The sequence below is a fragment of the Phyllobates terribilis genome, unplaced genomic scaffold (assembly GCF_046119375.1).
Source record: "Phyllobates terribilis strain yellow unplaced genomic scaffold, ASM4611937v1 Scaffold_5__5_contigs__length_657084704, whole genome shotgun sequence".
Lineage (NCBI taxonomy): Eukaryota > Metazoa > Chordata > Amphibia > Anura > Dendrobatidae > Phyllobates > Phyllobates terribilis.
Window position 1 is genome coordinate 573,717,019 of NW_027362765.1, and position 144,179 is coordinate 573,861,197.

The 144,179-nt window shown below is 44.0% G+C and overlaps 2 protein-coding genes and 1 long non-coding RNA gene across 3 annotated transcripts; 1 reads left to right on the top strand and 2 right to left on the bottom strand.

The window, feature by feature from the left end:
• Positions 1-24,919: 24,919 nt before the first annotated feature.
• LOC141271665 (posterior protein-like) lies at positions 24,920-26,996 on the bottom strand. The gene has a single exon (XM_073681705.1). It carries the CDS (start codon positions 26,564-26,566, stop codon positions 24,920-24,922), a length of 1,647 nt encoding a protein of 548 aa, XP_073537806.1. The 5' UTR covers positions 26,567-26,996.
• A 24,116-nt stretch (positions 26,997-51,112) lies between these two features.
• LOC141273697 (uncharacterized) lies at positions 51,113-55,562 on the bottom strand. Its single transcript, XR_012322123.1, has 2 exons — positions 55,234-55,562; positions 51,113-51,647 (listed from the first exon to the last, which is right to left on the bottom strand). It is a non-coding gene; the product is annotated as an uncharacterized lncRNA (long non-coding RNA).
• Positions 54,819-104,760, top strand: MACROH2A2 (macroH2A.2 histone). The gene is made up of 9 exons (XM_073685952.1): positions 54,819-55,061; positions 84,137-84,368; positions 85,131-85,237; positions 85,887-86,084; positions 97,636-97,743; positions 98,482-98,581; positions 101,648-101,737; positions 103,260-103,434; positions 104,141-104,760. The coding sequence occupies exons 2-9, from the start codon at positions 84,197-84,199 to the stop codon at positions 104,304-104,306; spliced, it is 1,116 nt and encodes a 371-aa protein (XP_073542053.1). The 5' UTR covers positions 54,819-55,061; positions 84,137-84,196; the 3' UTR covers positions 104,307-104,760.
• The last annotated feature ends 39,419 nt before the right edge of the window (positions 104,761-144,179 follow it).

Genomic DNA, 144,179 nt, shown 5'->3' on the forward strand with positions numbered 1-144,179 from the left:
ACTCTCCTCGCCATAAGAGCTTACACTCTACAGGAGAGAGAGAGAGGACTCTGCTGACCATAAGAGCTTACACTCTACAGGAGAGAGAGAGGACTCTGCTGACCATAAGAGCTTACACTCTACAGGAGAGAGAGAGGACTCTGCTGACCATAAGAGCTTAAACTCTACAGGAGAGAGAGAGAGGACTCTGCTGACCATAAGAGCTTACACTCTACAGGAGAGAGAGAGAGGACTCTGCTGACCATAAGAGCTTATACTCTACAGGAGAGAGAGAGAGGACTCTGCTGACCATAAGAGCTTACACTCTACAGGAGATAGAGGACTCTGTTGACCATAAGAGCTTACACTCTACAGTAGAGAGAAAGAGAGAGAGAGAGGACTCAGCTGACCATAAGAGCTTACACTCTACAGGAGAGAGAGAGAGAGAGAGAGGACTCTGCTGACCATAAGAGCTTACACTCTACAGGAGAGAGAGAGAGGACTCTGCTGACCATAAGAGCTTACACTCTACAGGAGAGAGAGAGAGGACTCTGCTGACCATAAGAGCTTACACTCTACAGGAGAGAGAGAGAGGACTCTGCTGACCATAAGAGCTTACACTCTACAGGAGAGAGAGAGTACTCTGCTGGCCATAAGAGCTTACACTCTACAGTAGAGAGAAAGAGAGAGAGAGAGGACTCTGCTGACCATAAGAGCTTACACTCTACAGGAGAGAGAGAGAGAGGACTCTGCTGACCATAAGAGCTTATACTCTACAGGAGAGAGAGAGAGGACTCTGCTGACCATAAGAGCTTATACTCTACAGGAGAGAGAGAGGACTCTGCTGACCATAAGAGCTTACACTCTACAGTAGAGAGAAAGAGACAGAGAGAGGACTCTGCTGACCATAAGAGCTTACACTCTACAGGAGAGAGAGAGAGAGAGGACTCTGCTGACCATAAGAGCTTACACTCTACAGGAGAGAGAGAGAGGACTCTGCTGACCATAAGAGCTTACACTCTACAGGAGAGAGAGAGAGGACTCTGCTGACCATAAGAGCTTACACTCTACAGGAGAGAGAGAGGACTCTGCTGGCCATAAGAGCTTACACTCTACAGGAGAGAGATAGAGGACTCTGCTGGCCATAAGAGTTTACACTCTACAGTAGAGAGAAAGAGAGAGAGAGAGGACTCTGCTGACCATAAGAGCTTACACTCTACAGGAGAGAGAGAGGACTCTGCTGACCATAAGAGCTTACACTCTACAGGAGAGAGAGAGAGGACTCTGCTGACCATAAGAGCTTACACTCTACAGGAGAGAGAGAGAGGACTCTGCTGACCATAAGAGCTTACACTCTACAGGAGAGAGAGAGGACTCTGCTGGCCATAAGAGCTTACACTCTACAGGAGAGAGATAGAGGACTCTGCTGGCCATAAGAGCTTACACTCTACAGTAGAGAGAAAGAGAGAGAGAGAGGACTCTGCTGACCATAAGAGCTTACACTCTACAGGAGAGAGAGAGAGAGAGGACTCTGCTGACCATAAGAGCTTACACTCTACAGGAGAGAGAGAGAGGACTCTGCTGACCATAAGAGCTTACACTTTACAGGAGAGAGAGAGAGGACTCTGCTGACCATAAGAGCTTACACTCTACAGGAGAGAGAGAGAGGACTCTGCTGGCCATAAGAGCTTACACTCTACAGGAGAGAGATAGAGGACTCTGCTGACCATAAGAGCTTACACTCTACAGTAGAGAGAAAGAGAGAGAGAGAGGACTCTGCTGACCATAAGAGCTTACACTCTACAGGAGAGAGTGAGGACTCTGCTGACTATAAGAGCTTACACTGTACAGGAGAGAGAGAGAGAGGACTCTGCTGACCATAAGAGCTTACACTCTACAGGAGAGAGAGAGAGAGGACTCTGCTGCTGACCATAAGAGCTTACACTCTACAGGAGAGAGAGAGGTCTCTGCTGACCATAAGAGCTTACACTCTACAGTAGAGAGAGAGAGAACCCTACTGACCATAAGAGATTACACTCTACAGGAGGGAGGACTCTGCTGACCATAAGAGCTTATGTGGTGGAAAGGAGAGGTAGAGGACCCCATCGACCATAGGAGCTTACACTCTACAGGAGAGAGAGAAGACCTAGCTGACTATAAGAGCTTACACTGTACAGGAGAGAGAGAAGACCTCGCTGACTATAAGAGCTTATACTCTACAGCAGAGAGAGAGGACCCCGCTGATTATAATCGCTTACACTCTACAGCAGAGAGAGAGAGGACCCAGCTGACCATAACAGATTACACTCTATAGTAGAGAGAGAGAGGACCTTGCAAACCATATTAGCTTACTCTCTACAGCAGAGAGAGAGTGAGGACCTCGCTGACCATAAAAGCTTACACTCTTCAGAAGAGAGAGAGAATGAGAGGACCTTACTGACTATAAGAGCTTACACTCTACATGAGAGAGAGAGACTTACCCAGTGACTCTGGAGACGGAAAACAACTCTGCTGTACAAACTGTGCTCTGCTGAGAACCGCTGATCTGTGCTGTCCCAGGTACTGACCACCACTGTACAAGGTATGAATCAGTAAGATGTCATAAATGCAGGTCATTATGGGAAAGCCCATGCAGCAGTGCAAAATGTCGTTATCCCCCTCACTGATGCTTCAGCAGTGTGGGAAATAGTGCAGGGCAAGTTTTTTTTTCTTTGAGAACCTTGAAATCAAAGCTTAAAGTGTTTGAGTTCACATAAAACTGCAAATTGCATGAAATTCGACTCAGACCTGATCCTCCGCAAACTGATCTACTCATAAGAGTACTCATAAGAGTATATTCACTTAAAGGGGTTGCTGTTTTTTTTTCTTAAATGAATGTATTTGGGGCGAAAAATCATTTTAACAATTAGGTTTCATCAAAAACATTGCACTATTTTCCTTCTATAGCCTGTGGGTTGCATTATGTATTGCTGGCTGCAGATCTGTGTGTGAGCTCCTTCTGATGGGCGTTTGTAACTCTTTTATCTGTCTCTTTCTGACCTGCTCTCAGCTGATTTATGACCACAGACCATATCCAAGTTGAATGTTCAGAGAAACAAAGAGTAAAAGCCAAATAGTGCAACATTTTTAATGAAACCCAATTGCAAAAATGATATTTAGCCCAACATGCAAGCATTTTAAGTAAAAAAAAAATAATTGCCTCAAAAGTGGACAACTCATTTAAGACCAGCCCATTTTAAACAAAACATTAATAGTGCAAGATGTGCCACACTTATTAATAGGTGCAAGCATCCTTATAGATTTAGTGTATCATGAGCAGCCCATGGGCCAAAATCTGAAATCAATGGCAACTATGAGCTGGTGAAGATTTCCTCTACAATTTGCACCAGATTAAGGCATAAATCATTGCAGATCCATCAGGAGCTCCGACCCTTCACAATAATCTCCACTCACCTTTTAGAAAACTAGCAAGAGCGACACAAGGTGGGTAAAAAAAACTGCACTTGTTAAGCTTGTGCAAAGTTGTGTGACTTATTAATGCCAAATTTGTTTTTTATTTTTGAGTGATATAAAAAAAAATGAGCAAAGAAAAAAAATTAAAATAATCAAAGTATTTATTTAAAACATAAAATCAACATATTTTAATTTAGAGAGTTGAGTCTTTCATTATAAAAGGGTTTTCGGTTTTCAGTAAAGTTGTGTCCCCAGATGTAGTTTGTTGTACAATAAAACAAATTCTGGGTCCAGTGCCAAGTCTCTGCTGCTGTGCCTTGTTTCGGTTGTCTGCAGTGCTTACGTCATGTATGACGGAGCTGCAGCCAATCACTGAGCTCAGCAGCTCTGTCCATGTAGGTGGCTTGAGCCATGGAACTCACAGATTGGGTGAAGCTCTGTCAGCACTAAAGACAACGACAGACACGGGGGGCAATGGCGGAAAGGCGGTGCCGGACCTAGGAAGAGTACAACATAGTATGAATACAGAACATGAGCCATGAGTTTGGATCTTATGTTCTAGCAAGGAATTGGACAGTTTCCCATTCAACATAATGTCACCACCTTTATCCATTATTGCAACACAAACCTTGATTGGAACGTGATTAATTAGAGGAAAGGTCTCATGTAGAAATGGCTGGAATCAGTTAAAGTATTCTTCAGCTAAAACAAGGTTGTCGGCGTGTGGAACTCCCCATTTATTGTGTGAATGTGCCATAAACTGACATCTGTAATGGCCATGCTATAACCAGATGACCTCTTATGTAGTAGCTTGTATGGCAAAACAAAAACTTTTCATCTCTGTTACAACACTACCATCAGCTGATAAATGTTCTACAACTTGTCTGAGATTATCTATGTATCTAGACTTGTCAATGTGGTTGAAATGCACAGTCTATAATGAATATATCAATACGCATGGAGGTGTTATGCATCAATTCCCACATTTATGTATGTGTGCTTTATTTTCATTTACACATTATGAAGATTGCTGTTTATTTATGCTACTATATTTTTTCTATACTATCCTATATTAAAAACATTGAAAAAAAATATTTACCCTGATAAATAAGAAACATTCACAGCTAATATTTACTTAGCTGAGATTTTTCGTTGACTCTTTTTCTGGTTTGTGGTAGTTCAGCATTCGTCTTAATAAACAATAAAAGCATTATTAGCGTTTCCTGAGTTCTTGATTTTGTACAAGTATGAAAGATGTGACTTCAGGGAAGAGTCACTCGGCCGTATAACTCAGACGAGGGTCACAACACAATGCTCAGACTGGCCATCAACCCAAAGGTAACAGCATGTATTTCTATGCAGCTGTCACGCTGTAACATAAAGGTATGGGGGGCTTGCTGTCCTTTACAAACAGGGATGGTTGGAAAGTGTGTCCAACAGCCTGTCAGGGTAAAGGAAAATTGTTACCCATAGCCTGTCAGGGTAAAGGAAAATTGTTACCCATAGCCTGTCAGGGTAATGGTAAAGTGTTATCAACAGCCTGTCAGAATGTTGGGAAAATGTGTCAAACAGCCAGTCAGAATTGTGGGAAAACTGTTACCTACAGCCTGTCAAGATGGTGGGAAAGTGGTACCCACACCCTGTCAGGGTGATGAGAGATCAGTACCCACAGCCTGTCAGGATGGTGGGAAAGTAGTATCTTCAGTCTGTCAGGATAAGGAAAAGTGTTGTTATTCCCCAAGGAGACAGTCTACATAGCCACTGTCACACGCAGAGTGCCCAGAACGCAGGTAACGTGCTGCCTTCTGGACCCTCATCATCCAGCGGGATAAAAGAACCAGTTACTGACCCCGAGCAAGTCCCAGAGGGTTCCTGTGAGGTTTGGCCTTAACGTCGCTTCTGACTACCAGTCATGATTCCTGTTATCCTTCTACAGCTTGACCACTAATGGCTGCTATAGTTCACGTTAACAATAATTGTGCTGCAATCACGCTCCTTACCACTGGAGGCAGCAATTGCCCTTTACTAAGATGGCAGATTCTGAACCTGTGGAATCCATCTTGTTTCCTGTTTGGACCTACTTAAAGCCACATGGATCTCTAACTCATTGCTTGAGTATTGTGTCTAGCTGTTAGTCTAGTTCCAGTCTTCAGCTCCTGAACTTTCTTATCCAGACGGTTCTCATTTATCTACAGATTGTTTCCTACAACTCCTTTGCCATCTCCAAGGACTTCTATTACCGCTTACTGTTCCTTGCTCGTGCTCCTTCGGCCAATGGATTCTAGTAGTGCTAAACCACTATCGTAGCACTACCTCTAGCCAGGAGTTTCAGACTGCACTACCCATAGATGCCAGTCCTGAGGCTTGAGTGACCTCATGGAGAAGCCCACCTCTGAGTCCAAGAAGGAGAGGTTTTATGGGATCCAGGATGTGCTATGAGATGGGCTTGAGAGGTGATCAGTAAATCAGTTTCCCATGCCACCTCTAAAAGGAGGAGATGTCATAGAGAAAAAATTATAAAATTCATAAACACATCTCAGCAGGGGGGACATATCACCCTCACATTGAACATATGGGATTAAATATAACTGGAGAAATGATAAAGAGCTGACACTTAAACCTCCACTGAAGTAGGACCTCCTGCCATGAACAGGTAATTACGGCAGGGGATCTGTTGAGAGGCAGCCACTAAGTCTAGGATTCATATATTCAGAAGAGGAGAAGTACAATTCCTGAGGCAAGAGCTTCCTGTGTCCAAGGAATTATCTCAGACTCTCTGGAGCCAGTGGTCAGTGATGAATATTGGGGTTTGCATCGATCTGATATTTACGGGAGATTTTTTTTTTGGTGTCATAGTGAAGGGACAAACATAACGCATCCATTGCCTTCACCGCAAGGCCAACCGAACACCTCCAACTTAATATTGGTCAGATGGATGATACTATCCATGCCATGTTTCATATCTATATAATGAAAAAATCATGATAGGAAACATGATGATAATATCTCCCACTGTGACCTGTAGGGGCGAATATATCCTGAAAGTTGGGGATCTCATAAACTTCTAAAAGACCTAGCACATCTCAGGACCAGACCCCATATGAGCTCACCAAGGGGAGTTATGTGGGCGTAACCTTGATCTAATAAAAAACAGACTTTGGGTTTTTGTCATTTGTCAGTCGTGGAATGTATAGTTTGTTATGGTTCTGTCCGTTTTGCTAAAAGGAGTACCTCCCTCCGCAAAGCTCTGAGCCATTTCCGTGACACAGGTTTAGTACATTTCTTTTGTTATCCCTTTTATTACACGTGGTTGTATATACTGTATTGTTTTGTTCCCATTTCGTAACATCTCTGCATTTTTTTTTATATAAACACTGCCTAACTATCCAGATTAAATACACAGCTCAAAAAAATAAAGGGAACACTTAAACAACAGAATATAACTCAAAGTAAATCAAACTTCTGTGAAATCAAACTGTCCACTTAGGAAGCAACATTGATTGACAATCAATTTCACATGCTGTTGTGCAAATGGAATAGAGATGGAAATTATTGGCAATTATCAAGACGCACTCAATAAAGGAGTGGTTCTGCAGGTGGGGACCACAGACCACATCTCAGTACCAATGCTTTCTGGCTGATGTTTTGGTCACTTTTGAATGTTGGTTGTGCTTTCACACTCGTGGTAGCATGAGACGGACTCTACAACCCACAGAACTTGCTCAGGTAGTGCAGCTCATCCAGGATGGCACATCAATGCGAGCTGTGGCAAGAAGGTTTGCTGTATCTGTCAGCGTAGTGTCCAGAGGCTAGAGGCGCTACCAGGAGACAGGCCAGTACACCAGGAGAAGTGGGGTGGGCCTTAGGAGGGCAACAACCCAGCAGCAGGACCGCTACATCTTGCAGGTCCTTTGTGCAAGGAGGAACAGGAGGAGCACTGCCAGAGCCCTGCACAATGACCTCCAGCAGGCCACAAATGTGCTTGTGTCTGCACAAATGGTTAGAAACTGACTCCATGAGGGTGGTATGAGGGCCAGACATCCACAGATGGGGGTTGTGCTCACAGCCCAACACCGTGCAGGACGCTTGGCATTTGCCACAGAACACCAGGATTGGCAAAGTCGCCACTGGTGCCCTGTGCTCTTCACAGATGAAAGCAGGTTCACACTGAGCACATGGGACAGACATAACAGAGTCTGGAGACGCCGTGGAGAGTGATCTGCTGCCTGCAACATCCTTCAGCATGACCGGTTTGACAGTGGGTCAGTAATGGTGTGGGGTGGCATTTCTTTGGAGGGCCGCACAGCCCTCCACGTGCTCGCCAGAGGTAGCCTGACTGCCATTAGGTACTGAGATAAGATCCTCAGACCCCTTGTGAGACGATATGCTGGTGCGGTTGGCCCTGGGTTCCTCCTAATGCAAGAGAATGCCAAACCTCATGTGGCTGGAGTGTGTCAGCAGTTCCTGCAAGATGAAGGCATTGAAGGTATGGACTGGCCCACCCGTTCCCCAGACCTGAATCCGATTGAGCACATCTGGGACATCATGTCTCGCTCCATCCACCAATGTCACGTTGCACCACAGACTGTCCAGGAGTTGGCGGATGCTTTAGTCCAGGTCTGGGAGGATATCCCACAGAAGACTATCCGCAACGTCATCAGGAGCATGCCCCGGCATTGTAGGGAGGTCATACAGGCACGTGGAGGCCACACACAATACTGAGCCTCATTTTGACTTGTTTGAAGGACATTACATCAAAGTTGGATCAGCCTGTAGTGTGTTTTTCCACTTTAATTTTGGGGGTGACTCCAAATCCAGGCCTCCATTGGTTAATAAATTTGATTTCCATTGATGATTTTTGTGTGATTTTGTTGTCAGCACATTCAACTTTGTACAGAACAAAGTATTCAATGAGAATATTTCATTCATTCAGATCTAGAATGTGTTATTTGAGTGTTCCCTTTATTTTTTTCAGCAGTGTATATAGAATTTAGTAGCTCTGTTCCTCTTGCTCTGTAAACCGCACCCCTGAAGCCATGCACTACCTGTAACGGGTGTCCAATCGACCTTGTAAGGTGGCTGTTAGACACATAGTGGATGGGTGATAAACCTGAAGTAATGCTTTAGTGCAAGTGGGGTTAATTAGCCATAGCAGATTGATTATGAGCAGCTGAACGGCTGCTCACCATATCTCCACCACTGGGTGTGTTTCACTGGGTAAATTGAGAGCTGTTTGTCTCACACATGCTGAGGAGTGTGGAGGTTGCAAATCTTCTGGATTGTGGGCCTTTGTTAAAGGACTAAGAAGCTTGACACTAAGCCAGGCGGGCTAACCAGCACTACTGTATGGATGTTACTTTATGTTTTACTTTCTGCCAGATAAAGGCTGTATTAAGTTTTCTGTGATGTGGTTCATAAGGATTAAAATAAACCAGACGGACTTTAAATACAGGGTGGGCCATTTATATGGATACACCAAAATAAAATGGGAATGGTTGGTGAGATCAACTTCCTGTTTGTGGCACATTAGTATATGGGAGGGGGAAAACTTTTCCAGATTGGTGGTGACTATGGCGGCCATTTTTAAGTCGGCCATTTTGGATACAACTTTATTTTTTTCAATGGGAAGAGGGTCATGTGACACATCAAACTTATTGAGAATTTCATAAGAAAAACAATTGTGTGCTTTGTTTTAACATAACTTTATTCTTTCATGAGTTATTTAAAAGTTTATGACCCCTTATAAAATGTGTTCAAAGTGCTGCCCATTGTGTTGGATTGTCAATGCAACCCTCTTCTCCCACTCTTGACACACTGATAGCAACACAGCAGAAGAAATGCTAGCACAGGTTTCCAGTATCCGTTGTTTCGATGCTGCACATCTCATATCTTTACAGCATAGACAATTGCCTTCAGATGACCCCAAAGATAAAAGTCTAAGGGGGGCAGACCGGGAGACCTTGGTGGCCATTCAACTGGGCCACGATGACCAATCCACATTCCAGGAAACTGTTCATGTAGGAAAGCTCGGACCTGACACCCATAATATGGTGGTACACCATCTTGTTGGAAAAACTGAGGGAATGTGCCATCTTCAGTGCATAAAGTGGGCAATACATCATCATGTAGCTATTTCAGATATCCATTAGCATTGAGGTTTCCATTGATGAAGAATGGCCCCACTATCTTTGTACCCCATACACCACACCATACCATCAATTTTTGTGTTCCAACAGTCTTGGAGGGATCTATCCACTGTGGGTTAGTGTCAGACCAATAGCGGTGGTTTTGTTTGTTAACTTCACCATTCACAAAAAAGTTTGCCTCATCACTGAACATAATGTTCTGTGTAAACTGAGGGTCCTGTTCCAATTTTTGTTTTGCCCATTCTGCAAATTCAGTGCGCCGATTTGAGTTATCCTCGTTGAGATGCTGCAGCAGCTGGATTTTGTAAGGGTGCCATTTGTGAGTAGCTTAAATCTGCCGAAGGGATGTTCGACTGATGCCGCTCTCCAGTGACGTGCGGCGAGTGCTACGCTGTGGGCTCTTGCTGAATGAAGCTAGGACAGCCACTGATGTTTCTTCATTAGTGACAGTTTTCTTGCGTCCACATTTTGGCAAATCCAACACTGAACCTGTTTCACGAAATTTGGCAAGCAGTTTGCTAACTGTAGCATGGGAGATGGGTGGTCTCATAGGGTGTCTTGCATTTAAATCTGCTGCAAAGACCCGGGTACTGCGTTCACCAGACATCAACACAATTTCTATCAGCTCCTCACGTGTTAACCTCTGCGACATGTCAATGGCTGTAAACAAAGAGAAACTTGTAAATATCTCATGAAAGAATAAAGTTACATTAAAGCCAAGCACACCATTGTTTTTCTTATGAAATTCTCAATAAGTTTGATGTGTCACATGACCCTCTTCCCATTGAAAAAAATAAAGTTGGATCCAAAATGGCCAATTTCAAAATGGCCGCCATGGTCACCACCCATCTGGAAAAGTTTTTCCCCTCCCATATACTAATGTGCCACAAACAGGAAGTTGATATCACCAACCATTCCCATTTTATTTAGGTGTATCCATATAAATGGCCCACCCTGTAGAAACGGTTCCTGTTATACCTTGTATCGCTTCCAAGTGAGTAGCATTATAACCTGTATAAATGATTGGTGGTGGTAGATATATTATATATATCAGGGATTGTACTCACTCAGGTGCGATGAGAGGCAAAAAGGAGGCATGTTTCTCTAAATGTCCATAGTGGTTTACTGGCGTCATAAACCGTGAAAAGAAGAATGCAAACAAACAGCCTTTAGTCCAGGCAAAAGCAAAAGTAAAACAGTCCTTTTAGCAAAGTCTCTGGTAAAGCGGACCTGTGGTCACACAGGCTGGTAAGCGTCCAGCACACAGCTCAGTCTGGAGACAACACACAGGAGGCCTTCTCCCTCCAAACACAGACCATGTGCCAAACACCAGCCTCCATTATATAGGCTGGAAACCACACCCAGAGGTGAGGTATGTGGGTTGCTTGACCAGCCCATTCTCTCCTAGCAACCTGTAACCCATCTCCCAGGTGCACCAATTAGACCTCTTAGTGCATGCGTGCACTAGAGAAAATACTCTGGGTTACATCACAGAGACCAGCCATCTCTGTGATACATACCTCCCGCCTCTACGCGACCATTAGCCACCTTATATACCTCCCCACTCTGCCTAAAGCCGTGGGGCTTGGCACCTTCCACTGCCAGACAAGGGATTCTCAAGCAGCTTCTCTGCTCTATGTTCTACATGGAAGTTAAAAACCTGTGGGGCTAAAAACCAACAGGTGACCCTGGCATTTTTTCCCTTTGTTTCCCTTATCCATCTGAGTGGGACATGGTCAGATACTAGTCTAAATTTTCATCCTAAGAGGTAGTACTGTAACGTGTCCACAGACCACTTTATGGCCAAGCACTCTTTCTCTATGACCGAATAATTTTTTTCACAGGAGGACAGCTTTCTACTCAGGTAGAGGACAGGGTACTCCTCCCTGTGTATCTCCTGGGAAAGGACTGCTCCCGAACTGACATCTGAGACGTCCGTTTGAAGTATAAACTCTTTCTTAAAGTCGGGGGCCACCAGGACCGGTATCATTAAACAGCGCCACCTTCATTTCTTGAAAGGCCGACTCCGCCTCTGTAGTCCACTTGGCCATAGCCGATTTCATCCCCTTAAGGAGGTCAGTCAGGGGTGCGGCCATCATGGCGAAGTTTGGGATGAACCTCTTGTAGTATCCCATGATCCCCAGGAAGGCTCTAACCTGCTTTTTTGACAGTGGTCTCGGACAGGTTTGGATTGCCTCCACTTTACTGATTTGGGGTTTGATCTCGCCTCTACCAACTACATAACTCAGGTATTTGGCTTCTTCTTTCCCCATGGCACATTTCTTCGGGTTTATTGAAAACCCCGCCTTCCTTAGTGCACCAAACGCAGCCTGGACTTTTTCCAGATGATTCTCCCAATCCGGGCTGAAGATAACAATATCATCGAGGTATGCTGCGGCGTATCGCTTATGGGGATCAAGGATTTGATCCATAGCTCTCTGGAAGGTGGCAGGGGCCCCCTGCAGTCCAAACTACATCCGGACATACTGGAAGCGTCCGTCTGGTGTAGAAAACGCAGTCTTCTCTTTGGCTCCCTGTGCCATGGGGATCTGCCAATATCCTTTCATCAAATCCAAGGTGGTTATGTACCTTGCTAGCCCAAGTCGCTCGATCAGCTCATCGAAGCTTGGCATCGGATATGCATAGAACTTTCAGACCTCATTCAACTTCTGATAGTTGTTGCAGAACTTCCATTCCCCATCCGGCTTTGGGACCAGGACAATCAGGCTCGATCACCCACTCTTGGATTCCTTAATGACCCCGGGCTTCAGCATACAAGCCACCTCCTTGGAGATCAACTCTCGTCGGGCCTCAGGTATTCGATAGGTCTTCAAGTTCACCTGGACATGTGGCTCCGTCAGAACCTCGTGTTCTATGACCTCTGTGCAGCCCGGCAGTTCCGAAAACAGATCCTGGTTCTTCTGTAACAACTACAGACACTGCTGTTCCTGGGCCTTTATTAGCGTTTCCACTATTGCAACTCCTCCAACGTCACCTTCTGGCTTGCCCAGCAAGCATGGAGCCTCCAGAGTCTCTCTGTCTTGCCAGGGCTTGATGAGGTTGACGTGGTATATCTGGTACAGCTTACGTCATCTTGGTTGATGAACCTTGTAGTTCACTTCACCATCTTTTTCCACCACTTCATACGGCCCTTGCCATTTGGCCAAGAACTTACTCTCCACCCTAGGTATTAGCACGAGGACTCGGTTTCCCGGACTGAAAGTGGGCTGTCTTCCCAAGGAACCCACAATCCCCTGGTATCTCTCGACCAGTCCAACCAGTTCATCTGCATTCCGGGGATCACCCTGGGCAACCCAAGTCTGTATTGGCCTCGGCAGGGAATTCACAAAACGGTCCATTACCACTCGCTCTACCATCTGCGCAGGAGTAGAGAACTCCGGCTGCAGCCATTTTTGGACCAGGTGCAAAAGGTCAAACATTTGGGAGCGAGGAGGTTTGTCCCGGTGATATGCCCAGCGGTGGACCCGCTGGGCTCTGACAGTCATTGTCACTCCCAAGTGCGCCAGAATCTCTTTAGCTTGCCATACTCCTTAGCGTCCTGCAAAGCTAGGTCATAGTACTCTTTTTGGGGCTCGCCCGTCACGTATGGTGCCAGGTATGGCGTCAGTACCTCTGCCCACTGCTCTGTCGGAAGTCTCTCTCTCTCGGCTACCCTTTCAAACACCGTCAGAAAGGCTTCTATATCATCCCTCGGGGTCATTTTCTGCAGGGCTCCCCTTACCGCCTTCCGGATGGAAGAATCGCCCACTGACCTTGTCATCGGAGCCGTTGCCGACCCACGGATCGGCTCTGCTAACAAATCGATCTGCTGCTGCTGTCTGCAGTGGTCCTGTTGGGCCTGCTGCTGGAGCTGGAGTATAAGAAATTTGGTGGTCTCCTGTTGTGCCATCTGCTGTTGTGCCATCTGCTGTTGCGCCATCTGCTGTTGCGCCATCTGCTGTTGCTGCTGCGTTTGCCGCACCTGCAACAGATGCTTGAGCAGGTCCTCCATCTTGTCCAGAGTCATTTGCTGGCTTATGGCAGACTTCACCCAGGACATGCGGTTCTTCTTATACCAGTCACACGTGTCTGCTGGGAACGCTGCCCGGACGTCTAACACCAATTGTAGGGATTGTACTCACTTAGGTGCGATGAGAGGCAAAAAGGAGGCATGCTTCTTTAAATGTCCATAGTGGTTTACTGGCTTCATAAACCGTGAAAAGAAAAATGCAAACAAACAGCCTTTAGTCCAGGCAAAAGTAAAACAGTCCTTTAGCAAAGTCTCTGGTAAAGCGGACCTGTGGTCACACAGGCTGGTAAGCAGTTGTTCTCCCTGTGTTTGCGTGGGTTTCCTCTGGGTTCTCCAGTTTCCTCCCACACTCCGAAGACATACTGATAGGGAATCTCGCTTGTGAGCCCCAATGGGGACAGTGCCCATAATGTCTGTAAAGCACTGTGGAATTAATGGCGCTATATAAGTGAGTAAAATAAATAAAAAATAAATGAATAAATATATATATATTACAGTGGGGAAAATAAGTATTTCACACACTGCCGATTATGCAAGTTTTCCCACCTGCAAAGAATGGAGAGGTCTGTAATTTTTATCGTAGGTAGAGATGGGCAAACCCAAACAGTAAAGTTCGGGGTCCGTACCGAACACCTATTGTTCGAGCACGGACCGCAAACATGGATTTCACCAGGAAGTCAGTGTTACTGTTCGGGTTTGGCACCCCGAACACCAGGGGTTCCTCACGTTGCATGACAGCGCGAGAAACCTCGACAGCTCTGATCGGTGATAGAATTAATTCCACCGATCAGAGAGCTGCGGTTCCCACACTGTCAAATGACAGCATGGGAATAAGGGCCCGAACATTGGGTGTTTGCCACACTGTCATGTGCACGACAGCGCGGCAAACATGGCCTCTGATCAGCGGTAAGATCATTAACGCTGATCAGAGTACAGTGTGAGAGCCGAAATGATAAGCAGTGACATGACCTTACAGCTTGGGCTCGTGCATCCCTACTTCTGAGGACTTTATGGTATTGTCTATCTGCAGGGGAGCTTACTGGGGACTATATTTATGGCTGTCAAAAGGGTCAGTAAGATCAACCCCACAAGCAACAGTTGCTTGCAGCTCTTTGAAATATAAATTCATCAGCACTTTTACATCTTCTACCTGTTGCTGTAGTCCCGACAAATGAGTGTTTTCATTCATACGCCAATAATACATTAAGTGCTCTTAGCATGACAGAGCCCTTAACTAACCTGTGCCTCCTGAGGTTTTTTCTCGCCCAGCAAGCAACCTCTTTTGCTTGATTGGTGCCTGATGTCACACAGACAGCAGGGTATAAATCGAACTAAAGAGGCTGGAGAGGCAGAGGCCGGTCAAATGTTCTGTCATTCCCAGAGCACTTAGCACCTCATTTGGATATAAATGAAAACGCCTATTTCTTGGGAATGCCCATTGCATGTATACCAATTTATACTCCAGTTCATTTTGCTTTAGGTTCTTGCAGTCAGTGCAAGCACGGGCGTCGTCTCCCTTTCTTTGAGCTGGCCTTTACATTAATATAGCTTCCCATGGCTGGGTGTCCAAAGTCGGGACCTGGTCCTGCTCGACCCTTATTCACATTGAGGTCATTTTTGACATATGGTAAAGTTTTAATACTAGAGCTTAAGAGTATCCCAATTGGGTACACTTTGTCGCTGGTTGGATGGCTTTTACGCTTTTTTTTTTTTAATCAAAAACAGTGTTTACTATGTACCCCATGTTATTTATATGCACTATTGCTTTTTACTCACAGCAGGGTATATGTTCATTTTGTTTCTTAGATTTTTTCTTGGGAATAGAGGGGCAGATTAAATGCAAGTCCATTGACATCATTACATCTTCTAAGACCTGCATGCATACATATGCAGTTTGGGACAGGGAATGATCTCTTCTCAAAAAGTATATTTAGTATTGCAATACTAAAGGAAAATCAAGGCATCTGAGGGTGCAGCACCGCAGGTCAGGGCCAGACTCCTACAACTGGGATTACTAGGAAGCTGGGAAGTATTGTGTCAGGGTCCAGAAATGAGACACAGTCCAGGCTGCTGATAAGAAAGCCAAGAAAAACAGCAGAGACAAGACGTTCATTTTTTGAAAGCCCACAGGTAGATGTATAAGATTTCCATTTTATTATGATCAGAAAAGCCGCCATATTTATTGGGGTTTAGCAGGTCTTTTTCAGTTTTCTTTTTTGGCCACCTTCCTATACTTTAAGACTTGCTTTCCGTAATTGCTTACAGATCAGCAACAATACAAATGAATAGAGCTAATCAGATCTGTAGTACATAAGAGCTGTCACAAAAGGTTGTTTGGAGCTGTGGTGTTCTGCTCCATACAGTTTACATCCCACCACTGGTGGAAAAGGCTGCAGCTGATCATGGCAGTACCAGACCCCTGCCGATCTGATCATCATGAACTATCCTAAGGGTAGATCATTAATATTCTAATATTAATACAAGACAAAATGGCCAGAAATCATGTTATTCCTCATGCACACACAGGACAGATTATTCTTGAAAGTTACCTGAAAAGAATATACCTATATACCTGGTGTTGCCCAGTAACAAAAGAAGTGAAATCCTAAATAGTGTATGAAAATATTTTTTTAGTAGACAATTTTTCATAAACAAAAGTCATAAGTTACTTAACGGTAACGGGATTTTTTGGAGACCATGACAGCACCACGAGAGAGGGGATCCGCCCACCAAGGACAGGAAACCTACAGGCTTAAAATAGGCGGCCCTCTCCCTCACCTCAGTTTGGATTACAGAGCATTGAGAGGACCAGCAGGTTAGTAGACATAGCAAACAACCATAAAAATAATATTTTAATACAACACCAACTAAGTGTGAAATCTTTAATTAATAAACAAGGAGTGCTCCCATAATGTAAAGGGAGGGAATACAAGGGTGCTGTCATGGTCTCCGAAAAATCCTGTTACCGGTAAGTAACTTATGACTTTATCGGACGACCATGATAGCACCGCGAGAGAATTGCAGAGATGAAGAAGTCTAGGGAGGGACCACAGTCTGGAGCACCCTTCTCCCAAATGTGAGGTCAGATGAAGCTCCCAAATCCAGTCAATAGTGCCTATAGAAGGTAGATGGAGAAGACCAGGTAGCAGCCTTACATATGTCTTCCATCGAGACACCCGTCTTCTCCACCCACGAGGTCGCCACTGCCCGGGTAGAGTGAGCCTTCAACCCCTGTGGTGCTTCCTCACCGCTGGAAGCATAAGCTAGAGTAATAGCCTCCCTGATCCACCTAGCTATGGTGGACTTAGCAACCTTAAGCCCCTTTCTAACCCCTTGGTAGGAGATAAACAAAGAACTATCTTTCCTGAAAGCCTGGGTGACCGAAAGGTACATAATCACACATCTTCTTACATCTAAAGTATGGAATTCTGCCTCTTTTTGGTTACTCGGATTAGGACAGAACGAGGGTAGGATTATTTCTTAGAGCCTATGGAAACGGGAAGCTACTTTAGGGAGATATGCTGGGTCAGTTCTAAGAATTATTCTATCGTCCAGGATCTGAGTGAAAGGTGAAGCAGAAGACAGAGCCTGGATGTCGCTGATCCTCCTAGCTGATGTTAGAGCTATTAGAAGCGCTGTTTTAAGGGAGATGGATTTAAGGGTTGCTGAATCTATTGGTTCAAAGGGTGAACTAGTTAGTGCTTTTGGAACTAAATTTAGATCCCACGATACTAAATTGCTTTTGATAACAGGCCTGGATCTAAACACGGCTTTGATAAAGCGAGAAACACAATAATTGCCCGCCAAGTCACAGTTATATAGGGCACCTGTAGGTGGTGATTTCCCTTTCTATTTCCTGTCCTGAACCTTTCCTATATAATCAATAACTCAAGTTTGGGAAAATAATACAGATGTTTAATAACAAGAAAAACAAGATAATAATAAGGCAATTCAATTAACAATTTACAATCGAACCTTTCTTCAATGTCCTCTAATTAGATAAAATACAAATACAATCATAAGTATACTTAGCAATGATCCTTCATGGCAGAGAGAGAGAGAGAGAGATAGTCTTGACTCTACTTCATTTATACTAAAAATTTCACATCCACACCCACATACAACCCACGACTCCGCCCTTCTTCTCCGGTATCTTCTGTGGCAAATATCCAATCATCTTCAGGGTAGTATGAGCATTGTCATTGGCTGCATTGGTCAACACCTTCCTGCAGATAGCACTCTTGTATTTCTGGAAGAAAGTCCTTGTGTAGGTTCAACTCCATTTGGGCTGGCTCCAAGATGTTCATCAAAAGCATTGTGCACCAATATACATATCCATAGGCTGGAGACAGGATGTCTACCTTAGGAGCAATGGTATACAATTCAAATCCACAGGGGCAGTGTACATATGTAGATTACACTAGGACATAAAAACAGGATCTGTATTCAAGTTCACCACAGAAGGTGTGTGTACCTGTATCATCCAGGAGGCTGGAGGGCCTATACTCATTCCATATGTAGATGCAACCTTTACTTTATCACTAAAACAAAGGACATCACACAAAGAACACCGGCCTTCTCGCCTAGCAGGTTCACAACCTTGTACCTAGTATCTCTTGATAGAGTCCTGGAAATATCCAGCACTCAAATTTAATGCAGAGTTCAGTCATTCCTATGATATATATATATATATATTGTACCTGTTGGCCTCCAACATGCCCCCCTTTGTGTCTGAATGACACATAACTTTTAAGGAGCCACAAATCCGGAATCCTCTTCGCCACCATAGTTGATTCTTCTTCTTAGGGCAAAGAGTTTTTTAACACATTCACTCATCATTTGCCAACATTTACTCCAAAAAAAAAAAAATTAACTTTGTAATAGCTTGATTTCTAATAGGACATTGAAGGAGGCATATAAAAAAATACACATCAAATTGTACATATGATCGTCACATCACACAAAAAAAAAAATCATTTAGATCAACCAACAAACAATAACATAATATAATTTCCTATAGGTTTCGCTTTGGAAGCAAACAATCTTTCTTACTGTGCCCTCTTCTGCCGCAGTTCTCACATATTACAATTTCTTCTAATTCAATGGGAATTTGTACGTTTGTGTCACATGATGCAATTTTGACATTGGCTTGTTCTTTTATAGTTAAACTCTGTACCTTTTTATATAGGTAACGGGTTACACAGCACATGTATATTTGAAAAAGCGATAAAATTACAGAAACAACAAGTAATATGACAATTGGGTGGATTAAATAATTCAGTATGCCATTTGCCGCATTTGAATGACCAAATATTACCTCCCACCAATAACCCTTGGCATTATTTTCTAATAGATGGGTAACTTCCTTTAGTTCATTTTGGTCATGATGTAATAGAATTGTGGCATTTGCCTTTTCTTGATTAAGCTTCATCAATAAATATTCATCCTTATTAAATTTTACCAACCATTCTCCAAGTTCTTTTCCCATTCCTAGGCTTAAGGCTTGCAAATTAACTGGAGTGTGATATTTCAGATCCACTGACAGATTAGCAATAGTAGGAATTGCGTAAACCCAGTTGGGTGTCTTGATTTCTGTAACCCCACTAAGAGTGCACCATGCTCCCCTGGTTACAGATGTCATTACAGAACAATGTTGTGTTGTTATAGATACATTGGTGGTATTTAGGAGGAAGAAACAAATTCTTTGATGCCCTAGATAGAAGATTGGTGCTTTGTCTTTTGAGATTGATTCCCCATCTAGAATACACGTGGATGAATTACTCCAGCATTTGTCTTCAACCAACCTAAGCTGTCCTGGCGTACATAAAATATTATGATTCCTTTGTATACAAAGTGAAATGTCAACCTGTTTCCATCTTCCATTTTTCCTAATCACCTGAGGATGTTCTAATCTCGGGTGTAATAATGTAGAATCTCCAGTTAAAATACCAATTGAACTAACTCTATGCATGAGCTCTAAAGGTGACTTAGTATATGGAATAAATGAAGAAGCATAGCATTTCTCAAAGTCATAGTTGCTGCACCCAACCCACGTGTTCACCCACCATTTAGAATGTGTAAAGCTCATGAGTTCAGGTAACACAGTAATTGCTTGAGACAACCATTCAAATGGCCACTGTCCATCATAAATGGACTGTACCGCTAACTTAATGTTAGTTGATAATTCCATTTGTCCTTGTGTACAGACTAGAGCCCAAGACATATTTCTACCCCTAGTCAGTGTATCTTCCATTAATTCTTTAAAGTGTTGGATAAAATCTTTCGCTACCCCGATATAAGTGTTTACATGATCTTGTTGTAAATTGTTAATTATATCATTGATTTTTCTTTGTACTTCAAAACCTTTCTTGCTATTGGTCGCTATATCTACAAGTTTTGTCCTTAAACTACTGATGTCAGCTTCGTTAATTACACCCATACCTGTTCCTAATCCTCCCAACAGTGCGCTGAAAGTATCCCTTCGCCCTCTGTCATTCCTCGAATTAAATAGTTTATGCTGGTGTTTTATCCGATTTTCTGCATTCTTAGTGGTAAACCACCGATATAGTGCATGTACATGATTTAGTGTATATCCTGCACAAATTGGATAGTAGGTCTTTATCAACCATAGAAAGATATTAACTCGCCAAGTAACAAATGCATATTGAACGTCACTAGCAATGGTTTGAGTAGAATCTAGGTTGACCTGTAAAGGATGGCCTTCTTCTAAGTACATTGTCCGTTGATTGCTGTCAGATTCATTGGACACGCATGGTTTGATTTGATCTGGAGCAGCATCAATAATGTGCATCTCACCTATTTCTACTTCTGATGTTCCACATGCCCAATAACCAACCATTTCCCTATAGGATTTATATGGTTTAGATAGTGAACCAATTATATAATTTTGCCCTTGCTGAACTGACATCTCAACCTCTGTGGAATCTCCAATGCACGCCTCACGATATGTTAAGGTGATCCTTTTTGGCCTGAACATTGGGTGTATATTATTATGCCAATATATTCCACATACAAACAAATATTCTCCTTCCTTTAAGTTGTCACTAAAGGACCCATAATCTATCCCCTTTTGTTCATTCTTGTTGGGTAACTTAGACTCTTCCCCCAACCAGTACCCAGTTTCATTTACATATATTGTAGCCATCATAAATGGTTGCAGTGATCTTGGATCTATATTTTGTACACCTTCCATATATGTTAACCTCTGGGTACTAGAACTGTGATTGACTCTCCCAAATGAAAAGACAACACTATACTGATTGCTGGGACCCTGATAATATCTCCCAGTTACCCTTTTACCCTCTGGTATCAGTCTCACTGTCCTACTTTTAACACCATTATTTTTATAGTTAGAATCTGCATCAATGTTTATGTCTGGGTGTGTAAATAATACGTTCCCATATTCCTCGTTAGGTAATATACCCTGATCGATATCTCCAGAGTGTTCAATGTGAGTTGATTCCATAGCATTGATGATCCCAATTGACAACAAAATTGCTGCAATTCCAATATCCAGAATCCAGAAATTTCCATCTTTTAATTCACGCTTCATTTAGGATCCTGGAAAACAAGAACAAGAGCGGCATCAAATTCTTATCAGTTATATCCGTTTACACTGATCTGCATGAACCCACTTTTCTATATCCCTTCTCTTCATGCATTTGACGCTTTTCTTCTCTACTCGTTTAACTTTTACCACCTGTTCACTCAGCGTCACAGTTACCACATAAGGTCCTGTCCAATTTGCATCCCATGAAGATTTGGGTACAAAATTCTTTACCATCACCCTGTCACCTAGTTGTAATTTTATTGGTGGCTTGCCTGCTTCTTCCTTTGCCTTTGGAGCCATATTGGCAGCTGCAAAATTTAAATATTTTTGCACTTGCTCCTGTAACTGAATCAGGAATTTTTCCTTCTCTGCACTTTCTCTCATGGGAGTACTAAGTTTGGGATCTGCAGGATGGCAAAGGTTCATTACTCTACCAGTCATTAATTGATATGGGGTGATTGCTGTGCTCTTTGCATCTGTGCCCCGTATTGCCAGTAGAATTGCAGGCAGGTGACATAGCCAACTATTTCCTGATTGCAACACCATTTTCTTTAATCTCTCTTTTAAAGTCCGATTCATTCTTTCTACCATCCCAGATGATTGTGGATGATATGAGACATGAAACTTCTGTTCTACATTCAACATTTCACACATATTAGTCATGATTTTGCCAGTGAAATGTGTACCTCTGTCTGACTCAATGACTTTTGGGAATCCCCATCTTGAGAAAACTTCCCTCCATAATGCAGTTGCTGCTGCGGTAGCAGTGTCCTTCCTTATGGGCAAAGCTTCCACCCATTTGGAAAAAACATCAACTATCACTAGCAGGTACCAATAACCTCCTGGAGCACTTGGCAAGGGACCAACAAAGTCAATTTGTAATCTCTCCCATGGCCCCTCAGCCAAAGGCACCCTGGAAAGCACAGGTTTTTGTCCCCTCGGCCTAGGGTTCATTTGGGCACAGATTAAACATTCTTGGATAATTTCTGTAATAGTAGTTTTCATGTTCTCCCACCAGTATTTGGTTTGAATAAACTTTAAAGTGTTGTCAACCCCCATGTGTCCTGTCAATCTATGGTTTTCTTTACCAATATCCTTTTGGTACTGAGATGGCGCTACAAATTTAGGGCCTTCTGAAGTCTCTCTAAGCAATAGCTCATCTTGCAGGATATATTTTTGGGGCTTATCTGATGATTTTTCCTTAATTTTGCATTTGATTTGATTTAAAACTGGGTCTTTTTCCTGCTCTGCCGCCAAACAAGGTGTAGGTGTTTTAACAACAGGTAAACACTCTAATTCAACCTCATCTTTGTCCTTGTCCTCAAAATCTTGTTCTTCCCAGGCTTGCTTTCCCTCTACATCATAGGAAGTCCACTTTTCTCCTATCATTGCTGCCTCTTTGGCTAATTCATCTACCTTGTTATTACCAACTGTAATTTCGTCACTGCCCTTTTGATGTGCCTTCACCTTTATTATTGCCACTCTTGGTGGTTCTGCACTAGTCCTTTCCCAAATGTTTTTCAAAACTGAACCATGTACTAGTGTCTTACCTGATGCATCACTGAATCCTCTTGTGTGCCATAAAGGCATGTATTCAGTAAGTGATCTTGTGACATATGCACTATCAGAGAAAATTGTGATAGGCCCTGCACTGAAATGCAAAATTGCTTCCCTCACAGCTTCCAGTTCAGCTCTTTGAGCTGAGAATTTCCTTGGGCATTTAATAAGAATTTGTTCATTTGTTTGATGACACCACAGGGCATAACCTGTGTAAAATTGTCCCTCTTCCCAATACCTTGATCCATCGACCCAAATTTTTAGATCTTCTTTTCCTGTCACTAACCTAAACACTTCCTGTGTCTTGGTCATGTGTAACTCCCCGCAGTCATGTTTTTCCCCTTTGTATTGCATCAACTGTGGCAGGATGTAGTTAGTATTGTGAGTCACTGTGATGTTCCTAGGTGTTAAATCTACCAACCATCTTGCTACCCTTTGAGAAGATACACCACTGAGTGTTCGCTCCAAGAGCATTTTGATAGGAGTGTGGGGTGTTTGGAGTATGATTTTAGAAAATCCTACTATGTACTCTGTGGATAGTATTGCCCAATGCACTGCCAACAGATTCCTAACACAATCATCAAATCCTATTTCAACAGGACTTAACAAGCTAGATAGGTATCCAACAGGAACCCATTTTCCTTGCCTCTCCTGCAGCAATACAGCCGTAATTGCTATCACAGAGGCATGAACCTGTAATGCAAAAGGTAGATCTGGGTTTGGATTGCTCAGAGCAGGTGCTTGAGTGAGGCTGATTTTCAACCTTACAAAAGCTCCTTCATGCTCTTCCATCCATTCAAGTGGATCAGCTTCTCCCTTATCACCTTTTAGGAGTTCATAGAGGGGTTTTGCTTTCTCAGCAAATCCCTCTATGAAATCTCTGGAAAATCCGACAAGTCCCAAGAACTGTCTCATTCCTGTTTTTGTGTTTGGCCTAGGCAACTTCCTAATAGTTTCACATTTGTTGGGGTCAGGAATTCTCCCCCCTTTTGAAATTATCACTCCCAAAAATGACACAGACTCTCTCATCAGCTGGGCCTTGTTAGGATTAAGTTTGAGACCTGCCTTCTCAAGGAGTGTTAACAGCTCATTCAACAATGTGTAGTGCTGATCTTTTGTGTCAGTTTGGAGCAGAACGTCATCTACATATTGTACAATGCAATCAGGTTCTGAAAAAGATGACAAAATTTCAACCATACACTTATGAAAGTAGGTAGAACTGGACCTGAATCCTTGTGGCAACCGACAAAATGTTAATTGTTTCCCTTGAAATGTGAAAGCAAATTTGTATTGACAGTCAGGGTGTAAGGGAATGGAGAAATATCCATTTGAGATGTCTATTGATGAATATACTGTGGAGGAGGGTTTGAGTGCTGTCATCATGTCAGGCATTTTGGCAACCACATTAGTGACAGGAGGGGTACACTTGTTTAAAGCTCTGTAGTCCAATGTCGGACGCCAACCATTTGGTTTCTTAACTGGCCATAGCGGCGCATTATTGGTGGATTGGCATTCCCTGATGACATTTTGAATCAGCAAATCATCCAGTATTCTCTTAATGTAGGGGACTGACTCTGGTGGTATTTTATACTGCCTTTGGGGTGGGGGATCAGGACCCTCTACCATTACTACCATGTTGGACACTTTGCCACATTGGGTTTTTGAATTTGCCCACACACTGTTATGTTGCCACAAGATGTCAGCCAATATTTCATCATCTGTTCTCAATATCATGGCTGGATCTAAAGATTGAGCACCTTTGATGGAATCAATACCATAATTGTCAGTAACCATTTTTAAACAGCCTTTATACCGTGATCCTCTCCACAACATCCAGTTGCATAAATCAAGAATAAGTCCATATTCCTTCATAACATCTGACCCAATAATGGTACCTTCATGTGTTGGTGAAAGATATAAGCCATGCTCAACACATAGATCTCCCAGGTTTATTGTCACTGGTAAAGATTGTTCTGAAGATACTAACTGTCCTCCAAACCCTCTCAGAAAAATGTGTTTACCACCAGGGTCTTTAATCAAATCCAGATTAGTCAAACTGACAGCAGCCCCTGTATCCAGTAAAATGTTTGTACGATGGCCCCCTACCGTACCCTGAATACGGGGTCTCCCGCCCTTGTCCCTGCTAAGCTGACTCACTATGGACAACACTGGGGCCTGACATCCCTATTGTTTTACATAAGGATTTGTTGGAGGTGGGGTCTTTAATTCCTCTGGCTTTTCTGCCATTGCCTTCCCAATCTTCCTCAGTTCATCCAGAAGTGGGCCATATAATGTAACTTCAGGAAGACTATGCTCTCCAACCCTTGCATTATTTGGTTCTTGTCTTTGCTTCCTATTATTAAAAGGTCTATTATTGATAACTCTCCTACTACTTCTACATTCTTTCATAGTGTGACCTGTGTAACCACATTTATAACATTTTCCAACAAACCTTACTTTGCCTTCATTTTTGACTACCTCTGATATCCTCTTTTGGGGCTTGTTGTCATGACTTGTATCCTGAATCCAATCCTTTAATATATTTACAAAGGCTTGATAGGAATTTGCATTCCTCAAGGCAACCTTTGTTGGATAATCAACAAAAGTGCATTTGTTAGCCATTGAATATAGAAAACTGCTATCATCAGGAGACATGTCAGGGCAGTTATAGGTAGAACGATATAATGTTAAATATTCACTGCAAAAAATAATTGGATCATCTCCTCTATTTAATTTTGCATTTTCTAAGGCATTAGTACCTCTCATATCTCGTCCCCCCATAACTCTCTTTAATTCCTGTACTCTGTCACTAGCATTTCCCCAATTACATTCAAGATCTGCAGATAATCCTCTGTGAGCTCCTACAGGGGGCTGCAGTTTTTCACAAAGTTGAGATGGGAGCCATACCCGAAGTAAGGCACATGCAGCTCTATTACCCAGACTGTATTGAGTCACTACTGCCTCTAACTTATTGGAAAGACTAATGGCTGAGGCACTTGTATTAAATTTTCCTAATATCTGGCATAGATTTGTCTTATCCTGTATGGATAGTGTTGTGGATTGGACTAAATTGTTGCTGTTACTAAGCAAATTGTCTCTCCTTTGTCTGCTTCCTCCTGACTCAGGAGTAAAGAGAGAGGAACTATGATCTGGGTTATCCTCAGGGTTATCAGCCGTGCACACAGGCTGCTCCTCCCCTCTTTTCCAATCTCTTTCCTTCTGATCAGCAGACTTGCACATTTGATTACAATAACAATGGTTATTCCCTCTAGTACATTCTTGTGATTTCAAGGACATAATACAATGTTCTTTTAGCTCCAATTTTACATTAGCATCATGCAACTGGTTCCTAAGTATTGTCATATCGTCATTATAATCTGCTTCCTTTCCTTCTAGCAAAGCAATACGCTGTTCCCTAAGTTTACATCTCTCCTTATACTCCTCCAGCTTATCTTCTAATTCACAATTTTGGTAATTCATATTGTCTACCTCATCCCTTAGATCTTCACACTCACAATTATGATCTTCAGCACTAGCAATAGCCAGACTGACTTCCTGTTCAATTTTGTCCACTTCACCTCTTAATTGAGCTTTCTCTGAACACCAGTGCAATTCCTTTTGCTCTGCAATTCCTTTCATCTTCAACAACATACACAAAACATTTGCTAACTTCTCTTTCTTTGCTTTCTTTTTCGACAATTTACTTTTGTTATCATTCTGCCCTTCACATTGTTTCATAAGGTCATTAAACTGATGTGTCAATGCATCATCTGCACAAGTACTGAACTGAGCAGAGGCATATTTTTCAATAAATTTACTGACTATTTCCATGTTAATTACGTCCAACTATTTTCACAGAAGACAACAAAAATAAACAAATCTGCTTTCCAAACAAAAATTACAAATTAACTAAACACAATACAGAAACCAGTGAATATCACTTCACTAAAACAGGGACTCAAGATTGAATATAATCTTTTCCCTTAGGCAATTACTGCCACAGTCTTGTGACTTTACCTATATCTGACCGACAGTGTCTCATGCCCTTCATCAACTACAGATCCAAGATCCAGGCCAAGAGTGATCTCCTATTGAAGCATAAGGCTACTTCCCCTTAACATGAGATTTAGACTTTTAACCTCTACCTCACTTTCTTCTCAGAGATGTCTGGTTTTACCCTTTAGATCTTATGAGAACTTCAATGAACAGGGTGCTACCCTAACTTTACCGGCAACAATTCAACAAACAAATAAACAATCCACTAAACAAATAGACAAACAGGCCTGAACCTAGCAGAAAGATATTGATAAACATAAAATATAATGAATGTATAAAATCTAATTAAAGGAATGTATGCTTACCAGATAAGCGCGTCCGCTCACTGATGAAGAATATCACAGAACTTCCAGTTAATATCTTAGGCGTTTCAGTTTCCACGAACCCGCGTGTCACTTGTCCACCGATAAGATATTCTCCTTGAGTCTGTCTTCTTGAAGAAGAGGTTTTCTTGCCTGGTCTAGGAACCGGATTTTCTCAGGCACTTGGTTGAAACAGTTGGGAACTTCTAGGTTCTGCGTAGAATGTTGTTTTTCCACGATCCACTGGGGTGCCAAATGTAGGTGGTGATTTCCCTTTCTATTTCCTGTCCTGAACCTTTCCTATATAATCAATAACTCAAGTTTGGGAAAATAATACAGATGTTTAATAACAAGAAAAACAAGATAACAATAAGGCAATTCAATTAACAATTTACAATCGAACCTTTCTTCAATGTCCTCTAATTAGATAAAATACAAATACAATCATAAGTATACTTAGCAATGATCCTTCATGGCAGAGAGAGAGAGAGAGAGATAGTCTTGACTCTACTTCATTTATACTAAAAATTTCACATCCACACCCACATACAACCCACGACTCCGCCCTTCTTCTCCGGTATCTTCTGTGGCAAATATCCAATCATCTTCAGGGTAGTATGAGCATTGTCATTGGCTGCATTGGTCAACACCTTCCTGCAGATGGCACTCTTGTACTTCTGGAAGAAAGTCCTTGTGTAGGTTCAACTCCATTTGGGCTGGCTCCAAGATGTTCATCAAAAGCATTGTGCACCAATATACATATCCATAGGCTGGAGACAGGATGTCTACCTCAGGAGCAATGGTATACAATTCAAATCCACAGGGGCAGTGTACATATGTAGATTACACTAGGACATAAAAACAGGATCTGTATTCAAGTTCACCACAGAAGGTGTGTGTACCTGTATCATCCAGGAGGCTGGAGGGCCTATACTCATTCCATATGTAGATGCAACCTTTACTTTATCACTAAAACAAAGGACATCACACAAAGAACACCGGCCTTCTCGCCTAGCAGGTTCACAACCTTGTACCTAGTATCTCTTGATAGAGTCCTGGAAATATCCAGCACTCAAATTTAATGCAGAGTTCAGTCATTCCTATGATATATATATATTGTACCTGTTGGCCTCCAACAGCACCCAAGACAGAGACTTGGACTTTTAGGGTACTTGTCGCCAACCCCAACTCGAGGCCCTTCTGCAAAAACTCTAACATTTTACCAAATGGCGCCCCCTCACCAACTGTAGAACCAGAAAAAGATAAAAATTTCTTCCAAGTTCTAGAGTAAATTCTAGTAGTGATAGGTTTTCTACTACGCATTAGTGTAGCCACTAGGTCCCAAGAGAATCCTTTGCGTTCTAACAGAGACCTCTCAAGTTCCACACCATCAAGTGGAGGCCAGGAGCTTGAGGATGGACTATTGGACCCTAGACGAGGAGATCCGGAATCTCGTGCAGGACCCAAGGATCGGAGATGGACATGTTCCTCAGGCATGAGGACCAGGGCCTCTGGGCCAAAAGGGACCGAACAGAAGAACCCTCGCCTTGTCCTCTCTGATCTTTCTTAGGACCATGGGAAGAAGATTCAATGGAGGAAAGGCATAGGCCAGGCTGAAATCCCAAGTTACTTGGAGGGCATCCACTGCCAGGGGGTTTTCTCTGGGATTTAGGGAACAAAAGAGCTCATTCTTTCGATTTAGTCTCGTGGCAAAGAGATCTACCACCAGAAGCCCCCATCTTCGGACTATTTGGGAAAAAATGTCTTGTTTTAGTTCCCATTCTCCCTGCCTCAGAGAATAGCGGCTTAAGTAGTCTTCTTTTATGTTTTCTTTTCCTTTGATGTGGAGGGCCGTTAAGGAAAGGAGATGGCATTCCGAAATCTGAAAAAGATAATCTGTCACTCTCATCAGTGATCTTGAACGTGTACCCCCTTGATGGTTCACGTAAGCTACCGCAATCCTATTATCTGAAAGGATTTTAACGTTTTTATCATGAAGGAAAGGCAAGAAATGATTAATTGCTTTGTCCACTGCCAACAGTTCTTTAGTGTTGGAGGAAAAGGAAAGACCCTTTTCAGTATCTGACCAAGACCCCTGGGCTACCATATCCCCCAGATGGGCCCCCCCACCCACGGGAGCTTGCATCGGTATTAATTATCTTAGTGACTCTAAACACCCAGGGAACCCCTCGAGGTTCGCCTCGTTCACCCACCACTGTAAGGACTCAACTGACTGGGGTGACAAGAATATTCGTCCTTCTAAGTGCCCATTTAACAAAACTTCATTATGTAGAACGTCCCACTGTAGAACCCTGGAGTGGTATTGTGCCCACAGAACAGCGGGAAGGAAAGATGACAGGGTACCCAACAAGGACATTGCAGCTCTAAGGGACATGACCGGATTTGATAACGCTTTTCCTACCAGAATTTTAACCTTCTGTTTTTTGGCTTCTGGGAGGTAACATATTTGAAGGTCTGAATCCAGCATAATACCCAAAAACTGCTGAAATTTTTGAAGGCACTACCCTAGATTTTTCTAGATTCAGGATCCAGCCCAGACTTTCTAAGATGGAGGTTACTAATTTTAGGTGTTTATCACATTGGGAGGCCGAGTCTCCAACTATCAAGAAATCATCCAGGTAAGGGATAATTATTATGTTCCCTAACATGAGCCATGACTTCTGCTATAACCTTAGTTAATACCCGGGGGCTATGGCCAGATGGAACGGCAGGGCTCTAAACTGGAAATGTTTAATTTCTCCATCTATGATCAAAGCTATCCTAAGGTATTTCTGGAAATCCTTATGTATAGGTACATGGTAATAGGCGTCTTTTAAATCTAATACTACCATGTAACAGCCTGAAAAAGCAACTTTATTGGTGATTTTACGGATTCCATCTTAAAGGTGGGGACTATCAAAAACTTATTAAGGGCTTTCAAGTTAATGATACACCTAAATGAACAGTCAGGCTTAGAAACCCAGAAAGAGAGGCGAGTAGAATCCTAGCCCCTTTTCTGCTGCCGGGACTTCCACTAGGGCCGCTTTACGAACCAAGTCCAGAACTTCCACTTGTAGGGCCGTCTGCTCTACTACTGAGGAACGGACTGGGGTCAAGATGAATCTCCCACGAGGAATCTGCCGAAACTCGAACCTCAAACCCGAACCTACCAGATCAAGGATCCAGTTACTGGCAGAATTATTTGTCCAGGCAGGTAAGAAGCCCAACAGCCTCCCCCCTACCTGGGCTTCGAGTCATTGACTCGGTTTCCGGGGCCCTTGATTAGAAGAAGAGACGAATAGGAGCCCTCTACCTTTCAGCCTGCGGTCTTCCCATTTCTCCTGACCCTTCTGCGGTCTTTTTCACAGAAATCTTCTTGTTTGGAAAGGACGTTTATAAGTGGGAACAGGCAAGCTAGGGAACCCTTTCTTTTTGTCACTAGCTTTATCCAGAATCTCGTCCAGAACAGGCCCAAAAAGATGCTCCCCTTCACACGGTATAGTACAGAGTCTCGTTCTTGCCTGAATATCACCTGGCCGACATTTAAGCCACAGGGCTCTACGGGCTGCGTTGGACATGGCGGCTGACCTTGCCGCCAATCTGACTGAATCCGCAGAGGCATCCGCCAGGAAGGCTGCTGCCCCCTGTAAGAGTGACATATCTGATAAAATCTCTTTTCTGGGTGTGTTATCCTTCAGATGGGATTCAAGCTGGTCCAGCCATATCATTAGGGACCTGGCTGTACAAGTAGCGGCAACCGCCGGCTTTAAAGCCCCAGCAGTCGTTTCCCAGGTCCCTTTGAGAAAGGTGTCAGCTTTCCTGTCCAAAGGGTCCTTAAGAGCCCCCACATCGAGAATGGGAAGAGACGATCGTCTAGATGCCTTAGCTATGGCCACATCTATTTTTGGGGCTTTCTCCCAGGAGGAAGATGCTGATTCTTCAAAAGGGTATTTTCTCTTAAAGAACAGAGGGAGAATACCCTTTCTCTCTGGTCTTTTCCATTCTCTAAGTATCAAATCCTGAAGTTTATCATTAAAAGGAAAACGTCTTCTTTTCCTTTGTCCCAGCCCCCTGAACATTACGCCCTGGACTGATTTCTCTGGTCTGGCATCAGTAATACCCATGGTTGAGCGAAGCGCTTTAACCAGACCATCAATCTCATTAAGTGGGAAACAATGCTGACCCGCACCACTGTCTGAGGAAGAGGATGACAAGCCGACGACAAAGAGTCATCAGGGGCTGGGGAGATCTCAGTCTGTATCCACCTTTCTCTTAGCCTTTTAGAGAGGATTTTACTAATTTCAGACTTTACTAAGGTTTTCAATCCCGAGGCAAAACTAGGGGTCTCAACTGCTAGCGTCTGATTGATACAGGATTGACACAATTTTTTGGGATACGAGTCTGGAAGGACGATGTTACACAATGCACATTGAAAATGCTTGGTCTTGGAGGCACACTTCTTCCCCTATTAAAGATAGAAGGGGAGAAGGGATACTCCATTACTAAGTGAACTTTCTCGAAGATCACTTACCCAGGCGGCTCAAAGGGCTGGTACCGGTTTGGAGGAAGGACCTTTCTCAGCCGGGGGATCTTCCCTGGAGGCTGCAGATTCGTCCATCCTGCTGGAGCCATGATGACTGGACCTAGAAGCCGAACCTCGCTTTCCTGAGGACCGGGCATTACCAGTAGCTCGAGGGCGATGCACCTTTTGAAGCTCCCCAAACAGCTGGTGAGATGGTAAGATGGCGGCTGCTGAACTTGCTGCTGCTGCTCACTATCAGTCTCCATGATAGGGAGAAGTGAAGCTGGGAAGCCCCGAACAGCGGTGCTTGGGCCAGTTAAATAGCTGCACCTGTTCCACCCTTACATTATCTCCATCACCTGTTTGTATTTTATTATATATTTTTTTTTTTAGACAAGGGACGCCGCCGCGGTTAGTACCGCACTTATACTTGCAAATTAGATGCACGTGACCGGACTTCCGGGTCCCGGTCACATGACCGTCTCGAGGCGCGGTGACGTCATCAAGCCGCGACTCACAGGAGGAGGCCGGAAGCACACGCCTGCGCAAGCCCCGAGGACGCAGAGATGCTCCAGCCGCCGGCGCTCCAGGTAGGCTCCAGGGGACTGTTCGGCCTGTTTTCCCAGGTTGCAGCCACCACTGAACCAACGTGGCTGCCACCCCAGACAGGGACGCAGCCCCCCAGAATATCCACAGCGCTATCCTCCGCCAGGTGTCGATGGGAATGGCACCCCACGCAACCCATCATCTTCAGAGCGTTGGTGGGCTTGCCACCGCAGATAGGGGCGCAGTCCCACTGAAGTCTGGACCAGTCCAGGGGCAGCCCCCCTCAGATAGGGGCACAGACCTGGCTGTAGCAGGTGATGTTAGGGCTGCCACCCCAGATAGGGGCGCAGCTCCCACTGCTATCCGGTGCAAGGATGCTGTGTATTCCCCAGATAGGGGTGCACCTGCATAGCTGGCGCTGGAGCTGCCGATCCCAGATAGGGGCGCTGCTCGACAGCCATCACCATATCCAGCTTCATACGGAGATCTTCCATGAGCCTGCTATAGGTTCCCTCCATCAAGGACAAGAAACCAAACTGAGGCGAGGGAGAGGGCCGTCCCTTTTAAACCTGTAGGTTTCCTGTCCTTGGTGGGCGGATCCCCTCTCTCATGGTGCTATCATGGTCGACCGATAAAACGAAATTCAAAAAGGTGCTGAAAATGGAGGGACACAACCTCTGATAAACAGTGGCATGTCAAAGTTTGGGCACCCCTGGTCAAAATTACTGTTATTGTGAACAGTTAATCAAGTTGAAGATGAAATGATCTCTAAAAAGGCCTAAAGCTAAAGTTGACACATTTCCTTTGTATTTTAGACAAAAAATAATAAAATATTATATATATGTTTTCATCTTTTACATCTTAAAAATGACAAAAAGGAAGATGAGCTGATGCAAAAGTTTTGGCACCCTAAGAGATTTGTGCTCTCAGATAACTTTGACCAAGATTTCAGACCTTAATTAGCCTGTTAGGGCTATTACTTGTTCACTATCGTCGTTAATAAAGGTCAAGTGATGCAGGTTCCCAGCTATATAAAAGCACAGCCTCCTCTAACCTTGTGCCAAAAAACAGAAGACATGTTTTTTTCTAAGCAGCTGCCTAGCACTCTGAAAATGAAAATGGTGGAGGCCTACAAAGCAGGAAAAGGCTATAAGAAGATAGCAAAGCATTTTCAAGTTGCCCTTTCCTCAGTTCGAAATGTAATTAAGAAATGGCAGTTAATAGGAACAGTGGAGGTCAAGATAAGATCTGGAAGAGCAAGTAACATTTCAGTGAGAGCTGCTTATAGGATTGCTGGAGAGTCAAATCAGAACCCCCGCCTAACTGCAGAAGTCCTTCAGAAAGATTTAGTAAACTCTGGAGTTGTGGTACATTGTTCTACTGTTCAGACACCTGTACAAATATGGCCTTCATAGAAGAGTCATCAGAAGAAAACCTCTCCTGCGTCCTCACCATAAAACTCAGCATCAGAAGTATGCAAAAGAACATCTAAACAAGCCTGATGCATTCTGGAAACAAGTGCTATAGACTGATCAGGTTAAATTAGAACTCATTGGCCAAAATGATCAATGGTATTTGTGGGGGTCGTGATGACATTCCACTCGTCCTCCAGTCACTCCAAATTCAAACTATGAGCATGGGTCAACCATTCAAAGAATGAGTCAGACAACAAGCTGGTTCAAACTCAGAGCATGCTCAGAAGGCTACTACAGACAACGTCCTCAGCAATGTTCTGAATTTATTTTTTACATGCACAAATCTAAATACACTACATAATGGGAGGGGAAAGAGGTTGTCCGGAGCGGGGTAAGCCATGAAAGTCCAATGTCTGGCCACTCCTGATTGGTCCACATCTCCTTATCTCAGTCTCTGGGCAGATATTGCAGCCGTCAGCTTATAATCTTGTTTCGTTTCTCTGAAATAAGTCTTGGCAACACTGGAACTGTCTTAGTTTAAGTTTCGATTTGAGTATTACGTAGCAAGGAAAGCTTATTGTTATATGACACAAAATGGTGGTTAGTACATTAGCAAAAAAGCGTATAAAAGTTACAAAAGTATAAAAGTTACAAATATATATATTCTCTTTTACCCCGACATTCCCCCCTAAACACTAAGCTTTCCTTTGCTTCGGGGCCTTTGAGACTGTCCATGTGTGGGGAGAGGGGAGGTGGATTTCTTCACCCAATCATCTTAGAAGCTGCCCCCTTATGGGACGCCCCCAGACAATCGAGCCCTATCCTGAATGACACATGGAGTTCTCCCAACTGATCCTAAACTGAATCTTTCAATTGGACTTTATCATGGGGGGGGTCTGGTCAGGCTTGTTCAAAGGAGTATATTTCTCTATATAAGGGGACTATGCAGCACAGGACCACCAGGCCCAATACTAGTAGGCCTCCCATTACTAGACAAACTTGTTGGAGGAATCCCTTGAGCCCTCCCAACCAACTTGAGAAAAAGGAGGTATCTACCCCTGTGTGGTAGCTGTCCACCCTGGGACAGACAGTAAGCATATGGAAAGGATATAGAAGAAGGTAGTCATCTTTTATAGACTCGTTCTGTCTCTCGTGCAGTGGGAGGCGTGAATCCAGGTGCTCTTGCCCTCAAGCTTCAGAGCCGTCGGGGTGGTGAGAAGCACAGTGTACGGTCCCTCGAACCGCGGCTGGAGGCAGTCTTTCCGGACAAACTTCTTCACATACACTAGATCGCCTGGGATGAAATCATGTACTGCATCACCTGTAGATTCTGGGAGAGAAGCAGATACTGGAGAGCGGGTGTTAGTCAATTCTCTAGACAAGGCAATCACAAATTTTACCACTCTATCATGTGTTTCAGACAACTCTTGGGGCCTAATCTCTCCTATCTTGGGTGGGGTCCCAAACAAAATTTTATAGGGAGTCAGCCCATGTTTGGCCTGAGGAGTGTGTGTGATATGATACAATACTATAGGGAGTAGGTCGGGCCAGGGGAGGGGATGATCTTAGGTCATTTTCAAGAGCTGGGTCTTGAGTGTGGAATTCATTCTCTCCACTTTGCCTGAACTGGCAGAATGGTATGGAGTGTGGAGGCCCAAATCTGTTCCCAACATGTTCCAGAGTTCTTCGTAGATATTTGCTGTGAAAGCTGGTCCTTGATCCGATTCTATGACTTGGGGAACTCCAAATCTGCAGGCAATTTCGGTGATCAGTTTCTTGGCTGTGACTTTAGCAGTCATGTTGACAACCGGGTAGGCCTCGGGCCAGGCTGAGAACATATCCACGGCTACCAAAACGTACTCCTATTTTCCTGCTTTAGGCATTTGGATATGGTCGACTTGTATTCTCTGCCAAGGGTAGTCTGGTTTAGCCAGATGTTGAAGAGGGACCCGTGCCATACACGTTGGGTTGCAGGTAGCGCAGACAGAGCAGGATTTTGAGTACGCAGTCACAGTGGAAGAGATTCCGGGTGCAAAGTACAGTTTCTTGATACATGCCAAAGCTTGATTCTTTCCTCTGTGTGTAGGCCCGTGAGCCCATGCTGCCACAGCTGAGTACATGCGTCTAGGCAAGCAAGGCTTCCCATCCACTTGGTAAAGAGTCGAGTTGACCTTTGAATCTTTGCAACCTGCCAGCACAGCTCCTGCCGCTTTCCATTGCTTGACTTCTTCAGTGGGGGGTCTTCCTTTGTTCCTCACACAATTTTTCTTCAGGCATCCTGACCCCCCTGGATTCCACTCGTGTCTCCGCTGGACTTGTATGGTCTTCCGCCGGCTGTTCTTTGGCTCTTGCTCTAGTGAGCGCCACAGCTACGGTTTGCAGAGTCTCTCCCATCTCTTCTTCCTTTTCCTGCCACTTTGATGACACATTCTCCACTGCTGCAGTCTTGGCTGCTTGGTCAGCTAGGTGGTTGCCCCTGGCTTCTCTGGATTCTAGTCTTCCATGAGCCTTGACCTTGATAACAGCAACCTGAATGGGTAGTTCCAGGGCCTCCATTAGGGCCTTAATCCATGAGGCATGTTTCACTGGTGTACCTGCAGCTGTGATGAATCCTCTAGACTTCCACAAGAGTCCAGAATCATTACAAATTCCATGTCCATACCTGGAATCGGTATATACATATTCGCCTTTGTTCCTGCTGCCAGGTGGCAGGCCTCTGTGAGAGCCACAAGTTCAGCTTCTTGTGCAGACATGTATGGTGGTAGAGCTTCAGCCTTGAGGACTGTTAGGTCCGTTGTGACAGCATATCCCGTGTGGAACTTCCCTTGAGGGTCTGCGAGCGGATGTGCCACCATATTCTCTGGAGCAGAAGTCTCTTCCTGCAAAATTTTTATACAATCATGAGGTTCTACCAATGGACCTTCACCCTCCTCACCTTCCCCCCTAGAAGGTGGAAGCAAAGTGGCAGGATTGATAGTCAGACATCTGGTCAGCTGACTTGTCAAGGAGGATGTGAGCAGCGTGGAACGCCTTAAGGCACGGGGGGGGCAGTTCGGGCGACAGGGTCCAGGCGGGCTGAGTAGTAGCCCAAAGGCCGATACTTATGATCATAGCGTTGTGCTAGAACTCCAGAGGCATGACCTTCCGATTCCGAGACAAAAAGGTGAAATGGCTGAGTATAGTCTGGTAAGTCCAAGGCCGGGGCAGAGACAACAGCCTGTTTAAGGCGGTCAAAACATAGTCTGTGTTGATGAGAAACACGTGGATCTTCAGCATGAAGCCAAACTGAGCCTTCATTCTTGAGACAGTCGTACAGAGGTTGCATGAGCTTTGAGGCATCAGGGATCCATTGCCTGCAGTAAGTGATGAGGCCAAGGAAAGTCTGCATAGCGGAGTAGGTGGTTGGGAAGGTGATATCCATGATGGCTTGTTTTCTTTCTTCAGTCAGATGTCTAGCACCTTGTGATATACAATGTCCGAGGAAAATGACCTTGGGCAGACACCATTGGACTTCGCCTTTCGAGACTTTACAGTTAGCTGAGTGAAGAAACCAGAGAAGGGATACTGACATCTCTGGCAAATTTTCTTCAGTGCCACAGAGTAAAAGATCATCCACATACTGTAGAAGGGTGACCTGAGGGTTCTCTTGAACCCATGGCTCCAGAATAGACTTCATAGAATGAGTGAATTGGTTAGGAGAGTTCTGGGCTCTTTGCGGAGTCCTGGTCCATGTAAGCTGTGCTCCTTGAAAGGTGAAGGCAGAAAGAAACCACGAATCTTCATGTAAGGGTATACTGAAAAAGGCGTTGGCCAGATCTAACACCGTAAACAAAGTGGCCGTTGGAGGCAGCTGAGACAAGAGGGTGTTTGGGTTGGGTACCACTGGAGTTTCTAAAATGGTAGCTGCATTGACGGCTCTGAGATCCTGAACCAACCGGTATCTTGGAGGCTCTCCCGGAGCGGTTTTCTTTTTTACAGGAAAGAGGGGTGTATTGCATGGAGATACACATCTGACAAGGACTCCTGATTCCAGGAGGGAAGCGACTTGGGTACTCAAGCTTTGTTCTTGTGCAGCCTTGAGGGGGTATTGTGGCAACCGTGGGTACCTGTGTCCAGGCTTGAGGTGTACCTGGACCGGGGGAACCTGCAGGAGGCCAACGTCCTCTGGCCCGTTGGACCACAGAGAGTGAGGGAACTGTGAGGTTGTATGGTCATCATCATGAGAGGGAAGGCTTTAAGAACACCGCGGTCTTCAGTCCCTTGTTTGGAATGAGGGTCCCGCAAAAGAAGCTCCATACCATGGTTTCCGAAGGTAATTGTTGCCTTCATCCGCTCTAAGAGATCGGCTCCCAACAGGTTGACAGGGCAAGTTTCAGAGACCAAAAATCTTGTGAGTACTCCGGTGAACGGTCCTGCAGACACAGGGACTGTGAGTGGAGAAGAAATATGTTGGCCTTCTACCCCAACACAGGTGAGGGTATCCGGTGATAGGGATACAGAAGGAGGGAGCTGTGCAGAGGAAATGACAGATGTGGCCGCCCCAGTGTCCACCTGTAACTCCAGTGGTTGATGGTCCACCTGTAAAGTGACAGTCTCTGAGGATGTGGTCAAGGCTACCACACTCCCAACATAACATTCATCCTTCAGAATCACGAGATTGTCTTCTGTTTCTAGATGGTCCCTTGTCATCTCTTCTGTCTTGTTTTCTATATGTGGGAGGAGTATCATCACCTGTGCCTTTAACCATTACCCACTTGATTCCATGTTGGTTGCCAGGGGGTGGGTAGCTTTCTTGAGCTTGATATAGCATGGCAGGTGCGGCTTTCTTCTTTGGCTTAGTATCTTTTTCCATTTTTAGCATTGATTTTTGGAAAGCTTTAACGATGTCCACCGCGTCGTTGAAAGAAGAAGAACGAATCTCGGGCCGTACTCTCAGGACTTCATCTCTGAGAGCGTCTTGTAGGCCATCTACTAGGGCCTGAACCAACAGGGCGGCCTGCGTCCTGACGTGAAGACTGTATCCGAGATCCTCAAAATGCATGCTGAGTCTTGCAGCATATTTTTCCACAGATTCATCAGGGTTTTGTTGAACATCTTGTACAGACCCAGCTTGATCTGACAAGCGATCCTGAGCCCAGGCTTTTAACTGTTTCATGTATTCTAGGCCGTATTCATACGTACTAAGGGATCCTGCTTTTGTGGAATTCATGGCCTTTTGAAAGCTCTCCGTTTTCGGCTAAGTGAGCCTGGCATTCTGCAGCCAGAGTAGAACCAACAGCAAGGGAAATTTTGCGAGCCAATCCTCCAACATGGCTCATACAGGTGTTTGCAGGGTTGACTATGGCCCCCACCCGATGTGTAAGGATGTCACCATAGCCTATTGACAGAGTGACAGGGCGTCCTGATGGGTCTACTAGATTACGGGAGCGGCAGGGGTCCCAGACTTCTGAGGGGCTGAGGGGTGGTGCTCTTTCAGCAGTTGCTTGGAGCAAGGGCCGGAGTACGGGTAATGGATATGGGGTGGAGGATGCCATAGGAGACGTATGGGGTAAAGGAGGGGGGGGGGGGCTGGAGTATCTTGAGCCCATCCCTCATCTGGCTCCGTATCGTCTTGAGTAACAGTATGTTGGCGGAGGGAGAGCAGTCTGGCCTGAAATTCTGGGGAGTTGAGGAGGATATCCCCAGGGTTGTGGGTGACTCCCATAAAAAACAGGGGAAGCGTCTCAGCATCGTGGACTGGAGCAGAGGGTGTCACATTAGTTTCAGATGGGTGCTCTGGGACTGCGGGCTTTTCCACCTGTGCTGGTGGCTGGTAATATGCACCGGACGGATCTAGTAGTGGATATAGGCCGGATTGGGGCTTTCCGGGCCTCCCACAACAAGTAAGAGGTGTAGCAAGATGGCCGTGGGAGGGAGGAGTTGGAGTGGAAATGGGATAGTTCTTGGAAGCAGGAAAAGGTGTAGTAAGATGGCCGTTGGAGGGAGGAGGGGGGAGTGGGGGTGGGATTGTTCTTGGGGGCAGGCTGGGCATCGTGCCATGGGCGGCCCCCCCAGAGTGGGTTTTGCTCTCCACACACCCGACACGTCCACCCCTCCGGTAATTTGGCGTCGGCGCCATTATAGGGTGGTGACTGAGGGCTCAGTGTAGTGACAGGCATCAAAGGTGCAACGGCCATTTTGGGGGCACATAACAAATCACATTCTGCAGCTTTCATGTATCCGAACAAAGGCTCGGCATTCTCTGTTCCCCCCTGCACCATCTACTCTAAGATATGCTTGAGTCTGGTGCAAAAATCCTCACCCAACTTTCCCAACTTCTGTATCACACATTCTTTCTACACTGAAAACTAAAGCCTGCCTGTACTGGATAAGCTTATCATGTTATACAAATTCCTAACATTCTTCTTGCCTTCTTGCCTTCCCGTAACTCCACTAATTGGCTTAACTCCTACAGCAGCATTCCACAACTTACGAGATCTTTCAAATTTAAATATACACAACATTTTCTTATAGAATGCAATGATCTGTCGCGACTCAGATCACTGGTGCAGTCTACAGGTCGCCACTCCTCAGCGTAGAGTACTCCTCAATACACTGATAAGACAGAAAGTACACCTCGATCCGTCCCTTCCCTAACCTTGAATGGCGACTTTACAGTACGACTCACCACGGCACCCTGACTGACAGCAGAACCCCTCCTTATGAGGTTTCTCTGTATAAGACGAAGAGTACACCTCAATTCGTCACAGACCCTTACAGCAGAACCCCTCCTTATGAGGTTTCTCTGTATAAGACGAAGAGTACACCTCAATTCGTCTTCCTTCCTACTACGGCACCACCCGTCAGTGTAGAGTACTCCTCAATACACTGTTTCCTAACCTTGACTTTACAGCAGTCTCTGTGTTAGACGAAGAGCACACCTCAATTCGTCACAGATTCTGACAGCACAACACCTCCTTTACACTACAATTCAGGAATGCTTTGAAACTTCGACTATCAGTTACGGGAGGCAGCTATCTAAGAAAAGTACAGTGACCGGGGGAGGAGGAGCTGGTGTGCACACGAGCACGCGCAGGCATGCGACGTCACTCGTTTTAACACTTGCTGGTTCAGGACGTGGTGCGGGACGCCCAAGGTCTCACCACTCGACCGGTCACCCACCCAGATCCATCCTGACAATCCCACAGGAACCGCTGCGGCTGACACACAGGCAAGTGAGACATATAAAATACATCTCAACTTACCGTGTTCGATGGAGGTTGATCAGGCCTCAAATTCAGCCACCGCGGTCACCACCAGGGAAGTCAGCAATATGGGTCCGGGAGGGCGGCGTACCGCTAGCCACGCCCCACGTTGGGCGCCATTTGTGGGGGTCGTGATGACATTCCACTCGTCCTCCAGTCACTCCAAATTCAAACTATGAGCATGGGTCAACCATTCAAAGAATGAGTCAGACAACAAGCTGGTTCAAACTCAGAGCATGCTCAGAAGGCTACTACAGACAACGTCCTCAGCAATGTTCTGAATTTATTTTTTACATGCACAAATCTAAATACACTACATAATGGGAGGGGAAAGAGGTTGTCCGGAGCGGGGTAAGCCATGAAAGTCCAATGTCTGGCCACTCCTGATTGGTCCACATCTCCTTATCTCAGTCTCTGGGCAGATATTGCAGCCGTCAGCTTATAATCTTGTTTCGTTTCTCTGAAATAAGTCTTGGCAACACTGGAACTGTCTTAGTTTAAGTTTCGATTTGAGTATTACGTAGCAAGGAAAGCTTATTGTTATATGACACAAAATGGTGGTTAGTACATTAGCAAAAAAGCGTATAAAAGTTACAAAAGTATAAAAGTTACAAATATATATATTCTCTTTTACCCCGACAGTATGTGTGGAGAAAAAAGGGCACAGAATTTCAGGAAAAGAACATCTCACCAATCATTAAGCATGGGGGTGGATCAATCATGCTTTGGGGTTGTGTTGCAGCTAACGGCACGGGGAACATTTCACGGGTAGACGGAAGAATGGATTCATTGAAATTTCAACAAATTCCTATACCAAGACGAACACCGATATTACAGCCATATGGTGACCATATCATGGTAGAAATCAGTCCTGTAGAACATGTAAGAGATTACAGTACAGTTACAGATAGTGACTTACAGCTGACATTCTTTTTGGTGGAGTCATTCACTTTTCCCATCTTGCCCAGACAGAAATGAAAACTTCTTCCAGCCAGGACTCGTCTGCAGAGATTACAACAAAGACACATTTGACTTCTCACATCTCCAGCACCGTCCTCATCTATCTCTAACCTGCACAAACTCCTTATTCTGCTCATGCCCCAATGCTGAGCTGCCGTATGTGTCCCTATTACTGTACCTACTGTGTGGTACTGTGCACCTTTTAGATGGTTAAACAACCTTCTAGAATATATTAATGCCCTGCGAAAGTGACCTTGAAAACAGTGCCCACATTTTCCACCTAGAAAGTAATAATGCCCTCTGTGTGCCCCTTTGACAGTCACAATAACCTGAGTTCCCCTATAACGATAAGTGCCCACTTAATATTTAATAATGTCCCGAGTCTCCCCCTGTACAGCTCTTCTCTACACAGTATAATGCCCCACACTGTATAGTACCCCCCACACAGTATACTGACCCCTTAGTAGCTTCTAAACTGTTGATGGCCCCAACACTGTATAATGCCCCACATTAGCTCCCACACTGTATGATGGTCCCCCCACAGTAGTCCCCACACTGTATGATGGCCCCCTCAGTAGACTCCACACAGTATAATGCACTCCCCATGGTCCTCCACACAGTATAATGCATTCCCCATGGTCCTCCACAGAGTATAATGCACTCCCCATGGTCCTCCACACAGTATAATTCACTCCCCATGGTCCTCCACACAGTATAATGCACTCCCCATGGTCCTCCACACAGGATAATGCACTCCCCATGGTCATCCATACAGTATAATGCACTCCCCTAGTACTTCATACAGTATAATGCACTCCCCAAAGTTCACTATACAGTATAATTCACTCTCCATAGTCCTCCATACAGTATAATGCACTCAACATAGTCCTCCATAAAGTATAATGCACTCCCCATAGTCCTCCAGACAGTATAATGCACTCCCCATAGTCCTTCATACAGTATAATGCACTCCCTGTAGTCCTTCATACAGTATAATACACTCTCTATAGTCCTCCATATTGTATAATGCACCCTATAATCCTCTATATAGTATAATGCACTCCCCATAGGTCTCTATACAATATAATCCACTCCCTATAGTCCACCATACAGTCCATACAGTATAATACACTCTCCATAACCCTCCACCTAGTATAATGTACTTCCCATAGTCCTGCATACAGTATAATGCACTCCCCATAGTCCTCCATACAGTATAATGCACTCCCCATAGTCCTCCATATAGTATGATACACTCCCCACAGTCCTCCAAACAGTATAATGCACTCCCCATAGTCCTCCATACAGTACAATGCACTCCCCATAGTCCTCCATACAGTATAATGTACTCCCCATAGTCATCCATACAGTATAATGCACTCCCCATAGTCCTTCATACAGTATAATGCACTCCCTGTAGTCCTTCATACAGTATAATACACTCTCTATAGTCCTCCATATTGTACAATGCACCCTATAATCCTCTATATAGTATAATGCACTCCCCATAGGCCTCTATACAATATAATGCACTCCCTATAGTCCACCATGCAGTCCATACAGTATAATACACTCTCCATAGCCCTCCACGTAGTATAATGCACTCCCCATAGTCCTGCATACAGTATAATGCACTCCCCATAGTCCTCTATACAGTATAATGCACTCCCCATAGTCCTCCATAAGTATAATACACTCTCCATAGTCCTCCATACAGTATAATGCACTCCCCATAGTCCTCCATACAGTATAATACACTCTCCATAGTCCTCCATACAGTATAATGCACTCACCATAGTCCTCCATACCGTATAATGCACTCACCATAGTCCTCCATACAGTATAATGCACTCACCATAGTCCTCCATACAGTATAATGCACTCCCCATAGTCCTCCATACAGTATAATACACTCCCCATACTCCTCCATACAGTATAATACACTTCCCGTAGTCCTCCATACAGTATAATGCACTCCCCATAGTCCTCCATACAGCATAATGCACTCCCCATAGTCCTTCATACAGAATAATGCACTCCCTGTAGTCCTTCATACAGTATAATGCACTCCCTGTAGTCCTTCATACAGTATAATACACTCTCTATAGTCCTCCATATTGTATAATGCACCCTATAATCCTCTATATAGTATAATGCACTCCCCATAGGACTCTATACAATATAATGCACTCCCTATAGTCCACCATATAGTCCATACAGTATAATACACTCTCCATAGCCCTCCACATAGTATAATGCACTTCCCATAGTCCTGCATAAAGTATAATGCACTCCCCATAGTCCTCCATACAGTATAATGCACTCCCCATAGTCCTCCATACTGTATGATACACTCCCCACAGTCCTCCGTACAATATAATGCACTCCCCATAGTCCTCCGTACAGTATAATGCACTCCCCATAGTCCTCCATACAGTATAATGTACTCCCCATAGTCATCCATACAGTATAATGCACTCCCCATAGTCCTCCATACAGTATAATGTACTCCCCATAGTCATCCATACAGTATAATGCACTCCCCATAGTCCTTCATACAGTATAATGCACTCCCTGTAGTCCTTCATACAGTATAATACACTCTCTATAGTCCTCCATATTGTACAATGCACCCTATAATCCTCTATATAGTATAATGCACTCCCCATAGGCCTCTATACAATATAATGCACTCCCTATAGTCCACCATACAGTCCATAAAGTATAATACACTCTCCATAGCCCTCCACATAGTATAATGCACTCCCCATAGTCCTGCATACAGTCCATAAAGTATAATACACTCTCCATAGCCCTCCACATAGTATAATGCACTCCCCATAGTCCTGCATACAGTATAATGCACTCCCCATAGTCCTCCATACAGTATAATGCACTCCCCATAGTCCTCCATAAAGTATAATACACTCTCCATAGTCCTCCATACAGTATAATGCACTCCCCATAGTCCTCCATACAGTATAATACACTCTCCATAGTCCTCCATACAGTATAATGCACTCCCCATAGTCCTCCATAAAGTATAATACACTCTCCATAGTCCTCCATACAGTATAATGCACTCCCCATAGTCCTCCATACAGTATAATACACTCTCCATAGTCCTCCATACAGTATAATGCACTCACCATAGTCCTCCATACAGTATAATGCACTTCCCATAGTCCTCCATACAGTATAACGCACTCACCATAGTCCTCCATATAGTATAATGCACTCCACATAGTCCTCCATACAGTATAATGCACTCCCCATAGTCCTCCATACAGTATAATACACTCCCCATACTCCTCCATACAGTATAACACACTTCCCATAGTCCTCCATACAGTATAATGCACTCCCCACAGTCCTTCATACAGTATAATGCACTCCCTGTAGTCCTTCATACAGTATAATGCACTCCCTGTAGTCCTTCATACAGTATAATGCACTCCCTGTAGTCCTTCATACAGTATAATGCACTCCCCATAGGCCTCTATACAATATAATGCACTCGCTATAGTCCACCATACAGTTTATACAGTATAATACACTCTCCATAGCCCTCCACATAGTATAATGCACTCCCCATAGTCCTGCATACTGTATAATGCACTCCCCATAGTCCTCCATACAGTATAATGCACTTCCCATAGTCCTCCATACAGTATAATATACTCTCCATAGTCCTCCATACAGTATAATGCACTCACCATAGTCCTCCATACAGTATAACACTCACCATAGTCCATCATACAGTATAATGTACTCCTTGTAGTCCTTCATACAGTATAATACACTCTCCATATTCCGCCATATTGTGTAATGCACCCTATAATCCTCTATATAGTATATGCACTCCCCATAGGCCTCTATACAGTATAATGCACTCCCTATAGTCCTCCATACAGTATAATACACTCTCCATAGCCCCCCACATAGCATAATGCACTTCCCATAGTCCTCCATACAGTATAATGCACTCCCCATAGTCCTCCATACAGTATAATGCACTCCCCATAGTCCTCCATACAGTATAATACTCTCCATAGTCCTCCATATAGTATAATGCACTCACCATAGTCTTCCATATAGTATAATGCACTCACCATAGTCCTCCATATAGTATAATGCACTTCCCATAGTCATCCATACAGTATAATGCACTCCCTACAGTCCTCCATATGGTATAATGTACTTCACAGTCCTCCTTACGGTATAATGCACTCCCCAGTCCTCCATATGGTATAATGCACTCCCCAGTCCTCCATACCTTATAATGCACTCCACAGTCCTCCATACGGTATAATGCACTCCCCATAGTCCTCCATACAGTATAATGCACTCTTCCCAGTCCTCCATACAGTATAATGCACTCCCCATAGTCCTCCATACAGTATAATGCACTCTTCATAGTCCCCCATACAGTATAATGCACTCCCCAGTCCTCCATACGGTATAATGCACTCCCCATAGTCCTCCATACAGTATAATGCACTCTTCATAGTCCCCCATACAGTATAATGCACTCTCCATTAAAAAAAAACAACAACAACAAAAAAAACACAGTGCTCACCTCTCCACATCTCAGCGCAAGGGGCGACATGTAGTGAAGTAATCGCGCCCGCAGCACTTAAGACATCAGAAACTGAGGAAGAATGATAGGGGAGGGGGTCTGCTGACACTCCCTCCTTCATCATTGCTTTCAACTTGAACTTGCGATGATGGGTGGCAGGGGTGCCCCCCCACCCCTGGCTCACAGGCCCCATAGCAACTGCATGGCAGTGCAGGGAGATTGTGTCTCCCTGTTCTGCCAGAGAGCTTAACTCTATCGGCGCGCAGTTAAAAGTAGCATAGCTCCAGGTGGGCCCTCAGAGCATGGGGGATGAGGCGACTGCTCCCCCTGCTAGCTATGCTACTGTTTGCACATATTGTTCTTGATCAGTACTTATTGTAGCTGTGATCAGTATGTTCATATAGGAAGTCAATATAAAATGGAGACCTCTAACTAGAAGTATCATGTCATTACAAATCCTTCTATAATTGTGACGCGCCCCCTGGGCCGTGGGGTACTCGGCAGCCGGGCCTCTGGTTGCCGGGGGATATCACGGTGGCTGGCCCAGTCCGTGACCCACGGCGGTCAGTAAAAAGGGGGGAATTATTAAATGGGATTTGGAAAGTTTGTGACGCCACCTGTGGTGTCTGGTGAGGATCACCAGCGCTGCAACAGTCCTCTGAGGCAGATGTTTGGGCAGCTTGTGATGGGACGGCTCCCCATAGGTGGAGCAGGCCTCAGGGCAGTATAGGTGAATGGTGGTTGCGCTGGGCATTGTAGTGCAGGGAGGGAATGATGGCGCGGACTAAATAATTGGACAGAGGCGGTGCAGTGCAGTCATCCGTGTCTTTACTCATAGTTCTTAAGGCAGTCCACAGGTGCACTGTACAGGTTAAGGCCTCCCGCGTCGCGCTGCGTTCACCGGCCAGGGGTTCAATCCTTCCTCAGGCAATTTGGGAATACCTGGCAGAACCCCACTTTCTCGTGTTCCTATTTTGACCGTCTTCACACTAGGTCCTTCTCCCTCCAGCTCTGCGCTGCCCACTCTCAGTCCTGTTCAGGTACTCTGAAGTCCCTCCTGTCCGTCGGAGTTACACAGACTTGCTTGACCCTCAGGGGACTAGAATGCGGCTACGATCCCTCAGTCTCCTGACAGATGCGGGGCGTACGGGTGCCGTCCTGCACGCGCCGTACCCCCTGGGATCCTTTCTTAGAACGGAGCCTACTCCCTGCTCCCCTTCTGGGCCTCTGACACTGGGCCCTACTTGTGGAGCAGATCTCCTAATGAGACTCTGCTCCCTGACTGTTCTACTGAACTGTCCCGAGCTGTTCTTCTGAACTGCTCCCTAGAACTCAACTGCCACCCTAAAATGGCTTCCCTATTTATACTCCTACCAAAGTGCTCCCTCTAACTACTTCCTCCACCCACACCCACTACTGGTTCCCCCTACCTTTGGGCTGCCCCCCACTCCAGCCAGGGTCAGGGCTCAGCAGCTGCGCTCTGCATGTTGCCCCTCCAGCCGGCCTGGAGCAGTGTAGTGTTGGATGCAGGTGTTTTGGGGTTCCGTGCAGCACTCCCTCCTTACCTGAGAGAAGGGAGACACCACACCTCTGGGTGAGGTGCAGTACCTCTGTGGCGACTGAACCCTCAGGGGCGCCACAATTGTCATTAGTGAAAGATGTTTGGAATGCTCCTAAACCACAAAGGATTACCCACATATATGATAATTCTTTTTTTCTGCCTATATTACAACATTCTGTTGTTCAAAATACCTAAACTTGTGAATGCAAGAATACAGATATAAACCGTATTTTTCGGACTATAAGACGCGTTTCATCAATGATTCTTCAGGGAAGACTGAGACTGGATATCAGTACAGTAACTGACGTGGTGGCTGAGATATTCAGTTCCCACTACAGAATGTTGGGGGAAATGCCTCGTGTCTAGCATGGTGGAAGCGTCTGTTTAAATAACCATCCCACGCTATGAAAGACGTTAATTCCGGCGCCAGTTATGGTGGTGCACACAAGCTGAAGCATACACGTCACTTCCGGCGCCAAGTTGAAGCGCACGCGTTACTTCTGGTGCATTGCTCGTTGAAGCGCACGAATGAGACTCTAACGTCATCCATCCGGAAATAACGTCTTTCATAGTGCGGGATGGTTATTTAAACAGACGCCGGCCGACATGCTAGACACCAGGCACTTTCCCCAACATTCTACACTGTGTGAAGAATTATTAGGCAAATGAGTATTTTGATCACATGATACTTTTTATACATGTTGTCCTACTCCAAGCTGCATAGGCTTGAGAGCCAACTACCAATTAAGTAAATCTGGTGATGTGTATCTCTGTAATGAGGAGGGGTGTTGACTAATGACATCAACACCCTATATAAGGTGTACTTAATTATTAGGCAACTTCCTTTCCTTTGGAAAAATGGGTCAGAAGAGAGATTTCACAGGCTCTGAAAAGTCCAAAATTGTGAGATGTCTTGCAGAGGGATGCAGCAGTCTTGAAATTTCCAGTCTTTTGAAGCGTGATCACCGAACAATAAAGCGTTTCATGGCAAATAGCCAACAGGGTCGCAAGCAGCGTGTTGGACAAAAAAGGCGCAAAATAACTGCCCATGAATTGAGGAAAATCAAGCGTGAAGCTGCCAAGATGCCATTCGCCACCAGTTTTGCCATATTTCAGAGCTGTAACGTTACTGGAGTATCAAAAAGCACAAGGTGTGCGATACTCAGGGACATGGCCAAGGTAAGGAAGGCTGAAAAACGACGACCTTTGAACAAGAAATATAAGATAAAACGTCAAGAATGGGCCAAGAAATATCTTAAGACTGATTTTTCAAAGGTTTTATGGACTGATGAAATGAGAGTGACTCTTGATGGGCCAGATGGATGGGCCACAGGCTGGATCAGTAAAGGGCAGGGAGCTCCACTCCGACTCAGATGCCAGCAAGGTGGAAGTGGGGTTCTGGTATGGGCTGGTATCATCAAAGATGAACTTGTGGGACCTTTTCGGGTTGAGGATGGAGTGAAGCTCAACTCCCAGACCTACTGCCAGTTTCTGGAAGACAACTTCTTCAAGCAGTGGTACAGGAAGAAGTTGGTATCGTTCAAGAATAACATGATTTTCATGCAGGACAAAGCTCCATTACATGCATCCAACTACTCCACAGCGTGGCTGGCGAGTAAAGGTCTAAAAGAAGAAAAAAATAATGACATGGCCCCCTTGTTCACCTGATCTGAACCCCATAGAGAACCTGTGGTCCATCATAAAATGTGAGATCTACAGGGAGGAGAAAACAGTACACTTCTCGGAACAGTGTCTGGGAGGCTGTAGTGGCTGCTGCACGCAATGTTGATCGAAAACATATCAAGCAACTGACAGAATCTATGGATGGAAGGCTGTTGAGTGTCATCATAAAGAAAGGTGGCTATATTCATCACTAATCTTTTTGGTTTTTGTTTTTGCATGTCAGAAATGTTTATTTCAAAATTTTGTGCACGGATATTGGTTTATCTGGTGAAAATAAGCAAGTGAGATGGGATTATATTTGGTTTTTATTAAGTTGCCTAATAATTCGGCACAGTAATAGTTACCTGCACAAACAGATCTCCTCCTATGATAGCCAAATCTAAAAAAAAAACACTCCAATTTCCAAAAATATTAAGCTTGGATATTTATGAGTCTTTTGGGTTGATTGAGAACATAGTTGTTGATCAATAAAAATAATCCTCTAAAATACAACTTGCCTAATAATTCTGCACACAGTGTATAGTGGGAATTGTATATCTCAGCCATCTCAGCTGTTACTGTACCCCCTCCAGTCTCAGTCTTCCCTGAAGAATCATAGATGAAACGGTCTGGGAGTACCCCGGAGCACCGTTCTAATTAACCCTTGGGACATACTGTAGGGAAATTTGTGGCTCTCCTATGATGCCCCCCTTCTTCTATCCCATGTAAGGGATCACTTGACCTGGATCATTCCAACAGGACCCCACTAGGACTTGCTGAGATTGTTCCATTTTCTGAGTTTTATTTTATATGTATCACGTCGATAAGCACCTTACTGCACATAAATCCTGATTAAAATTACTTTATGTCGTTCACCGTGTGGTAATAAGGCAGCTTTATTCTTCGGGTCAGTACAGTTACAGTAATACCTCATTTATATATATTTTTTTATGTTTTGCTGCTTTTAGGCAATAAAAACCATTTCATAGAACAATTATATATATATATATATCACTTTATTCTGAGAGCTATAACTTTTTTATTTTTCCACTGATGGAGCTGTATGGCGGCTTATTTTTTGCAGGACACGATGATGTTTCCAGCTATACCATGTTTATTTCCATTTAATTTTTGATGGCGTTTTATTAGGTCTTTTTTTATTTACGGTGTTCCCTGAAGGGGTTAACTAGCGTGACAGTTTTATAGGTTGGGTCGTTCTGGACATGGCGATTCCAAATATGTGTACTTTTTGTTTTTACATAAATATACCTATTTACTGGTAGAATAAAATAATTATAATATATATATATATATATATATATAATTATAATTTATTCACCTATAAAAGTTGTTTCTAACCTGTGAATCTCCATCTGCTGGCAGTCTACAATTCTCAGCATGTCCTGAAAGCCAAAGCTTGGAGGTTTCTGCCCTGTCCAATAGATACTCACAGGAGTAGCTGGGGAATGTCACTGCCAGGACAACTGACCACAGTCAAGTGGAGAAATACAATTGACACAAGAAAAAACATGTTTTCCAATCATTTTTATTAACATTTTCAACAAAATTAATTCTTAAAGGAAAATAAGCATTTATGTAAATGTATCAAATGCTCATTCTGAATGTTGGTCGGTTGATCGTCACTCAGGATCAGGAGGAGAAATAAGTCTTTTCCAGCAGATTAGTTAAAGCATTATGGCGGTAGATACAGGCTTGGCTTCATTCAATATTCCTTGGATGAAAGTGATGGACTCCTGTCTTTTCAATTGTAATATGTGAGAGATGGTTTAATTTTCACATAAAAGTTCTTTTCATGTTCTTCACAAATAAAATAGCACCAGGACTGTTCACATCGCGGTGTATTATTGTAGACCGAGTGGTCAGCACCAAAACAGAGGCACGTCAGATTTTGATCCGAGTCACAGACAGGGTTGCCAACTTGACTTTTTAATTTTTCTGGACAGTATTCCAAAACAATACATTGGAAAACCATAATAAATCATTATGATTGTAAGTGATCCATGTCTGCAGCCCAAGACAGATATAAAGACATCAGCTGCATTCACTATAAAATAAATGAGAATCACAATCAAAATTTCCTTTAGCTTCAAAAAAATTACAGATACCTTACATTTTTTTTTATGGACAGGACAAAAAAAAAAAAATGTGTCCTATTTTTATGGACGGATCTGGATTTTCTCCACAGATGGCAACACAGGTCACAGATCAAACTCGTCCTTGTGCACGGGAAGGAGAAAAAGCAAGAGTGGGACAGCACTCCATGCCATACATCCCTCCGCTGTGCTCGATAGGAGAAAGTGTGAGAAAACGCACGCACACACGCACACACGCACGCACACACGCACACACGCACCCTGTTGAAACTCTGATGATAAAATCTGAAGAACCTAACAGTCATAAAAAACTAATCCAAGACACTCGCTTTATGTACAGAAAATATACATCATTGAAGTGTGAATGAGCCCTGACTATGTAAGGTCATGAGCGGTCAGATAACCAGAGAGGAATGCACCACACTGCCAGGGCAGCCAACCAGCCAGGAATTCACGTAAAGCCGCATTCACACATTCAGTATTTTACATCAGTATCTGTAAGACAAAACCAGGAGAGGAACAATCAGAGGAAAAGTATAATAGAAACACGTCACCACTTCTGTATTTATCACCCACTCCTGGTTTTGGAATACGGATGTAAAATATTGAATGCGGCAAAAAGAGAAGCCTTTCCCCGCACACTCCCTCCATGTGAGTGAAATCTGTGCCCCCCGCTGTGCGGACACTACAACTCCCAGCAGCCCCAGACAGTGCAGAGATCAGTAATAGACACGACCTGTCCAGCTGTGCCGACACTACAACTCCCAGCAGCCCCAGACAGTGCAGAGATCAGTAATAGACACGACCTGTCCGGCTGTGGTGACACTACAACTCCCAGCAGCCCCAGACAGTGCAGAGATCAGTAATAGACACGACCTGTCCAGCTGTGCCGACACTACAACTCCCAGCAGCCCCAGACAGTGCAGAGATCAGTAATAGACATGACCTGTCCGGCTGTGCCGACACTACAACTCCCAGCAGCCCCAGACAGTGCAGAGATCAGTAATAGACGTGATCTGTCCAGCTGTGCCGACACTACAACTCCCAGCAGCCCCAGGCAGTGCAGAGATCAGTAATAGACACGACCTGTCCAGCTGTGCTGACACTACAACTCCCAGCAGCCCCAGACAGAGCAGAGATCAGTAATAGACACGACCTGTCCAGCTGTGCTGACACTACAACTCCCAGCAGCCCCAGACAGTGCAGAGATCAGTAATAGACACGACCTGTCCGGCTGTGCCGACACTACAACTCCCAGCAGCCCCAGACAGTGCAGAGATCAGTAATAGACGTGATCTGTCCAGCTGTGCCGACACTACAACTCCCAGCAGCCCCAGGCAGTGCAGAGATCAGTAATAGACACGACCTGTCCAGCTGTGCTGACACTACAACTCCCAGCAGCCCCAGACAGAGCAGAGATCAGTAATAGACACGACCTGTCCAGCTGTGCTGACACTACAACTCCCAGCAGCCCCAGACAGTGCAGAGATCAGTAATAGACACGACCTGTCCGGCTGTGCCGACACTACAACTCCCAGCAGCCCCAGACAGTGCAGAGATCAGTAATAGACGTGATCTGTCCGGCTGTGCCGACACTACAACTCCCAGCAGCCCCAGACAGAGCAGAGATCAGTAATAGACGTGACCTGTCCAGCTGTGCTGACACTACAACTCCCAGCAGCCCCAGACAGTGCAGAGATCAGTAATAGACATGACCTGTCCAGCTGTGCTGACACTACAACTCCCAGCAGCCCCAGACAGTGCAGAGATCAGTAATAGACATGACCTGTCCAGCTGTGCTGACACAACTCCTAGCATCCCCAGACAGTGCAGAGATCAGTAATCGACGTGACCTGTCCAGCTGTGCTGACACTACAACTCCCAGCAGCCCCAGACAGTGCAGAGATCAGTAATAGACGTGACCTGTCCAGCTGTGCTGACACTACAACTCCCAGCAGCCCCAGACAGTGCAGAGATCAGTAATAGACGTGACCTGTCCAGCTGTGCCGACACTACAACTCCCAGCAGCCCCAGACAGTGCAGAGATCAGTAATAGAGGTGACCTGTCCAGCTGTGCTGACACTACAACTCCCAGCAGCCCCAGACAGTGCAGAGATCAGTAATAGACATGACCTGTCCAGCTGTGCTGACACTACAACTCCCAGCAGCCCCAGACAGTGCAGAGATCAGTAATAGACACGACCTGTCCAGCTGTGGTGACACTACAACTCCCAGCAGCTCCAGACAGTGCAGAGATCAGTAATAGACATGACCTGTCCAGCTGTGGTGACACTACAACTCCCAGCAGCTCCAGACAGTGCAGAGATCAGTAATAGACACGACCTGTCCAGCTGTGGTGACACTACAACTCCCAGCTGCCCCAGACAGTGCAGAGATCAGTAATAGACATGACCTGTCCAGCTGTGGTGACACTACAACTCCCAGCAGCCCCAGACAGTGCAGAGATCAGTAATAGACGTGACCTGTCCAGCTGTGCTGACACTACAACTCCCAGCAGCCCCAGACAGTGCAGAGATCAGTAATAGACACGACCTGTCCGGCTGTGCTGACACTACATCTCCCAGCAGCCCCAGACAGTGCAGAGATCAGTAATAGACACGACCTGTCCGGCTGTGGTGACACTACAACTCCCAGCAGCTCTCCCACTACTGCACACAGTATAAGGGATATATAGAAGCCTGCAGCCCCTTCCTTGCTCCCGGTCACCGGCAGGATAGGAAGTGCATACCGACCTATCAGAGGTTTAAAGACCTCCCGGTGACGTCACTGCTAGTGGGCGGAGCGTGCCAGACTGGAGGCCGACACTCACGGATAGCGCCCGCTGACATCACTGCTAGTGGGCGGGGCGTTGGAGACTGGAGTCTGGCACTGACAGCGCCCGCTCGCGTACTCAAGTGTTTGTGTGCAGCTGATGGGGCGGAGAGAGGGGGACAATGAGGGACAACAGGTCTCCAGCTCAGCAGGCCGCCATAGAGAACAGCTGTGCCAGCAGATCCCGGGCGCCGCAGCCCCGCAGCGCTGAGCAGCGTCCTCCTCCAGTCACAGCGCAAGTCCCGCAGGAGGCCGGAGAGCGGCCACCAATCACGGCCCGCACAGCTCCACCTAGGGGAGGCCGTGGATTTGAACGTGTCCGTAGCGCCGCCTCCCTCCTCTCCCCTGCTCGCTGCCTCCCTCCTCCCTGTTTTACTATCAGCTTTCAGAGCTTCCATTTACACACTGGCGGGGGGGAGGGAAAATAATAGAAAAGGCCACAGAAGACAAAACAATAACAATAGGAACAATAGCGGCGAGGAGCCGGCCTTCTGCGGGTGGCAGCCGGGCATCTCCGGGAGGCGCACACAAAGGTAAGCGGCGAGCACGGCGCTGTCAATGAATGGCTGCTGCTCCGCACCGCGCCGGATCAAACGGAAAAATACCAGGCGCTTAAAGGGGACGCGCCCCCTGAGGAGAAGCGCCGGGCATAGAGCCCCGAGCAGCAGTGCGTGTCTATGCAAGGCCCCCACCCGGGCTGCTCACCTCCGCCGTGTGCTGGGGCCCCACTGCAGTGCGACCACCTCTGGCCTGAGCGCAGCAGCTGCCATGTTCTTCTCTAGCACACCTCCTGTGTGTGCGCGCCCTAATGGCCCATGGAATGTCCGCTGCGCCTTCCCGCCCTCGGGTACAATGACCCCGGCAAGCGGCGGGATGGCTGAGCCTCTGCTGTACGCCGGGAATACGGTCCGTGTTCACCTCCCCGATCTGCCTGGTCTCTTGCGTCCAGGATTCCTAATAAATATATATGTGCGTGTGTATATCTATAATATAGGTGTATATCTATAATGTATGTATATCTATATACACCCTTTCTTTCTGATCTATGAGGCGGTGCTCCTGGGCCATTTACCTGTCAGGTACCTCTCGTCTATATACATTATATCTCTGGATAATCCGGATTTGCAGACTTTGGTGTGGCTGGTCCTGAAGTTAGGCCTCTTAAAGAGACCAACACTTTCCAAAGCAACTTTCTGTTTTTTGGGGGTTTCCCATGGCTCCTGCCATCTTGTGTGGCGGGCCATTGTGTGTAATCGTGCCGTGCCGTGGTCATTCATTCTGCCATGCTACGAGGGGCGTTCATTACTTATTTCCCCTGACCCACTTCCTGTGGACTGTGAGCAATGAAACTTGGCACAGTTATTAGTCCTTCTCTACATAGGTGCCATCTAGGGACACACACTTCTCCCATCTCTGTAAGCAGCTGTAAACACCTCGCTTGTAGAAGTCGACAGGTTGCTCCAAAAGCCTCTTTGTGACTTCGAAAGTCAGAGTCTCATCATCTGTAAAATGTTTGCCGTTCAAAAATAACTTCATTTTTGGAAAGAGGTGGAAGTCCGATGGTGCAAGGTCGGGTGAATAAGGGAGATGCGGTAGAATTTCAAAAGCCACAGGAGCATGCTTCCATTTGGGCAACATGTGAGTTGTGAACTGGTGCATTGTCTTGCAGAAGGCTTACACCTTTGAAGAGCACCATGTCTCCTGGATTTGATGGCCTCCTGCAATTTCCGCAGCAGTGAAGCATAGTATGCCCCAGTGATCATGGTACCCTTTGCTAGTAAATCCATCAATACTACTCCGTGCTGGTTCCAAAATACTGTGAGCATGACCTTACCTGCCGAGGGTTGGGCACGTGCCTTCTGTGGAGGCGGTGAGTTATGATGCTTCCATTGTATAGACTGGACTTTAGTCTCAGGATCATAGTGATGGACCCAGCTTTCATCTTGTGTGATCAGTCTGTTGAAAAAGTCCTCCTGGTTTCCATGGCACATCATCAATAGAGCCTGAGATCATTTGACTCTTTCCTGCTTCTGGAAAGGTGTGAGCAGCGAGCAGATACCTTATGCATGTGAAGATGGTCTTGGATGATTTTTTTTCCACAGACCCAACACTAATCTTGACATTTTGGGCTAGGTGGCGAATGGTTACACGGCAATTTTCAGAATGTTGACCTCCACTTGCTGGATGGTGTGTTCATCAATAGCAGAGTGGGGTCGCCCTGGAATTGGAGCTGTTTGCACCGAAGTCTGACCACATTTCAATTGACGATGCCAGTTCTTGACTACATCATATGATGGGGAATCATCACCATAAACCTCTTTCATCTCATCAAACGTCTCTTTTGGTGTGCGGCCTTTCAAGTAAAGGAACTTAATGACTGCTCTGTATTCCACTGGGTCCATTATCAAACCTCACACCAATTCAGCACCTGTAAAATCAAGACTGTTATCAGTTCTGAGTTGCAAATTGGCACGTAACCTATAGAGACATATCATTACACGTGAAGTTTCAGTGTTCTGTGATAAATATTAGTGGGTCAGGGGAAATCTTTAATGAACTCTCCTCGTATCTGTATCTGGAGGGTCTGAAACTGGTCTTGATTGTTTAGTGTTTGTGGTACGCACTATGCACTTCAGCTTTGCAATGCGTTCCTTTTCTTGGTGTCTTATAACTAATCCCGGCCACTTGAAGTGTCTGTATAATTTTCTCAGATCACAATGAAGATTGACAGGGTGACTGATGTAGTGAAGAACATGGCTAAACAGATGCTGTCACCTCTTCATGTTATTTGTGCAGCGTTTACTATTTTGTCATCTGATAGATTTTTCAATACAAATAATATTAAAAAATAAAGTTTCTGGCCATCTTTTTGCTTGGAATATTGTAACAATTATATGTGCACAATAGAATTAGTTTCTGTTAACAATTTCACTGTTTACATCTTTCTATGATTACATTTTGTTTTAGCTTTGGCAGATTAAAAATGACCAAATTAGCTTTAGTCCATCATCACCGCACCAGAGATGTCTGCTATTGTTTCAGCCACTTACAGTGGTGTGAAAGTGTTTGCCCCCTTCCTAATTTCTTATTCTTTTGCATGTTTGTCACACTTAAATGTTTCAGATCACAAAACAAATTTAAATAATAGACAAAGATAATACAAGTAAACACAAAATGCAGTTTTTAAATTAAGGTCTTTAATATGGGAAAAAGAAATCCAAGCCTACAGGGCCCTGTGTGAAAAAATGATTGCCCCCCAAAACCTAATAACTGGTTGGTCCACCCCCCCCCTTAGCAGCAACAACTGCAATCAAGAGTTTGCGATAACTGGCATTGAGTCTTTTACAAAGCTCTGGAGGAATTTTGGCCCACTCATCTTTGCAAAATTGTCGTAATTCAGCCACATTGAAGGATTTCCGAGCATGAACTACCTTTTTAAAGTCATGTCACAGCATCTCAACCGGATTAAGGTCAGGACTTTGACTAGGCCACTCCAAAGCAGGGCTGTAGAGTTGGAGTCAGAGCCCAAAAATATATAATAAATTGGGTACAGTAATTCAATGCTGTTTGTGGGGAATATTTTTTTCATAAGAATTTGGGAAAGTTATGAAATGTCCTATAAGGCTACGTGCCCACTGCTTTTTTTCCAAGCGTTTTTGCCGTGGAATTTCCACAGCGAAAATGCTTAAACAACGCTTGGTAATACGTGCCCCATGGTCCCCAATGATAATCCGCATGTGCTGTGCACATGCTGAGGAAATTTCCGCTGCGGATTATCATTGCGGAAAAATACGCAGCATGTCCATTAATTTTGCGGACACGCAGCGTAATCGCCGCCATTGACTTGCATTGGACCGCGTGACATCCGCATGACTACATCTGCACAAGCGGATATCACACGGTTCAATGTGCGGATGGTACCCGGGTCTGGAGAAGAAGAGACTCTCATTCAGACCTGGGTACCATAGTACCTGTTTAAATTCTTTTTTTAAATAAAAAATAAAGATTATACTTTCCGATGTCCTCCCAGTGTTTTCTCACCTCCCTCTGGGCTGCTGTATGGCTCGCGGTGTTGTGAAGGACCTGCCATGACGTCATTGAGTCATGTGACCTGATGGGTCCTTCACAACACCGCGAGCCGCCCAAGACACCGGACGGAGCGGAGAAAACACCGGGAGGACATCGGAAGGGAAGTATAATTTTTATTTTTCACCATTCTTATTCTTTTTTTTTTTTTTAACTAACTTGGTCACACTACTATAAATCTATGCCGGTTGCATGGATTTATATAGTGTGAACAAGTTGTCAAGCACTTTTCCAAGTGATGCTAAAATCGCTATTGTAATGGGCCAACTACTGCTCATATTGGAGGGCAAATGGCTGACTCCTGCACAGCGACCCACCAGAGAATTCACCTGATCCCCCTGCTGTCCAGTCCGAGTCTGACATTGGAGAAGGGATTTTTGAAATTGGAAAACCCATTTAAATTAAATGTCATTAATGGTATCGTTTATGGATTTGTTAGGTTTATTCACTAAAATGTATTTTTTATTTAATGTTTTTTTGCGATGTTCTTTTACATGAAATATACAGTTATGTTTTTTTTCTTTTTTAAAGGGTTTTTTTTTTTTCAACATCATGTTTTAAATTCCAGTGTGTTGAGTGATTCCTAATTCCATCGTACACCGCTCATCGCCAAGGTTACTGGCCACTGCTGCAGTCTGTCACAGATGGCATGTCTCTTAACCCAGGTTCAGGCAGCCATACTAAAACTTGGGCCTGTTATGTCCTTAAATTGCGGATGACATTGGCTCCATGTCCTTATCTGCATAGTAGATGAGTGCAGAAACTGCCTGCTTTTTACAAGCACAAGTCTTGACCAAACTTGTGCATGCTGTGATTTAAAATATTTTTTTTTTTACCCACATCAACCTTTTGGACCTGTGGAAAATTGGCAATAATGGGCGCGTGTGCTCACACATTAGTATAATAAGGAGCACAGCGTTATTGATCTTTGTGATGTTTGTATGGTTTTTCATTAGACTGTTAGGGAGCGAGGGTGTTGAAGAAGTCTTGATGATTACCATTGTAATATAGTGTAGGTGTGTTATACTTACCAATGGCAATCTTCTAGTTTCCAGATGTTTTCTGCTCTCACATGCCAGCTCACACAAGGAATATTGCATGGGGCAGTGCTACTTCTCTGTGTAAGCCTATGGAGTCTCAGAATGACGCTCCATAGACATTCATTGAGAAAGCGACTTGGTTTCTATTATACCTTTTCTCTGATTGTTCCTCACCTGGTTTTGTCTCCCACTCCTGAGAAAAAATACTGACCGAATACTGATAGTGGGGCCGTGGCCTTAGTTTGCAGGTCACATGAACCAGAACCGAAGCGGCACTGGAAACTGGGGAAGACTGTGATCAGGAAGTATTTTGGTGCACTTACACATCATTACAGAGGTAATTATCTCAGATAATGAAACAAAAGTTTTCTCTTTATTCTTATTTAACATCCACAAAAGTCTGCAGACAAGAAACAGAGAACTACAGGCTTATGGAAGGTGAAAGAGACTTTCATTGTCTACTATAAATGTGCCAACGATGCAGATTTGAAGCAGAAATCTCCTGAGTGTTTTTTCCTCTCCCAGGCAGAAAAAATGCATGCGGATTTTACATGCGTTTATGCATGCGATTTTTGAGCATCATTCAAATGCATTTGGAAAAGGGCTTGACAATATAAGTTGGTCACACAAAATAAATCCATGCATGACTTGAGTTCTGCTTTCAAATGGTGCAGCTATGGTAAAAAAAAAAAAATAATAAAGAATTAAAAAGAAAAAAAAAACCCTTCTACTCACCTCTCCAGTGGCCCCCGGTCTCCTCCCGGCGGCGATCCTCTTTCCTCCGGCGGCCTGCGGTGTACTGCCAGGATCTGCGGTGACGTAATTTATCAGCTGATGGTCAGGCGGCCATCAGCTGATTGATTACGTCAGCAGTCAGCTGATGGTCACGTGACCATTAGCTGATAAATGACGTCAACGCAGGTCCTGGCAGTACACCGCGGGCCGACGAGGAGAGAGGATCGCCGCCGGGAGGAGACCAGGGGCCCCCGGAGAGGTGAGTGTGAATAATTTTTTTTATTTTTTACTTTATAGGTTTTTTTTTAACTTGCGGGTACGATGGTACTCGGGTCGGATGAGAGGAGTAGCAGTCTCCTCTATTCCCAACCCGGGTATCATCCGCGCATTGAACCGCAGCATAGATATATACATGCGGGTTTGCTGTGGTTCAATGCAAGTCTATGGGCGCGATTTCGCCGCGAAAACGCACCCATATTGGTTGTGCTGCAGATTTTTACGCAATGATAATCTGCAGTGGAAATTTCTGCAGCATGTGCACAGCACATGCAGATTATCATTGGGAAACATGGCAGACTTCTTGACAAGCAATTTTAATGTATTTCCGCAGTGGAAAAACCGCCGCGGAAACTCATTGAATCCGCATCGTGGGCACACAGCCTAAGTCAGATTTGTGTAGAATGATAGGGACATGTTGTAGATTTTAACTGAGAAATCAGATTTCAGCCTTTTGTAGGACAAATCTTTGATAAAATCTGTAGCACAATACACACCAAAACTAGTAAAATTCACCGCAGGTTTGCCATAAGCACAGAGGGGCACAGAGCTGTATAACACGTTTAGCAGGGTATTGCAGGGTCCTTTACCCTCCCACCACGCTTACTGTTGCCTAATGAGGCACGGCCAGCTATTAAAGTGATCTGGGTTTCCTTAACATCTGCTGATGTTCTATTTGGAATTTCGCCTTAATTATAAAAGGCAAATACCGATCCTGATGGAAAACTCCAGTTGGTAAATAATCCTATGATCACTTAGAGAACGTGTGTCCTCTGTGCAGATTCCACATCAGCGGCTTCATCTTTCTATTACATTTGTCCACAACTGTATCATGACTGTAGAATTTGCGGCCCGTTAGGCCACTATAAGAGCCAGCTGTATTGCTTTAGTAGTGGAGAAAGAGTTTCCATTGGTAGAAAACAGCCAAAAAGTTATTAGCTAAAGGCAAATATTTAGATGCATTTGCTTCTGGGATCTGTCCCCTATTCCCCCTTCTCACCATTTTATCATCTTCCTGTATTGCAGAGTATATAGTACTAGCTATAGAACCCGTTCTACGCCCAGGTGGCGAGCATTTTTATAGTCTCCCATGCTGGTATGTGCTGCCCCCCTCCTGGTATTTGTGCTACCCCCATCCTGTCCCCACCATCCTATCTTGGTATGCATGGCACTCCTCATCCCCATCCTGGTATGCATGGCTCCCCTCACTCCCAATCCTGGTATGCATGGCACCCCTCACCCCCAATCCAGGTATGCATGGAACTCCTCACCCACCAATCCTGGTGTGCATGGCGCCCCTTCACCCCCAATCCTGGTGTGCATGGCGCCCCTTCACCCCCAATCCTGGTGTGCATGGCGCCCACTCACCCCTGAATCCTGGTGTGCATGGCGCCCACTCACCCCTGAATCCTGGTGTGCATGGCGCCCACTCACCCCTGAATCCTGGTGTGCATGGCGCCCACTCACCCCTGAATCCTGGTGTGCATGGCGCCCACTCACCCCTGAATCCTGGTGTGCATGGCGCCCACTCACCCCTGAATCCTGGTGTGCATGGCGCCCACTCACCCCTGAATCCTGGTGTGCGTGGCGGCCCACCTCACCCCTGAATCCTGGTGTGCGTGGCGGCCCACCTCACCCCTGAATCCTGGTGTGCGTGGCGGCCCACCTCACCCCTGAATCCTGGTGTGCGTGGCGGCCCACCTCACCCCTGAATCCTGGTGTGCGTGGCGGCCCACCTCACCCCTGAATCCTGGTGTGCGTGGCGGCCCACCTCACCCCTGAATCCTGGTGTGCGTGGCGGCCCACCTCACCCCTGAATCCTGGTGTGCGTGGCGGCCCACCTCACCCCTGAATCCTGGTGTGCGTGGCGGCCCACCTCACCCCTGAATCCTGGTGTGCGTGGCGGCCCACCTCACCCCTGAATCCTGGTGTGCGTGGCGGCCCACCTCACCCCTGAATCCTGGTGTGCGTGGCGGCCCACCTCACCCCCTGAATCCTGGTGTGCGTGGCGGCCCACCTCACCCCCTGAATCCTGGTGTGCGTGGCGGCCCACCTCACCCCCTGAATCCTGGTGTGCGTGGCGGCCCACCTCACCCCCTGAATCCTGGTGTGCGTGGCGGCCCACCTCACCCCCTGAATCCTGGTGTGCGTGGCGGCCCACCTCACCCCCTGAATCCTGGTGTGCGTGGCGGCCCACCTCACCCCCTGAATCCTGGTGTGCGTGGCGGCCCACCTCACCCCCTGAATCCTGGTGTGCGTGGCGGCCCACCTCACCCCCTGAATCCTGGTGTGCGTGGCGGCCCACCTCACCCCCTGAATCCTGGTGTGCGTGGCGGCCCACCTCACCCCCTGAATCCTGGTGTGCGTGGCGGCCCACCTCACCCCTGAATCCTGGTGTGCGTGGCGGCCCACCTCACCCCTGCATCCTGGTGTGCGTGGCGGCCCACCTCACCCCTGCATCCTGGTGTGCGTGGCGGCCCACCTCACCCCTGCATCCTGGTGTGCGTGGTACCCCTCATCCCTTTCACGCTGTACACACATAGAAAAAAATAAACACTTATACTCACCTTTCTTCTCTGTGCTCCAGTGCTTCTGTGTCCTGTTCTGCCGGAGGCCGGGGGAGGAGTGCGCAGCTGTCAGGCGCCATTTTGCTGAAGGCACACTGCAAATGTGTCTTCAGTAAAATGGCGCCGGATAGCACATGCGCCGATCCGACGCCTCACTCATGCCTGGGTCTCCGGCGAAGAGAGGCGCCGCGGCAACGCTCCTCCCGGTCAGGTAAGTATGGCGCCGGAGATCGCAGTATGCGTTCAGTGTCTATGCATACCGCGATCTCCGGGGCCATACACTCCTCTTACCTGTAACAGCTGGATGCGGACTTCTGTCTGGAGCCAGACTGCGCGTCATGCATGCCCAGTCTATAAAGGCTTCAGACAGAGACATGCATCCTCGGTTATATTATAGATAGTGTGTCTTCTTTATGGCAGCTGCAAGTAATGTACAGTTTCCAGACCCATTCCCCAGAAATTGAGGGTTGAAAGGGGAAATCCAGGGGCGGACATATTATTGGTGCAGCTGTACAGGGGCCCAAGATATAAGAGGGCCCATTTCCGCCTCTAAAGCAGCAAGGAGCTTCTGTCTTAGCAGAACTATTAGACTGGACAGGGCCTGTCTGCCGTTGTTGCACAGGGCCTATAGAAAAAAACAGAAAGCAAAAAACCTAATGTGTGTAATCTAGTCGACAGAGAACTGGAATACAAGTAACCAATATATTTGGATAGTCATTTTCTGGTAATATGAGCATTGTACAAAAAGTAAATATTCTGAACCATTTCTGGCTAACATAACTATCCAAAATTTGTGGCTATATATTGTATTTCTTTCCAAAATAACGTGCCACAATTCATACTTCTTCCACTTTATACGTTAAATTGAATAAACTGATATAAATCTTCAAAAATGTAGAAATGTGGACTGCGCACACACTTCAGTACAGTCGGATATACATGTTCCCTGTCACCGAGGGTGTGAACCATTATGAATCTCTTGGAAGCAGTAAGATGTCATTTATCGTTGCGCACAGTTTAGTTTTCTACACTTTGAAGATTTATTTCATTTCATCCACTTAAAATTCATAGATTTTTATCTCAAATTTGGCACACTAGCTTATAAAGGTATACAATATATTTCCATCATATTTCCTGTTAGCCAGAAGCAGCTCAGAATGTGAACATTTTGCACGCCCCTCTGACATTCTCCGAACCCCTTAGGTTAGGTCTACTCAGCGACTTTGACCACGACACCTATCGTGCAACCAAGGTCTGCTCGGCACAGCTTTTATATTTATGTGCACTGTTTAGTGAGACTCGTCACTTTTTTATTTTTCCATATACTGACCTGGGCTTATTTTTTGCGAGACTAGCTGTAGTTTTTACTGGTACCATTTTTGGGTACATTAGTCTTGATAATTTTTTGTTACACTTTTTGGTAGCATCTGTGAACCAAAAAACAGCAATTCTAGCACTCTTCTGTATTTTCTTTGGCATTCAGCATGCAGGATAAATGATATGATTATAGTGAAACCCATGTTGTTACCTTTTTTTTATGGTTTACCACTTTTGCACAAAAAAATCATTTTTCTTTATAGGTTACCATATTCTGAAGGCCATAACTTTTTCATTTCTTTTGCTTTACAGTTCTATGTAAGGACTTATTGTTTGCATAACTAGCTGTAGGTTTTGTTTTTTTTTTAAAACATTTAAATATTTTTATCAGTCCCACAAGACGAGGTGAACATGCGATCCTTTGATTGCATAGATAATAGACTATACTATTTAGGCCACGTTCAGTATTTTACCTCAGTAATTGTAAGCCAAAATCAGGAGAGTAACAATCAGAGGAAAAGTATAATAGAAACACGTCACCACTTCTGGATTTATCACCCACTCCTGGTTTTGGCTTACAAATACTGAGGTAAAATACTGACCAAATACTGAACGTGTGAACGTGGCCTTGCGTAGTACAATGCATTAGCCAGACACTGACATGATATATTATGCTTTGATTTGTGACCGACCGGAAAGAGGTTGTCCACTACTAGGACAACCCATTCTCATTCCCCATGTTTTCCCCCAATAAAATACAAAAGCTTATACTCTCCTCCCGTGCCGGCGCCGTTCCAGTAGTGTTCCTGCACCTAATCACCACTGGCATCACTGTCTCCTCCTTCAGACGTATTCGTAATTAAGGAGAGGGAGAGAGCAGCCGCAGCTCCCATTTCCTCTTGATGACCTATTCAGTGACGCTAGTGGTGATTGGGTACCAGAACCGCACATGAGCCTCGGGACACCTCTGGAGCACCGCCAGCACGGAAGGGGAGTCTAAATGTTTTATCGAGGCCAAACATGAAGAAGGGCCTTCCATTACTAGGAAATTGTTAGGCCTGTGGTTGCCATAGTCATCATCTTGTGAGAAGTTAGTGGAGAGTCCAAAGGAACAATTTCTCTTACATGCCGGAGGTTGCTATTGACTGCAACATGTAGGGGGTTAATTGAGCCACTGCAAAAAGTGACAGTGCTGTGTCTGTGCTAGCAGCAGGGAATGAGCGCAGTCAGAGGGAGCCCCAGGATCACAATCCCAGGGTGAAGATGGACTCTCTTATGGAAACCGGTAGGTTCTATTAGGCCTCGTTCGCACTTGCGTATAAATAATCGGTTTCATTCTCATCCAGGAGAGTGGGACGACTTTTTCTCACTTGTCATCCGTGAGCTGTCCTTATACAATCCGTTTTTTTACTAAGCAGTTATTAATTTTTTACAGAAGCATTTACAGTTTCCTATCCTACAGAATTATAATGTAAAAATCAGATGCTATACTGATGGTACGTATGGCGTGCAATTTTTTTTCTCACACCCATTCGATTTTGGAGTGAAATCACACCATGCTGCCATTTTTTTTCCCCTCATGCTGAATACAGCTGAGAAAAAAATATGCAGATCTGCACTGCCTCGCTGAATAACTTTGGTGCGAGTAAAATGTGATTTTTTTTTTTTTTTTTTTTTTTTTTTTCTTCCCTCATTTCATGTGAATAGGCTGTGCTGTGCCGGAAAGTGTCTGTCTAGATTTTCCAGGCGCACATTTTTCTTTCTTTTTTATTTTTTAATAAACAACTGCTAACATTCTAAAATAAAAGGAATAATACTTGATCACTTCTAATGTGGTCAGTTGGGTTCCCACGAGGTGCATCTAGTTTGACTGACAACCTGGAATCTGTGATGCAGATATGTTGAGATGATCAGTGGGCTTTGCTGTTCATGGCTATGTATGAAGGCCTCAGGAAGCTTTTTGAATCTTTTCAACTGCAGGAAACAAGAGCCGGGTTCATTTTGAAGGTAACGCCTCGACTGACATTCAAGTTCCATCCCAAGTGGTTGGTGTTCCCTAGAGAGTCCTTATTTTCCAAGTGTCTGTTGATTCAGCTATTTTTGGCACTAAATTACTATCCTCTTCAATCTCTGGTCTGGTCTTAAAGAGTGATTTTTTTTTTTTTTCCTTTTTCTTGGCTATTCTAATGATTGTACCCAGTGCCTAGATGTTCTATGAAATGCTTTCCTGCACATTCATTGCAGCTTTTTTTCACCCATTGTAAAGACTGAGCACTGTTTTGTCACAGACATTTGCTTAATCCTGAATTGGTGCCTATTGTTTTCCTGGCACTAAAAGAGAAACTCTATCCTTAGCCTTCCATATTTCTTAAGTGACTCCAGTTATACTCCATGACGATAACTCTATAACATAATTCCTTTTTTTCATAATTCCTAGTTAGCTTCAAGAGGATTTCTACCCAAAATATAAATTTGCCCATATATTAGTAAATTGGAAGTTAAGGTAGTTTGAAAAGTTTTTAATAAATGTTTTTAAATTAAAAATGTCTATCTCATTTTGAGATAGCTGTGACTTATGTGTCAAAGAAATAAAATATGTAAGAGCTTATGGTTGTTGAAATACATTGCAGCCTCAAAGGAGTTTGTTGGACCTCCACATGGTATCATTTTTTCACAGGATAGGAAAACTTCCTGATCACTAGCAGTCCAATCGTTAGGAGAATGGGACTCTGAAAGGCCCTGTAAGAATGGAGTGGTAGATGTGCTTACACACCACTGTTCCATTCATTGTCTGTGGGGCTGCTATTGAAGCCATGGCTATCTTCAGCAGCTTCATAAACAATGAATGAAGTGGCCACTGCTTCATTCCAACGGGACACTTCAGAGCACTGATCTTGATTTTAGGACCATCTCTTTTGGCTGCCCGTACACATCAGTAAGCTGTAAGTTGAGCAAGCTCATATAGCTAACAGCTATCACTGCTGATTGCCCTCCCCCCATACATATGTACATTTGGCTCAACTGTGCATGTATGCGTTTCCGTGGGAAGAGAGGAGTGAGCTGCTACCTCACCTCTGTCCACCACAAATGATTTTTTTTTATAACAAAAGGGAATGAAGCCCAGTTCATCATTTCCATGACCTCATCTGTCTGGTGCAGGTCTCCATAGATATTTATTAGATGGTCTACCAGTCCTGTTGAAATAGTGAGGTTCTGCTGACATTAACCCCTTCGTGACCGGAGCATTTTCCTTTTTTGCGTTTTCATTTTTTGCTCCCCTTCTTCCCAGAGCCATAGCCTTTTTATTTTTCAGTCAATATGGCCATGTGAGGGCTTATTTATTTGCGGGACGAGTTGTACTTTCAAACGCCATCGCTGGTTTTACCATATTGTGTGCTGGAAAACAGGAAAAAAATTCCAAGTGCGGTGAAATTGCAAAAAAAATGCAATTCCACAGTTGTTTTTTTTTTTACCACGTTCACTGAATGCTAAAACTGACCTGCCATTATTATTCTCCAGGTCATTAGGAGTTTGTTGACACCAAACATGTATAGGTTCTTTTTTATTTAAGTGGTGAGAAAAAAAAAAAAAAAAAGATGGCGCCATTATCCGAGACCTGTAGCGTCTCCATTTTTCGGGATCTGGGGCCGGGTGAGGGCTTATTTTTTGCATGTCGACCTAATGTTTTTATTGATACTATTTTGGAGCAGATGTGATGTTTTCATCGCCTGTTATTGCATTTTATTTCAATGTTGAGACGACCAAACAAACGTAATTCTGACGTTTAGAATTTTTTTCTTGTTGCGCTGTTTACCGATCAGATTAATTATTTTTTTATATTGATAGATCTTGCGATTCTGAATGCGGCAATACCAAATATGTGTATGTGTTCTTTTTTTTTTATTATAATTATTTTATTTTGAATGGGGCGAAAGGGGGCTGATTTAAACTTTTTATATTTTTTTTATTTTTTTCATATTTTTAAAAACATTTTTTTCCACTTTCTGCTTGCTTCAATAGTCTCCATAGGAGACTAGAACCTGCAGTTGTCTGATCAGCTCTGTTCTGTGAAGCAGAAATGCTCATGTGCTATGAGTGCCGAACACTAGGTGGCGCTCATAGCAAGTGAGACATGATAACCACAGGGGTCTGCTGCAGACCCTGGGTTGTCATGCCAACCCATCTGTGACCCGCGATCACGTGATGGTGTCACCGATCGGCGGGGCTCATGCCGCGATTCAGGCGCGGCAATGTTAAATGCCGCTGCCAGAGATTGACAGCGGCATTTAATTGGTTAACAGCCGAGGGTGGATCGTGATTCCACCCGTGGCTGTTGCGGGCACATGTCAGCTATAAGAATCAGCTGACATGTGCCCGGTTCAGTGCGGGCTCAGCGCTGGAGCTTCACTGAACCCGGGAGTGATGGCCTGGGGCGTAGTAATACGCCACAGTCCAGTAAGGGGTTGCCCACTACTACAACCCCTGGTAAAAAATTATGGAATCACTGGGCTCGGAGGATGTTTATTCAGTTGTTTAATGTTGTTGAAAAAAAGCAGATCACACACATGGCACAAATCTAAAGTCATTTCAAATGGCAACTTTAGGGCTTTAAGAAACACTAAAAGAAATCAAGATTAAAAATGTGGTACTCAGTAATTTTTTTTCAGACCATGCAGAGGGAAAAAATTATGGAATCACACAATTCTGAGGAAAAAATTATGGAATCACCCTGTAAATTATTATTTCCAAAACTAACACCTGCATCAAATTAGATCTGCTCGTTAGTCTGCATCTAAAAAGGCGTGATCACACCTTGGAGAGCTGTTGCACCAAGTGGACTGACATGAATCATGGCTCCAACACGAGAGATGTCAATTGAAACAAAGGAGAGGATTATCAAACTCTTAAAAGAAGGTAAATCATCACGCAATGTTGCAAAAGATGTTGGTTGTTCAGTCAGCTGTGTCTAAAATCTGGACCAAATACAAACAACATGGGAAGGTTGTTAAAGACAAAAATACTGGTAGACCAAGGAAGACCTCAAAACGTCAAGACCGGACACTTAAAGCAATAGGTCTCCAGAACAGGAAATGCACAACAAAACAAATGAGGAACGAAAGGGAGGAAACTGGAGTCAATGTCTGTGACGGAATTGTAAGAAACCGCCTAAAGGAAATGGGATTTACATACAGAAAAACTAAACATAAGCCATCATTAACACCTAAACAGAGAATAACAAGGTTACATTGGGCTAAGGAAAAGCAATCGTGGACTGTGAATGACTGGATGAAAGTCATATTCAGTGATGAATCGCGAATCTGCATTGGGCAAGGTGATGATGCTGGAACTTTTGTTTGGTGCCGTTCCAATGAGATTTATAAAGATGACTGCATGAAGAGAACGTGCAAATTTCTACAGTCATTGATGATATGGGGCTGCATGTCCGGTAAAGGCACTGGGGAGATGGCTGTCATTACATCTTCAATAAATGCCCAAGTTTACATTGATATTTTGGACAGTTTTCTTATCCCATCAATTGAAAGGATGTTTGGGAATGATAACATCATTTTTCAAGATGATAATGCATCCTGCCATAGAGCAAAAACTGTGAAAACATTCCTGCAAATAGTCCGGATCCCAATCCAATTGAAAATCTTTGGTGGAAGTTGAAAAAATTGGTCCATGACAAGGCTCCAACCTGCAAAGCTGATCTGGCAACAGCAATCAGAGAAAGTTAGAGCCAGATTTATGAAGAGTACTGTTTGTCACTCATTAAGTCCATGCCTCAGAGACTGGAAGCTGTTATTAAAGCCAGAGGTGGTGCAACAAAATGCTAGTGATGTATTGGAGTGTTCTTTTGTTTCTTTTTTTTTTTTTTCATGATTCCATAATTTTTTCCTCAGAATTGAGTGATTCCATAATTTTTTTCCCTCTGCTTGGTCTGAAAAAAACTACCCTTACTGATTACCAAGTTTTTTATCTTAATTTCTTTTAGTGTTTCTTAACTTTCTTGTTTAGTGGCCATTTGAAATGACTTTAGTTTTGTGCCATGTCTGTGATCTGCTTTTTTTCAACAACATTAAACAACTGAATGAGCATCCTCCGAGCCTGGTGATTCTATAATTTTTGCCAGGGGTTGTAGGACAACCCCTTCTTAAACTAAATGTTCGACCCAGATAAAATAAAAACCGCTATACTCCCCTCCCGTGCCGGCTCCTTTTCAACTGTGTCGGCGCTCGCGGTCCCGGGGCTGTGATGCAGTGGAACGACACGTGATACCCGGCGCCTAATCAGTGCTGGCATCACTGTCTCTGCTTTTGTACAACTGAACATGGAGGAAGTCAGAGATCAGCTGCAGCCCTGGCTTCCACTTCATGTTCAGTTTGTCTGAAGGCGGGGATAGGGACGCCAGCACTGATTAGGCGCCAGATCACATGTCATTCCAACGCATCACAGCCTCGGGGAGAGCGAGTGCCGACACCGCTGGAATGAAGATGGCATGAGAGGTATAGGTGTTATTATTTTCTCAGAGCTGAACATTTAGTTTAAGAAGGGTTTGTCCTAGTAGTGGACAACCCCTTTAAGGCTGGGGTCACACAAGTACATAGTCCATCCAAGAGAATCACAAATTAGGCAAATCACACTCTGATCAAAATTTCATCATAGTTGGATCCGATTTTCATGGATGAGGAGATTTCTCCATCTTTTCCATTCGATTGGTCCATGGAAATCTGACTGCACTCAGATGTCATCCGAGTGCAGTCTGATGGTTTCCATGGACTGATTGACTTGCATGGCCAAGTGATTAAACTTGAGCATGCTGCAATTTCTTTCCCCAGACCGGCTCTGGCCGAGAAAAGAATCAGACTTGCTCAGCCCCATAGCATAACATTGGTCAGAGTGTGATGTGATATTTTGTTGAATCACACTCGCCCGATAATACTTTCGTCTGCATGAGCCCTAAAAGAAACCTGTCAGTATGGAAAAAGAAAACTGTATTCAACTGCAGCCCTAGTGGCAATCTGCATGTAAATATCATTTAAAACATGTGCAACTGCAGGGAGAAGTTGACGTTTTGTTCTCCTTGCAACTGCTCGCTTCCAGTTATCATCAGGGCAGTGGACCGGTCAGTGCTGTGATCACTCCCTCCGCTCCATGTAGTGAGTGCTGCCCCGATGACGGGAAGTGGGCGGTTGCATGGAGAAGGACTACATGTTCTCTCACAGCCACACTTTCCGATTGGACTCCTGCTCACCTATTAAACAGTATTTACCTGTAGATTGCCACTATGGCTGCAGGTAAAGAACACTTTGGGTTTTTGATTTTATTTTTTGACAGGTTCTCTTAAACCTAACGTGTGTGAGGAACTTTACCGGCCGGTTCATCGTAATGTCTGGCTACATGTCAGGTGATATGTAAAAGAATTCTGCCACATCTTTACAAGCAGGGCTGTGGAGTCATTAAGCCAAACCTCCGACTAAACGACTCAGACTCCCTCATACTTGGCTCATGTTTAAGTGATACATTTACTGTAGCACAGATTAATCTCCGCTAAAAGTCTAGACCCTTAGATCAGGACTAGGACAGACATTTATAGGACATTTCATAACTTTCCCAAATTCTTATGAAAAAATATTCCCAACAAACCGCATTGAACTACTGTACCCAATTTATTATATATTGTAGGAGTCGGAGTCGGTCCATTTTATACCGACTCCACCAAAATGGACACAGACTCCACGAATCCGACTCCACAGCCCTGTTTACAAGTACCTAACAATACCTGAACTAATATATTGCATATGTAAGGTGAATAAACATATGTTAATTGTGAATTAAGATTGGTGGCGTTATGCCACATCCCATCCTGCCTTTCCCGTATTTCAGAATCTCTATATTACCTGAAGGGCTCGGCCCTCCGTGGAGTAGAGAGATTTCACTGTGTAGGTTAATTAGAGGTTGTCGTACTAGCAGCACACAGGTATTGCTGCTCATTTCTGGGTTTGGGAAACGTGCCCTGTGAGAGTTGTTAGTGTCGCCCAAACGTAACCGCACCCACATCCTGAGCTCCTGCACCCCGAGCATTGGGTAACGACGCTAGAGGAAGCCTCTCGTACATAACCTTTTCCTTTATGATACAACATGCTTCTCTCTTTCACTTCACGTTATACCTAGTTTTGTTTTGTTTGTTTTTTTTCAAATGTAAAGATAATAAAACTGTATAAAGGGCACACTAATAATTGCAGTGGCCATTCGGACAATTCATCCTATTAGATATCTTGTAAAAGGAATTTCCATAACAGTAATGACATGTTCCTAGGATATGCTGTTCATTTTTGATCATGAGGGTCCAATCACAAGAAAGGCCCTGGTCACAGGAATATGGGGTCATTTTCAAATGCAGAACCACTCCCTGAGGCCACGGCCCCACTATCAGTATTTGGTCAGTATTCGGTCAGTATTTTTTCTCAGGAGTGGGAGCCAAAACCAGGTGAGGAACAATCAGAGAAAAGGTATAATAGAAACAAGTGCACCAATTCTGCATTTATCACCCACTCCTGAGAAAAAATACTGACCAAATACTGCTAGTGGGGCTGTGGCCTGAAGGCACACTGCAGGGTACGCGGCTCAGCCCCATTGCTGTGCGAGGGCCTAAGCTGCAGTACCTCAGTACCCGGACACAATGAGTTTTTGAAGCTGCTATTTTCGCTGCATTGGAAATGCTGTGTCTTATAGTTCCAGCGACGTGGATGGATAGAAATCTCCTGCCCACCGTTGCTTCTTTTTCTACTCTGTGTAAACTGATCTGCAGTGCGTTTAATATCCACATCATGTCCATTTCTCCTGCGAGTACACGGAGCTTTATGTGTGGACTTTTCCACTAGGCAGAAATTCCACAGGTAAAAAAACGCACACGTGTTATTAGTGCATTTCCGCTGCTGAAACCCATAAAGCCGCATGTAATCCGCATGTGACTTAATGAAGAAAGTTTTGCAAAGCCAAATCCCAGCTTTATTCAGAACATGACACGCCAAAAAGAGAATGGAACAAATGCAAGTAATTTACTTAAAGGGGTTTTCCCATGAGCAAAAGATCATTTTAATAATTGTCTGAGTCTGACCGTGTATGGAACATACCACATCTCCTGGACGGGGGGGGAGCGAAAGACAATACAGACATTACATCAGGGGATCGCAGAGGAGTCATTTTGTGAGGTAAAATATTTCCCTGCCTGTTTTTATACAATATTTTACCTCACACAATGAATCCTCTGTGATCCTCTGCTGTAATGTCAGTGTATTCTCTTTTGCGTCCCCCCCCCCCCCCTGCCCAGGAGCTGTGGTATGATCAGGCCATGTTCCTGCACAGTCAGACACAGCCATGGATTTAGTTCGTGGGAAAACCCCTAAGGCTACGCTCCCAAAATGAGCTTTTGGTGAGTTTATGATATTGCAGATTTTCTACACCCATTATATCAATCGGTTACTTAAGTTTTTTTAAGCTGCATATTTATGAAAACATATAACAAAAACTCATCATGGGAACCACGAGCACACATTGAGTATTTGGTTAGTTTTTTACCTCAGTATTTGTAAGCCAAAGCCAGGAATGGATGAAAAATACAGAAGTGATGATGTGTTTCTATTATACTGTTCTTTACTGAGGTAAAAAAAACTCGCCAAATACTCAACATGTGAACGTGGCCTAATAGATGCAGGAAATCTGCAACATCAAAAGCTCATCGTGGGAACGTAACCCAAGGCTATGTTTCCACAATGAGTTTTTGATGTTGCAGATTTTAGGTTACATGCGTTTTTTTCTTGTGGTTTTTGAGTGCATTTTTTGTGCTTTTGATGCTGGTTTTTGCCTCATTTTTTGCCTATCTTTGATACCTGGTATTTGGCTTTGACAAAACCTTATTGATACAATCATGTGCGAATTAATTTTTTTTTTTACCCGTGAATTTTCCACATCTAATTCAATTCTATGGGAAATATCCACAAATAAAGCCTAATGTACATGTAAGAAATATTGACATGTTTCGGATTTCAGACAAGAGCACCGCAGGTCACTTCATGCTGCTTGAAAAAAAAATGCACATTGAGCTTGAGATTTCTATAAATCCCAACCATTTTTCTGGAACTCTAAGATGCTGCTTTTTTTGCTCAGCGAAAATACACAGTGTCACAAACTTATTGCGGAAACTTAACCCAAGAATAATTCTGAAGATACTTGGGATCCTGGCGCTCAGACGGTACTGATACACTAGTGACTGCATTGTGGGGCATCAATGAAGGATGGCCCCTGGAGGCGCTATGTCTCCAAAAAGAAGTCTAGAAAGATGATCACACATAGAAATAAGTGGCCATGTCATATTTATTAAACTCTCAATACATTAACCAATAAAACCTTTGATACCAGTATAATTAATTGTATATTGGCTTTCTGAAAAGCTGGTGGGGAGCATGAAATCTAATGATGGCATCATTTTAATAGGTAAATGGGTATTTAAGTACAATTCTAAGCAAAGTTCAGTCATGAATGTTTCAACAAAATACCAGATCATCATTTATTGAACAGCCGCATTGAATATGTCAGTCTATTCTGACTCAAATCCATTATTTCACGTTTAATTGTCCCCTGACATTATGTAGAGGAATTCCATTAAGTAAGAGAGAATCACATTAAATTCTGACAAGTGACCATATGAAGGAATTGATTTTTCAGGAAAGGATTCATTTTTCATGAATAATAGACATACAAAGCATCGAGAGAACACCAGAAACCTGTTTAAGCACTTGATTCATTGTCTATTATCACCATACATCATTAGGTTATGAGGAAAGAGTTAGTTCGCTCACCACTATAAGATCTCCACCACTGCATACAAGGCCAAAGATCCAGCGCGCCGCCGGCCAGGGCAGACACCGTCCAATCTGAAAAGGAAAACGGATGTCTCCGGTAAAAGATTTTTTTACTTCATTAAACTTCCATTAAAAAAGATGGTCACGACAGGACATCCGCATACTGTCCTGTCGTGACCATCTTTTTTAATGGAAGTTTAATGAAGTAAAAAAATCTTTTACCGGAGACATCAGTTTTCCTTTTCAAATTGGACATTATTAGGTTGTATGCCATGTTTCAGGTATACCTGGTCGTCTGTGCATTATTTATCTATCTGTGTAACACAATACTTGTAAGATGTGAGCTGTATTATGCCTATACAATGCATGGTTAATCTCCAAGCACGTGCCAGGTCCCAGTGAGGCACCCCAACTCCGAGGCCGGAGCACCCCACTGCTGGACTCCATTGATGGATGCTTAGATTCAGTGTGAATGCTTTCTTTCTCCATGCAGCGCTACTTGTGGAAGGACAGAGTACTGCAGTTCACCCATTGAAATGAAAAGGTGTCCAAGAACCCCCAGTGATAAATGCTGCGCAGGATGGACTTTCTATATAGCTAATACAGGGCATAGTGATGAGGGCATCGTCTCATAACTCAGTATGCATATGGAAATGTATGACTAAACAGTTTTGTTAGTAGGCTTTTACTATGTAATCTGAGAGCAGCATGATGTAGGGGCAAAGACCCTGATTCCAGTGGTGTATTGTAGCTTCAATAAAATAAAAAAAAAAATATCAGCAGGAGATTATTACTAGAGGACCAGTTGTCTAGTGCCATTTAGTTCTCCTGCTCTGTGTAACCCTGCCCCCACCACTGACTGACAGCTTTCTGCCAATATAAGGTGTACACAGAAAGCTGCCAATCCGTGGTGTGGGCAGGGTATACAGAGATCAGCATTCAGAGAACTGATAAAATCACTGTTTAATCAAAACTGTTGCATGGAGCCCAGTAAGTGACACGTCACCAGAATCAGGGTCTCTGTCCCTACATCTTGCTGATCTCTTAAATTGGCAAAAACCCGGTGACAGATTCCCTTAAATAAAGCCAAATTCAGGATATTAATGATATGAGTTAGACATTGAATATCCAATGTGGTACAAGCTGGTCTCCATACTTACAAGACCTTGGTACCTGTATAAAATGTGTCCTATTCCGCACACGTAATATTTAATTCCTTCTAGATGCAGCGACTTGATGTGGGTACAAAATGTTATGAGATTTCTCATCACTGCTTTCTCAGAATATAGGTTTTAATATGCACATTTATTTTTCTTAATGATTTTTTATTCATTGACATAATGGGATTGTTTTTTTTTGTTTGATAAATTGTGCTTTTAATGGCACAATTTGTGGGTGGGTGTAATGAAAGACTTATGGGGTTTTGTTATTGAGGCGTGGGGAGGGGACAGTAGGAAAAAAAAGAACAGCAGATTCCCAAATGCTTTTTGGGTTTCCTGGGATCAACACAATGACATAATACCAAAGTGATGACTTGATAGATGGCAGAAGTAATACAGGTGTGAAAGTGATCTTAACCATACCTCCCAACATCTGAATATTGCATCAGTGACACTTTAAAGTTAACCTGAAGAAACGCTAGTAACCTGCAGATATGGGGTTGATCTGCAGGTTAATAGCGTTGTGAACCTACCCGGCGCCTGCACTTACACACGTGCTGCTGTGAGAAAATGAACTTTATTCCCCCCGGCAGTGTCCTGTTTTCAGTCATAGGGGGCATCGGCACAGTCACTGCTCTGTGTATAGAGAGCGATGGCTGTGACCCTGCCTCCGGCATGGAGTGGTGGTCCGCCCTACATCAGAGCCAGTGTCAGTCAGTGCTGGGGGTGCAGTTACAGCCACCACTCACTATACACACAGTGGTGACTGAACCCGGGATGATGCCTGGGGAAATAAAGTTAATTTCCTCCCAGTAGCGGGGTTCTGAGTGCAGACGCCGGGCAGGTTCGGAACACTATCAACCTGCAGATTAACACCATATCTGCAGGTTAATAGCGTGTTTTCAGGTGACATGTTCCCTTTAAATAGCATAGATACTCATGTATACCAATAGATACTGTGCAATCTACATAAACACCAGTTTTGTGTTCGTTATACCAGTTTCACACATTCATGAAATGGATCTTTCTCACATTGTAAGACCAGACCCGAGCGCCGGCTCTCCTGACCTAACTGCTTCATAACAGTTCAGAGACTGGGCCGGATCTTTCTATGCCCAGATGGTCCTGTGCCTTAAAGGGCTTTTCCCATGAACAAAAGTTCATTTTAATAATTGTCTGTGTCTGACTGTGTACGGAACATACCACATCTCCTGGGCAGGGGAGGACGCAAAAGACAATACATACATTACAGCAGGGGATCGCAGAAGAGTCATTTTGTGAGGTAAAATATTTCGCTGCCTGGTTTTATACAATATTTTACCTCACAAAATGACTCTTCTGTGATCCCCTGCTTTAATATCTGTACTGTGTTTTGCTCCCCCCCCCCCCCCCCCCTTCCCGTCCAGGAGATGTGGTATGTTCCGTACACGGTCAGACACAGACAATTATTAAAATGAACTTTTGTTTGTGGGAAAACCCCTTTTAATAATAGCCAGGCCGTTCAGAGGTGTGTTTTCTGTGTATGGCAAGCATATGTGGGCACAATAGGAGAAAATTTACAAAATTTTAATTTATCTCTGTTCAGAAGGGTGATTTATTTTTTCCCATGTCCAAATATATATATATATATATATATATATATATATATATATATATATATATATATATATATATATATATATATATATATATATATATATATATATATACATATGCTTTAAGACTGTGTGCAATGTTGAAGTGATAAAAATTACAGACCTCTCCATTCTTTCTATGAGGGAAAACTTGTAAAATTAGCAGTGAATCAAATACTTATTTTCCCCACTTCATAACATTATATCACTAGGTGTGTGGACAAGTCCAGGTTCTTCATCCTGTATTTCTTCTACCTCCTGTGCCTTTAATTATCTTTACAGGACTAGACGTGTGGTTGCCATAGTAACAGCCTCCATTTTATAAAGGTGTCAGTTAGAGAGGGTGAGTGTCCAAGGAGCCATCACAGGCAGGGAAGGTAGAAGAGACTGTGACAGATTTGTCATCAACGAACACACGACACTGATAAGATGGCTTAACATTGACCTGCAGAAGACAAGAAAAATGAAATCATACATAAGATAACACGGTATATAACATATCATACATCACACGGTATATAACATATCATACATCACACGGTATATAACATATGATCATACATAACACGGCATATAAGATACAGTCATCCATAACACGGCATATGATCATATATAACACGGCATATAAGATATAGTCATCCATAACACGGCATATGATCATACATAACCCGGCATATAAGATATAGTCATCCATAACACCGCATATGATCATACATAACCCGGCATATAAGATATAGTCATCCATAACACCGCATATGATCATACATAACATGGCAGATAAGATATAGTCATACATAACACGGCATATAAGATATAGTCATCCATAACACCACATATGATCATACATAACACGGCATATAAGATACAGTCATCCATAACACCGCATATGATCATACATAACACGGCATATAAGATACAGTCATCCATAACACCGCATATGATCATACATAACACGGCATATAAGATACAGTCATCCATAACACGGCATATAGGATATAGTCATCCATAACACCGCATATGATCATACATAACACGGCATATAAGATACAGTCATCCATAACACCGCATATAGGATATAGTCATCCATAACACCGCATATGATCATACATAACACGTCATATAAGATACAGTCATCCATAACACGGCATATGATCATATATAACACGGCATATAAGATATAGTCATCCATAACACGGCATATGATCATATATAACACGGCATATAAGATATAGTCATCCATAACACGGCATATGATCATACATAACACGGCATATAAGATATAGTCATCCATAACACGGCATATGATCATATATAACACGGCATATAAGATATAGTCATCCATAACACGGCATATAAGATATAGTCATCCATAACACGGCATATGATCATACATAACACGGCATATAGGATATAGTCATCCATAACACTGCATATGATCATACATAACATGGCATATGATCATACATAACACGGCATATAAGATACAGTCATCCATAACACCGCATATAGGATATAGTCATCCATAACACTGCATATGATCATACATAACATGGCATATGATCATACATAACATGGCATATAAGATATAGTCATCCATAACACAGCATATGATCATACATAACCCGGCATATAAGATATAGTCATCCATAACACGGCATATGATCATACATAACACGGCATATAGGATATAGTTATCCATAACACGGCATATGATCATACATAACCCGGCATATAAGATATAGTCATACATAACCCGGCATATAATGTCGTGGCATCTGTGACTCGCTGATCCCATTTCAAATTTCACTATTAAATTAGTTTTTTGAGGCCTTACACCGTGTGCACAATTATTGGGCAATTTGTATTTTTGATGAATAGTTTTATTATTGAGCACCTACAGTTCTGTCCGTCAGTCGAAACGGTTAATAAACCATAAATATTCAGGTTTAAGTAAGAAAAAGTGAGGTTTTGTCTTTCTTAGGGCTCATACTCCACTGCGAGAAAAACTGACGAGTGCAATCCGATAAAAAAATCAGACTGCACTCTGACTAATGTTATTCTATGAGTCCCTACTCATCTGCGCTTTGTTTGCTCAGATCGGGCTGAGAAAAAAAAAATTTCCTCGTGTATCGGACGAGACTCGCCAATGTAACTCAATGGGTGCAAGAAAAAAAAATCGCATGGCACCCGGACCATGCGATCTGATTTTTAGTCACCCATTTCCTTGAAAGCTTGACATTTCATCTGCCGCGTACAGTAATATCACAGCATGACAAGTAAGAGGAGAATATATATTCAAACTCCGACAGCGGAATTTAGCATGGCTGCGCCAGAAGCGTGTCATAAGACCCGCCTGTCACATGATCGCAGGGCGCCGATTGGTTGGCATGACAAACCGGGGTCTGCAGGAGACCCCTGTGGTTGTCATAGCCAATCTGCTATGAAGCTCTGCTGTGTGTACCACAAGCGATCAGATGATCGCAGCTTCTACTCTCCCATGGAGACTATTGAAGCCAGTAAAAAATTTAAATAAATAAAAAATATGAAAGTTCAAATCACCCCCCTTTCGCCTCATTCAAAATTTTAAAAAAAATCAAAAATACACACATTTGTTATCGGCGCATTCGGAATCGCCCGATCTATCAATATATAAAAAATAAAATGCAACAGTGGGCTATCAAAACATCATATAAATCCAAAAATGGGATAGATAAAAAAATGCCCATTCAGCGCTCAAAAAATAAGCCCTCATCCGGCCCCAGATCCCGAAAAATGGAGACGCTATGGGTCTCAAATTATAATTTTTATTTTTTTTTACAAACTTTTTGGAATTTTTTTTCACCACTTAAATAAATAAAAAAAAAAAAAAAACTATACATGTTTGGTATCTACGAAGTTGTAATGACCTGAAGAATCATAATGGCAGGTCAATCTTAGCATTTAGTGAACATGGTAAAAAAATTTAAAATACTATTATAGAATTGCACCTTTTTTGCAATTTCACTGCACTTGTACTGGAAAACGGGAAAAAATTCCATGTTATGGTAAAACCAATGGTGTCGTTCAAAAGTACAACTCGTTCTGCAAAAAAAACAAGCCCTTATACGGCCATATTGACGGAAAAATAAAATAGTTATGGCTCTGGGAAGAAGAGGAGCAAAAAAAAATGAAAACTGAAAAACCCAAGGTTGTAAGGGGTTAACAACCAGCAAAGGCTAGGCAGACAGATGGCATCAAGCTCAGGGATTAGTAATGGAGAGGCATCTATCATACACCCCTATTACTAACCCAGTAAGTTAAAAGGGAAAAACATACAACACAAAAGATCTTATTTTGAAAAAACACTCCTGACTGTAGCCTTGATTCACCAATCTATTAAGCTATGTTCGCATGTTGCGTTTTTTCATGCAAATTATAAGCTGTTTTTTACAGTACCAGCAAAAGCTATGAGAATTCAGAAATCTCATGCACACGCTTTGTTTTTTCATCCTGACTGAATTGGAAAACTGCTGCGTTTTTGAAAACTGCATGATGTCCCTTCTTTCAGTGTTTTTGCAGCTTTTTTCACCCATAGAAAGCTACAAGTAAGTGTAAAAAGCAGGTATCGTTGGTGTAGAAAACTCATGAACAGGCCCTAAACTGTATCAGTATGCACAAGAAACAAATGTACCTCAAAAATGCAGCAAAACCTGCTTTTTTTTAAGCAGCTGCTCTACTGCTAAGAGAGCAGTTTTTGCCTGCAGAAAAAAAAGGCCGCAAAAAAGCAACGTGTGAACATAGCCTTAGGCTGTGTGCCCACGATACGTTTTTTAAGCGTTTCCGCAGCCGCAATTCCGCTGCAGAAACACTTAAAAACCGCTTGGTATAAGGCCTGCCATGTTCCCCAATGATAATCCGCATGTGCTGTGCACATGCTGCGGAAATTTCCGCTGTGGATTATCATTGCGGAAAAATACGCAGCACTACCAATTTCTAAGTGATGCTAATATCGCTTGGAAAGCGCTTGTCAACCCGCATGTGGAAATACATGTGAAGAACGCTTCACTTCCGCATGTCCCTGGCAGGAAAAACGCATGTACAATCCGCATGCGTTTTTTCTGCCAGGGAGATGCAGAAACGCTCAGGAAAAAATCCGGAGCATGTCTGCATCGTGGGCACATAGCCTTAATTTAAAAAAAACAAACAAAACATGCTGGTCTGAAGTAGTCCAAGGATTTCAACGTAGTTCACAAATTGCAACCTGAAAGACCTAAAAATATTAAATAAAGACAAGAGACAGTCCCTCCTCGTTCACAAATTTATTAACCCCGCAGCTCTGACGTAATCCATGGCGATCCCACAACGTCCACCGATTCTGTAGTACAATCTATGGGCCTCATTCTGAAAATGACGCTTCATAGGTCACTCCCGGTCAGGCTGCGCTCCATGAGACCCAGCGACTGAGATGAGCGGTGATGACTTCAGTAGCGTTACTGACATCACCGTTCTGGTCAGGCAGCGCTCTGTGACCTGGCGAGGAGTGACCTATGAAGCTTCACGCTGGAGTGATTCTTTAAGGGCTTTACTGGCAGCCAAGCAGTGGAGACTTCGATACATGCGATGGAGCATCATCCTGCATAAAAATCATCGTTTTCTTAAAAGATGCAGACATTTTCTTGTACTACTGCTTGAAGAAAATGTCTTTTAAACACTGGCAGTCGATGTGGGAGTTGATTTTGAGTCCATCTTCAACCCGAAAAGGTATAACTAGCTCATCTTTAATAATACCATAGCAGTACCCCACCTCCACCTTGCTGGTGCCTGAATGGAAATGGAAGTCTGTGCCTGGTACGGATCCAGCCACAGGCCCATCCATCTCGTCCGTCAAGTCACTCATCTCATCAGTCCATAAAACCTTTGAAAAATCTGCCTTTAGATATTTCTTGGCCTATTCTTCACATTTCCACTTCTGTGTGTTGATCAGTGGTGATCGAGTTTCAGCATTGCTCCTCTTCTCTTGTCTCCCGAGCACTGAATACTTTGTACTTTTCATGATAAACCGTCTGTTTTCTCTATGGGGAGTCTGGCTGTGTTTCACAGCCGGCTCCCTGTTCCTGCAGCTGCAAGATTGTGTGCAGCAGCTCTGCTATGTAGTCAAGTTTTAGCCTGTCACTGCAGAGTAGAACGTGGACCGCACATCAATAATATTGATTTTCAGTTTTGTGGCAAAAAAAATAATTTGGCCTCCAAATGTTTTACCTAGTTGCCATAGTTGTAAAAAAAACTTTTGTTTGATTTTTTTTTCGGAATCTTGAAGCACGGACTGTTTAAAGGGAATCTGTCAGAAGGATCAACCCTGCTAAGCCTCCAATATGGACATGTAGGTCATGGGAAGCTGAACAAAATAATACCTTGATACCTGTGATCTGATGTCTTACTCCAGGGAAATCCACACTTTTGTTAACAGCTCATTTAATTATTAAGATATATGGGCCGGACACTGATCTGCATGAGAATCTGACTCCAGGGCTTATTGTAAATGAAATGGGGAGTTGCTAATGTGAGACATGTAATGACTGACAGTCTGCTCTCCTGATCTACATGTCTCACTCTGAGAACGCCTCCTTTTATTTAAGATAAGCTCTGGAGGCAGATTCTCAGGGAGATCTGTGTCTGTCCCATAGTATATAAATCATCTGTTAAGATCTAAGAAAAATGTGATTTCTCTGTAGTAAGACATTAGATCGCAGATATCAAGGTATCATTTTATTCAGCTTCCTATGACCTACATGCCCATATACACGGTTTAGGAGGGTTGATCTCATTGACATTTCCTTTAATACATTTTCAGAACAGAAATGGTTTTATGAATATCCGAGCAGCATCATAATATGTAATGGTGCACATCTAATTTTTTTTTTTTTTTTTTTTTTTTTTTTTTTTCCCCAGTGATTTCTATTTATAAACCGTTTGTGCAATTCATAGAAACAGGCACAAGACAAAACAAAGATGTCTGCACGAGGGGGGAAGAAGAAAACCACCAAGCTGTCCCGCTCATCCAAGGCTGGAGTAATCTTTCCAGTTGGTAGGATGATGCGTTACTTAAGAAGAGGCACACACAAGTACAGGATAGGCATGGGCGCCCCTGTGTATATGGCTGCTGTCATAGAGTATTTGGCGGGTAAGTAACAATAGCTATTCTTACTAAAATGACATCTGCATGTAGCTCCAAACTGTAAGTCTGAAGCCGGCCATATACTTTTTTATATATATTGGTCCATTGCAAGAGTAACCCAGCAGCCGGCAATGTATTGCTAGCTATTGCAGAAGAGAATTTCAAGAGAAACAATGGAATTGAAAACGAATCAATTTTATGAAACAATTGGCAATGTTTGGGCTCCTTCTGTGCTGGTAACGCTGCTGGCACCATATGCTTTGTGCATCGGAGGCTCCATTGACTATAGCAAAACCCATTCACCTCTATAAATAGTCACAAAAATGCAGCAGATCAGGAAGAGTGCAGTTCACACTGCAACGACATGACTAGGAGCAAGACTGAATCAGAAAACTTATGAAAAGGAACTTTATAAAGGCCATTTGTGGTTAGAAGAAAGCTCCTTTTATATGCGAAATAAGTCTGATCAGTACCAATCATAGCACAGACTCCAGTCATCCGCCCAGCGTGTATGCCTGATGCCATTCCTGGCAGATAAGGCGCTGCTTACAGTCTCCATCCGCTTATATATCAACATGGAAAAATGCATTTAATTTGTAATAAACACAAATATAAAAGTCATTTCTTAAACTTGCCCGTGTATGTTGCTCAGATGATTGATAGTTGCACGTGTAATAATTGACTAAAATGTTTGTGTGACTATTGCTACATTAGTTATTAATATGATGGACAGTAATTTGTAAAAGCGGCTGTTTTCTCCACTGACAGCTGAAATCCTGGAGCTGGCAGGGAATGCCGCCAGAGACAATAAGAAAGGAAGAATTACTCCACGGCACATTCTGTTGGCTGTTGCCAATGATGAAGAACTCAATCAGGTACATGTATCATTTTTCCTGATATATAGCATGGAGTTAAACCTATGGAAGTTGTACTGAAGGAGTTTCCCTCGTGACTAGTATCCATTGCAGGGTGGCCCAAGTCAGTGCTGATATCTAAGGGGCCTATGGAAAGAGGCAAGTTCTTCAATTCATCTGTTTTATTATTTCTTATAGGATACATATGTGGCCAAATCTTTGCTGGAAACAGGAAAGGGTGACATGCCTTAGCTTTGTTGGTCCCTGCAATCTAAGCATTAGATTGATATAGTATAAATGGTCAGTGGTTTCATACGCAGTTTTAGGTGCTTTTTTTTTTAAAGCCAAGCCCAGAACTGGATTCAAAAAGGATTAAAAGATACAGAGAAGGGCTTATACTTTTCCCTCTTATTTGGATCCATATTTGACTTTTTCTTAAACTGCATTAAAAACTGTAGCAGGTTTTTTCCCTATAGGTTATGACAGATTTAGTTTACCTTTGAAAACAAATAATTCTATGCGGGGACTGGGGCTGCCGACTATGGATCATCCTGGAGCGCCGGCTATAACTAGAAGTATTTTCTTATGCACGCATACTTCAGTAAGAGCTCCACCCAGTCTGATCCCAGAACTGATCCCTTTTATATGTCATATATTTCTGTTATTGTAGTTACTCAGAGGGGTGACAATTGCAAGTGGAGGGGTCCTACCAAGAATTCACCCTGAACTCTTGGCTAAAAAGCGTGGCACCCGCGGCAAAGAGACTATCCTTTCTCAGCCGGTAGAGAAGAAAAAGAAAAAGGGTGGCAAGGCATTGGACAAAGTGACAAAGAAGGCAAAATCTGGGAAGACCAAAGTAGTCAGAAAGGTGAGCATTATTACATGGGGCTATGGCATGTCAGTACTATGGTGCTCGGGTTATGCGCAGGCTGTACTAATTCAGACACTTCTATTTTTTCCATTGTATGGTTTCTTATTATGGTTCCCAAAGCACAATGGGTTCCTAACCAGATTAAATATCTAAAATGTTCCTCTTCTCATAAAGGCCACCAGAGCGCATGCAGTACAGTGGCTTGTGAACGTTTTAACCCCCCTTGGCTTTTTACCTATTCTGTGTTTAAATATTTTTGTAATCTGATTTGTGTGTGATGCATCAGCACTAAATTGTCTAAGTTGGTGGAGTGAAGTGAGAAAAATTATAGGCATAAATTAAATTTATGGGCTCAAATAACTAAAAATTGGCATGTGCATATGTATTCACTAGTGATGAGCAAGCATGCTCATTGCTCGAGATTTACGAGCATGCTCGGGCGAGCACCTATTATCTTCAGCGTGCTCGGGCGTTAAGTTTTCGTCGCTCCGTGAACATGATTTGCGACTGTTTGACAGCTTTAATACATGTGAGGAATGCCTGTTTTTCCATGCTCCACCGAGCATGCTCGTAAATCCCAAGCAACGAGCATGCTCGATCATCACTGGTATTCACCCCTTTTGCTTTGAAGCTCCTAAAAATTTCTGGTGCAAGCAATTACCTTCATAAGTCTCATGCTTAGTGAAAAGAAGTCAACCTATGTGCAATCTTAAGTGTCACATGGTCTGTCAGCATATATACATCTTTTCTGAAAGGCCACAGACGCTATAACACAATTAAGCAAGAGGCACCACTAACCAAACAACACCATGAAGACCAAAGAGATCTCCAAACAAGTCAGGGACAAAGTTGAAGAGAAATACAAGTCAGGGTCGGGTTATTAAAAAAAAAATCCTCATCTCTGATGATCCCCCAGAGCACCATCAAATCCATTATAATCAAATTGAAAGAACTTGGTATCACAACAAACCTGCCAAGAAAGAGCCACCCACCAAGCCTCTCAGCCTGGGAAAGGAGGCCATTAATCATGGAGGCATCACAGAGACCAACGGTAACCTTGAAGGAGCTGCAGAGTTCTCAAGCAAAGACTGGAGTATCTGTCATATACGACCACAATAAGTAAGCCATACACCATAGAGGTTTCAGTGTGACCGGGACGGAGGTTCACCTCCAACAAAACAATGACCCAAAGCATACTGCTAAAGCAACACTTGAGTGGTTTAAGGGGAAACATGTAAATGTTTTGGAGTGGATTAGTCAGAGCCCAGACCTTAATCCAATTGAGAATCTGTGGTCAGACTTGAAAATTGCTGTTCACCAAAGGAAACAATATAACTTGAAGGAGCTGGAGCAGTTTTACCTTGAGGAGTGGGCAAAAATCCCAGTGCCAAGATGTTGAAAGCTCATGGAGACTTATAAAAAAAAGTGACTTTCCGTTGTAATTGCTGCAAAAGGAGGCTCTACAAAGTACTGACTTTAGGAGGGTGAATAGTTATGCACACTGAAGTTTTCAGTTACTTTGTCTTATTTGTTGTCTGCTTCACAATAAAAAGAAAAACAAAAGTTCACAGTTGTGGGCATGTTCTTTACATGAACTGATGCAAACCCTCAAAAAAAGAGTGAAATTTCAAGTTGCAAAGTAGCAGAACACAAAAAATGCCAAGGGGGGTGAATACTTTGCAAGCCACTGTATGTTCACATTTACTGTACTGCTCGATTATTAGATTCAGTATTTCTCTATTGGAAATTGCAAAGTAAATATGGAAATCAAATGTTATTTCAGAGGATTGGACAAACGTAAGGTTTACAAAGAGATGATATCAACCCACCACATGAAAAAAAACTGCAGCTCATTATCTAACAAAAAGTACCTCTCACATGAATCTGTAAGCAAGAAAATGAAAAATTAATGGCTGTCATATTTCTCTAAATATGATAACCAAAACATAGGCTTATCTTTTAAATATGTATCTACAAAATTGGTAACATATAAAAAAAATATATATAGTTATACATTTAGATATATATCTTGGTTATCACCTTTTAACCCCTTCCCAACCCGTGTCACACCGTTTGTGACATGGAAAACAGTTCGTTCCCGACCCATGTCACAGCGTCTGTGACATGGAGGGAAAGAGCCCCTGCAGCGCCTGCGAGCGGGGTCGCTCAGGTGTCACAGTTGCTACTGCAACTGGACATCCTGAAGTCGACCCCCCCCCCGGGGGGTGGATTAACCCCCCCGTGCCTGGGACCCCTCCGATTGGCTGTTTCATTTTCACTTTTAGTGAAACTGCCAATCGGTATGAATTAAATATTTCACCAATGAAAATTGGTGTAATATTTAAATCTGGGCATTGCCTGATGCTTACAGCATCAGCCATTGGCTGGGGGGAGTGTCACCTCTGTTCCCCCCCTCCCCCCAGATCTGATTGGGGGGCTAGCGTCACATGGATACTAGCCCCAATCAGATATGGAGGGATGGCTGAAACCTCCCAGCACCTTCCCAACCCTAGATCGTCTGCTGCGGACCCCCTGCTGTGGACCCTGTGGATCGCGTCTGCCGCCGCCACCGCTGATCAGCGGTAAGTATTGGAGAGCCGCTGTGTGCCCAAACATTGGAGCTCCCCCACAAGTGACCCCATTTTGGAAACTAGACCCCCCCAAGGCACCTATCTAGATGCATAGTGAGCACTTGGAACCCCCAGGTGCTTCACAAATTGATTCATAAAAATGAAAAAGTGGAAAAAAAAACACTTTTTTGATTTTTACGGATTAATTTGTGAAGGATCTGGGGGTTCCAAGTGCTCACTATGCATCTAGATAGGTGCCTTGGGGGGTATAGTTTCCAAAATGGGGTCACTTGTAGGTGAGCTCCAATGTTTGGGCACACAGCGGCTCTCCAAACGGGACATGGTGTCCGCAAACAAATTGAATGGAAAATCGGCTCAAATTGTTAGCGGACACCATGTTGCGTTTGGAGAGCCCCTAATGTGCCTAAAAAGTGGAGCTCCCCCCACAAGTGACCCCATTTTGGAAACTAGACCCCCCAAGGCACCTATCTAGATGCATAGTGAGCACTTGGAACCCCCAGGTGCTTCACAAAATGATCTGTGAAAACAAAAAAGTACTTTTTTTTTTCACAAAAATTTTCTTTTAGCCTAAATTTTTTAATTTTCACATGGGTAACAGGATAAAATACATCCTAAAATGTGTTGGTCAATTTCTCCTGAGTACACTGATACCTCATATGTGGTCATAAACCACTGTTTGGCGCATGGCAGGGCTCAGAAGAGAAGGAGCGCAATTTGACTTTCAGCAGCAGATGGAAGGAAGGGAGACACAGTCATTACTAGTGGGTAGGCGGAGCCCACATAGGATAGAACACCTCAGATTAAAAAAGAGTGTTGTCCGGCCCCTCCAGCTTGGGCTCCTCCTACTCCAGCTCTCCAGTCTAAAATTTGAGGTCACAGAGGATGGTCGCTGCTGGAAGCAGCTCCTCAGAAAATTTTTTTATCTTTATCGGACAGAGACTTGGACCCCCGTGGTCTTGAGGTCTCAGGGGTCTCAGCGCTGCTGGACCCCCACCCCTCCCTTGGCGGATCTGCATTACCCTTTGAGAGAGGTCCCTGCCGGCCCCGGGGGATGAGGGATGCTTCCCTGGCGGGGACGCAAACCGCGCATCTGGGGTCACTGCGTTCTCCGCCCTGGGGGGAAGCTTGGGCACAGCGCCACAAATCCCTGGGGGTCCCTGTGGCGCTCAGCTGGGTGAGTACTCAGCATGTTAATGTGTTTTGAGTGCTTCAGCGGCTGCTGCGGCAGCCGCTGCTACATGTATTCAGGTGGTGACTTGTGTTTTTTTGTCCGCAGGTGGATGCCTGCAGGACATGGAAGCGGGGCAGGAGCGGAGGAGTCGCGCGCGTTTTTTTTTTTGAAGCCGGCAGGGGGCGTGGCTTCGCGCCTTCCCGGTCTTTCGTGGGCAGGAAGCGCTCTGAGCGCGCGCTTTCTCCTGCCCCTCCTCTTCCGGCTTCTCTCTCCTCACAGCGCGGCGGCCTTTACTGAACGGCTTCCATCGGGCTCCTCACTCTCCTCTCCTCCCGACAGACCGAAGGAACACTGCACCACGGCCAGCTGGGTGAGTCGCTTCTGCCTGTCAGGGCAGAAGCTTAACCCCTCACCCCCTCAGCGCAGGGCACCTTTCTGAGGCACAATAAGGTGGCAGACTGTGCTGTCCTGCAGCTATTACTTCATATAGAGGTTCCTTTTTTTGTCTGGGGCTCGCACATCCTTTTCATTTACAGAGGTTGTGGGGAGTCTGCGACATTAACCCCTTATTAGGCGGTTATCCCTTAATTGGGGGTCAGCTGGGGTAGCTCTCTCTTTAAGAGCTTTAACCCTTCAGCTTTCTTTTAAGAAACCACACTGTCCTACTTACTGACAGGTTTAACCTGCCATATACTGTGTGAGGGCATGTCAGATCAGGGTCCAGGAGGTGCGGACCGTCTCCCAGGTCCGCTACAGGATCAGTCTCGCGTGTCTGACACGCAGGAGTCCTCGACGGCGTCAAGCGCAGCGGTCGGGGGTTTCGGTGATGGGGCAGTGGTCAAAATGGAGGCCCTCACTCGTTCTATTGATGGCCTGTCTGACCTTCTAGGTTATTGGGTGTCAGCTAGATCCTCTCATGGCAGGAAGCGCCACAGGCCGGTACTGCCCTCCCCGCGCAGCGACTCGGAGATCTCTGTTATGGAGGGTTCCCCTTCAAGCTCAGATGGGGAGATGTCCGATTCGGATAAGGAGGATCGGCAGGGGCACTCTGCCTCTTTTTTGGGCCGTGCAGAGGCTTTTATTGGAGCCATGAGGGAGGCGTTACAGTTTCCGGAGGAGGTAACTAGACGTCCTGGTAAGTCGGCCCGGATGTTTCAGGAGTCGCATAGGTCGCGCTTGGCATTACCATCTCTGGATGAGCTTAATGGGGCAGTGGAGAAGGAACGCCTGTGTCCAGATAAACGTTTTCAGGGGACACGGTTTTTTGAGGCACTGTATCCGTGTTCCACGGAGTTGATTGATAATTGGATTCCTTCTCCTGAAGTGGATGTCCCTTTATCCCAGCTTGGCAAATCCTCATTACTGCCTGTTAAAGGGAAGGCGAGTCTGCAGGATCCGCTGGACAGAAAAACGGAGATGGCGGCGAAATCCATCTACGAGGCCGCGGGTCATGGATTCAGAGCGGTGCTAGGATCCATGTGTGCTTGTAAAGCTTCCCTAAGCTAAGCTGGTTGGACCGTCTACGGACGGCGTGGCAGGATGGATCCCCGCTATCCGAGGTAGATGGGCTTTTCAAGTTGTTGGAGGATGCGGCCCGATATGGCAGTGATGCAGGTTTGGATACCGCGTCACTGCTGTCCAGGGCGCAATCCTCGGCGGTCACAGTCAGAAGAGCACTGTGGCTCAGACAGTGGACCGGGGACGCGGTTTCCAAGCAAGGTTTGCTATCTTTAGCTTACAAGGGTGGTCAGTTATTTGGATCTGACCTCACGGAGCTGATTGTCAAGGCAAAGGCAAAAGAAGCGGCCTTACCACAGCGAAGAACTGTGGCTTCTGCGTCGGGCAGGCCTAGTGCCGGTAGTAGTCGGCGGCCCTTTCGGTCCAGGGGACGGTCCGGTCAGCCCTCTTGGGGATCGGGTCGTCCCTCTTTTTCAGGAAAAAAGGCTTCTCAGAAATCCCGCACTCCCTGGAAACAGAGCTTCCGTCAAGACAAGCGGGAAGCTGACAAAAAGCCCGCTAAGGCGGACTGACGCCAGGTTTTCACTCGAGGGCTATCGAGTGGGGGGTCGCCTGCTCCAATTCGAATCGACTTGGGCGTCCCGCGTTTCGGACGCCTGGGTGACGCGGGTTGTGTCAGCAGGCTACTTCATAGAGTTTCTTTCTCGACCCCCGGACAGGTTTTGCCGATCTCGCATTCCGTCAGAGCCCGAGCTAGTTGCCGCTCTACGGCAGGAGGTCGATTCCCTTCTGCAGAATGGTGTGGTGGTACCGGTTCCGCCGGAGGACCGGGGAAGAGGGTTTTATTCAAACCTCTTTGTGGTCCCCAAAAAGGAGGACAAATTTCGCCCCATTCTGGATCTCAAAAGATTGAATCGGCATGTCCGCACCCAGAAATTCCGCATGGAGTCGCTTCGCTCGGTTGTGGCGGCCCTGTCGCAGAACGACTTTTTGGTGTCAATCGACATTCGCGACGCTTATTTGCATGTTCCCGTCGGAAGGGCCCACCAACGCTTCCTTCGTTTTGCCATAGGTCAGGACCATTTCCAGTTTGTGGCCCTACCATTCGGGTTGGCCTCGGCGCCCAGAGTTTTTACAAAAATTCTGGCACCTCTCATGGCGATCCTTCGAAGACAGGGGGTTACGGTTCTTCCCTACCTGGACGACCTTTTGATTGTGGCGTCCTCAAAGGAGGAGGCGGTGACGGCTCGCAATCTATCCCTTCAGCTCCTGGAGGACTTCGTGTGGCTGGTCAATTGGAAGAAGTCGTCTCTGGAACCGTCGCAGTCAATCCTGTTTTTGGGGATGCATTTCGACACGGTGCGAGCAGTGGTGTCCCTGCCTCCAGACAAGCAAGCAAGTCTTCTTCGACATGTACAGGTTATGAAGTCTTCGACAGCAATGTCTCTTCGAAGGTGTATGCGCCTTTTGGGTTTGATGGTGGCGTCAATGGAGGCACTTCCGTTTGCCCAATTTCATTCCAGGACTCTCCAAATGCTCATTCTGAACCGTTGGGATCGATCACAGGCTTCGCTGGATCGCAGTGTCATCATCTCCCACAGGGTGCGAGAGTCTCTAGAATGGTGGTTACGTCCGGAAGCGTTATCCCTGGGGAAGTCCTTCCTCCTTCCGAGGTGGTCGGTCATAACCACCGATGCCAGCCTGTCAGGCTGGGGGGGTGTCTGGAACGATCTCTGGATTCAGGGAGTATGGTCGTCGGAAGAGTCTGTCCTGCCGATCAACATCCTGGAATTGAGGGCGATTTTCCTTTGCCTCCAACACTGGACGGTCCCTTTAAACGGTCTGCCAGTCCGAGTGCAGACAGACAACGCGACGGCGGTCGCGTATATCAACCATCAAGGTGGAACGAGGAGCTCCAGGCTCATGATGGAAGTGTCTCGGATCCTGGTATGGGCCGAGGCCAAGGTGCCAGCCATCTCTGCGATTCACATTCCGGGAGTTCAGAATATCACGGCGGACTTCCTCAGTCGCGAGAAGGTGGATCCCGGAGAATGGAGTCTTCACCCAGAAATTTTTGCACAGCTATGCTCCCGTTGGGGAACTCCTCAAGTGGATTTGATGGCATCAAGGTTCAACACCAAGTTACCGACGTTCATGTCCAGGTACAAGGACCCGAAGGCTGTGGCGGTGGATGCTCTGGTGGCTCCGTGGGACCAATTCGAGCTAATCTATGTGTTCCCGCCGATATCCTTACTTCCTCTGGTGTTGCGTCGGATCAGACTGGAAAGAGTCCCGGCTATGTTAGTAGCCCCAGACTGGCCAAGGAGGACGTGGTTCTTGACGCTGGTGTCGCTTCTGGCTGCGCCTCCACTTCCTCTCCCTCTTCGCCCGGACCTGTTAACCCAAGGGCCCGTTCGTCATCCGGACCTGAAGTCTCTGCGTTTGACGGCGTGGCTCTTGAGACCGAAATCTTGACTCGTCAAGGTTTTTCAGCCGAAGTCATTGCCACTCTGCGAGCTGCCAGGGGTCCTGCCACTACTAGGATCTATCACAAGACTTGGGAGGCCTTCTTTTCATGGTGTTCGGGTTCTTCAAGGAACCCGAGGATTTTTTCCATTCCCAATTTGTTGGCCTTTTTGCAGTATGGCCTGGACAAGGGTTTGACAGTTAGCACTCTGAGGGGTCAGGTTTCTGCTTTGTCCTTGCTGTTTCGGAAGGCTATCGCCTCGCGTAGGGACGTTCGTTCCTTTTTTCGCGGGGTAACCCGTCAGTTTCCGCCGCGGAAGGCGCTTGTGTCCCCTTGGCGGCTCAATCTGGTCTTGGAGGCTCTTCAACATGGGCCTTTTGAGCCTATGGACTCCGTTAGCCTTTCTTTGCTTTCTTGGAAGGTTGCCTTTTTAGTGGCAGTCACCTCTTTGAGAAGGGTTTCTGAACTGGCGGCTCTTTCTTGCTCGCCTCCTTTTCTGGAGTTTCTCCCGGATCGCGTGGTGCTTCGCACACGGGGCGACTTTCTACCTAAGGTGGTGTCACAATTTCATGTTAACCAGGATATTGTGTTGCCCTCGCTCTGTCTGGAACCGAGGAATGCGAAGGAACGGGCCTTGCACTCATTGGATTTAGTGCGGGCTTTGAAGTTCTATTTGTCTATTACTCAAGGTTTTCGGAAATCGGACTCTCTGTTTGTGATTCCAGCAGGTCGTCGGCGTGGTCAACGAGCTTCCAAGGACACTATAGCTCGATGGATTCGGTCGGCCATTTTAGAGGCTTACCGACTCAAGGGCGAATCTTGTCCAATTAAGATTCGAGCTCACTCCACGAGAGCTGTGGGTTCATCGTGGGCTTTTCATCAAGGGGCCTCGGCAGCTCAACTCTGCCGGGCGGCTACCTGGCGCTCCGTCCACACTTTTACAAAGTTTTATAAGGTGGACGTCAGTGCTTCCGCTGATGCAGCCTTAGGACGTAGGGTCCTGCAGGCGGCTGTAGTTTAAGTTATCGTTAACTTGTATTTAGCGCTAGTTGCGCATTTTTCTAGGTTGTTGGGATTCTGCCTCTGCTGGTTTTTTCCCACCCTTAATTTTTGGACTGCTTTGGGACGTCCCACTAGTAATGACTGTGTCTCCCTTCCTTCCATCTGCTGCTGAAAGACGGATTTTGGTAAGACCTTACCTGTAAAATCCTTTTCAGCGAAGGAAGGAAGGGAGACACAGCTCCCTCCCATGGCAGAAGTGTGTTGTTGTGTTTTCAGATGCAGCGTGACCCTTCTCTGATAGCGATTATCTGGGCTGAGGTCGGCGCGCTAAGGCTCTGTTCCAGCATTGCCAGCTCATCGCAGTGGTCAGGTCCAGTGAGTAGTACCTGGGACTGTGTGGTTTTTCTGTTGTATGCATAACCTGTCTCTTGTTTTTTCTCTGAAGTTCTTCCGAAGGGGTTATGTTGCTCCGCTGGTGATATTTGCTCTTCCTTAGCTTGTGTACGGACTGGAGAGCTGGAGTAGGAGGAGCCCAAGCTGGAGGGGCCGGACAACACTCTTTTTTAATCTGAGGTGTTCTATCCTGTGTGGGCTCCGCCTACCCACTAGTAATGACTGTGTCTCCCTTCCTTCCTTCGCTGAAAAGGATTTTACAGGTAAGGTCTTACCAAAATCCGTCTTTTGGAGCTAATTTTCCATTCAAAAAGTAAAATGGCGCTCCTTCCCTTCTGAGCCCTGCCGTGTGCCCAAACAGTGGTTTATGACCACATATGAGGTATCAGTGTACTCAGGAGAAATTGACCAACAAATTTTAGGATGCATTTTATCCTGTTACCCATGTGAAAATTAAAAAATTTAGGCTAAAAGAAAATTTTTGTTAGAAAAATAAAAATGTTCATTTTTTTCTTCCATGTGGCTTTAGTTCCTGTGATGCACCTGAAGGGTTAATAATCTTCTTGAATGTAGTTTTGAGTAGCTTGAGGGGTGCAGTTTTTGGAATGGTGTCACTTTTGGGTGTTTTCTGTCATAAAGACCCCTCAAAGGGACTTCAAATGTGATGTAACTAAAAAAATGGTTTTCTAAATTTTGCTGCAAAAAAGATAAATTGCTGATGAACTTTGAACCCTTCAAACTTCCTACCAACATTTTTTTTTTTTCCAAAATTGTGCTGATGTAAAGTAGACATGTGGAAATGTTATTTATTAACTATTTTGTGTCACATCACTCTCTGGTTTAGTAGAAAAAAAAATAAAAAATTTGAAAATTGCAAAATTTTCTAATTTTTTCCCATATTTTTGATTTTTTCACAAATAAACGCAAATATTATCGACCTAAATTTAATACTAACATGAAGCCCAATATGTCACGAAAAAACAATCTCAGAATCGCTAGGATCCGTTGAAGTGTTCCAGAGTTTTTACTTCGTAAAGGGACACTGGTCAGAATTGACAAAAATGCCAAGGTCTTTAGGGTCAAAATAGGCTGGGTCCTGAAGGGGTTAAAGGCGTGGTCCAAAACGAACATTGATTTAATATTAAATATCTATCTCTTTAAAGCAATAGCCTATTCTAATATAGAAGTCCACATTGTTCCCTCTCTAATCTCTCTGACTGCTTTATTTACCTACTTCCAGTTTGATGACATTTTTAGTTTGTAAATCCCCAGTGCCTGCTGGGATACTCAAACGAGAGAGACGTCATCATGGGGGCAAAGGCTGCGGACACTGCCACAGCCTATGTGCCCACTCTGAAACAAAGTGTCTTCAGTGACGTATGCTTCAGGGGGTGGGCCAGTCCCTGCTCTACTAAAGCGATATATATTCAGGATGGATTAAATCGATGTTCTTTTCAGACCACCCCTTAAATTTTATCAACCAACACTATAAAACTATATAATTATTTATAAAGCCTGGTGAATGTCATAACAAATGTGATAAATGACGACAGAATTGCTGTGTTTTTTTTTTTTTGTTCACAAAATAATTATTCAAAAGTAGTAAAACCATATAAATTTGGTATTTCCATAAGCGTACTGACCCACAGAGTATAATTAAGACTTTATTTGTGCAGTACATGAATAGTGTAGAAGTTAAAAATGTGAAAAAAAACCGCACAATAAATGTATGTACCCCAAAATAAGGTGACTGATAAATACAACAAATAACCAGCCCTCATACAGCGACATCGGAGAAAAGAAAAAAATTATTACCGTGGAGGGTGGAAATGACAAAATGAAAACAGAGGTTTAGTGAGTTAAGCCATAATTTTAATGGATAGGGAATAATTTTCAAACTTGAGAATACCCTTTAAGATTTGTTGTGAGTAACTATAATCCGTTTATAGCTGTTGTACACATACCATTTTACTTTCCATGCAAGAGTGGTTGTCGCTGCCTTCCTCATGTGGTATAAGGTCGTGCTATAATTTGTGTAAACTGTCTGTCTCTAAAGGAAGGGGTTTCATATATTACTGTATATAATTGTAGACAAGCTATGGTTTACTGCACTTTAACAAAAAAATCCAGATTGCTGAGCCAATTTGGTCTGGTTTTATGAACATTCTAGCTAATGTGCGCAAACTATAATAATAGCGAAGTACAATTGGGTGCCTGCGCTAGAGGTTTAGATATATACGCCCCTATTCATCATTTGCAGGTTTTTTTTACAGTCACTTTTCTTTTTTGTATTGTGGTATTTGTTGCTGTTTTTTGTGCCACTGTGAAATGCGGTTCATGAATTTTACACAAAGGCAAAAATTATCTTTATTTTTGTAATTCTCAAGAAGGTAATGTGCTCTTTTCACTTGTGTAGTATTGTTCTAGTGGTGTTCACTAAACAAGATTGTCTCTACCTCTTAATAGGAAAAACAGGCAGATGGAAAGGAAGGTGCGTCCAGTTCCACATCAGACGATGGACCAGGAGATGGGTTTACCATCCTTTCCTCAAAGAGTCTTTTGCTTGGGCAGAAGGTAAGTTTTTGCTTTTAACCTTGACATTAAATACTTTAGTAAGATTGATCAAAGCCTACTACAGTAGTAAAGTGCAGATTTGACTGCATCTCCAGTGGCCGCTGCCCCAGTGCCACTGCACAGTTTCTATCAACGCCATCACATGATTGTCACCGGGGGGGTGGCACTAGTGTCACTCACCTTGCTTCTATCACCGCCCCCTAAAAACGATGCGTTTCAGGGAAAGAGGTGGTGTCCGAACAGGGACTGTGGTGGCGGCCATTGAAAATGCTGGCGGCAGAGACCGCAGAATTGTGGCGTTTAGTGACCGAAGCTGTGGTCAACTCTCCATCACCCTCCCTGAAACAAGATGTCATCAGGAGACTGAGGAGATATAAGTGACCACAGCGCTATCCCCTGATGATGTCCTGTTTCAGGGAGGGGTTGGTAAAAGCTGCAGGGCCATCCTCCCATGGCGTATTATTTGAGACTCCCCCTTCAAACGAAACGTCACAGGAAGTAGAAGTAAAAAAATAAAAAACATGTGGGGAATAGCAGCGAATTTTATTATAAAGCACATTACAAAAGTGGTTAGTGTTTAAAGATATATATTTATAAAGGACATAATAGGTATCAGACAACCCCTTCGATCATCCCTATAATGTTGTATCGTGACAGTGAGAAACATACTTATTGACATGGTATCACATGTCCAAAGAAGATATGCTAAAAACATTTGCTCTGTTTTTTTTCACCTAGTTGTCCCTGACTCAGAGTGATCTTGGTCATATAGGCTCAATGAAAGTTGAAGGCATTATACATCCAACAACAGCTGAAATCGACCTGAAGGAAGATATAGGTAGGATTTATAGCTATTGATGTGTCTTTAATTAGTGCCATTTACATACTTACATAATTAGTAAGGTTAAAAAGAGATATATCTGTTTGGTTCAACTTGTTATCCAACAGTGTTGATCCACAGGAAGCCAATAAAAAAAAAACAATTGTTGATTTTGTCCAGGGAATCAAACGATTACAGAACAACATAGAAGGAATGACAGTAATTGCTTATACCCAACACTGCATTTTCAAGCAAAACACTTTCTACCTGTAGAATGAAGATTCCTTGCTGTTCATTCAGGCTCAGATATACAGTCATGGTCGAAAGCATTGACACCCTTGAAATTGTTCCAGAAAATGAAGTAATTTGCCTAGAAAATTATTATAATTACACGTTTTGTTATACACATGTTTATTTTCTTTGTGTGTATTGGAACAACACAAAAAAAACAGAGAAAAAAAATTGTCCGATTTGCCTTTTTTTTTCTCTTTTTTTTTATTTTTTTTTATTTTTTTTTTTTTTGTATTGTTCCAATACACACAAAGGAAATAAATGTGTGTATAACAAAACATGTGTAACTGCAATAATATTCTGGGAGAAATGCTTCATTTTCTTGGACAATTTCAAGGGTGCCAACACTTTTTTGGCCATGATTATACGCCAGTCATTGCAATACTTCAATTGTGTTCAATTTCCCCTCACTGTTCTGCACAGAAATTTACAATCTAAGTTCTCCAATTTGATTTTCTGAAGGAACATTTACACTTGAATATGCCTTGAGAAGAAAGTTGAGTTGTCAGTATATCTATAGGCATTATCCATGTGGGGCTGATCCGCTGCAAAAACTGCTGCTGATTTTGTTACAAAAGTGTTGTGGTCTTACCACCAATTTTACCATTTGTATCGCAAAGGATAAATCATGGGGAAAATCTACAGCATAATAGTCTTGCAGTGGACTTCAAATCCGCAGCACCAGTCAAATTCAGATGCAGAGAAGAAATCGTAAAATGTAATCTATAATACTGATGCTGTAAAATGCTGCAGATTTTCCACCTAGAAAATCCAGACGGGGAAGAAAATTCTTATTCGCTATAACAAATATGAGGAGACTATAAATTAAAACCTTTATGACACTTATCTTTGGGACGTACATAAACCACAATCTAAAGTGCTTGGTGGCTTATACCTAGGAAGAAGCTAATTATTCATTGTTAGAGCACCATTGATGCCATGATGCTGAACATTTGAAAAGGGTTTACATACAAAATACATATATAAATTACAATGAACAGACTGGTACAAAGGGCCCTGCTCTCATGGCCTTACAGTCTACAGGGTAATGGGGAAGGAGACAGCAGGTTGTGGGGTTGCAGCAGCTCCGGTGTTGGTGAGATGACAGTGGGGTTATTATAGGCTTTCCTAAAGAGATGAGTTTTCAGGTTATGTCTGAAGGTTCCAAATGTGGGAGACAATCACATATGTTGGAGCACAGAATTCCAGAAGATGGGGGATGCTCGGGAAAAGTTTTGGAGGTGATTCGGGAGGAATGTACAAGGAAAAGGAGATCTTTTAAGGACCTGAGTTTACGTGTGCAGAAGTATCGAGAGATCAGTTTGGAGATGTATTGCAGAGACAGATTACTTAGTCATTTAAACTGGATACGCTGGGTAATTTAGTAATTTAAAGCCGGTGGAGGAGTAGCAGGGGGAGAGATGTGTTAATCTGGCAACTGAGTTAATAGTGTTAGTCAGGAGGACACAGAGGAGGATATGGAGTAGTTGAGGTGGGAGATGATGAGGACATGCATTAACATTTTAGTAGATTTGGTGTTGAGAAAAGAACAAATTCAGGAAATATTTTTGATTAGGAGGTGGGAAGAGATTGGACGTGTAGTTTTAAAGACAGGGCAGAGTCAAGGATTACACCGAGGCAGAGGACTTGTGATACAGGGAAAAGCGTGATGGAAGGAGGGTTGAGTGAGATGAGAAAAAGAGGATTAGTTTGATTTTGTCCACATTGAGTTTTAGAAAGCGTGTGTGAAGCAGGAAGATGTGGCTAATAGACACTTTGGGATTCTGGGTCACAGAGCGGTGACATCTGGATCAGAGAGATTGCGTGTCATAAGTGATAGTGGAAGCCAAGTGACTTTGAAATGTCCCAGGCAAAGGTATAGATGGAGAAGAGTAGAGGTCCCAGGACAGAATCTTGAGGGATACCAACAGAGAGAGGGTGGGATGAGATAGTATGGGTTACTGAGAATGTTCTTGTGTGCACAACCTAATGGACTATCACTATGAGATCACATATGTGTGATCTATGTATGATGACCTGCAGGGAACATACAATCATGTCTTCTCTGCTGCAATATAAACTCTGTTTTAGGTGCTACAATCCTGTTCTATCTAAGACCTATATAATAAATGGATTTCAGCTCCCCTTTGAGCCAATAAAAATGAGTTATGCACAAAAATTAAGTAAAAATTGAGTAGTGTTAAAGAATAAAACCTGGAATTACCTGTGATGTTCTTATGCTGGTACAAATGCATTTTGTTTTTTAGGAAATATGTTTGGGGGCAATAAGGCTTATGGACAGCACAAGGGGGTTTCTTTTTACTTTGGATCCACTTCTGTGACTTAAAGGGGTTGTCCAGTCTTGCGCTACAAATCTGCAGTCACTGTATGTCACTACAGACTTGTGAATCCTCACAGCGCACATTCTCCGGCACTGGGAGTGGGCGGTCATATGGCCACAAGTATGTGATCTGCATACTTGCGGCCACATTCCGACTAGACTGTATCCGGCCTCGTTCAATACACTAGCATTGAGCGAGGCTGCACCTATCCACACAGTGCACGCCATGTGAGGATTCATAAGTCCGCAGTCACATAGAGTGACCGCAGATTTGTACCCTAAAGCCAGACAACCAGTTTAAAGTGGAGAGCCACTATCATATCGTTCTTGCATTTCAACGGTCATTCATCTGACTGCCACAGCAGGGAAAATGCATAGCACACTGAATATAATGTGTGGGCTTTGCTCCTACCATACTGATCATAATTTTTCTCGTGTCATCATGTTTATAGGAAATGCCTTGGAAAAAGCTGGAGGAAAAGAGTTCCTTGAAGCTGTGAAAGAGCTCCGTAAGTCCCATGGCCCCTTGGAGTTGACTGGAGGTAAAGTAATGTACATTTCCCTGACTTGTACACAATTCTAACCCTTTATTATTATGGGGCAACAGCATGGTGGCTCAGTGGTTAGCACTGCCACCTTGCAGCGCTGGGGTCCTGGGTTCATATCTACCAAGGACAACATCTGAAAGGAGTTTGTATGTTCTCCCTGTGTTTGTGTGGGTTTCCTCCATCACTCCAAAGACATACTGATGGGGCTCATAAGCTAATTTCCCCAATGGGGACCACAATTATGATGATGTGTCTGTAAAGCACTGTGGAATTATTGGCCCTATATATTTATCTGTACACAAAACCAGAAAATGAGTTATTCTTCCCACTTGTCTTTGATTTACATACTGGTGGACTGATGTTACGTTGAAGTTTTAGGACAACACCGAAAGTGCGTTTTTAACACATCAGTGAACGCATTGCAAAGGTTTCATAACTGCACTTGTTGCACACATCCTATATGTTGCCATTTCTGAATTTTTTGTAGTATTTCTATAATAAACCCACACCACAAAAAAAATTATGCAAAACAGAGAATGCCCCTGAAATCAATGCAGAGTAAAGCACCCACAGAGTAAAAGTGCCCTCCATACTGCCTCACACAATAAGGGCTCATTCAGACGTCATTTTTTGCAAGTGCTATCGGTGTTTTTCACTGATATAACTTGTACCTATTCTAGGCTATGGAGCTTTTGACATGTCCATGTATTTTTGTGGACCAAGTAGCCAGCACAAAATCATAGAAATATGTCCGGTTTTAGTCTCGGTCTAAGATCAAACTTTCCAATTCATGTCTGTGGGTCCGTGAAAATAATCGGACAGCACTCGGATGTCACCATCTGCTGCCTGTTTTTCATGGACTGTTTAATATGAGAAGGTCAAGAAATCTTCATCAGTTGTTTTTTTGTTGTTTTTTTGTTTTGTTTTATGGAAACAATAAAGACAATCTCCCAGTTTATTTCAACATGTACGTGGTCGGATCGTTCATACAAATGATGTGACAGACGATTGATCTGCAGCATTCGGCCAATCACAATCTTATGTGTATGGCCAGCTCATGTGCAAGTCCCATTATAGATCCTACATAAAGAATTCCATCCATTGCTAATTACGGGTAGAGGAAAACACATGAAAAAAACTGTGTGATCAGGCCTCATTGGTTTGGTGCCACAACTTCAACTTGTTACTAACATTTGAAGGGTTAAATATACATAGAAAAGAAGTAGCCTAATAACTTAGTTCTCTCGGCTTCCACAATGTACATCGGTGGTAACAGGAAATCAGCAGACTTCTGAGCTCGACTTCTTATCTTAACGGAAAAGAAAACATCTTGTAGCTTAGAATCCATACAAAGCAAGTAAAGTATCTACAAAGTTACCCAACACTTTCTGTGAAATATGTGTTAATTAATGTTATACAAATTCTTTTATTAAGAAGTTAATAATTATTAATTATTATTTGGAAATATATAGTTTTCATTCACCATCTCTATGAATTTTTCCCCTTTCTTTGATAGCTGCCCTCAGTCAAGCAAATGGATTGGCAGCCAAGTTTGTCATCCACTGCCACATCCCACAGTGGGGATCAGAGAAGTGTGAAGAGCAGCTGGAAAAGACCATCAAGAACTGTTTATCGGTCGCAGAAGATAAAAAGCTCAAGTCTGTGGCCTTTCCTTCTTTCCCCAGTGGCAGGTATATTCAGATTCTCGCTTAGTTAAAGGACTTGGTTTTAGGCCCATAGTAAAAAACAAAACCATAAAACAGCCATTCCACTCCTGCCAGCCATTTTGCTGCTCCCCTTTCAAAAGATCAGCTCTTCCTCATCCGGGCTGCTCTGTCAACAGGGCGTGACTGCCAACGTCATTCTGATTGACAGCCAGCCCCCGGCTGCTTATCAGCTGGACCTCCGCAGTCACGTTGTGTCATGAGAGCAGAGTGGAAAAGAAGCTGCTGCTCTGTAGACGTGACGTCAGCGGAAGCCGATGAATCGGCGGCAGTAGTGATCGGTGACTACTCTGTGCCAGCAGAGATCATCGCTGGGCAAAACATGCAGGTAGGTAGCAACTACCTGCCTGTTAATGTTTTTACCATGGGGCTGAGAACTAATTAGTCCTGGATAAACCCTTTAATGATTTCGTCCGCTGTTGGACCTATACCTTGAGAAACATTGTAACATATGCCACTCTATAGGTGTACAGGGGCATATGTCACACTGGCTTCCATAGCATTAAAAAAAAAAAAGCCCGGTGTACTGTTATTTCTGTATGCTTCTTATTAAGAATGTGCAGGAGACTATGTTTTCCTATATAATGAGGATAAAGCTATATTGCTCTATACCGGCATGATGTGTTGCAGTTATATGACTAACCATTTTTCCCGCTTGTTTCATGCCATGTAGAAACGGCTTTCCCAAGCAGACAGCGGCTCAGGTCATTCTGAGAGCCATCTCCAGCCATTTCGGCTCCTCCAGCTCCTCCACTGTGAAGAATATCTACTTCCTACTGTTTGACAGTGAGAGCATTGGCATCTATGTGCAGGAAATGGCCAAGCTCGACACAAAGTAGAAGCCCGAGCCCACAGAGCAGCTGCACACAGGTGGTGGTATACAAGTAGAAGAGGACTGGAGACCTAGAGATGATGAGTTGTTGTTTCGAAGGTGTTGAAACATGTTTGAAATGTTGTGGTTTGAGGACTGATTTTAAGTTTATTTTCCCATGGTTGAAGAGGTATATTTGGGCTGATTCTCAACATGAATATCTCCTATTTCTGTACCAAGCCAGCACCCTATTTGCATTTTTATAGAACCTGTAAAAATATACCCCTCTGTAATCATCAACCATGGTGTTTTTTTGTTTCTTTAAGGATGTTGTTCAAAATGTCTTCTCTTACGTTTCCTGTCTTATTATTTTAGATTTTTAGTGTTACGACAGCTAAAAAACCTGTTTTAGATTTGTAGTATTGGATTTTACAAGAGAAATAAGACCACAATATTATTTAAAAAACTAAGCAAAGTTCTTACATTTTGTCTCGTGTCTTCTTTAATGGGCTAGTAGATTAATGTTTTATTGTAATTTTTTTTTTAAATGAAATATGTTTCACAAGGAAATTTGAATCCTTTTTAAAGAAGTTGTCTGGGACTTAAAGGGGAACTGAAATTTCATTAAATGTTCATAAATTAATAATATATGCAAATATAAGAAACTTAGTAATATGTCTCATCAGAAAAATCTACTTCCATCCCATTTATAAGACACTTTCGCCCCTCCCACCTGAATTTCTCATCCACTCTGAAAAACTGCTCAAATCAGTGTGGCTTAAAGCACCGCCCCAGCATTTTGTTTTATTTCAGCGGTGGAGTGGTATCACTAATGCATATTTCCTGACCCTAATATTATACTCACCAGCCGCCGTCTTCCTCTGTTATTGGCGCTGCTCCAGTCGTCTTCTGCAGGTTGTGACCTGCCAGAGCTGGTAGTCTCTTCTCAATGTAAGTCTATGAGAGCCAGAACAACGCCATTGAAGATTTACATTGAGAGCTTGTGACTGTTACCTCTGACTTCTGGCAGATCAGAACTGGAGTGGCGCCGCGTACGGCTGAAGGCAGCAGCTGGTAAGTATAATACTAGGGGCAGGAAACTTAGGCTAGTGCCACTACTCCAATGCTGAAATAAATAAGCGCCAGAGTTTTTCTTCAAGACCAGATGGACTGGCAGCACAGTAATACAGTATATTGATGTCAATGGAGACGGGAGGAAGAAAATGAGCAGCAGAGTTGAGAGGTAAGGAAGTAGTTTGTGCAGATTCTAGTTAGGTTTATTCCGGTGCTGGATTCACCTCTACACTGCTCAGTGCTGCTGTATAATTTCCTCCATGCATCTGATGCTTATGTCTCTGTCTTACGAAAAGGGCAGGAATTCTTCTGAGTGTGCAGTGTATGGGAGAGATCATATCAGCTAGCAGTCTGCTGCACATTAGGGAGAGAGCATGCAGAGGGAAATCATATGATGACCAGAAATAGTGTTGTTCTTCTTATACACATGACAGTTTATTCTGAAAAACTACTTTAAAGTATAGTTCTCCTTTAAGCATGGATAGCCTATTTTTGATCAGTGGGGTCTGAAATTTGAAGAAGTGCTGTTCATGGTTTATCCAGGTACAGGGGATCTTTGGTATGGGCTGAGGCCAGTCCCCACCAATCATTTTTTGATTCTCCAGTGTATACATAAAAAAGGTACCTGAAAAGGTGGCGCTTACAATTTTTTAATGTCCAACTTTCTAGCACTGTTTTTTCAGGATTAAATCACAGGTCTTGTTTCTAGTAATATCAAACATCCCATTTACCACCAAAATATAGCTTACATCAGAGAAAAGCAGGAATATTTGTAAAAGGCTTTCCTACTTATGTCTGAGGGAAAGCAAAATAGCATAGGTCTTTATTCAGATGACAAGTCCGTATTTTGCAGGATCTTCAATGCATACATTAATCCCGTACAAGATTACTTAAAGAGAACCTGTCAGTCGATACATTCAGGTCATGGTGTAGCCAGCATGTATCAGCCACTGGCTGTACGATCCATGTGTGCTTGACTTTGAAACTGCAGCATTTCAGAGAAAAACATACTTTTAATAGAGGCCGAGCACCTAGCCGCATGGATGGCGAGTCATACCGGCGGGTCCCCACCGGCTTCTCTCTGCCTGCTGACGGCAACTATGCATGTTTGGTATCACGTTAATCATACTTACCTGGAAAATAATATTGGCAAGTCCTTTTTACCATACAATGAATGCTTTAATTGCTATTGTTTTGCTTTTTCGTGGCACTTACTTTTATTCCTGCTTTGCAGTACATAACATGATAAAATGGACGGTGTCATTCCAAAGTACAACTTGTCTCGCAAAAAACAAGACCTCGCATAAAAAAATAAAGTTATGGCTCTTTGAAGAACGGAAAGAAAAAACAAAGCGCAAAAATGAAAAATCACTTTGTCGAGAAGGGGTTAATATGAGCATTCATGTAATGCTCCCCATTATGGCCTCATACACTAACAATGCCTCCATTTTTGATTGATGATTCAACTGTATCATTGCATAAAAGGTTGGTGCTGTTACTGTGTGGGTGCTGCTACTGTGGAGGGGGCATTACTGTTGTATTTGAGCTTAAGGCCACGTTCAGTATTTGGTCAGTATTTTACATCAGTATTTGTAAGCCAAAACCAGGAGTGGGTGATAAATACAGAAGTGGTGACGTGTTTCTATTATACTTTTCCTCTGATTGTTCCTCTCCTGGTTTTGTCTTACAGATACTGATGTAAAATACTGACCAAATACTGAATGTGTGAACATGGTCTAAAAAAGGATACTGTGCGGAACCCACAAATGGAGACATATGCAATAATACTGTGTGAGGCCACTGACGGGAACATTTCTCCTCTGAGATAGTCAAAAGGGGAACACCACATGCTGTAAAATATTTCTGGGCAAATGTTATGGAACTTTTTAGCACAAATGCACAACATAGATTCACACAAAAAAAGAACATGGGACACCAAAAACTCATCCCAACTACAGAGAATGTGGTCCAACTTGTGATCTTTGAGGGAACAATGAATTCAGAGGTGTATAAAAACTTTCAATTCGGACGCTTCGCCTTTGCTCTTCCCTATTGCCCTAGTCTGGTGTCAATCGGGCTTGGGGCTGATGTCGGCTGTGAATTGTCCAAAAACACAGCTGCTACCATGCCCTGGTGCTAGTAATGGAGTGGTGTCTATCAGACACCCCCTTTACTAACCCAATAATAAAAAATAAAAAAAACATACATAACTTCTTTAAATAAACACTCCCTGACACTTTCCCTGGTTCACCACTTTGTTGGAAAAAAAAACAAACCCTCGTAGGTCTGCCGTAGTCCACCGAATCCAACGTAGTCCAGCGAAAACATACACACAAAACACAGAAAAATAAAACAAAGACACTTTCCCTTGTTAACCACTTTATTAAAAAAAAATGTAAAAAAGTTCCCAGTCAGGTCTTACGTGGTCCACCAATTCCGACGTAGTCCAAACAAATGCAGCGAAGTTCATCGAATCCTCCGTACAAAGCCTATGGAGCATCATTCTGTGGCTCCATAGTCTTTGCAAACAGACACTGCCGGGTCACGCTGTGCGGTAACGTTACTGATGTCACCGCTGTTTAGAGTCGCCGGGTCTGGCACATCGTGACCCGACAGTGGCTATTTGTAAAAACTATGGAACAAGGCTCCATAGACTTTGTACAGAAGATTCAATGGACTTTGCTGGATTCGCTTGAACTACGTCAGACCTGTGTGAGAACTTTTTTTTTTTTTTAATAAAGTAGTGAACTAGGGAAAGTGTTGGTGGGAGGGGGAGTTTATTTAAATAAAGTATGTGTGTGTTTAATTTTGATTACTGTGTTAGTAATGTGGGTGTCTGATAGAAAACTCTCCATTACTAGCACCAGGGTTTGATGTCAGCTGTGTTTTTGGACAATCCATAGCTGACATCAACCCCGAGCACTGTTACCCCGATTGCCAACGCATCAGGGCAGTCGGGAAGAGCGAAGGCTAAGTGCCAGAATTAGAGCATCTCATGTGATGCTCCACTTCTGGGGATGCAGCAGGCTAATATTTTTAGGCTGTGAAGGGCCTAATAATATCAGTTCATAGCTGTCTGCTTTACCTTTGCTGGTTACCAAAAATGGGTATTAGGTTATTATTGTGTTAGGTTAACACATGTACAGTAAGCTACACACACAAGGCACTAATTATATATCTTTATTATCTGTCCATTATCTATTTACCCCATACCTATCAATATTTTTGCACATATTTATTACCTAAAAATCTATAATTTCTATTCTGCATTCTATTCCTGTCTGTGTCACACGGATTTTATCTGTGTGTGTATTGTCATCCGGACCAGACATGTGCACAGTCCCATAGATTATAATGGGTGTGCATGTTTACGTGTCTACAGTACGTGTGAAAACGGGCGCCACAAGTACCCGACACACGGGAGAGTGAAGGGGATCTTAGTCCCCCTTCACATGTCCGTGTGTGCATTACGTGTGCCATCCATTTTTTTCACTGATGCCATTTGTACCCATTATAACCTATTCTGCTATGCACATGTTCTTGGTTTTACACGGTCCATGTAGACCACACACGGACATGTCCTTTTTTTTTTTTTTTACTGTCTATGGGTCCATAAAAAACACGTACAGCACACTAATGGCTTCCGTGTGCCATATGTGCTTAACACTGCAAAGTATGGAAGAAACTTTGTAAGTTCATTCTTTCTTTATCCATACCGGAAAAACACTGATGGCACACTGATCCAAGACACTGTACTATTTTTTCCAGTACCAGTTTTATATGGATGTGTAAAGGAGGCCTTACCGAAAATTGTTATTTTTGCATACTTGTTTTACTAATCAAATTTTATATCTGTATACACAACCACCAATAGAGGGCGCCCTGTTACCATTGCTGGCTTTTGTGTACCTACCTAGCATTTCTTAGTATGACCTTTTTGGGAGAAGGGAGTTGATTGTTTGGTTTATATTTATATATATTTATATATATATATATATATATATATATATTTATATATATATATATATTTATATTTATATATATTTATATATATATATATATATATATATATATTTATATATATATATATATTTATATATATATATATATTTATATATATATATATATATATATATTTATATATATTTATATATATTTATTTATATATATATATATATATATATTTATATATATATATATATATTTATATATATATTTATATATATATATATATATTTATATATATATATATATATATATATATATATATATTTATATATATATATATATTTATATATATATATTTATATTTATATATATATATTTATATATATATATATATATTTATATATATATATATATATTTATATATATATATATATATTTATATATATATATATATATTTATATATATATATATATATTTATATATATATATATATATTTATATATATATATTTATATATATATATTTATATATATATATTTATATATATATATTTATATATATATATTTATATATATATATTTATATATATATATATATATATTTATATATATATATATATTTATATATTTATATATATATATTTATATATATATTCAACTTTTTGCATATCCGTGTTACTAGTCTAATTTGCCAACCATACACAAAACGGGCTATTGCCACATTTTGCTTTTCAGGAGAGTTCCTACCAACGTTGCTTTTCCTGTTATGTCTTTAAAAAAAAAAAAAAAAACAGGTAAAAGAAATTAAAACTGTTCAACTTTTTTATATACAGTACAGACCAAAAGTTTGGACACACCTTCTCATTTAAAGATTTTTCTGTATTTTCATGACTATGAAAATTGTACATTCACACAGAAGGCATCAAAACTATGAATTAACACATGTGGAATTATATACTTAACAAAAAAGTGTGAAACAACTGAAAGTATGTCTTATATTCTAGGTTCTTCAAAGTAGCCACCTTTTGCTTTGACGACTGCTTTGCACACTCTTGGCATTCTCTTGATGAGCTTCAAGAGGGAGGTAGTCACTGGAAATGGTTTTCACTTTACAGGTGTGCCCTGTCAGGTTTAATAAGTGGGATTTCTTGCCTTATAAATGGGGTTGGGACCATCAGTTGTGTTGTGCAGAAATCTGGTGGATACACAGCTGATAGTCCTACTGAATAGACTGTTAGCGGCTTTTTTCTTCACATAATACAAATTCTAAGTAAAGAAAAACGAGTGGCCATCATTACTTTAAGAAATGAAGGTCAGTCAGTCCGAAAAATTGGGAAAACTTTGAAAGTGTCCCCAAGTGCAGTTGCAAAAACCATCAAGCGCTACAAAGAAACTGGCTCACATGAGGACTGCCCCAGGAAAGGAAGACCAAGAGTCACCTCTGCTTCTGATGATAAGTTTATCCGAGTCACCAGCTTCAGAAATCGCAGGTTAACAGCAGCTCAGATTAGAGACCAGGTCAATGCCACACAGAGTTCTAGCAGCAGACACATCTCTTCAACAACTGTTAAGAGGAGACTTTGTGCAGCAGGCCTTCATGGTAAAATAGCTGCTAGGAAACCACTGCTAAGGACAGGCAACAAGCAGAAGAGACTTGTTTGGGCTAAAGAACACAAGGAATGGACATTAGACCAGTGGAAATCTGTGCTTTGGTCTGATGAGTTCAAATTTGAGATCTTTGGTTCCAACCACCGTGTCTTTGTGCGACGCAGAAAAGGTGAACGGATGGACTCTACATGCCTGGTTCCCACCGTGAAGCATGGAGGAGGAGGTGTGATGGTGTGGGGGTGCTTTGCTGGTGACACCGTTGGGGATTCATTCAAAACTGAAGGCATAGTGAACCAGCATGGCTACCACAGCATCTTGCAGCGGCATGCTATTCCATCCGGTTTGCGTTTAGTTGGACCATGATTTATTTTTCAACATGACAATGACCCCAAACACACCTCCAGGCTGTGTAAGGGCTATTTCACCAAGAAGGAGAGTGATGGGGTGCTACGCCAGATGACCTGGCCTCCACAGTCACCAGACCTGAACCCAATCGAGATGGTTTGGGGTGAGCTGGACCACAGAGTGAAGGCAAAAGGGCCAACAAGTGCTAAGCATCTCTGGAAACTCCTTCAAGATTGTTGGAAGAGCATTTCCGGTGACTACCTCTTGAAGCTCATCAAGAGAATGCCAAGAGTGTGCAAAGCAGTCATCAAAGCAAAAGGTGGCTACTTTGAAGAACCTAGAATATGACATATTTTCAGTTGTTTCACACTTTTTTGTTAAGTATATAATTCCACATGTGTTAATTCATAGTTTTGATGCCTTCAGTGTGAATGTACAATTTTCATAGTCCTGAAAATACAGAAAAATATTTAAATGAGGTGTGTCCAAACTTTTGGTCTGTACTGTACAAACCTAAAAATTAAGTTCACATACACCCTGTATGAGACAAAATACTAATTATATTAAAAAATTATTAATTTATATGAAGGGGTTATTAAAAAGTACAAGCACAGTGGATAATGACAACATCGCAGAGACAAAAAAGGGGAAAGAAATAATGAACCCCTTCACGAGCTATGACGCATAGATACCTTATAGGTCGTGTCCCTGACTTTGATATGGGCCTCGGCGCAGAGCCTGCATCTTTCCCGGCAGATGACATCTGATCTGTACAGCTGACATGTGCCTCTAACAGCCACAGGTGGCATCGTGATCCACCCAAGGCTGCTAACATGTTAAATGCCACTGTAAATCTCTGATCGCAGCATTTAACTCACTCAAACCAGATGTGCGTCACATACCCCACCCATCTGCGCCTCTGTCACATGATCGCAGGGCACCGATGGGTTGTCACGACAGCCGGGGGTCTGCAGAAGACCCCCGTGCTTGTCATTGCAGACCTCTTATGAATCTTATGAATGCCGGCACATGGCCAACGTTCATAGTAGATGATGATTTCTGCTACATATAGCAGGGCTGAAGCCCTGCTATGCGCAGCACAATCAATCGGATGATCACAGCTTCAAGTCTCCTAAGGAGACTATTGAAGCAAGTAAAAAGTAAAAAAAAAAAGTTTAAAAAAAATTAAAAATATATAAAAGTTCAAATCACCCCCTTTTGCCCTATTCAAAATAAAACAATAAAAATATACACATATTTGGTATCGCTGAGTACAGAAATGTCCGATCTATAAAAATCTAAAAACAATCCAAACGGTAAAAGCCGTAACGAGAAGAAAAATCAAAACCGTTTTTTTGGTTGCTGCAACATTGCAATATCAGGCGATCAAAACATCGGATCTACCCCAAAATGGTATCAATAAAAACGTTGCACAAAAAATAAGCCCGAACCCAGCCCCAGATCCTGAAAAATGGAAGAGGATAAAAGTTTGCAACTCGGAGAGGTAACAGGCCAGGACGGAAGAGGAAACGTGAGACGAAGAGAGTGCCCCAGGCAGGAGATCCAAGGTGTCATCAAGCAGAGAAGCGAAGTAATGGCCATAGTGGTGAACTAGCTCCCCTAGGGGGAAAAAGGACACCGAAACCATGGGTTGAAGTACAGGACTGTCCCTTACTGGACTGTAGTATCGTTATTGGGGACTGGAGAGACTCCCGAAGTACTGTGCTGGGTGGTGGTGAAGGTAGAGATGATAACGGAGGCAGAGGCAAGTGATCCTAGAGAAGGAAAGCAGAAAATGTGTGTGAAGATGCTCCATGTTCTAAAACGTTTGTGAGGTTATGCACCCTCCATCTCTTGTACATACTGAACTTGGCGGGAACTAAGTTTATTGTCGGCTGGTGTGCTCGCTCATTGACACTTTTAACACCTGGTCCTGACTAGCTGAAGCCACTGGCATCATGCGGCCTGCAAAGGTGTAGCGTCCCCATAAACAAAGCCCACAAACCTAGCCAGGAGCCCCATCTTAATGTAGCGTGTCCTGGCGTGAAAGACTAGTACCTCATCCATGGCTACCGCCCCGCGCAACGTCACAATATCATACACAATAGAATAAGATAAAGCATCGGACAAGTAGCACTGTCCAAACTATGACTGCACGTTATTACATATGATAGGCTTAGATACGATGGCTCAAAAGCAGGGTATTACTGAACCAGATATGATATATCAGGTACACCTTCTCATTAACACTATCAAAAGTGATGTTTCGGTATAACGAATAAGTGTCATCTGAATTATCATGGGTTGGATTCACCTGTTCAGCAGCACAGTATCACTATGGTAGGCTCAGACACAGCAGCTCATCAGCAGGGTATAAAGAACAGATTAGATGCACAATCAAAACAGTGTGTCAGATGAGAGGTTTAGATACTCTTGCTTAAGAAACAGCATCACAAACAATAAGCTTAGATACACACATGATATACTTAGGTACACAAGATTAGCTGCACAATATCACAAGGTATATTTATACACATACAGTACATAAAATGCAAAGAATTGTACATTTATTGGTATTATACACTGTTCAAAAAAATAAAGGGAGCACTCAAATAACACATCCTAGATGAATGAATGAAATATTCTCATTGAATACTTTGTTCTGTACAAAGTTGAATGTGCTGACAACAAAATCACACAAAAATCATCAATGGAAATCAAATTTATTAACCAATGGAGGCCTGGATTTGGAGCCACCCCCAAAATTACAGTGGAAAAACACACTACAGGCTGATCCAACTTTGATGTAATGTCCTTAAAACAAGTCAAAATGAGGCTCAGTATTGTGTGTGGCCTCCACCTGCCTGTATGACCTCCCTACAACGCCTGGGCATGCTCCTGATGAGGTTGCAGATGGTCTCCTGTGGGATCTCCTCCCAGACCTGGACTAAAGCATCCGCCAACTCCTGGACAGTCTGTGGTGCAACGTGACGTTGGTGGATGGAGCGAGACATGATGTCCCAGATGTGCTCAATCAGATTCAGGTCTGGGGAACGGGCGGGCCAGTCCATAGCTTCAATGCCTTCATCTTGCAGGAACTGCTGACACACTCCAGCCACATGAGGTCTGGAATTCTCCTGCATTAGGAGGAACCCAGGGCCAACCGCACCAGCATACCTCTGGCGAGCACATGGAGGGCTTTGCACCCCTCCAAAGAAATGCCACCCCACACCATTACTGACCCACTGCCAAACCAGTCATGCTGAAGGATGTTGCAGGCAGCAACCTACATCTGTGGACGTCGGGCCCTCATACCACCCTCATGGTTTCTAACTGTTTGTGCAGACACATGCACATTTGTGGGCTGCTGGAGGTCATTTTGCAGGGCTCTGGCAGTGCTCCTCCTGTTATTCCTTGCACAAAGGCGGAGGTAGCGGTCCTGCTGCTGGGTTGTTGCCCTCCTACGGCCCCCTCCACGTCTCCTGGTGTACTGGCCTGTCTCCTGGTAGCGCCTCAAGCCTCTGGACACTATGCTGACAGACACAGCAAACCTTCTTGCAACAGCTCGCATTGATGTGCCATCCTGGATGAGCTGCACTACCTGAGCAACTTCTGTGGGTTGTAGAGTCCGTCTCATGCTACCACGAGTGTGAAAGCACAACCAACGTTCAAAAGTGACCAAAACATCAGCCAGAAAGCATTGGTACTGAGATGTGGTCTGTGGTCCCCACCTGCAGAACCACTCCTTTATTGAGGGTGTCTTGATAATTGCCAATAATTTCCATCTATTGTCTATTCCATTTGCACAACAGCATGTGAAATTTATTGTCAATCAGTGTTGCTTCCTAAGTGCACAGTTTGATTTCACAGAAGTTTGATTTACTTGGAGTTATATTCTGTTGTTTAAGTGTTCCCTTTATTTTTTGAGCAGTGTATTTACAGATAGTAATATGTATATACATATATTGCAGTTATATATACATATGTATAACAGCTAGAAAGCCCCTTTAGTCCTCAGTCAGACGTCGGTTTTTACGTGTGTATTCTATCTGTGGTTAACATCTATGGTGCTATTCACACCAAAATCACAGAAAATCCACAGGTAAAGAACCCATATATTTTTAGTGCTTTTCTTTTTCATAAACACACAAAAAACACCTGTAATCTGCACACAACTATATCAATAAAGTTTTGCCAAACCCAATCACCAGGAAGTATCAAAAACAAAACAACTTTATTTATAACATGACATACCACAAAGAAACAAAAATGGGATAAAAACTCTGGTAATAAATTAACTCAAAAATGCAAAAAAAAGTGCAGGTAACCTAATTTAATTAAGGTGCAGGAAATCTGCAACATAAAAAAAAACCTCACCAAATACTCATCATGGGAACATAGACTAAGGCCACGTGCAGATGTTGAGTATTTGGTCAGTATTTTATATCGGTATTTGTAACCCAAAACCAGGAGAGAAACAATCAGAGGAAAAGTATAATAGAACCACCTCACCACTTCTGTATTTATCACCCACTCCTGGTTTTGGCTTACAAAAACTGAGGTAAAAACCTCACGAAATACTCATTGTGTGCACGTGGCCTTAGAGTAACCAAACTGCTGTTGACTGGAGTGTCTGCCTAGTACTGTCCTAATAGAGCCCAGCAGGCTGAGCTGCCACTCCCAAGATGGCTGAGCTGGCACTCCCAAGATGGTTGAGCTGCCACTCCCAAGATGGCTGCTCCCATGTGCTGTATTTTGGATGGTTTTCTCATACATATAATTACTATGTTTGCCGTCATGCTTCCAAAGGTAAAATATTCCATGTTTAATTGTACTTAATTCTTCTGTACTGTAATATAACTTTGTGTTTGATGGTGATAAGTCCTGTTTCAGAGAAGTCCTGCTCGGTAACTATAAGTTGTAATTTAATTAATTCAATGGGATCTGAGACAGAATTAGAAATTGTAATTGTCTCAAGTTGTGCTTCATTTTTTTTCTTGATGTAATGTAATCTATGTGCCTGTTTTAAGATTTTATGAAGGAAAACAGTTTGGGAAAGGTTTAGTCGTTGGGTCTTCTCTCTGTCGTTTAGCTTTAAGATTTCTGTTGTGAAAAGAATGGACTGATTTTTCATCAGTGATTTTGATCGGAGTTTCATTACTGTTTGCTCAGTGGGTCAACTTTTACCATCAATGATTTTTTCATGTGAAAAAAATAACAAAGCTTCTCCTGCCAACCGCAATGCTGAAATCGTATGAATCACGGATGTATGTCTCATTTTCACATACGTTTTCTCAGTGTTTAATCACTTATAGAACATGTACCCATTTTAGTCTATGGAGCTGTTCACTTATCCATGATTTTTCTGTTGCTTACGGATCATGGAGACACAGAGACCTGAGTGATGAAAATTACCCAAATTTACAGATCTGTGAAAAATCACTGACCGCGCACATTGCCATCTCTGTGCAGTCTGTGTGCTGCCCGTTTTTAACATTGTAGTGGATATAATATTTTTTTTAATGAAAATATCTTATGAAACTCAGATCCAAAACAGTTTTTGGAGTGCAATAAATATTACTGATGTCTGGGGCCTAAGAAACATTTTTTGACACAGTCTTTCATTTAGAAAATTAATTGCCAGCAGGTAACAAGGGCTTCATAGTATTGGCACTGCCAGGTCTAGTTTGATGTTGGAGACACAGGACTGAGAGTTTTCAGTGGCCTATGCAGTGTAGAAGTGGACTCTGCAGACCTCTTCAAATGGCAATTCTACAAGAAGGAGTAAAGAAAGAGAATTTATACATACCTGATAACAGACTATTATCTGTAATTAATATTTGGCTTGTCCACCTGCCATTATGGCTAATCATTTTCAGCAAACAGTTTAGTGCATTGACACCGCAATTTACTCCTACATAAATGCACACTATGCACGTTCTTGCACTCTGCCCAGCTGCCAAAGGACATTCTGTTATTTAGCTCTATTGACCCTTGTCCTTTAGCAAACTTAGGTGAAACACTGCAATCATATGGCCATTTGCAAATAATGACACAGGTGCAGAATTGCATTACTCAACCGCCCATTAATAGCAAACCTGCATGAAAAACTTCTGGAATATAGCACATTTATCAGTGCGCTTCAATTAGAACGAAAACAGTACATTATCTGCTAAATTGCTGCATGAATATATATTATACATTTATAAAAAATATTTAAAGAATTGCTCATTATTTAATTAGTCACAAAATATTCTACAACACGTACAGTGCACAGAATGTATTTACACACATGTGGCATGCTGTGGCATCCAATCTCATTGCATCATCTCGCACTATATCAAGGTCGATTTATTAGAACCCCAATTTAAATTATCAGAAGTTTTCTTTATCTCACAGATGACGGGTGGATGAAATAACACACAAATATTACATGGTAACACCAGACCCACTTATACTAAATAAATACACAACACTAAATTTCATGGAATAAAATGGCCGTGGCGTTTATTTTTGGGTTACCTTGAAAATAATTTTATTCACTCATAAATAATATTTAATATAAAGTTCATAAACTAAAATTCATCATAACCAACATATCCAATTCACCCGGAAGAACCCGGGTGATTTTCCCAACCGCCAGGCCTGGCCCCCCCAAAACAACAAAGCCATTTTTCGATAATGGCTTGAAGATCCAGATTAAAGACATCCAAGCCAATATCGGACAGGTGAATTAAATCTCTCCTACACATTCCTGCAATAACATCCTCGAGATCAATGTGCCTAAAAGTGAAACCATCAATAAGCAAGATAAACTTCTCCATGTTCCTATATATTGTCCTCCTGATTTTTTCCAAAAATAACATATTAGGTCTTGCCCATAGAAGCCTTGGAACAATTTCAGAAAAAAAACAAAAACTGAATTAAAATATTCTGTTTTTAAAATGGAAATTTCCCTTCTAATGAATGCTAAAAGATCCAGAGTGCTGACTTTTCTCAGATAATTTCCTCCTAAATGTAAAATTACTAAATCTGGGTTGGGCCATTTTTCTGCTAATTTATGCATATCAGAAATTAAAGTTCTTCCATAACATTCCTTGCCTACTATGCCAGAAAATTTGAACAGAGGAGGTGCTAAAAGAAAGGTTTTCTGTGTACGACCTCACGATAGCTCTCTTTTCAGCCCAAAAAATATAGGAATGTCCGATGATCCAAACCGTAACCGGACCTATAAAATGAAGATAGGTTAATAGTTGGACAAATCTGGGCGTACATATAATTTAAATCTCCTCGAATCCCATCTTCCAATTCTTTTTATGTTTTCTTCCCCCAAGCCTAGCCGGGCTGCCTCTGTTGCAGCTCCAATGCGGAAAGAATGTGATGAAATTTTCAACCCTTCCAAACCGAGTTTAATCAAACATTTTTTAAGTATTGCGTTAAATTGGGGGTTTGCCATTGAGATGAGTGAAAAATGGGCCTTCCTTTTTTGGTTTAATTGCATACCATCTCTTTGCGTTTGCTACTAGACAAATGGGAGTATCTGAAATAGAGTTCAGCCTTAATGCTGAACCTCTCCCCAACTGGTCTGTTTTGGACGTCCTAATAAATAATAAGATATTAGAATCAAAGAAACTAATATCCTCCTCAATAAAACAGACTGTACGGATTTTTTATGGGAAACAATCTCGCCGACTCACAACGCAGCAAAAAATGCTAAAGAAAAAGCTGACGAGAATAAGCAAGATTCAGTATGGTTATTACAAACTAAAAAAAGAGTTAAACACACTACCCAAAGCATATGAAAGGATATCGGACGACGGCCATCAGGTTTAAAATTACGCTTCTTGAAGCGTTTTAAAAACTGTGTGACAGGGAATAGATTAGTTGACAGATTTATACCTTGCAACTTAAAAAAGAATGAAACTCCATAGAGTTTTAGCTAAGGCTGAGTAAGAGAGGCCTTTAAAGACCAGCTGCTCAGCAAATTTTAAAGCAGACTCAGGATGAGATTCATTGTGAACATAATTGTTCTTTAGACAAAATTTACCCAATGGTGCCAAGCAACCGAATAATCGGTCCAAGTTTTGTCAGCTAAAGACTTTTCAACAAAGTAAGGGATTACACCCGAATTACATCCCAATGCTGCTGTGGGCATATTGCTCCTCTGGTGTCTGCTTCGGGTACTTGCTTCCGGAACTGTGACCACTGACGGTGACAAATAAATCTTGCGTTACAATTATTCTTCTTAGGGGAAAAGGAAGCTTTTAGCCAAATATTAAATTCCAGACAAAGAAGGATCATAGGCCTAATAATCTATGCAGCCCACTTATTCTTAGAATATAAGGTATTAATACAAAAAACTAAACCTTGGTTGCTAGAAAGAAATATGATTCGCTTATTCTTTATAAATGGGCCCCAAAGATGAAGAGACAAGAAAAGTGAAAATAGACCCAACACTGCTGAATTTTTAGTAACGTTACTATGAACCCGTGCTTCTGGCCACTTTTCTGACACCCAATGAGAAGAGAATGATAAGCCAAGGCCTTCATGTTCATCTGTGAAAAATGACAATGTTAAATAGTCTGCATGCACAAAGGGGCTCTGCCAGACAGCTTTTCCATTGAAATTAGACAGGAAATGTAGCCAAATTTTTAAGTCCTCCTTTGTTCCGTGTCTAACCTTATATGGGAACTGGGGGAAGAATGACCAGAAGTAGCCTCATAAAGACGCCTCGAAAAAACATGACCCACTGGGATGATCCTCAAAGCGAAATGTAATAATCCTAGCAAAGATTGTAGTTCTTTTAAAGTGACCTCTCTTTTTAAAAACAGTTTTATAGTGGAGCAAAGTTTAGAAACTTTTTCGAGGGGGAGAGAACAACTCATATTTTTTGAATCAATTAAAGTACCTAAAAATTCAAGAGAGGTACAGGGTGAGACTGTTTTGTCATAGGCGGTAGGGACTCCGAATTGATTACAAACTTTTATAAATTTATTTAATGATAAAAAACAAAATTCGGAATATCGAGGGCCAATAAACAAAAAGTCATCAAGATAAAACTTATCATTAAAGATAAAACCTAACGAACTAAAACCTTCTGGATTAACAGGTAAAAGCCTAAATGCTGACTTGATGTCAGACTTTGCCATAAGGGCATTGTGGCCAAACTTTTACAGTAACTCTATGGCTACATCAAAGGATGTGTATTTCACAGAGCATGATAAGCCTAAAGGACCCGTGTTCTTTTTTCTGTACCACCCCAAGGGGAGAAATCCTAAAATTTTTAAAAGGAGGGAGATCAAAAGGCCCAGCAGCCCTACCTGCTTCCAATTCCTTTATAATCTTCTCCTCAGCAATATGAGGGAATTCTAGCACTGAAGAAGATTATTAACTAATGTGCATCCTCTACATTTAAAGGGAGGCACATAAAACCCATTGTGAAAGCCTTCATAAAGAAGGGAGCTGCTCTCCTGATCTGCATATATTTCTAGCCATTTGGCCATTTTTTCCAATTTCACAGGAGTCAGAGCTTTTTGCAATAGACTCCCTATTCTGGTTTTGTTGCCCATTCTGGATTTGCTTTTTAAAGCACTTAGACATGGGGTGAGCGCCCCTACAAAAGGAGCACTCGTGCCGAAAGCGACAGTTATGAAGTGGTCTCATTAAATGCAAAACAAATTCCCTTCTTAGGGAGTTAGGAGCGCTCACACCCTGTCTAGCCGCAGAAAATCTCTGGGGCAACATTAAATTAATCCATAATCCGACGTCTTTTGTTCCCCAGGCCAGATTAGGGTATGTAACATCCCGGGCGGCGTGCTGGCATGGTTTACCACCTCCCACCATGCAAGACCGCCATCTTACCTATCAGTCCAGGCTGCACACTTTGCTCCAGTACCTGCTGTGTGCATGTCTCTTGTCTGATTGCTTAGGGAGGCAGCGCAGTTACTGCCTGATTCTTATAGTTACTGTGTGCGCACTCCTAATGCGTCCCTAGCCTATTGTTGTGAGTCACTGGATACTTAAACCCCCTCCACGCAGTAGGAGGTGGCTGAGCAACACTTTCTTTCAGTGTGTTCTGTACAACTGAGTTGCCAGGTCCTCTTCTGTATCTTGTTTGTTTCCGCCACCCTGGGAGCTGAGTACCCAGGCCTGTTACCTGTATCTGTGACTTCTAATCTGTTCCGCCACCCTGGGGGCTGTATACCCAGGCCCGTTGCCTGTATCTGTGACTTCTAGACTGTTTCCGCCACCCTGGGGGCTGAGTTCCCAGGCTCGTTCCTGTATCTTGTTCCTGTCTGAACAGTGTCCTAGCCCATTACTTGTTTGTCTCTATGTTCGTATCTTTCCTTTTCCTGCAGTGTCTGAACCTGCACCTAACTCCAACTCATTGTCTCTGTACTTCTGTTTGTGAGTTTAGTGTCAACTCACTACTTCATTGTAAGTACCTTGTGTGTATCTGCTCTGTTTGTCAACGCACCTGCAAGTTTTTCTCAATACGCCTTCCACGACAGCATTGGAGGATGTTGTCCACGCCCTATTGGGGGACAGGAACATAGAGAGATTAAAAGCCCCTCCCCACCGTCAATCCCCAGTGTTTTCCTGTCCCCCTTGGGGCATGGAGAGATCCTGCAGTGCTGTCAGGCCGGCAGGGCAGCACTGTATTTCCTTTACCTGTGTGCCGGGCAGTGGTCGGTCGGGGTGCTCCCTCCTTGCTGCTCCCCTTTGGGGGACCACCCTGGCTTCCTGCGCCCCACTGAGGGTAAAGCAAGCCAGGGGATCGTTCATGCCGGAGGCCGCTCCTGCCCTCCGGCATCTCCTCTTTCCTGGAGCGCGGACGATGCCGCGCTCACGGGTATCCCCGCGTGTGCACCGGAATTGGCGTCGCCGCGGGCCCTGCCGCTTCGGCCTGAGCGTTCCACGCTGTATGTGGATTCCATGCTCCTGAGCCAATGGGCGGTTTGGGCGCGCGTGCGCCGGTTGACGTCACTGCGGTCCCATCGCTCCGGTCGGGGCGTTCCACGTGGGATCGCTGAATGACAGGACCATTAAGACCCATACCAAACCTGGATTGGCCCTTAAAATGACCGGAAAGGGGAGGGGACTGAGGTCCCTTGCTGGGAGGCACGGTTTTATTTAAAACCCGCCTGAAGACACCAAAAGGTAAGGCTATTCCCACCATATTCCCACTATGGAAGGTGATAGGTCCTGTACCCCTGCATCTGCAGAGCCCAGCATGCCCTTGGCTACAGTGAGTAGTACCTGGGTGGTCACTATGGGGTTATCTTGCCTCCTTTTAGATGACACTAGATCTCCCCTCCTTCTATTTCACATGGGTCCCCTTCTCTTCCCCTTTCTTAGGAAGACAAGGCCCCCACTTCTAAGGAGGATAAAGACCAGCCCCGTAGATGTGGCATCTGTACAAAAAAGCTGTCCTCATCCTATAAGAAGAAGTTGTGTCAACCCTGTAAGGATAAAATAATTAGAGAAGAAAACCCCTCACTGATCGAGAGCTTAGATCACTCGTTAAACTGGAGGTCCAGGTGGTTAGACAGGAGGTCCAGACCTCCTTTGCTGCCCTGCCTGTCTATTCCTCCTCCAGGCCCTCTCCCCCTAAGAAGAGGAAGATCCAAGAATTAGACTCAGATGTGGTCTCTATGGACGCTAGTAGCTCAGCCTCTGATGATTTTGAGGAATTGGCATCCGTAGGGCCTGCCAAAGCAGTAGAAACCGGTAGATATTATTTTTCCTCGGACAACTTAGAGGAACTACTGGACGCTGCTAGAGGCACTATGGGGCTGGAAGAAGTGGAGGTTCCCTGTTCTGTTCAGGACGAGATGTTTAGGGGCCTTAAAACCAAGAAACAGACTGGGTTTCCAAGTCCATGAGGTAATTAGGGATCTCATCCGACAAGAATGGGAGTCCCCGGAAAATCGCCTTACCACCCCTTCGGAATTAAAACATAGGTTTCCGTTAGAGGGTGAAGGTTTTGAATGGGAAGTCCCTAAGGTAGACATCCAGTTGGCTAGGGTAGTGAGGAAAACCGCACTTCCCTTTGAGGACTCGTCCCAATTAAAGGATCCTTTGGACCGCAAAATGGAAAGCGTCCTTAAAAAATCATGGGAAACCTCCTCTGCCTCTCTCAGAGTCAATATTTCCTCGACTTGTGTGGCCAGATCCCTCTTCAAATGGCTGACCCAACTGGAGGAACGTCTGTCTCAGGGCACGTCCAGGGCAGATCTGCTTGACTCCATCCCTCTCCTTCAAAAAGCCACAGGTTTCTTAGCGGACGCCTCGGCTGAGTCAGTCTGTATCGCGGCCAGGGCAGCTGTCCTGTCCAATACTGCTCGCCGTGCACTATGGCTCAAAACATGGAGTGGGGATGTCACCTCTAAAATCAAGCTCAATTCCATTCCAAGGAAAATATGTATTTGGCCCAGCCCTGGATGAAATCCTGGAAAAGGCCTCAGACAGGAAGAAAACCCTTCCTGAACAGAAACAGGCTAAGAAACGTTCCTTTCGGCCTTCCCAAAGTCACCCCTCACAGTATAGAGGAAAGGGAAAATCTGGGCGCTGAAGCTATCCCAAAGGCGGCAAGGGTCGCAACATCCTTGTACCCCTTGTATCAAATACAGATGGTTCAAGATGGAGTCTATGAAATCAACTATTCCCCTAATAGGGAAAGACTTCGGCATGGCAACCATAGATTTAAAGGATGCGTACTACCATGTGCCGATTCATCAGTCCCACAGAAAGTTCCTGCGGTTTGCAGTCCTCAGGGACAATATAACAGTTCACTACCAGTACAACGTACTGCCCTTCGGCATCTCTTCAGCACCCCGGGTGTTTACGAAGATCATGGCAGAAGTCATCGCACTCATCCAGAATCAGGGCGTGTGCATAATTCCATACTTGGACGACATGTTGATTGTCGCTCCCTCAGTAGCAACTCTCAATCTTCACGTCTCTATAACCTTAAGAACCCCTTGGTCTTTAGGTTGGGTCCCAAACCTAAAAAAATTGGAACTCCTCCCTTCATCAAGGAGGAAATTACTTGGTGTATTGCTGGACTCCAACAGCAAATTAAAGCATCAGACAACTCTCAATTCCAAAATCTCAAATTTCAGACGCCAAGAGAATCCAACGTTGAGAGCGACAATGTTTGTGTTGTGGTCTATGACAGCCTGTATCCAGTCGGTGTTGTGGGCCCAGGCCCACTCAAGGCCTCTAAAGGATCATATCCTAAGATCCTGGAACAGACAAAAGGACTCACTAAACAAACGGTTCAGGACCCCCGGTCGGATAAAAGCTTCTCTTTCTTGGTGGCTAAGCTCCCGAAATCTTCAGAGGGGGATTTCTTGGACCCAGGACCCTCTGATTACAGTGACTACCGACGCCAGTCTACGAGGCTGGGGAGCTATGGTGGCCCAGATTCCCTTTCAAGGCAGATGGAATCCCGAAATCAGTGCCAGATCTTCCAACTTCAGGGAGCTAATGACGGTAGAAAAAACGCTCAGAGCGGCAGTCAACTTAATCCAGGGTTCTCACATCAAGATTCTCTCAGACAACGTGACTACAGTTGCCTTCCTTCGTCATCAAGGAGGTACGAAGGTACACAGCCTAAAACAGATTGCAGGCCGAATATTTTTTTGGGCAGAACAACATCTCCTATCACTTTCAGCAATCCACCTGAAAGGCTCAAACAACGTCCAAGCAGGCTTTCTAAGCAGGGAAGATATCCAGCCAGGAGAATGGAGCCTGAATCCTCTCAGATTTTCCAGTCGCTGGTAGCCAAATGGGGTCTCCCCGAGGTAAATCTCTCTGCCAGTCGGTCAAACGCAAAACTTCCCCTCTTCTTTTCTTTGGACAGACGAGACAAGGCCATGAATTTGGACACATTAGCCCATCCCTGGCATTTCAAGCTGGTTTATGCGTTCCCTCTGATACCGCTGATAGCAAGAACCATCCAGAAAGTCAGGATAGAGAGAGTAGCAACAATTCTGGTGGCCCCCCCTGTGGCCCAAAAGGCCTTGGTTCGGGGCCATCACAGAACTCTGCCTAGAGGGTCCGGTAATACTACCACAGGTCAGCAACCTTCTCTCTCAAGGTCTCCTGTTCCATCCCAATCCTCAGTGGCTAAACCTAGCAGCCTGGTTACTGAAGCCGAGATCTTAAGATCCAAAGGTCTCTCGGAAGAAGTTATAAAAACTCTTCAACAGATTAGGAAGCCAGTAACCAACGCGATATACGGCAAAATATGGAAAAAAATCCTATCATGGTACGCTTCGGATACTCCTGATACCTCACATCCCAACATTGCTCGGATCCTTGATTTTCTACAGAGTGGATTGGAGTTGGGTCTCAAACCCAGCACTCTTAAGGTGCAGATTTCAGCCCTAAGTTCCATATTCGACCAAGATTTGGCCTCTCATAGGTGGATCAAGAGATTCATAACTTCAGCACTCAGACTTCACCCAAAAATCCAGTCTCAGGTACCATCCTGGGATCTAAATGTGGTACTCAAGGGTTTAACCCTCTCTCCCTTTGAGCCTCTATCCTCTAGCTCAATACAGACTCTCTCTCATAAGACTGCCTTCTTAGTAGCCATCACTTCAGCACGGAGAGTAGGAGAACTTCAGGCCCTTTCTATCAGAGGACCTTACATGAATGTGACCGAAGATAGATTTACGCTTCGCCTGGACCCTTCCTTTCTCCCAAAGGTAGTTACGGACCTCCATCATTCCCAGGAAATCATCCTTCCCTCCTTCTGCCAGAATCCTTCCAATCCAAAGGAAGCAGAGTTCCACCTCCTAGATGTCCGCAGAACTGTCCTTTATTATCTTCAACAAACTGAGTCTTGGAGATTGGATGGAAATCTATTTATACAGCACTCAGGGCAGAACAGAGGAAGGAAGGCAGCTAAGTCCACTATAGCAAACTGGATCAAAAAGGCAATTGGGGAAGCTTATAGCAATCAACAAATGAATCCACCGATTGCCTTAAAGGCTCATTCTACCAGATCCACATCAACTTCATGGGCCGAAAGAGCGGGCGCTTCTACTGAGCAGATTTGCAGGACAGCTACTTGGTCTTCCCTTCATACGTTTTCTAAACATTATAGATTAGACTTATCATCCACTAGGGATTTAGCCTTTGGTAGGAAAGTCCTACAAGCTATTGTCCCTCCCTAATAAAATATCGTTGGTATTCCTCCAATGCTGTCGTGGAAGGCGTATTGAGAAAATAGAATTAGTCCTTACCGGTAATTCGGTTTCTAGAAGCCTTCCACGACAGCACGAATTTCCCTCCCTTTGGATTCCATATAACTGTCAGGTAACCATTTTTCCAGGTGATCTTGGTAAACACTGGGGATTGACAGTGGGGAGGGGCTTTTAATCTCTCTATGTTCCTGTCCCCCAATAGGGCGTGGACAACATCCTCCAATGCTGTCGTGGAAGGCTTCTAGAAACCAAATTACCGGTAAGGACTAATTCGATTTTTTCTGCTCTGCTTGTCTACCGCACCTGCGGGTTTTGCTCTGCTCTGCTTGTCTACCGCGCCTGCGGGTTTTGCTCTACTCTGCTTGTCTACTGTGCCTGCGGGTTTTGCTCTGCTTTGCTTGTCTACCGTGCCTGCGGGTTTTGCTTTGCTCTGTTTGTCTTCCGCGCCTGCGGGTTTTGCTCTGCTCTGCTTGTCTACCGCACCTGCGGGTTTTGCTCTGCTCTGCTTGTCTACCACACCTGCGGGTTTTGCTCTGCTCTGCTTGTCTACCGCACCTGCGGGTTTTGCTCTGGTTTGCTTGTCTACCCCACCTGCGGGTTTTGCTCTGCTCGTCTACCACACCTGCAGGTTTTGCTCTGCTGAGCTTGTCTGCTGCACTTGCGGCTCTGTTCCTGTATCCCAGTCTGTACTGGCCCCTATCCTGCCTGCGTTCCTACCTGCCTGTACCCACCTGTCTGTATACCAGCCGTGCCTGCTAGTATCCACCTGTCTGCATACCAGCCGTGCCTGCCAGTACCCACCTGTCTGCATACCAGCCGTGCCTGCCAGTACCCACCTGTCTGCATACCAGCTGTGCCTGCCAGTACCCACCTGTCAGTATGCCAGCCTAACCTGCCTGTTCCTGCATTCCCTGGTGTGGGTCAACAGCTGTGACCGGGGTCTGACCTGGAGTAGCACCTGGTCCCTCTGCTCGGTTCCTCCCTGGTTCACGGAGTCGTTTGAGCCGCCGTGCGACCTTGGTCAGACCGAGTTGATACTTATTCACGCCCCTCCAGGCACTCCTCGGTTCATGGTCTAGTGGGATCACTAACCACGCTCACGTCAGTCAGTCCGGGCATGAGCGTAACAGGGTACATGTCCAGTTTTTGCCTAAAGGCCTCATCATGATTTAACCAGGCCATGCCTCAAGAATTGTGTCTATGTGCTGAAAAAGGCCAGAACACAGGTTAGGGTATTTTTCGCCTAATACAGCAGAATAGATAGAGAAGGCCTGAAGCCAATTATTAACCCCTTAATAACATCTGACATACTAATACGCGTCTGTGCCCTGGGACTTAAGAGCCAGACCCGTATTAGTACGTCATCGCGATCGCGCGCGCACACAGGCTGTGCGGGCGCGATCGCCGCCGGGTGTCAGCTGATTGTCACAGCTGACACCCGGTACTATGTGCAGGGAGCGGTCCTGCACCGCTCCCAGCACATTAACCCCCGCGATGCTGCGATCGAAGTCGATCGCGGCATTGCGGGGGCAAGGGGAGGTGATCGCCGATACTCACCTCCTCTTCCGGCTTCCAGCGCAGTCTGCAAAGGCTTCCCGGGTGTTGCCATGACGACCCGATGTCGTCATGACAACATCCGGGTCACCAGAGAGCAGGAAGATTGCTTGGACATGCGCAGTGCATCTCCAAGCAATCTTCACACTGTGCACTTCTGACAGCCTTCATGGCATAGGGATGGTGCTCCATTCCTATGCCATGCAGGCGATCAGAGAAAAAAAAGTGAAAGTCCCAGAGTGGGACAAAGTAATGAAGTGTATAAACTGTGTGAAAGTGGAAAAAAAAAAAAAATGTGCAAAAATATTATAAAAAAATAAAAAAAATAATACACCAAAAATAAAAATATAATGTACCCATCAATAAATATTATTATAAAAAAATAAAAAAAAAACAATAAAAGTACACATATTTGGTATCGCCGCGTCCGGAACAACCTGACCTATAAAACTGTCCCACTAGTTAACCCCTTCAGTGAACACGGTAAAAAAAAAAAAAAAAAAACGAAGCAAAAAACAATGCTTTATCACCATACCGCCAAACAAAAAGTGGAATAACACGCGATCAAAAAGATGCATATAAATAAAAATGATACCGCTGAAAACGTCGTCTCGTCCCGCAAAAAACAAGCCACCATACAGCTCCATCAGCCGAAAAATAAAAAAGTTATAGTTCTCAGAATAAAGCGATACTAAAAAATATTTTTTTCTATAAAATAGCTTTTATTGTGTATAAGCGCCAAAACATAGAAAAATTATACAAATGTGGTACCGCTGTAAACGTACTGACCCGAAGAATAAAGCTACCTCATCAATTTTACCACACGCGGAACAGAATAATAAAAAAAAAAAAAAAACCAATTCCTGAATTGTTGGTTTTTGTTTATTCTGCCTCCCAAAAATCGGAATAGAAAGCGATCAAAAAATGTCACGTGCCTGAAAATGGCACCAATAACAACGTCAAGTCATCCCGCAAAAAACGAGCCGTCACATGACTGTCTGCCAAAATCTGGAAAAATTATAGCTCTCAAAATATGGCGATGCAAAAACTAGATTTTACAAAAAATGCGTCTTTTAGTGTGTGACAGCGGTCAGTCATAAAAACCCCATATGATTCTGGCATTGCTGTAATCACACCGACCCGAAGAATAAAGTCGTCTAATCACTTATACCGCACAAGGAACGGCGTCAAAAATAAACTCTTGGGTTAGGATTGGGCTAGGGTTAGGGCTGGGTTTGGGGCTAGGGTTGTGCTGGGGCTAGGGTTGTGCTGGGGCTAGGGTTGTGCTGGGGCTAGGGTTGTGCTGGGGCTAGGGTTGTGCTAGGGTTAGGGCTGGGGTTGGGATTTTTTTCAAAAGTAAGAAAAAAAGATGACGATATGGCGACTAGTGTTGTGAGCAAGTGCTCGCTACTTGAGTTTGCATCGGGTGCTCTGGTATGCATTGAGTATCGTGGGTATTTCAGTGACATGCTCGAATCTCTGCCCCATATGCTTCGCGGCCAAAAAACTTTACGGGGATTGCCTGCCATGCACGAGCGATCCCCGCATGTTTTTTTTTGGGTGTCTAATAACCGTGAAACATGCGGAGCAGGGACTCGAGCATGTCACTCGAGCACACGCTGTACATGGTGCATACCTGAGTACCCGATGCAAACTCAAGTAGCGAGCACTTGCGCTCAAGAATAATGACAACTTATTCAATATGATGACCTAATGTAAACAAATTCTGTGCCGTACCTCTGGGTTCAAAATGTTCACTATACACCTTAATAAAATCCTTGAGGGGTATAGTTTGGACACTTGTGGGGGAGCTCCACTGTTTAGGCACATCACGGGCTCTCCAAACACGACATGGTGTCCGCTAACAAATTGAATGGAAAATCGGCTCAAATTGTTAGCGGACGCCATGTTGCGTTTGGAGAGCCCCTGTGTGCCCAAACATTGGAGCTCCCCCACAAGTGACCCCATTTTGGAAACTAGACCCCCCAAGGCACCTATCTAGATGCATAGTGAGCACTTGGAATCCCCAGGTGCTTCACAAATTGATTCGTAAAAATGAAAAAGTGCAAAAAAATATCACTTTTTCATTTTTATGAATCAATTTGTGAAGCACCTGGGGTTCCAAGTGCTCACTATGAATCTAGATAAGTGCCTTGGGGGGTCTAGTTTCCAAAATGGGGTCACTTGTGGGGGAGCTCCAATGTTTGGGCACGCAGGGACTCTCTAAATGCAACATGGTATCCGCTAACAAATTGAATGGAAAATCGGCTCAAATTGTTAGCGGACACCACATTGCGTTTGGAGAGCCCCTCTGTGCCCAAACTTTGGAGCTCCCCCACAAGTGACCCCATTTTGGAAACTAGACCCCCCAAGGCACCTATCTAGATGAATAGTGAGCACTTGGAACCCCAGGTGCTTCACAAATTGATTCATAAAAATGAAAAAGTGTTTTTTTTTTCCCTTTTTCACTATTACGAATCAATTTGTGAAGCACCTGGGGGTTCCAAGTGCTCACTATGCATCTAGAAAGGTGCCTTGGGGGGTCTAGTTTCCAAAATGGGGTCACTTGTGGGGGAGCTCCAAAGTTTGGGCACAGAGGGGCTCTCCAAACGCAATGTGGTGTCCGCTAACAATTTGAGCCGATTTTCCATTCAATTTGTTAGCGGATACCATGTTGCATTTAGAGAGTCCCTGTGTGCCCAAACATTGGAGCTCCCCCACAAGTGACCCCATTTTGGAAACTAGACCCCCCAAGGCACCTATCTAGATTCATAGTGAGCACTTGGAACCCCTAGGTGCTTCACAAATTGATTCGTAAAAATGAAAAAGTGTTTTTTTTTTCACTTTTTCATTATTACGAATCAATTTGTGAAGCACCTGGGGGTTCCAAGTGCTCACTATGCATCTAGAAAGGTGCCTTGGGGGGTCTAGTTTCCAAAATGGGGTCACTTGTGGGGGAGCTCCAAAGTTTGGGCACAGAGGGGCTCTCCAAACGCAATGTGGTGTCCGCTAACAATTTGAGCCGATTTTCCATTCAATTTGTTAGCGGATACCATGTTGCATTTAGAGAGTCCCTGTGTGCCCAAACATTGGAGCTCCCCCACAAGTGACCCAATTTTGGAAACTAGACCCCCCAAGGCACCTATCTAGATTCATAGTGAGCACTTGGAACCCCTAGGTGCTTCACAAATTGATTCGTAAAAATGAAAAAGTGGGTTTTTTTTTCACTTTTTCATTATTACGAATCAATTTGTGAAGCACCTGGGGGTTCCAAGTGCTCACTATGCATCTAGAAAGGTGCCTTGGGGGGTCTAGTTTCCAAAATGGGGTCACTTGTGGGGGAGCTCCAAAGTTTGGGCGCAGAGGGGCTCTCCAAACGCAATGTGATGTCCGCTAACAATTTGAGCCGATTTTCCATTCAATTTGTTAGCGGATACCATGTTGCATTTAGAGAGTCCCTGTGTGCCCAAACATTGGAGCTCCCCCACAAGTGACCCAATTTTGGAAACTAGACCCCCCAAGGCACCTATCTAGATGCATAGTGAGCACTTGGAACCCCTAGGTGCTTCACAAATTGATTCGTAAAAATGAAAAAGTGGTTTTTTTTTCACTTTTTCATTATTACGAATCAATTTGTGAAGCACCTGGGGGTTCCAAGTGCTCACTATGCATCTAGAAAGGTGCCTTGGGGGGTCTAGTTTCCAAAATGGGGTCACTTGTGGGGGAGCTCCAAAGTTTGGGCACAGAGGGGCTCTCCAAACGCAATGTGGTGTCCGCTAACAATTTGAGCCGATTTTCCATTCAATTTGTTAGCGGATACCATGTTGCATTTAGAGAGTCCCTGTGTGCCCAAACATTGGAGCTCCCCCACAAGTGACCCAATTTTGGAAACTAGACCCCCCAAGGCACCTATCTAGATTCATAGTGAGCACTTGGAACCCCTAGGTGCTTCACAAATTGATTCGTAAAAATGAAAAAGTGGGTTTTTTTTTCACTTTTTCATTATTACGAATCAATTTGTGAAGCACCTGGGGGTTCCAAGTGCTCACTATGCATCTAGAAAGGTGCCTTGGGGGGTCTAGTTTCCAAAATGGGGTCACTTGTGGGGGAGCTCCAAAGTTTGGGCACAGAGGGGCTCTCCAAACGCAATGTGATGTCCGCTAACAATTTGAGCCGATTTTCCATTCAATTTGTTAGCGGATACCATGTTGCATTTAGAGAGTCCCTGTGTGCCCAAACATTGGAGCTCCCCCACAAGTGACCCAATTTTGGAAACTAGACCCCCCAAGGCACCTATCTAGATGCATAGTGAGCACTTGGAACCCCTAGGTGCTTCACAAATTGATTCGTAAAAATGAAAAAGTGGTTTTTTTTTCACTTTTTCATTATTACGAATCAATTTGTGAAGCACCTGGGGGTTCCAAGTGCTCACTATGCATCTAGAAAGGTGCCTTGGGGGGTCTAGTTTCCAAAATGGGGTCACTTGTGGGGGAGCTCCAAAGTTTGGGCACAGAGGGGCTCTCCAAACGCAATGTGGTGTCCGCTAACAATTTGAGCCGATTTTCCATTCAATTTGTTAGCGGATACCATGTTGCATTTAGAGAGTCCCTGTGTGCCCAAACTTTGGAGCTCCCCCACAAGTGACCCCATTTTGGAAACTAGACCCCCCAAGGCACCTATCTAGATGCATAGTGAGCAGTTGGAACCCCCAGGTGCTTCACAAATTGATTCGTAACAATGAAAAAGTGGGTTTTTTTTTCACTTTTTCATTTTTACGAATCAATTTGTGAAGCACCTGGGGGTTGCAACTGCTCACTATGCATCTAGATAGGTGCCTTGGGGGGTCTAGTTTCCAAAATGGGGTCACTTGTGGGGGAGCTCCAATATTTGGGCACACAGGGGCTCTCTAAACGCAACATGGTGTCCGCTAATTATTCAAGCAAATTTTACAATCAAAAAGTCAAATGGCGCTCCTTCCCTTCCGAGCCCTACAGTGCGCCCAAACAGTGTTTTTTCCCCAAATATTGGGTATCTGCGTGCCCAGGGGAAATTGCACAACAAATTTTGCGGTCCATTTTTTCTTGTTACCCCTGTGAAAATAAAAAAAATTGGGTCTAAAGTAACATTTTTGTGAAAAAAGTTAAATGTTCATTTTTTTCTTCCACATTCAAAAAAGTCCTATGAAGCACCTGAAGGGTTAATAAAGTTCTTGAATGTGGTTTTGAGCACCTTGAGGGGTGCAGTTTTTAGAATGGTGTCACTTTTGGGTATTTTCTGTCATAAAGACCTCTCAAAGTGACTTCAAATGTGATGTGGTCCCTAAAAAAATGGTTTTGTAAATTTTGTTGGAAAAATGAGAAATCGCTGGTCAACTTTTAACCCTTATAGCTCCCTAACAAAAAAAAATTTTGGTTCCAAAATTGTGCTAATGTAAAGTAGACATGTGGGAAATGTTATTTATTAACTCTTTTGTGTGACATATCGCTCTGATTTCAGGGCTTAAAAATTCTAATTTTGAAAATTGCAAAATTTTCAAAATTTTCGCCAAATTTCCGTTTTTTTCACAAATAAACGCAAGTGATATCGAAGAAATTTTTCCACAATCATGAAGTACAATATGTCACGAAAAAACAGTCTCAGAATCAGGGGGATCCGTTGAAGCGTTCCAGAGTAATTACCTCATAAAGTGACAGTGGTCAGAATTGTAAAAATTGGCCCGGTCATTAACGTGCAAACCACCCGCGGGGCTTAAGGGGTTAAAAGAGTTAATAACACTGCTTCTTTTTTTATCATCTGCTTCATCCCTTCTCTCATATCTATTAGGCTGATCTTTGGCGGATGGTAAAAGAGAAAACAAGTCAACATAATCCCTATTCCAAATCAGCCTCCTTAATAGAAGAGCTCAGATGGAATCCAAGAGGGGATATCTCACAAGTCAGTGACTCTTTTAAATTAATTTCTGGCAGCCCAGGCTTCAAGACAAAATTACAGCTGCCAGAATTATAATTTACGATAGAGGATTAGGGCAGTACAGAAGAATCAGCACTGCTCAAATACTTGTTAAACACCTCTTTAATTAAAGATTTTAAATTTAAAGAGGGGATGGACAGGGACACATTGAGAATCTCACCCCTTTGCTATAGAGGCTGGTCCTGGTCCATGGCACAGCCAGCGCTCAAGCCCAGCATAAGGGGCGAGCGTGGCCGCACCAACGTCAGCTGGTCCTCTTCCTGGTCCGATGCCGGGGATAAGACCCTCCATGACTTGGCAGCTGCCAAGTCGGCCCGGGATCCTCCTGCCGCGTCTATGAGGGGGTGATGGAGATGTGTCGCAGGTGGTCCCTGGGCCACCGCAGCGCTTTTAAGGCTGCGGTGGCTAGATGTATCACTTACACCCCTTCCGGACGCCGGCAGCTCCGGAAATCCTCTTCGGCTCCTGGATACCGCATCACTGGTGGCACCCAATTACGTCGGCTGGCTGCACTCTTCACCCTGATGGATTTCTCGCGGCGGGCTGCGGGACTTCCATTGAGACGACCTCCGGCTTCTGCCACGCACATCCTGTGCGCGGTCTGCGATCCTGGCTGATGATGGTGGCGGTGAGTAGGCGATCTTGGCACGGAGATTCCTTTTGGAGCTACGGCTTCTTCTTGGCGGAGGTGGAGATGCTGGGGGAGGACAAGGAGAGGACAGCAGTCCTGGAGCAGAAGCTGCTAAAACCTCAATGGCAGAGGAAGGTTTTAAAGCAGGTTTTAAAGCTAGGCAGCTCTGCAACCATTCTAAGCCGCCCTCATCCTCCGCTCTCAGGATCAGCTGCTGTAGAAGCGGCTCCATCAGCTGTTCCTTTGAACTTCTTTCTTCTGATCCACAGATGATCATGACCGTTAGGAACAGCTGATATTTATACACAATTTCTTCCCGCACTTTTTTCCAACTGCCAATCAGAGGTCAGGAAAAAAAGGCGGCAAGACAGCCAGATAAAACCGGTTTGAACCTGCTCATGCAGTAGCATAGCTTACTAACAACTGTTAACCCTTTCAGCATAACTATTAAGAACAGAAAACCATAATAAATAACCCTTTTTCCGTTATGGGGTCTCTGTTCTCATGAGACCCCCCTTGTATTCTCTCAAGGGGAGGGCTTCCATTACCATATTTGTTGCAGAAACTTCTGTGACTGAAATCCGTACCCAAGAGTTGTTTTGGTAGAAATTCTTTGAATTTCTGCAACCCCATTCAGATAAATGAAAGTATCACTGAAATGTCTGCAATATAACACATGTAAATTCATCTTAAGTCCCAATGTGCCCTGATCTAGCATGATCCCCCTAAGCCAAATATCCTGGATCCATCGGGACTGGATTTGGTGAGATGCCCCTCTGTCCTAGAAGGTGGACAGCATGCTTCACTTTTATCTACATCTGTAGGACGCAGATCCAGGTAAATACAATGGTGGAGCGTCATAATGGCCCATCCACCTGCACAGTCTGAGCCTCGTCACAGTGAGACGTCATTACAGTGCACCTGCCTCATCGGGAACAGACCCAGCACAGAGCGGAAATCTACTCTGCTCATTGTGAAAGCAGAGCTAGATGGGTGTCTTTCTTTAATTTTTTAATATATATTTGCCGGCGGGTGGCAGTGCACCATACATGGAAGATGAATTAGATTGAAGGAGTTAGTGTAAAATAAATGCAGTTCATCCCTAGCCAGATATGAAAAATCCTATAAATAACAGGTATACTATATACAAAAATATATTTACTGATACATGTCAAAACATAAAGAAAAGAGGTTAAAATGCTGAATTGGCTAAAAGATGAGTTGCACAGGGAAAAAGTTGTGACACAGCCAACCAGAGTAGAAAATAGTATTATCTTACTGCTGGAATGGCGCTCACCCAACGCGTGTTTCAGCGTGATCCTTCTTAGGCGGCTCATGGGACTTTACTGCCCATTTATTTATGTTTTATTGTCACAATACATTTTTCTCCTCCTTTTGAATGTGTCGCCATTTTTCCCTGTGTGACTCAGCTTTTTGGGTCTCTTTATTTAGAACAGTATTTTGTATGAGTGCACAAAAAGGAGTACGCGGGCTTAGAGGTGCGGCCTAGCTGTCAGAGAGGGAACCCTCTTTCTTGTCTTTCAGAGATATGGCCTAGTCATCAATATTGAAGTCATGTACATAGGGTATCAAATGTTATTCCTTTATCAGTAGGATAGATCATCAATATGAGAACTGTCAAGGTCTGACACTTGGAAACTCCACCAATCAATCGCTATCTGCTCTGGCAGTGACCGGATGTAAGCAATGTATGGAGCAGCCACTACTGCACTGTATATTGTTTAGAGATGCTGCCAAATTCCGCATTCACCTTAGGCACCTGTGAGATAATCTAATAGAGTGTGTTAGTTCACAACTTTAGAAGAACATACTATTGTAGATTGGCTCATAAAGATCTTATTTGGCATCATTCAGTGCATTTCCTCTGAGATACGCCGCAGAAGATATATGTGAAGTGTGTAAAAAATTAGTGAAAAAAAATTACATTTGGAGTAAAAAATATGTTGCAATTCAATTTACAGAGCAAAGTCTGTCCAAAGAAGTTAAATCCAAAAAGTAAGCTGAAATAAAAGAACTGAGCAGCAGTGACAGATTTATAGAGCTTGCTTCCAGAAATCCTAACCACAATAACAGTTTGGTGAATTTGAGACTCCTTTTTCACAACGTCTGTGGTGCACTGTCACTGTATATTCCTAGTGTCCTTTTGGCACATGTATAACATGGATACATTGAGATCCTACATTGATTATTGTGCCCAGAAATATAAATGGCACATAATGCGAAACTTGGATGTAGATCCCCATGGTGGGGGAACTGGTGTGGAGTCTACAGACTTCTCTGGTTCTCACCCTTGAATAATATAATTGACGGGAGACTCAATATTGAATAAACCTACAAAGAACCAAGAACGAGTTGTCATCGCCAAAAGATGCCAAAATTACAACATTTATTAATCAAAAAAGACATACATTTTAAAGATTAAAAAGAGTCATGCTAATTAGCACTGGCACAGAAAGAGAATTCTTCCATAGTATCAATCAAGTGAGGTGACGGAATGAGCTCACCACAAAAAAAGGGGAAACAAACCATGGGGAACAGATGGATAAGAAAATGGTATTGCAGCGAATGTGACCAATTGTAGCAACTTGACGGAGTGGGTCCACACAAATACAAGGTTGGAGTCTCTGTCATAGAGAGCATTACATTGGTTTAGCCAGTAACATGTATATTGATCACATTAGCTCAATGTCTAGTGATCCACAAATAGCCAAACCGTGTGGTCATGCAACCATGTAGATGAAATGGATTAGACTAATGTGTGTCACATGCTCCACTCAGCCATCAGGAACATCTACCATAACAAAGTCCACATAATCCAGCACATGTAAAGTTGTAAGAATACCTTACCCATGTCACCCAGTGTTTCACATCGTGCCCCAAAGTGAAACACTGGGTGACATGGGTAAGGTATTCTTACAACTTTTTTCTTTGCACAGATAAATATATTTATTGGATTAATATTTTTTCTATATAACTTTTATTAATTTTTTTTTTTTTACTGTTTCACATTGTCCCACTATGGGACATCAACTTTCTCTACCCTAATCGCTGATCTAATACTCTGCAATGCATCTACACTGCAGAGCATCAGATCAGTGTCTGACGAGCAGAAAGGCGGCGTCTCAGCTCCTGTTGTCTGAGCAGGCGCTGAGTGGCCACCTCCCTACAGGACCCTGAAAGACCGCGCGGCCATCTTGGGACCGGGGGTCACCACGGAGACCATCAGCACAGCGCATCGCATTGTGCTAATGGAAGCACAGAGGGGGTTCACTGCCTCTGCGAAGCCCTGCAATGTCACTGTCACTATTGACAGCGGCATCACAGGGGTTAAACGCCCGCGATCGGTGCTAGCACTGATCGTGGGTATTGCTGTGGGTTGTCAGCTCTCACATAGAGCTGACACCCGCACTCGATCGCGGCGGCACTTAGCGTGAGCCAGCGCGATCGCGGTGCCGTTTATATGGAGCTTTGCGGGAACGCAGCTCCCACGGCGCCGTATACGGCGCATGACAGGTAGGGGTTAAAAGATCTTTTCTGTAGAATCGGGATGTCGTAACATGAACATTGGGCAGGAAAAGATTGACCTCTGAGTGAATATTTGGTGGTTGGAGGACAAAATGTAATAAATTACGGTAACCTTTGGCATCACAAGGTAGCATTATGCTGCCACCATTACATATGGTGCTGGGACAGATGGAGCAATTTGTAAAGGCTTTGGAAAAAGATGATTTGTGGATTGAATACATAGAACATAAATTACCTGGACTTACCATGGAAAAACTGAAGACAGGAACTTTTGGTGGTCCACAGATCAAACAACTTGAGGTCCAGCTTCAGAAACATGCAGATATTTATTTGTGCACGTGATGTGAGGATTCACAAGTCTTGTAGCTTAAGACAGTTTTGGTGCTTTTTTTTTTCCTCTCTTGTCTTCTATGTGGAGCCTAAAAGAGACACCTGTAAAAAACTGCAGTTACTTTATTAAGTTCAGAATCAAAGCTTTTCTGTACTATAAAAAGCACATTAAAAACACAGCTTCACATCTGCACCAAAAACGCATCAAATAGGGGGGAGAAGATTCTTATTGTGAAGTTTGATGCGAATCATGCAGAAAACAAAAAACACAGTATTTCTGCAGCTCGTGAACACGGCCTTACAGACACAAAAAAGTCAGATGTCATATAGTGAAGCTACATAAGGATGAGAAAGTTCTGGCGGCTCCGACTGTGAATGAGGGAACAAGAAATAATCCACAGGTCCCAACTAGAGATGAGCAGGACGCACAGATGACGTCACGCTGCCCTGGATAATCAAAACCTGCATCGGGAAAGCTGGAAGGTTAGAGATTTGCGGCCTTCTGTCCAGACACCATGTAGCGCTGAACTAGAGACCCGTGAATCCATCCGTTCACCTCTAGTCCCAACCATCCCAGATATGTAAGACAGTCCCGGATTTGCCTCTACAACCTGCAGTCTCGGGCATCTGCTGAATGTTCCTCACTGCCAGCGCCCCTCTGACATCTCCTCCTGCCAGAGGAAAAAGAAATGGTAAATGGGCGTGGATTTGGGTGTGGCCAAAATTTGCAGTGTAGTGCGCCACATTATCTGTCCCTATTTCTGTTCTTCAAAAGTTGGGAGGTATGCCTATGCAAAAACAGTACATAGGCCTGATGCAGTCCAATAGCTCTTCACAATGCACAAGTCCACCTGCTTTGGAGATGGATGTGTCCCTCTAACCTCTTGAGCCCAAGTGCAGCTGCTAAGGGTGCACCAATATTATGTCTGATACACAAACCTATTTTTAGATATTTCATATTAAAGAAATATCATATTAAGCAAATGTGAAAAACAAATACAATACACAATCAAGTACTAAATGTACATGATGTGCAATAAGTTTAACCCCTTTGCGTTGAATGACAGACATAGCACGTCATGAGCGGGTGTCCGTTCAAGCACCATGACATGCTATGCCAGTCATGACTAGTGTTGAGCCACCCCCGTAGTGTTCGAGTTCGGTTCGGTTCGTCGAACACCCGTGTGTTCGCCGAACTGTTCGTCGAACTGTTCGTCGAACACCTTCGAACACCGTTAAAACCAATGGCAGGCAAACAAAAACACATAGAAACACATAGAAAACACCTTCAAAGGTGTCCAAAAGCTGACAAACTGCTCAGAAGACACAACTAACACATGGAAAAGTGACAAGTACATATAGTCATGCGAAAAGAAAAGAGGTGGAGGAGTAAAAGGAGGGGGAGACACAGATATAGGCATGTCATGCCCTTCTAAAATCCAAAAAGTGAGAAGCCGAGACGGCCAGTCCGCTCCTGCCCGTGCCACCTCCGTGTCGCCGGGTTTGTGCCAGAGCCGCGGTGAACCCTGACGGCCAGCCCCCCTCTCCCAATACTGGTGCCTGTCCGCTGGTGGGTCGAGAGAGCCCCCCTGTGGTGGAGGCAGCTCTAAGCTTTTTAATTTAAATTGTCCCTCTAATTTGAATGAATACACTTTAAATCCATTTACAAGGATCTATTGGAGGGCAAGTCTCATGCCAGCAGCCGCGTAATTCCAGCTCCAGTAGCGTCCACTAAAGCTGCTGCAGTTAAAAAGCTTTTATAAGGATCGAGCTCGGCTGTCCACCGCAAGGCATCCTAGTGCCAGTCCCAGCCCCTATGCCTTGGGGTGCCTCCTGATGCTCTTCACTAAGTATCCTGTGGTCCCGAAGCATTTCCTTTGAAAAAATTAAGTGTCCAAACTACAGGTGGTGTAGCTTGCTTAACAGCCGGGATAATCCGCTGACTAGCAGACACTGCTACTAGGCACAAAGTATTTCCTGGGCTAGATGCAGTTAAAAATTTGTAAGTAGATACTCTCGTTGGATGCTGAGAAAGCATTCCATAGAGTCTCCTGGCACGCCATATATGATTCTCTTAAAAAGCTTGGGGTAGGGGTCTAGGGGACCCTTTTATAGCCAAAATCACGGCCCTGTATCACAATACGTCACCTAGGCTGAAGATAAATGGAACTGTAGCACCGAGGGCTCGGTTGCTACAGACGTATTGCACCTCACCCAGAGGTGTGATATCTCACTCTCAGATAAGGATGGAGTGTGGATCAGGACCCGACACCTGCATGCATTACACCACATTGCCGTGGGGCAGGGCGACCAATATGCCCCTGAGATGGGCACGACAGTCCCTGTCCCTGGCTGGAGTGGGGGGAGGGAACACTGAGGAAGGGGAACCCTGCAGTGCAGGAGCAGGGAGGAAGCAGTTCCTGGGTGCATTGAGAAGGGAGTATAAAAGGTGGGCACCATCTTAGTTCAGTGCAGAGAAGTCTGAGCAGAAGTGGCAGGGAGCAGGGGCTCTGCATGAGCTCTGCTCCGGAGGCGGGCCTAGTAACAGAGGCCCAGGCCTGCAAGAGGGAGAAGGAAGGAAGAGGAGCGGAGAAGGCTCCAGGAACGAGGAATGAAGGGATCCCAGGGGTGCGGACGGGCGAGTCGCCACCGCACGCCCGAATCCACCTGCGTGGAGGGGTCAGGCCAAAGGGGGAGACCGGTCCCCGAACTAGTGGAGGCAGGAAACGACCCTCAGCTAGAAACCGGAGGCTCTGACATTTTATGTGGCGCAGCCCCTTGCTCCACCCGCTAGGAAGGCACCACATAGGGTCAGGGAAACTGGCGCCAAGTTTACCAAGAGGAGGCCCGAGGCAGCCGGACAGAAGTGTTGGTAAGAAAGGCCAGACAAAGGACACACAAAGGGGGTCCTGTGAAGCGCTCCAAAGTTATCTGGGAGTTGTCTGAGCCCCTCACCTGGTGAGCACAGTACGACGTGGGCAGCCGTTACCTGCAGACGTGGTCTGGATAATAAGAACTGTGAGTAAAGGCCCTGAACTGCATCACTGACTCCGTGTCGTTACTGCTGCTGCCCTGCACCATCACCCCCATCCTCCGCATACACTGCCCTGAGGCTATACTCCTCCCGTGGGGAGTTATGCTACGCTCTGCTGCACCCACAACACCAGCCTTAGCGGTCTGCCCTGTAGCGGCGGTTCACTCTGACCGCAATCCACGGGTGGCGTAGTCGGACATTTAAACATCAAAACCACATAAATAGTTCCGCCACTGGTTTGACCGCCCTGAGCCACGGAACCGGATCGCCGCCACGAAGACTACAACCACCAGCATCCACCAAAAAGGGTCCGGCTCCGGGTGTCCCAAGGCCCAGGGGGTGCGTCAGAACATTTTCATCACCTTTCACAATCACCAATGGGACAAGGCAGGGATGTCCTCTGTCCCCTCTCTTATACATCCTAGTGACGGAGCACCTGCTCTCATCAATTCGCCATAACCCCAATATTAGGTGGATTGAGGTGGGAGGCACCGAGTACAAGTGCTCTCTATTTGCTGATGATGTCCTAGTATATATCACTCAATCACATATATCCATCCCTGCTGTTATGGCTGAAATAGATCACTTTGTTACATGGTAAAATTTTAAAATCAATGCAGCGAAGTCTGAGGCCCTCGATGTCTCCCTCCCTAAATCCATATAGGATTCCATCCAGTCCAACTTTCCCTTTGCCTGGCCCTCACAGGGTATCAAATACTTAGGAATTCCTATTCATAGAGACCTCTCCCATCTATGTTATCTTAATTTTGGGCCCTTTATTGAACAATTCCATACAGACCACGGTTGGCAAGTTAGAACTGTAAGATTCACTACGTGAACCACTGGTGTTTTGTGGAAAAGCACATGTACACCGCGTTCCAAATTATTATGCAAAAAGTGTTTAGGAGTGATAAGGGAAGAATTTGTTTGTTTGTCAGTTAAACTCATTGATGGTGATGTGTGTCAGGGCTCTTTATATCACTGTAAGCAATTGCAGACACCTGTGCTAATTAGTTTGGCAGGTGTGTCCAATGAAAGGCAAGACTACTTAAGAAGGCTCTCTCACATTATTAAGCAGCCTACATTTTCTGCCAAAATGGGAAAGAAAAAGGATGTGTCGGCTGCTGAGAAGCAACAAATTGTGGAGTGTTTAGGTCAAGGCATGACTACAATCAACATTGTGCGATGATCAGGATGAAGTGTCTTGGCAATCAAGAAGTATGTAGCTGATTCACAGTACACACGTGTGCGTGCTGATAAGGGCAAATTGAGGACTCTTTCCTACAGGCAATTACGTCAGGTTGAAAGAGCAGCGGCAAAAAAGCCTTGTCATAGCAGCAGACAAGTTTTTGAAGCTGCTTGTGCCTCCAACGTCCCCCGAACAACAAGATGCAGGGTCCTTCAGAGGTTTGCAGCTGTGCATACGCCATCCTGTCGACCTCCTCTATCCACTTCACACAAGCAGAAACGGCTCCAGTGGGCCAAACATTACATGAAGACTGATTTCAAAACTGTTTTGTTCACGGATGAGTGCCGTGCAGCGCTCGATGGTCCAGATGAATGGAGTGGAGGATGGCTGGTTGATGGACACCCCACGCAAACACGGCTACAGCGCCAACAAGGAGGAGGTGGAGTAATGTTTTGGGCTGGAATCATGGGGAGAGAGATTGTCGGCCCCTTTAGGATCCCTGAAGGCGCTAAAGATGAACTCCATAATGTATGTGGATTTTCTCAAACAGCACTTCCTGCCATGGTTCAAGAAGAAGAACCGTGTATTTCACAGCAAGATCATTTTTCTGCATGATAATGCACCATCTCATGCTGCACATAAAACATCTGCATCTCTGGCTGATATGGGCATAAAAGGGGACAAACTTATGGTGTGACCCCCATGCTCCCCTGACCTCTACCCCATTCAGAACCTTTGGAGCATCATTAAAAGGAGTGTCTATGATGGCGGGAGGCAGTTCACATCTAAGCAACAGCTCTGGGAGGGTATTCTGTCCTCATGCAAAACAATTGAAGCAGAAACCATCCAAAACCTGACAAATTCAATGGACGAGAGAGTTCAGAAGCTCCTTTCGAACAAGGGGTCCTATGTGAAAATGTAACATCACCTAGAATAAAGTTTTGAGTTGAAAACTGTTTGATTTCAGTTTCTAACAACCTGCTAATGCTTTTAATTTCAAAAATGACCATTTTTTTGGTCTTTATTAAAATGAAAAGGTTGATCGAAAAGTTTGGGGGATCTAAGAGTGTGGCAACCCAGTAGTCATGATTACTTCGAATTCTGACAATATGAGGGTCATGCTGCAGGTAGTGCAGCAAGAAGGCACTTATGTGTCTTGCGCATCTCGGAGCCCCAAAATTATTTTCCGGGCTAGATGCAGCTAAAAATTATTTTTAATTTTAAATCTGGTGAAGCTTATTATAGATGGCCTAATAGGATCAGTGCTGCACACTGCTACAAAGCCCAAATTATTTTCCAGTCAAGATACAGATAAACATGATTAGTAATTTGAAAGCTTAAAACGGTTGGTAGGGTGATTTTAACCAATCATCAAGCTTTTATTCTCCCCAGGATGACACAGGGGTAGAAAAGTCGTTTCGGATCCATGATTTGTTCATCTTTATGAACGTGAG

What these genes read in the sequence shown, in the direction of transcription:
- LOC141271665 (XM_073681705.1), bottom strand. Translation starts at nt 26,566, where the DNA reads ATGGAAATAGTCAGTAAATTTATTGAAAAATATGCCTCTGCTCAGTTC.
- MACROH2A2 (XM_073685952.1), top strand. Translation starts at nt 84,197, where the DNA reads ATGTCTGCACGAGGGGGGAAGAAGAAAACCACCAAGCTGTCCCGCTCA. An exon ending in AGACCAAAGTAGTCAGAAAG is followed by an intron (nt 86,085 to 97,635) that starts GTGAGCATTATT and finishes ACCTCTTAATAG; the next exon opens with GAAAAACAGGCAGATGGAAA. An exon ending in CCTTCTTTCCCCAGTGGCAG is followed by an intron (nt 103,435 to 104,140) that starts GTATATTCAGAT and finishes CATGCCATGTAG; the next exon opens with AAACGGCTTTCCCAAGCAGA.